Raw genomic sequence first — 144,179 nt, 5'->3', positions numbered from 1 at the left:
GGGTTCATGACATCTGACGAAAAGGTTTCCTAGCCAAATGAATGGGGACAAAATGTTGTCATGTCCTCCCAGCATTTTCAGCAAAGTTGCTCCACTGCTTACGATTCAATACAAGAAACTCCCTTCATCAAAGGACGGCCAAGCTAAACCCTATTCATTACTTTGCGGGCACCTGGATAATAGATTCATGATTTAAAAATGTATGCAGTGGGATCGAAGGGCGAGTGGGGGTTAACACTGAAATATAATTATCAGCACCTTTGATTACACAATCATGTATCAACTCACTCACAGGCTCTAGGAGTGACTCACATTCACACACTCACTTTCTCACACAATCGTTCTCTCGCTCGCTCACTCTTTCACTCAGTCACAGACTCTAGGAGTGACTCACATTCACACACTCACTTTCTCACGCAATCGTTCTCTCGCTCGCTCACTCTTTCACTCAGTCAGACTCTAGGAGTGACTCACATTCACACACTCACTTTCTCACACAATCATTCTCTCGCTCACCCACTCGTTCACTCACAGACTCTAGGAGTGATTCTCACATTCACACACTCACTTTATCACACAATCATTCTCTCGCTCAGTCACTTTCACTCAGTCACAGACTCTAGGAGTGACTCACATTCACACACTCACTTTCTCACACAATCATTCTCTCGCTCACTCACTCTTTCACTCAGTCACAGACTCTAGGAGTGACTCGCACATTCACACACTCACTTTCACACACAATCATTCTCTCGCTCGCTCACTCTTTCACTCACGCACTCATATATTCACTCAGTTCCATTAAGCTAAATCACAAGTGAGCAGCTGAGTGACCCTGTGAAGTTGCCAGTCAGTGAATGAGTCGCTTCCTGGACTTAGTGGGCCACATTCTTCCGAGACATCCTTTCCTGGGACCTTTCATTTGCCATCTTCTCTCATATTTGAGCCTTTTATGATACAGAACATAACCTCCGCAACTAGACCAATCAATGCTTGTGCCACCAAAATGAGGTTTCGCCCTACTAAAATATCGAATCAAGCAATTATGGTAGATACACACATTTTTCAACCTCTCACTAAGACCTCATGTACATCTGCAACGTTGCGAACAGTCTCTAACAAAGCTATGGACGCGCCACTTCTAAACAAGACGCAAGTCAACTCCACCAAGCACTACTGACGCATTGCTGCTCAAACTGAACTCTTGCTACTCAGGACACTGGGACATCACTATTGCCACTACTCCGCAAGTGCACCAGCGATCAGATTGGGTATGGGCATATCACCCATCCCTGCGTCACCAGTAGGTCTCATCGAGGTGAGGGAATCCACATTCTCTGGGTAGTAACATGAGCCTGGATAGTCAGGCTGCACCTGAAACCATCATCCATGGCAGGGGTCGAGCTCACCTTTCTAATATTGGTTAAAAGGAAAGATGTGCATTGGGTCACGTTCTTCCACAAGCCACTAAACTCATTACACATGTTGTAGCACGTGAGACCATCTCACATTGAGTGTGGGGTCACAGAGGGCATATATGCCAGTAGCACAGGTTAGGGGTGTGTGTGTGGTAACGTTGCTGCACTGGCATTTTGACTTGTGTAAAAGGTGGAACTAAAAGAGCACTGTTCATTTTAGTCAATGCCAACTTACTGAAGGCTAGCAGCCCCTCCCCTTTCTTGCTTCTTTTTATTTATTTATTTATTTATTTATTTGCATTTTTTTAAAAAAGATATGATATGGCATTTATAATGCGCCTATACACAAGTGTTTCAAGGCGCGGAATGGGTTAGGCAACACCTTTCCCAGCTCTAAGAGACCCCCTGCGTGGAACAATACCCACTTTGTGCATATGTTAATCTCCGACAGCCCCCTGCCCATCCTTGGAAGGACAGCCTTTAAAATCCAAATTAATAAAACATGCCTTTTTTTTCACTGGTTCCCTCATGTACGCGTGGCAAACTGTTTTGTAAGGAAATCCCCCTGAGAACCTTATCTAGCAAGGGGTCAGAGAGACAGCAAACACGAGATCACATTGTTATTGGCATGTCTACCCAACCCCCCCACCCCCCCACACACACACAGAAAACCACTTTTTGTTATGACCAATTTGCTGTACATTTTGAGGTGTGCTCAATCCAACTTCTAAACTGTCAGTGTCTCGTTTCATCGGGATGCACTCTCTGAATGTTTGCAGCATCACTCTGATACTGAAGACCGGGTGCATCATCACATCCTGGTCAGTTGCGGCCATTGAAGTTGGGGGGTTGGGTCTGGAGGGAATTGTTCATTTTGGACTGTGTGAGAAGAGTTTCAGACTTGAGGGAGACAGCATGGTAGACCTCTTGGAGAAATGAGCAGGAACTGTGTGGCCTGGCCCTCTGCTTGGACAAATGGACTTCTTCATGTTGGCAACACATCTCTCAATGATTGTCGTGACTCTGTCAAGGGATACAGGACTCAGTAATACACTGCATGCTCCCTAAGTTCAAGTAGTTTCCTTTTTACGTGGCCCTTTTTTAGGAAAGGGAATAAAGACCACATCATTAGGATCGTGATGACCCACACAGTCGATCTGTGCCCGGTTCAGTTGATATATAATCCTTCATTCTCAAGGTCTTCCCTCTTAATATGGGGCTTCTTTGGAAAGGGAGTGAACTCGCCACCATTGTATTTTGCTCCCTCGCTCATTTTCTAATCGGGAGTAAATAGAGTTTCCATAGTTTGTTATGCTGAAAAACCAATGGCCTTATACTTACATTGCTGATGAGAAAGGTTTCCCTAATTGTCTCGGGAAGATAGCTCAAGGGCAATGTGTGCTCATCTTGGAAGCAAGACGATGCGGAGCAACGCAGGTTCGGTCCCCTGGTCTGTGCTGAGAAACCTCTGGCTATAAAGTCCATTATAAATACCCAATTATAATAGAATTCTTGAGAGATGGATTATTTAATTAATTCTATATGCTTTATAAACCCCCCAGTTATCATCAATTTGTTTGTCTGCAGTTCTCTCCTCTGACTACTGAGAGGGGGATCCCTGCGACCTGGATCTTACATTCAACTGCTGGCTCCATGCACTACTCCCCTTGGGAAGCCAACCTCTTAACTTGGGAACGTGACATTAGTCTTACCAAGGTTCCAGTAGGTTTTCTGGGTGTAGCTGGTCACGTGTTGTGGAAGCAGCTTCAATGGCAGGAATTTGCAGCATATATCTCTTTTATCTGTAGGCCAAAGTGGAAAGAACAGTGTGGGGAATAAAGGCATGTCAGCAAACTCGGTTTGGGCTGTTTAATTGTACCCCCTCATTAAGCACCATAACTATCATTCATTAAGATATAGCACTGTCCCTATGTTGAGGGAAACAGTAATTCTGCCACCAGATTAATTAAAGAAGTCAATCTTTAACAACTGAAGCCTGTGTGTGTACCGGCAAATGGACTCCTATTATTCAAAATATGTTCAGTGTGTGCATCTTATAATGGATTCCTTTATATACAAGGCTGTTTGGAGGGCAACTTCCGGATGCAGTTAAGCATGTCCCTTGCAATATATATATAGGCTATTAGCACATTTGCAGCAGGATTGCCCAGCAACAATGAGTTTCCACTTTGCAATTTAACATTTGGCTGTGCCACGTTTTGAAAGTGTTGCCCGATTGCTGCTGAAATGACTTTAGTTTTGTCAAATGTATATAATTCCACAGCATCTCAATGCCACTTGGCCTTGTAAGATCATTGTCTTTGTCCTCCCTTTGTTTCCGCTCCTTTGCCTCGTCGCACCTTGAAACACTTGTGTAGAGGTGCATTATAAATGTCATGTCATATCATATCATATCATACTTTCCCTCATGCGATAATACTTGATTAGTAGCATGAGATGAGTCAAGAGACATCTGTATAATGTGAAAGGGTTCCCATACGGACATTTACACTTTGAAAAAGGAACCTGCATGATAAACTGCTGCTAAATTTCACTATGTGTTCATTTTTGTGCTGTGTGGACTTTTATTGAAGGTACTGTGTGTCCTTTCATCTACTGGCGTACCAGTTACTAATGCCCAGCAGTAATGCCAAATATAGATGTTGGATAATTCATGTATAATCCAAAGGGTCGGCCGATCGAATCAACGCTAGTAGTGAAAAGCACTGAGCAATCTCTTAAAGGGAGATTGCTTAGCAGACCTGACTTTAATGGTCACAATCCATTTCCTTGAACTCTGAAATTTCGAAGAATCTGGGATATTTCGGATGTATACGGTTTGGCCGTGGCACAATTGTTCACGGACGAATTGACCGTGGTCAATTCAGCTGCGAAGGAAATTTTGCCGTGGCCAAATCCCCCAAACTAAAACACCACCACCCACCCCATACACCCCCACGCACCCCTAATTATCTTTTTGCTGTCCGCTCATCTTCTAAACCTGCGGCATCAGATCTGTCCCCCCTACGCGGGTCGCATCTGTCGCGATGCCTGATTTTCTTTTCTTTTTTTTTTCTTCCTGTCCACTGCCTTCAAACCTCCGTAATCGGGGGACACCCCCGCTACCACCAAAAGCCATCACTACCAAACATGGGGAGCGGAGGGAGACACGCCTGCAACCCCCGCTCCAATATTTGGTAGTGATTACCCAAACTGATTGTTTACAAACGATCGATGTGGTAATGGCCGAATTTGGCCAGATTTATCATACGATCGTTTGTAAGAAATCACTTTCACCCTAGCAGATGGAACTCTGTCTCATTGTGGCAATGCTTTTGAGACATTGAATTAGACAGATTTGTGCTTGACAAATAGAACACCCAATATCCCTTTATTTTTGATATTTTGAGGCTTATAATTATTATTAATATTATTGAGCGCGGACCTAGATTTGAGAAACAATGGAATGCTTTACAGATGTCTACAACAATACAGATACATAACGGAGCGCTTTACAGAGGTATACAACAACACAGATACATAATGGAGCGCTTTACTGAGGTGTACAGCAGTACAGATACATGACCGAGTGCTTTTCAGAGGTATCAACAGAACAGATATGCAGCCGGGGGTGGGATACAGAGGGGTACAGACGAGGGGTACGGTGCGTGGTGGCCGGTAGGGGAGGGTTGGGAGGCATCTAGCTATTCAGGTGGCTCAAGGGGCAACGTGATGGCCTTGGTGTTGAGGAGGAGAGACTCCTTGAAGGGGTGGGTCTTGAGTTCCTTTCTGAATTGTAGGAGCGTGCAGCCGAGTCTGATGCTGACGGGGAAGGAGGTTATATAGTTTTGGGGCATAGGCAGAGGCGTGTCATGAGCTTTAGCAAATTCATCTCTACTATTACATAGTTCGTTAAATTGTGCAAATGCATTTGGCAAGGTAGCCCGACTGCATTGCCCAGTTGCCAAGATCACGTTTCTGCATATATGTCCTATGTTGGACAGACCACCTATGCCTGCACTCAGATTTGCCTGGTGAATGTTTCTGTCACAGACATACAACCGGAAGATGTGACGGGCCAGAGGAGCTTGACGGGGCCCCACCGCCGGACTCCTCTGATGACCTCCAGAGCGTATTGGTAACCAGCGTACTCAACCTGGAGCCGCTTGACGTATATCTATACAGGGATCCACCTTGGACTGTTAGCAGACATCTCACCTGATGCTGATGAAGATTTTCTGTGCACCCACCCCAGCTCTTTAACCATCCAGTGAACTTTCACTTGCGTTCTTGCAGAACAACGCTCAACACTACGACTACTGCCCTGGGCCTGCCCACCTTCCAGTAGGACCCAATTGAGTACTTTCTTTGCCCAGCCCTTTTGCCCTTTGGTGATTGAAGACCAAGACTTTGGGATTTCAGCACCGGCAGGGTCGCCCCTACGGAGCCCTGAAGAAGGCGGACGCTACCTTAATGCACTTCCGCCGAAACCTGTCAATCCGGGAACAGCCACATGCATTTGTTCCCGCCTGAATTAGACTCTGTTCACTCAGTCAATGCCACGTTGGCTATCAAGATATCTTATTCTCCATAGGACCCTGGAAACACATACTGTTGTAAAGCAATACCTGACTAAGAGACTGTCCTTTAAAAAGGATACCCTTATGACAATTGGGCGATGGTGTAGCCTCCCTCGCCTTTCACTTTTTTACCTTGGGATTTATTCACAAAGGACCTGTGTGTTCACATGAATTGGTCACTGTTATGCAAAAAACGAAAGATAAAAACCTTTGCTCAAGATTGATCTGTATATTGTTAATACAGCATTTTTTGTTCACTTTGTTGTAAATACTGCACTTCTCTCCCTTTTTCGAAGTATTTATTGTTGGTATTATATGTTATCTTTACCTTTTGTTCATCTATGTTGCATTTTTCAACACCTTCTTTTAAGCTTTATGTACTGAATATTTACCTGTACGATTAGCAAATAAAACCCTTGTTTGCTTCCCTCTGGTTTGTCATAGCTCAGTGAGAGGTTAATATACTCCTGTACCAATAAAGTATTATAGCCTTGAGCTTCGTACACTAGGAAGGGTACATCTTCTTGTTTACCTGTCACAGACCATATTCACCAAGGAGTGGCCTTATAGGGCTGCATAATGGTGCAAGTTGCTTTCTGCTTCCCATGTGGCTCCATCTCTCAGTGGCCATTGCATCCTGAAATGATACATGCGTGGTCTGCCAGGGGTATCCACCACTCAGTGGGTGGTCACAAGACCTTAGGTGGCAAAGGCAATTACTTCTCTTTTACTGCCATCCAGGTCACTTGCTCCATGACACTTACCTAACTAATATTTTGGCCACATTCAGACATTGACAGAAAGTGGGCAGCAGAACTGGCAATCCCTATTTGTTCTCTGACCTCCAAGAAGAGCAATGGCCTACACCTTAGTAGTAAACGTTACTAAGATAATGAACTACCAGTGTCCACTTGCCAGACAACTGGGATCTTGTGCATTAAATGATAACAGTTTGCGACAACTCCCTATTCCCTCTTCATGTATTTTACAAGTTAATCATCACATCCACCTACATTTCTCATTCTGTGTATTTATTTGGCATCTCGCCTATTAGGTACTTCTATTGGGCAAAAGCAAAGAGTGATGGGCGGAAGGCTTTGAATTAATCATAATCACTGGCATTCCTCTGAGAGAACGGCTAAACCATTATTCTTTTTTACTGCCATGACATTTCCCTAGGGGAAAACACATATGCAATCCAGTGTGGCCCCAACCCAATGGGGGTATCCAGCTTTAATTTCTAGGTCAAATTCCCTCAGAAAAAGAAAAGAAAGCAAGCCTAGATATTAAGCAGCCATGTTGGTCATCATCAGTGAGGTGCAGCTTGGATCTTTATTTATTTATTTATGTATTCATGTATATAGCGCACATAGCCCAACGGCACTTTAGGCACAGCATCTTGATATGCGCATCTAGGCATATCCGTCCCACCTGGGGTATATTATGGAAACATAAATGGGGACGGGTGGAAGGTTTGTAATCAAGCAGAACCTCTGGAGCCCAATGATCATGTCTCTGTATGCCATGCATTAAGGGGACAAAAAACATGCATATCATGCTTTGTGGTACCCCAAAAGTGGTGGTCCAGCGGTAACTGTGTGGCACCATCCCTTCTGCCTGAGACAAATATACATGTTTGAACAATATGGCCATCATTAGTAAAGTCCTTTGGGGGGCTTGGATTCGGAGGGTTTCTGAGAGCAATGCCTGTAGTTATGATTTATTCAGAACCTTCCATCAATTTTCGATGCTACATCATTTCTTTTGATCGTAAGGAAATGTACCCCCATATGGCTTATGCTATATGCTTTATATCCCAACACAGTTGCATGTTTAGTGCACACAACACGTCAACTTTGCAAAATCAGTTTTTGGAAGATGACAAACAAGAATTACACCCCTTCAAAACTTAAACATCTGCCTTTGGCAGTCAAGGGACCTATATCTATAAGCTTGGAGCTTTGGCTCCAAACATGCTCCGTTGATGGCTGCCATAAAAGTGGTCCATGGTAGTTAAAACAAACTTTACAGTTCTTGTGTTTTAAGTGTGACCAGCCAAAGCCTGTGTTATATTGTAGATTACGTTGTTTCTGCCCGTTTAAAATGCGCTGTGGCTAACTGACAATAGCCCGGAAGCTGGGGCAACGCTGCATGCTACCAGGGCAGAGGCATGCAGAATTTAGACACATTTCTACTGTTTCGCATAAACCCTACATTTCGGAACAATTTGCCAAGGTCCAATGAGCTCACAATGAAAAGAAAACAAAACAAACTACACAATACTTCAGTTGCAGCTTAATATGTACACACTTCCGGGTGGTGATGCACAATTGCTTTCTGTTTGATAATGTAAGCGATTGAGTCAGTGAAGGAGTGAGTGTGTGTGTGGGTAAGGGAGCCAGTGAAAGAGTGTGAGTGTGGATAATGGAGCCAGTGAAGGAGTGAGTGAGTGTGTGTGTGTGGATAAGGGAGCCAGTGAAGGAGTGAGTGAGAGTGTGGATAAGGGAGCCAGTGAAGGAGTGAGTGAGAGTGTGGATAAGGGAGCCAGTGAAGGAGTGACTGAGTGTGTGTGTGTGGATACGGGAGCCAGTGAAGGAGTGAGTGAGAGTGTGTGTGTGGATAAGGGAGCCAGTGAAGGAGTGAGTGAGTGTGTGTGTGTGGATAAGGGAGCCAGTGAAGGAGTGTGAGTGTGGATAATGGAGCCAGTGAAGGAGTGAGTGAGTGTGTGTGTGTAGATAAAGGAGCCAGTGAAGGAGTGAGTGAGTGTGAGTGTGGATGAGGGAGCCAGTGAAGGAGTGAGTGAGAGTGTGGATAAGGGAGCCATTGAAGGAGTGAGTGAGAGTGTGGATAAGGGAGCCAGTGAAGGAGTGAGTGAGTGTGTGTGTGTGGATAAGGGAGCCAGTGAAGGAGTGAGTGAGAGTGTGTGTGTGGATAAGGGAGCCAGTGAAGGAGTGAGTGAGTGTGTGTGTGTGGATAAGGGAGCCAGTGAAGGAGTGTGAGTGTGGATAATGGAGCCAGTGAAGGAGTGAGTGAGTGTGTGTGTGTGGATAAAGGAGCCAGTGAAGGAGTGAGTGAGAGTGTGGATAAGGGAGCCAGTGAAGGAGTGAATGAGAGTGTGGATAAGGGAGCCAGTGAAGGAGTGAGTGCATGGATTAGGGAGCCAGTGAAAGAGTGCGCAAAGTATAAGCCTTTCTTATAGTTCACGTTGCAGACTGAATAACCGCTCATTAGTACTTCTGAGCATTAAGCTGACGAGGTACATCAGTTTAATTTGTAAAAGTCTTTGGTAATGACCGACTATGTGAGGGACCACATTTACAAGGTACTCTGTCAATAAGGTTTGAGTCTATTTGACCTAAAATATTTGACCTAATCACATTTGATTTAATTTATTTGACCTTTTTTTCGGTCGAGAACAATCATACCACCGGGAGCCTCATTTATCACACACGTGATCTCTTTCTCCTGGCTAGGTGAGGGTCTTGATTTGAAAGTCGGTGCTTCCATTGGTACGTTTACTGCCTCCATTTTCCTGCCGATCAGAGAATGCGTGAGTACCACTGAATTAGGTTCTGATGAAAATGTCTGTTTTTAGGGCTCCTGGAATGCAGCAATGGGGAAGTAACCTCTGAATAAATCCCAGTCATTGCTAAAATGCACACATGATTATTATAATTCTGGGGAATAACCTATTGAATGTACCTAGCAAGACAATTAAGGGCACACAGGGGTCGCATTGTTGCTTTGCTCAAAGGATTTCAATGTAATAATCAGGAATCCGACCAATGGACGTTTTTTTTTTTTTTTTGCTTTTTAATGAAAAAAAGTATGAGTGTTTTATGTTTAATTAGAAGGGTGGAGCAAAACAGGCAACATTCTGTACTCAGGCAGAAGATAATACAGGGACAGAATTAGAGCTGTCAGAAGCTAATAATACAGGTGCTTGTGGGCATTAAGGGGGAGCAAGTGAACGAGTAGAATGATTTTAATGCATATTTTAGTTAACAGAACCAAAATGTGTAAATCAACTATACATATCGATTTCGGGATCTGATATTTCTTTATTTATTTTGAATGATTTAATTTAAAATATGTTGTCCCTTATCTTAAGCAAACACAGTGCTGTGAAAGGGCTAATTACGTTATTGGAAAGGGCATCCCAACGCAGTGCCTAGATGCCTCTGGGTCGGAAGCGCTATACAAATTGCAAAATAAATAAATAAAATAAACAAATATAACACAAAGACCTACACAATCAATTACCCAGAAAAACAGAAAATAAATACAGCGAAAGGCAAAGCTTACCCTTACCAGGCACCAAAAAAAAAAAAACAACACTTTGAAATACAGAAATGAACAGCAAATATCTTGCCAGGAAAAAAAAAAGCAACACTTCACAGATTCACGGAAACGTCTCACAGGTTCATCATAATAATAGCCTTTTTGACATCAAGGTGCCAGCCGGGCTTTTTCGTTTTCACCACACTGGTTTGACCACTCAATCCCTTCCCATATATTACCAACAACATCCAACTGCAGTCTATCCTTGACTGTGCCGTTCTTGGCTCATGCTTGGCAGTCCCAGAACTATAATTCTGGAGTTTTTCTTGGTTACAAAGCATAGAGATGCCCGGGGAAATAAGACACCAACATGCCAAGATTTACAGTGGAGCCTTGCATGCGTCCAACCGTACACTGTATAATAACTCACAATCTGCCTTGGCAACACAACCCAATTATCACAACAGTTTAGGGTATATTCTACTCCTCACCTCTGCAGAACTATGGTCCACCACATAGGCCTGACATGCACCCATACACTCACAAAGCTTCCCTCCCCTGCTGCCACCCTCGCTCCGTGCGTTTGTAGCATCTATGTCCCACTTTCTCATCCTCATATCTTCCCCTCATTCATTTTCTTTCTTCTAGAAGACTAAAGTCTGGATACCCCTGGCAGAGTACACCAATCAATGGCTGCATCTAGGCACTCTGATACTACTACGGTGGTGCAGTGGTACATTATAAAAGTGAATTAACAAACCAATCCATCTACTGCAGTAGCAACACAAGATGCCACGGGCATCAGAATTGAGAAGGGGTCATAATAAGTTGTGATGCAAAAATTAAGCTTGTAAGGAACACTGGGTACTATGCAGGAACTATTATGGATATTTTAGCAGAAGGAGTAGGGTTAACAGGCTAATTGATATTATTACAATGCTGTTCCTAAGTGAAGCAAATGAAAGATATGTCATTGCCAAATGTCAGTGGGGCTCAGTTCATCGACACCAGAAGGATGTGTAATGATATATTGGGGATCACACTTAACATGGGGAGTTTTCCCCAATTAAGAGAGCCCACAACATACCATTTGTTGGGTTTCAACACTCCCTATCTATGACTCATATAGAGCCATATAGATCCCTCCCCCTGTGCCATTAATGAGACAAGAATCAGGCATGGGGCATAGGTAGAACATGTATTTATTGATAATGTATGTTCAATTAAGCTTTCCTGATTATACACACTATCCTCTCTGTGGCATAACACAAAGCTTCAACATAGCATATGGTTTCCTTTTTGTACTAAACAGGTGAATATTGCTTGCTAATATTTAGATTAAACACAAAACACAGTTTGATTTTGAAACAAGTGACACAATTGACATTTACAGTGTTTGATACCTGGGGTTTCTCTGCACACTAGAAAATGTGTGAAGTTTTGAAAACACAGATTTGTAAAAATGCACGAGGCAAAGAGCACCCGGTTTCCTTTTCACCTAAAATCAATTCAAAATCATTCTGCTATCAGGGTCACTTACTCTCAGGAGAAAGCCTGTATGGGAAATTACACTGTGGGCATCAGTGATATGCAGCATCCCTCTGTTTAAAGGCCAGGTCCAGGGAGAGGGGGCAGTTGGAATTTTGTTTGGGACCAATGGCACCCCTTTGTTTAAATACCTGCTTCAAAGTGTGGAGAAAATGGGGATTTAAATTTAAGGATAAGTATACCTTTGTTTTAAAAGCAAGTTTTGGAAAAGGGTATCAGTTGGGATTTCTTTTAGGGCCAATTACCTTTTTGTTTCAAAGGCACAATTTGGGAAGTATGTCAGTTATCAATTTTGTTTTTGTGACCAGGACAAACAATCACTTTATGTGACTATGGGCCTCATTATGAGGTAGGAGGTAGCCATGGTGCTAATAGCACCATGGCTACACCCTTACCGCATTCCGTGTCCGTTAGAGGACACGGTAAGTCCCCATTCCAGGAACCATTCCCCATTCCCATTCGAGCCCCCATAAGGCTCAATGGGAATTGGGATGGAGCTAATAACGGTACCGCAATTTGCGGTACTGTTATTAGCTCTGAAGTCCCTTAACGGGTCCCTTCCATAACGCCTGGTAAAACCAGGCGTTAAGGAAGGGACCCGCTAAGGGACCTCAGAAAAGGGTGGTAAGGGATTACCGGCACCGGTGTCCTTACCGGTGCCGGTAATCCCTTACCACCTCCCTCGTAATGAGGCCCTGTAACTTAACTTTGGCTAGGAAAGATTTTGGAGGTTTTGAACTCCTCCAAACTCCCCCTGCGTCAATCTATTTGAGAGTTAATTTAATTTATATTCAGTCAAAAATTCTAAGGGTCTACACAATTTACCCCCCACCCACATTGAAGGGAAGATATTAAGGCTGGCATTTCTCACACACACTTGGTTTCAAATGGATACATTTTACTTACATGGAACCTCTGTTTTGTGGTGTTTGGGGAAGACAGCCAAGCACCTCAGGGATCAGCTCGGGACTGGTCACTCCAGTCAGAGATCATCACCAGTGTTCCCCCCTCATCTGGCTCTCCATAAAATCAGTGCCTAGTCAGCGGTTGGCTTCCCCAGTTTCTCTCTCACAGGCAAGGTTTAAGGTCTATAAATGTTAAGGCCTCTCCACCCAAGATGATTTTAGGCAGCTGTCTCAGAATTCACTCGCAGGTGGATTAAGGACAAGTCCTCCAAGATGTTTAGCAGCTGTCCTTTTTCTCCTTCTCTCTCTTTCCTTCTGTTCCTTTACTTCTCCCCTTTTGCATAAAGTAAGTGATTTTTAATGTATAAACCGCACCTATATTATTACAATTAGAAGGTGCCAGTTTATTGGTGCTAACATTCTTATTGGCGGATTGTCCTCTCTTCCTCCACACAAGAGCCAATTGCTCTGTGCCAATAGGCCCTTGGTTGACATGAAGTGGAGAGGTACACACCTTGTATAATTTACAATTTTTTCATGACAGCTCTTTCCCTCAAAAGGTCCCTTACATGGTACATTTTTGTATCTTACTGATGAATGTTATAATATATAGATATTAATGTCCCCCTATTCATAACGAATCAGAGACGCTTACTGTCGTTTCGGCACATAATTGTATGGGCGTGCTAAGGTCTTTCATACTTTATTAAAAAACAAGCATATTTTGGAATATGAAGCCTGCTAATCAGATATCTAATTTAGTAAATCATTAGCTCCACAATTTTCAGATTCGGGACATTATCAGGGAAGCTAGAAACACTTTTCTGTTCATAACTTGAGTCCCAAAAATTGAGGCCCTGTGCCTCCAAAAGCATTTCCAGCATCACAATCATGTGTATATTTAATGTGTATCACCAAACCAAATATGGTACTCATTTAACAACCTCTGATGGATGAAAGACTGAGTTTGTATTAAACGATAAACCAGGGTCTTTCTGGGTCAGGTGATGCCCCGGGGACAAGTTAGATGCTTGAGTGAAGCAATGGATTTAACGTTATCCATGCAGCATTACCTGCCCCTGAAAGGACACCGCACAGAGTGGTTTATTGCTATTATCACAGGTTGTGCCAGGATTCTAATCATATTTATTTACAAGTTGAGAAACTGCATGTTTGCTGATTATCAACTTGAAAAAAATCTACAGTGCAAGATGGCTGCCATGGATTAGGCAGAAGGGAAATATATGTAGACCTTTCTACCTTTCCATGCAGGCCATTGATGTAACAGAGATGCGCAAGAACTAAAGAGTGTTCCCTGCACCAGCGAGGGACATTTGAAAACAAGGTAAGTGGGGAGCAGGTGGGGTTGGTGGGTGAATGTGAAAATTGGGGTTGGGGTGGGTGGAAGGAAGGGAAACAGAGCTTGGGGACACTGGGAACACACTTAAATGATTCCCATTTGGAAAAATGGCAGCCTCACACTTCCGAGGGGGTTCGGAGTGGGGGTTTTCCCAGATGCCCCTGTTCTGAGTCTCCTGATTGACTGAGAGGTCATCAGCCCCTGCCACAACCCCTGGTTTGGGTACTAATTGGATTTAAACCTGGCCCTTCAAGATCACACAGAGATTTCAGAAGTGACTGCCTAAACTGAGCTATTTTACAAAGTATATATGAACGTAAGGTGTAGGTTTAACAAGCTAATTGATATTTAATTTCCAGTTTAAATGTTAATGATGACCTCATCTGTTTCTAGTGGTACAAAATAAGAGGCGTGTCATTGCCAAATCTCAATGGAGTTCTCCTCTACCCTCAATCCTGGAATGGTGGCTATCATGATCTCGGAGACTCAATTGATGGTGTTCCAAATATGTCATTGCCTGTTATTCTATGGCAATGCATTTACTACACCTCTGCTGGATGACTTGAAGCTGCACATCAGCTATCTTGTACTTCTGGGTGCTGAAAGAACAGGTGCTATTTTCCCTAATTCAATGGTGCTTAGTTTTTCCACCTCGGAAGTACGATGAGTTGTGTTTTCCCTTGCCGAGAATTGAATATGATCTTGTTGACTGAAGACATATGTCTTGGGCAAAAGTCATTTCTGACATGCGTTGATCTCCGCCTATAATATACTGGTGATTTTCTGTAACAGAATGTGTATTGTTAGATACAGTTTTTGAATGGGCTATGCAGTAAAAGCTTCCTCGCGTAGAAACTTAGCTTTTGATCAAGTGTCTCCCTCAACTCCTTCAAGGCTATTTTAAGCACTTTTGGGACTTAGGGCACAAACACCTTTAGGGGCCCCGCTCCATCGAACCAAAGGTATCTAAAATATCTGGTGGTGGCCCCCTCATCGCAATCACAACACATAGTTTGACATGTTGCCTTGCAGCAATTAAAATAGCCAACGGTACTCCCTTTAAGTGCCCTTACCCTCTTCATTCTTGCTATAATACAAATGATAAATAGGTAGTATTTCAAGTCCAACATCAGCAGTCCACGACAAGGCTACTTGCATTCTAGCATAGGTACAGGACCCTCTTCATTATTAGCAGCAACGAGGAAAGTACATCAGTCATAGTTTAAATTCAGGACACTGATCGTATGTAAAAGGTGTGCATAATCCAGAATAGACCGACGACTCTGATTAGCTGTCTCGCAGAATTCAAACATTCTCAAGCGTGGTTACAGGAGACCAATTGAAAGCAGGGAGAAAGATGCAGCTACCATAGCACAGATAGCTGATGAAGATTAGAAACTACCAGTGTGCGTATCCAGACAGATTGAGATTAGATGAAAGATATGGTTTTCAAGTAGGGTTGCCATTAGAGAGCAAAGAAACAAATGGCTGTGCTGTGCAATAGATCAATGCTCACTATTATTATAGAGGATGCATAGCCAGTGACACCATGATTGAAGCTTTTTTGAAGATAATACTCTGAGAACAAAATCACTCCAAAGGAAGACAATTGTGAATGGTTTAGGGACTGGCAATTTTGATGGATTAGGCAATGCAAGATGATGCCCGGGATAACTGATTGGTTAAAAGGTGAACCTGGGATTTTCACCCACCCTGCAATTGCTGCACTTTACCACTTGCTTTTCTGGTACGTATGATGAACTAAAATAAACCCATTTTATTGATCTGATTTGGAAAGTAGACAAGTCACTTAACCTAACGTAACAATTTTAAAAACACAATGATATAGAAGCATATTATGCAAAATGGTAATGATTCTAGTTTCATTGTCTCCATCATCAAGGAACATATATAAGTATCAAAATGCAAATTGATTTGATCCTAAAAGATTCCATCTGGGTTTCTATTTTGTATTTTTAAGCTATTCATAGGCCCAACACACAATCTTGTGAAATGGTTATTTATAAATATGCACAAAACAGTGGCACAGAAAAGCAAGGCATTTTTGTGCCAAATGAGCAGACCTTAAACTAGTCTTGGCAGAGACCTGCAATATCTGATTCGCTCTCTTCTGTCTAGGACACCTTGCACTCAAATGCCATTTCGCAATCACAACACAACTACATAGAAAGTCAGATCAGGTAATGAATGGTCTAAAGAATACCCCCAGCATGTGAGAAGCAAACCTTTGCAAGGCAGAAAGTACAGTAATGTGAGTGGAATAAGATGATTTGTCCAGGGTATTGTATCGTCTGCTGGCAAAGCCAGGATAGTTGCATGAATGCTTTGGCTCCACAGTCTTGAATTTGCATACTTAATCACCTCTTAGACTAACACTTTATAGTCTTTATTAGAGGAACCAATTTCTAGACCTTCACCAAACCAATGCTATATTAGTTTTGTATTGCAAGCACTATCTGGGACAGGTAGATTGCTGATAATAGCACCTGTTGCATTACAAACCAAACTACATATACATGCAGATTTATCAACTTCAAACATAGGAAAGGCTGAGTTGGCCTTGCTGGAATTTAGTATTATAATCTTGCATATGGACACAGATCTCTGCAATTAGTACTGAACACACTGAGTTTGCTTGTGAAGCAATGCAGCACTCACATTTATCAGTAGGCATTTCAACTTTGGCTATTATACATGAATAATAAAATTCCCATTGCAAGGTGAGAATGCTATAGGAGTTTTGTCATGGTGAACGCACACCCTATGTGTAGGACAGTGAACACAGAAAGCATTACATGATGAATTGATCAGAGCAGAATATATTTGTCAAGAACAGGCAGGCAATAGGTTCAGAGCCTCTGCAGCATGCCATCAGATATGTTGATGTCTGCTTTTTAAATTTTGTAAACAATGGTAACTGACTTCTTCTAGATTAGGCAGCCTTGTGAGGCCCCCTCCAAGGTGGAGGGCCGGGCAAGTGCTGCTTTTGCCTTCCCATAAAGACATCCCTGGAATTCCTTCCTTTTGAAATACGGTTGCAGGGCTGTCTGCTTTCACAGGTAAACATGGTAGAACTGCTAACGACTGTTGACACGGACATGCACGGCTGTATTGTGAGACCAGCGAAGCCATCAACATCCCACTAGCAGGGCACTCTCAGGGCACTCTGTAATTGACTTCACTGCTGCTTAACTGACAAGGCAGACAGCCCAGTACTGCGGCTGCATTTTGCATTCCCATAGCATACGAAGCGCATCACCTCCTTCAGCCTGACGCTGCGGCAGACGGGTGAAGCGCAGCGGCACATGTGTCAGGCCAGACAGGCACAAAGAAAGCTCAGGGCAGTCAACCTCTGATTACCCTCCATTACATGCAACTGTTACAGAAATCAGCTTCTGTAAAGGCTGGACAGTCTTTTACCCTACACTGACTTGCGCATCTCTTTTGTGTGTACTGTACATCCACTTTTTGTAATCATTATTTAACTTGTTTTGCAGTGTGAGCTGATTTTGCAGTGTGAGCTGATTTTGCAGTTGCCCAGTTATAGTCTTGTATTCGTCAAGCCTTCGGGTCTATTTTCATGTATGTATTATTTATATGCAGTGTCAAATAGCAGGGGATCAATTTACAGAGTGCATTTAATTTGGTACGAGAACCTTCAACATTATGTGCTCTCCAGGTATTAATAGAGGCCGGCGGATCACTGAAAATGTTAAATGTTGTTTCAGAGGACTATGTGCAACCTGAAGTCACAGGTTTAAAGCCTGCAATACAAACTAACTCATTGACCGCCCGAGGTTGGGAGATTGAATATAATAGAGTTGGTAATTATTAACATGCATTACTATGCTTTGAAGCTGGAATAATCTGGAATGAATTCATGACAGGGCATGAAATCCCCAGCCGGTACACCGTCCGTGCTGCCACATGCATTGGTCGGGGGCTTTCTCAAGAAGCATTACTGTCCTGATCACTGGGTGCATCAGGCGTTATCCAGCTGTCAGCCTAGTGTGGGTGGTGTGTGGCAGTTACACATCCTGAAACGTCCCTCACCCTTGCCCTACTGTTCGCCAGCAGCTGGAGAGGCTGGAGGGACTCGACTAGAGAATGCCAGAACACGCGGTACCTGGAATAATGGCGCGGCTCATGAGAGGAGATACGGAGCGCACACAGGGACGTCATTTGGGGGTCGCCAGGGGTCGCAACTGCGACCTCTGTGGTGTCCCTTGCGACCTCTGTGGTGTCCCTTGCGACCTCTACTAAAAAAAAAAAATACTTTTTTTTTTTTTTTTTTTTTTTAAGTTATGCAAGCTCCTGGGCTGTGGCTCTTTACTTCTGGGGTGGCTGGCTTTCTTGTTCAGGCCCCTTAAAAAAAAAGACTTGAGGCACTTGTTCTTATTTTTCTTCTAACACTTTCAGCACTGACCCTAAATAAGAAAGAATAGGAATACCAAATAATGTGTCTTTCTGGAATTCTATACAGTAATTGCTGGCCTCATTAAATGTTTATTTCAGGCACACTTCAGGGGGTGAGTCACTGATTTAGTCTGTTCTTAAACGCCTCACTAAGCCTAAGCCGTTCATCCTTCTGAGGTCGATAAATGAGTACCAACACAGGTTGGGTGATATTGGGTGTATATTTTTTCTATATAAAGCGCTTAATGATGTGTTATTATATAGCACTTACGCTTATCATTTGGTCATGGACGTCTGCTTGCATACACAGTCATTTGGTAATACGGGCCAATAAACACTGAACTTAATGATACATATGGCGATCCATTCTTGTATGAATGTACATCATATAGTGATATCATAACTATATTTTTCATAGTGTACAATGCTATGTGATGCCACTTCTTGTTTTGTCAACGGGTGAAATGTCGTGTTCCATCGCTACCCGCTATATCACTTTGGGGCGGGGTCTAATGACATCACTTCCTGTGATGTCATCAGAGGGTCAAGGGTCGGGTGATGTCACTTCCGCTACCCCTGGCATTTTGGTGAAATGACGTCCCTGAGCGCACAGAAGGAATTTGGTAGATGGGACATGAAGAAGAGACAAGGGCCAAAACCAGACACAACTAGTGATGTCAATAAAATATTAGCATTCTTGTTAAAAAAAACATTTGACCTTTTACTTTTAACATCATTTTTTAAATTGTTTTCTTGGTCGAAATTCGGTTCGATTTAATTAAATATATACATGAGGTGGGGTAAGGGACTAGGAAGGGGTTGCTTCGACCAAAAAATGAGCAAAATAAATGTGGGCAAATCTGTAAAGGTCAAATATTTTCAACTAAGTATACCTAAACCATCAATAATGACTCTCATTGTTTTTTCATTTAAATGGAAGCTGTCCAGGACTACTTGACCCACAAGTAATGATAAAAGGAAACGAGGTATCCATATTGATATGTTTTGAATTGTAATCCATGTGTTGTTTACAGAAGACTGGGTGTTCTATGCTTGCACATGGAATTATTATTATTATTATTATTATTATTATTATTATTATTATTATTATTATTATTATTATTGCATTTTGAGTGTGTTCCAAGCTTTGATAAGTAACATAGCTCTTTACAAAGGTATACAACAATTCAGATACAGAACAGAGTGTTTTACAGAAGTATACAACAGTAGAGATGCATAACAGAGCGCTTTTCAGAGGTAAGAACAGAACATGTATACAGTGGGTGGTAGGATACAGAGGGGCACAGCTGTACCGGGTTATGGGGAGGAGAAGGGGCGATGGCATCACGTGGGTCAGGTGGCGCATGCCTGACATGATGGCCTAAGTGTTGAGGAGAAGAGACTCCTTGAAGAGGTGGGTCTTGAGTTATTTCCTGAATTGTAGGAGTGTGGTGCGACTCCGAAGGTGAAAGGGAGGCGGTTTCATAATTTTGGGGCATAGCCAGAGAATGCTTGTTTTTTGATCCTTTCCTTTTTGCAGCGGTGGATTTCAAGTCTGCACATGTCCTGCCTTCTGATGGTGTGCTGTCCGCCAGAGATGCTGAGTTTCTCCATGAGGCAGGTGATCTGATGGCGACTGCCTTATGGATGATGTAGTAAGACTTGAACGTGATTTGTGTGTGCAGTAGGAGTCAGTGAAGGTCGATGAGGCCCTAGTTAATGTGGTCATATCTGACTAGACACTTGATGAGGCGTGCTGCCGCGTGCAGGACACTTCTCAGGGGCAAAAGGGAGGACGACGGAGGCCTTTGAGGAGGGATTCTGTAGAGGGCCGGATGAAGAAAAGGTGGAGGTAGGAGGTGATTGGAGGGAAGCTGCAGGCCTGTTTATAGATAAAGATGCAACTCAACTTACAATTTCGTGTCTGTGGAGTCACTAGAAAGGTTCTATGAATATTTGCTGAATTTCTTTTGCCGAATTGCAACTTCACCTAATTTCCTTCGATTTTGCTGATTCATTACCACAAATAGTGGTGTGGGCAGCTCACACCCCACCATCTACCCTCTCCCTGCTTGCCCCGCTACATACTTTACTCAAACGTACCATGTAACTTTTTGTGGTAAAAAAGGAGGAAAAATGCAGCAAAACAAAAAATCGGCAATATTGCCATTCGGCAAAGGTGACTTACACTACTGCAAATTGATGAGGACTGGTATGGAATTTTGCCAAAATCATGCTACCCTTACACATGGAAAGATGTTTCATTCGTATGGAGTAAAGATTGTGAAGAAGCTGTAGGATTGATAAAAGAATATATTTCCAATGCAACCGGGCTATGTCGGTTCACAGTAAATGAGCTTGAGTTGATGCTAGCATGAGCCTTCTAGGGGCAGTGCTGTTGTAGTAGATGGACAGGAAGGCGAGAGAAATAAGAAATGCATTAGGAGTGATTTACCGAAGCAGATGCTAAATTCTCAGTGTTAGAAAGGGAACTGCTGCGTTTGGGTCATACAGTTTTCTAAATTTTATGTTTGGGAGAGAACATTTGCTGTAAGGTCAGATCATAAACTTCTCTTAGATGCATTGTCTGTCAAAGGTACGTACAAAGCTACACCCAGGTTGGCTAGTTTAAGCTTAAAGGCTCAAGAATATGATTTCTGGTTTAATATGCACTAAGGGTCCAGAACAAAGTAGCTGATTTTTTGGTCGGGGCTTCCTTTGAAGGAGGAAAACAACCAAGAAAGGGACAAAGACAATGAGTTGGTAGCCGGCACATTACTAGCAAGTAATGGGGTAATAGGGGGGCAAGAATGGATTGACGAGTTAGAGACATAGGAAGGATTTTTTAAAGTGATGAGATGTTTAAAGAAAGGGTGGGCGGAAATAAACATATTAGTGATCAGACGTTGCAGCATTTGGAAGTCAAGGAGGAATTTGCAGTAGAGGATAGCAAGTTGTTACGAAGACACCATCACATTCCACCTTTAAATTGCTGAGAGAGATCGTGGCGCATGAAGATCACCCAAGAATTCCTGGCACTAAGAGAAAGACGATGGAACGATATTGGTTGCCTGGCATCGATTTTTTGTAGAGACGTGCTAGAGGAAGACATAGTGATGAAGAATGGAAGTGTGAGAGTGGGAAAGATAGGTTCATAAATGATTCTGTCAGGAAACAAGGAGCTGTAATGAGACCTGTTGAGGGGTGGGTGGCGGAGGGTTGGTCAGGTTAAAAAAAAGAGAAGGTGGTGCTTAAGGGAGTTCCCCAATATTGTGAACCTATGAAATGTGTTGACAATTTTTCTAAAGCATTAATGGTGGAACATGGTTCTATGTGAATCTGGACAGAGTTTATATGGGTGGAAGGAATAGTAGTTATGAATAGAACATGAGGGAATAAAAGAATAAGACATAGATAGTACCAGGAGAAGTGTATTATGCTGGATGATGATATATGGCAAGGTGGGAATGGGAAGCATGGTGGTGAGCTGAGCTCATTAAATGAGATTTAGGAAAGGAGGTGTGAGAGTGGTGAGGAGAGTTGGACACTGCCAAGTATTGCCCTCAAAATATCCACACAATATCAAGATTTTGGACTGAGATAGTCAAGTGATTAATACACTAGGGTATATGTATTCAAATAGACTTGTCCATTGTCTTATACATTAGGCAAGGAGGAAATGCATTAAAAAACTATAACGCATGCCAATGTTGTACATCTCGACTGAGGGGGAAATGTGTCATGTAATGTATTGAATTGCAATTAAATGTGCTGTTTAAAGTAGGCGGGGCGTTCTGTGCTTGCGCATGAAATGTGGGAGTGATTTTATAGAGGGACGTTTGAAAAAAAGATGAATGTTGCAGATGAAATCATAGACGATGCAGGGCTTTTTATAAATAGAGATGCAACTCAGCTTACCATTTCGAGCATGGAGTCACCACGCACACCAACCGCCGATCCAGAGAATTGTTCTATAACCAAGAACAAGTTTATTTAAACAAATGACCTAACAGAGAGGAATTATGACCAAGCAAAGAAATCCCAAAGTAAATCAGGAGTTCTCATTTTGTGGACATGGACCCATGACTGACTGACTACACCTATTTAGCTCACTCTACCCTCAATGGGTTTCTTGCTGCTCTGGCTCGCAAAGAGGAAAGAAGGACAGAGCGCCCATATCTGAAGATGGATAACGATTGAAGCCAAACCACTGATATGTGTTATTTCCCTGAACCGTTGGTGCTATTATAGCACGTGATGGGGAGGAGCTACTACGGGACAATACCATTTGAAGCAGTACTAGAGAAGTATGTTCAACATTCTCAAGTACTACAAAACGATGCTCGCAGGGCTGCCCTAAGCATCCCTAGAAGAGCACACATCTCCGAAACAAGAAGGAAATACAAATGGCTCTCCACCCAAGAGAAAATCAACCTCAAATCAGTTTCCCTCATCCACAAATGCCTAAATGATAAAGCCCCTCGCTACCTATCTGAACGATTCATTAAAAAAAAAACTTCATCAGACCCCCAAGAATAGCTAACCCAAACTGTCTTCAAGTGCCAAGATTCAGACTGTCCACCATTGGAGGGTCCAGCTTCACAGTTAAGTCAGCACAACTTTGGAATTTCCTGCCACACACACTCAGATCTGACCAAACATTTACCAAATTCAGAAAGAGCACAATTAAATGGTTCATAGAGAAAGACATGTAACCTTCTCTTCCCTACCGCTTTAAATTAGCCTTCATTCCTACAGACATCTTTATTTAGTTCTTGGTAAATATGTAAATATCTGTAAATTATGCTACTATATTTGTTCTATGTTGATTACCCTCATCCTGTAACCTTGAGGTAACCTGTCTTTACCACTGAGCTCCTGTAACTAAGCTGTAAGTTCTCTAATTACCTACACCTCGATACCACTGGGTCCAGCGCGCACAACAAATAAATAAACAAACAAACAAACAAAATATAAGACACAGAAAGAGAAAGCAAGTTGCCCAAAATCAGAATGTTTTCATAGTCAATTGCAGGAAACACGGTTTGATTTTCCCTCTCCCGGCTGAAGGTCAGGAACTCAGCCATTAGATGTCTTTGTGTGGTTCATTTGACCTTCTTGGTGGTTCAAGGGCATCAGCATGAGTAAGCTAAAATGTTGGAGACCTAACCATCTGATTTTTATGCAAATGAATCTGCAAAACTCCTATGGAAAAACATCATTGAAAAACAGTGTGTGGATCAGGTCCTAACTATTGCTGGCATATTACCTGCTATAGAGATTCTGTCAGAACGTTTCTGGCTGGATCATTATTGTATTAATTACTTAATTTAACAATGTCATATTGGGAAAAGAAGATGTAAAGTACAATAAAAAAGTGAGGTGAGTAGATCAAAGACAGTCTGTTGCACGGCACGGCTTGACAGACAGATTTCTATTGGAATCACCCTTATTGCCGGGAGGACTGCATTTTGGTGAAGACAGGAAAGCTTTAAAACTTGCCGCCAGTGCAGAGCGTGTTGAGCGCAGCGACGTGGGGAGAGCAAAAAGTATGTTGCCTGGCAGGGTTTTGTATACGGAATTCAATTGGAATTGCTAAAATTGTTGGTCGGACTGCATTTTGGTGAACACAGGAAAGATTTAAAACTCGCCGCTTTTCTCCCAGTCTTTTCCAGGTATTTCTGGGTAGTTGTATTATTGAAACTTCCCGCCTTGCCAAGACTCCGATGGAGCGACCAGGTGGCTATAATCAAACGATACAAAAGTATAAAAAGAGAAATGGGATTTGCTATTAGGTGGTGGATATTGGTAGGGTTAGTGGAGGACAATTAAAGGAAGCAAAGCCAGCGTATAGAGATTAGGTAAAACTGTTAAAAGCATAGGCGTCGCAACCGAACGAATAGGAAATACGTGCGTGTATAATTAAAAAATCCAATAGAAATTATTGGAAACATATAAATGGTCATGATCATTTTCAATCAGTAGCTCAAGAAATCCAATACCGGGACTAGTTTTGGTAAACCACATTGCCTTTACATTTGCCCCTTATGCTGATAACGAGGTGGAAGATATCCCCAGCACTCCCTGGTTACGAAACCTTGATAGAGATGATATTGTCTATATGATATATGATAGTAGTGGCTCAAGGGCACCAGGACATGGTGGGTTATGTAATAGGGTCCTCAAAGGAAATTTAGAAATATGGACGAACTACTTATACGGGTTATTTAAAAAATGTTGGCAGAAAAGTGCTTTGCAGAAACGTGGTCTATGGCACACATAGTGCCGATATTTAAGAAGGGTAACAAGCGGGTCGCTGTAAACTATCGCCCAATAACTTTGTTGGATGCAGCAAAGGTTTTCGCCTTGTTGCTTTTAAGAGGTCTTACTATGTTGGCAGAAAATACAGGAATTTTGAACTCAAATCAGACACGACACAGAAAAGGTGTTGGGACTATACTCCCGCGGATTGTAACAGATTATTTTCAAAATATAGCGTATCATAAAGGAGCATTGAACATCAATGTGGCAAGTATCGACCTGTGATTAGCTTTTGACACCACTAACCAGGAGAATTTATCAGGCCCGGCTCCAGCAGAGGGTCAGGGGGGCCAGGCCCCCCCCCAAGAAACCTCTGCTCGGACCAAAAGTTGTTGCTGCTTGTGTGCCGTACCGTTTTCTTTTAGTTCCGTTAATGAACGTGAACAAAAGAAAACGGTACATGCACACAGCGCGCACAGCGCGCACATCGCACAGTGGTCAAGAATAGGGTTAAGGGCAGGCGGGCTTCTATTATTTGATGAAGCCGCTTTTTGGACTCCACGTAGCTGCAGCAGCTCGCTTGCCCTTAACCCTTGGAGCACTGCAGTAAGTGGCTAAGTCACTCACAGCGCACTCACGCAGAGCAACACAGAGCAAGGATGCACAGCTGGTGCTGGATCGGCACACAGGCTGCCTTGGCCCACGCCTGCGCACTGGAGTAACTCTGCTGGAAATGTTGGGCGGGACATGACATTTGAAGAAAAGGTGCCCCAGCCAAATTAATGAAGACAAAATAGTGGGCCATGAAAGTTTGGGAGTACAAACACCTCTGCCCCCTCCTAAAATTATGCCCATGCGCCTGCGCATTGATTGAGCATTTTCACGTTGTAAGAGGATTCAATTCAGCACTACAGCTAAGTTAACGCCTAGTCTAGAATACTGAATGAAAACCCTTATTGATATATCTTTAGGTCCAGTTCATGCGTTCTGGATGACTACCCCTATATAACACCCCTCTCTTGGAATCCCCCTGACCCCACTGAGCCAAGAAGTAGTTCTGTTTTGCAAGTTAAAAGGGTTTATTTGATAATTTAAACAATAGATATATATATGACACTTTATAATAACTTAATAATTGAATATCACACTTAATCTGATATGATAAAGATTAACAACAGAGAATCTGGCACTAGCACACTTCTTTATAATTACTAAGGAGTTGAGATGAAATGGATAAGGTAGCACACTGGTAAATAGGAACAAAAGTATAATGTGGTAGAGGATGCTTTATGTAAGCTCAGGTGGATGCAATATTCAATGAATGCAGTACAGAAAATACTCAATATGATTTCAACCAAACAATGTGATCACTTTTCTCTGGCAATCCACTCCCCCCCCTCTTTATGCAATGCAAGGAAATGGGAGGAAACACACAGTTCTCAGAAATGCAATCAAATGTGATTCAGTTCACCCCAGCAAGCTTAAAGAAAACAGATAGGAGTTTTGAAAACACAGGCCCAAATGCTTTGATATGTGCTAGCAATGGATGAGAAATATGCTGGAAATGCTTTTTAATTCCCTTTCAGAGGTTCAGGGTGAGTGGTATCTAGTTAATATTAGTCCAGGCTCACACTAGCAATGAGGCAGGGATAGTTAGCAGGTTAAACGAATTTCTGGCAAATGGAAGGCAAGCAGCAGCAGTTTTACATGTGAAGAAATTTGCAAATTGCGGTAAAATTCGCGAATGCGTCGAGCGCTATTACAGAGGAACCACAAGGACTATCTCTATCGTTTCGGGGTCCTAGGAAAGCCTAGGATCTCAGCTTCAAAATGAAAGTTACTGCAAGTCTCTAGCACAAACGGTTGCGGAGATATGAACGATTGAATAAAGGTCGTTTTTCAGATTTGAAATTTTAAACGCACACTTTTTCAGCTTTAAAAATGATGGCAGGATCACACAATTGCTAAGCTGCAGTTCTACTTAGGTTAAAAATGGATTGAATTATATTATTTTAACTAAGAGATGGGTTCTACACAGTTTTACTATGTACTCACACTATATTCTTGAATTAAATGGGCCTCATCACGGATCTGGTCAGGGTTTTAGACTGGACTCTGGTCTGGTCTGGTCTGGCCTCTGCACTTCACAGTGATCTGGGTCAGCTCTCTCTGCTGGTCTGGGTCTCTCTGGGTACAGCACTGCTTTCTCTCTGGTCTGGTCTCTTAGTTCTGGATAGATTGAAGTCTCTAGTTTGGCTCTCTGGAGGTTTGATGGAGGTAAGTATGGATTTTTCCGGCAGAGCGTCCCGCTGCAGATGGATTTGGAAGGTCCCTATCTGTCCTGTCTGTCTGCTTTTATGTGTTTAGAATGTGGGTGTGTTCTAGCATCACTGACCCTACCTCTCTCTCAGCTTCTAATTGGTCAAACTTCCATTTATCATTTGATTGGGGAATGAACTGTGAGTCAGAGGGATGTCATTTTATGGCTTGCAGATAGGACACTCCTCTGTCAGATTGCACATATTCTATATTTGATAATAAAAGACATATTTCACAGTTACACAGTTGCTTGAAATTACATATACATGGTGTGGCTGAATTTAGCCATGTCTCTGTCCAAATCTGCTCTTTCTAGGAGCTTGCATTCAGAGATGGCACATAATGGACTTTTTAACTGATTTTTCAATTTCTGACATGGACCCAACTTTACATACATGTGTGCAGGGAGTAGGGACATTAACTGATGAAGTTTCAGATTTTTAACATGCATACATTTAGAGTAATATCCACTTTTCCGCTAAAACCCCCCTGAACATGCCACCGGGTCGAAAAACCTCTTAAAATGTGGGCAAAAAATCACAAGAATTATGGTATCATTTATAAAATTTTCACATGTCCGCTCTATGAGTTATTCATCTTTTTAGAGTTATGTTCTGGCTCCAAAGGGGTGTGGTTTACCCTCAGCACAAGGTTGAATTTCTGGTTTTTTCCAGTTCTGCCAAGCCAGCTTGCTCTCACAGGCAGTGCCCCTCCCAGCTCCTGCCAAGAGGAAGCTACATTTTACGACTGCGTAATAAAACCTTTGCCTGAGTGAAGAGGGCTTTGTTCACTCTCCTGCAGAGCACAGGTAATTCAATTATCAGATAGATGGCATATCCTTAGTGTGGGCAGCAAAAGGAAGGTTGGCCTGGGAACACAGTGGTGACTCAAGTTTCACTCCTGATGGGGGTAGTTGCCAGGCAGAATTCAGTTCCTTAAGCCAAGGTTCAGATAAAATGTCACTTTTTGTTCCCCAGTTCCTGCATTCAAATAAAACTAAACATTTTTACATATGCAGCTAGAAGGCTGATTCTAAGTTTAAAACTATGACATTTAAACAGTTACAAAGGCATGTGACACCAAACATAGCTCACTCATTTAATCTAAACATTTTCGATTTTAGTGTCTTTAAATCCAGTGCAACTTAAACTGCTGACTCCATAGCAGTTTTGTTATAAGCATTGTTTTGGGCTCTTCATTTCCCAGATTTTGTAGGCACACAACACTCCATTCTACCAAATGTCTGCTGGTGTTCAGTGAATATTTTGCACATATTGCAATGTTTGAAATAGGCACTTTGGCTTGCCTTCAGAGAAACACAGGGTGGTTTTAAACTGCCGGCTTTTGGATAGTGGTGAGTACTGGTACTGCACCCATTTTTGGGATTTAAGAAAATGAATTCCCAACAATTCTAGGTTGCATTTGGCAATCAGCATTGCCATTCCCAATGGTTTCAGACTACTGTGTGGGTAGTCCAATGGTGGTTTTAGGCAGTTTCCTTCTGTGCCCATAACATCGGCAAAAAATGAATGGCAGCCTATTCTTCATGCATTTCCCTGTGCATTTTCTGGGAAGCTCTGGCCATCATGAGGTTTTCCATGTCAGTACTGCACAGTTTTGAGGTAGGGCTCGGATGCATGGGTAAATACATCCCACAAGCCCCCCTCTTGCGATGGCCATTCTATTTCACGAATGGGACTCGCAAGACCTGGGATGTTTCCTCATCTTCTTCCAATAGATGGCACAGTTCAGCATCTTTTCCTCCATCCGGTACTGATCGATCGGTTCTCCTCGCCAGTCCTGATGGGAGTATTGGGCGGTCCACTGGGCCCATTGGATCTTCGTTCCCGGTCTCCGTATCATCCTCCTTGGCCCGTCTTCAGGTTTTCTTTCTCCTAGGACGACAAAGGAAGAGCGGCAATACCTACTCATAGACTTTTTCCACCACTGTTGAGATAGTGGGGCAGCATATGCATTTCATCATCACGAAACATTACATTCTTATTTTGAAAAAATAAAAACAGTATAACTAAGAGACAGTTTCATGCAATCACAATATTTTAGAGACTAGATGTGGTATGTTTTATGGTTGGAACTGAATTAGTCTGAGACAGTACCCGCTAGGATTCCAGAGGATTCCTCCAGTTGTTGCAGAGTGTGCCTGGGATGGCAACATTTCAACTGGTTTATGTGGACCCACTTGTCTTCCCCCGCTGCCAAAGGACCTTTGGGGATGTGGATTTTGTAGGCCACAGGGGAGATTTTGTCTATGATCTCGAATAGTCCCTTCCATGTAGGCAAAAATGTGCGCTGCTTGGCCTGGTTCCTTTGGAAGTTGTATAGATAGACCCGGTCTCCCACCTGATATTCCTTCCTGGAAGTTTTCAGGTCATAGTGGGTCTTCATGCTATCAGCTGATCTTTCTAGATTCCGCTGAGCATAAGCAAAAGCATGTTGGAGGTGTTTCCTTAAATTCTCTACATACTCATGAGTAGTGGAGGCATTTATCAGTGTCTGCTCTTGGGTCCTATAGAGCAAATGCTGAGGAAGCACCATCTTGCGCCCAGTCATCAACTCAAATGGTGACATTTTGGTTGCAGATGGAGGAGTAGATCTGATGGCCATTAGGACCAGAGGTAATCGGATATCCCAACTTGGCCCAGAATCTGCCACAAACTTTTTTAAGATGCTCACAATTGTCCGGTTATATCTCTCTACTGCCCCAGAAGAAGCTGGTCTATAAGCAATATGCAACTTCCTTTTGACCCCCAGTATCTCCCACATCTTTGTCATTACTTCACTGGTGAAGTGGCTACCTCTGTCTGACTCAATCCTTTGAGGTAGACCAAAACGGGAAAAGATGTGGTTAATCATCAAGGCAGCTGCAGTTTCTGCCTTGCAGTTTGGGGCTGGGAGACATTCCACCCACTTGGTAAACAAGCATGTCACAGTCAACATGTACTTATTCCCCCTAGCCGAGCGAATCACAGGGCCTACAAAGTCGATTTGTAAATCTGACCATGGCAGTGTCATCCCCCGCTTTTGGAGAGGCGCACGGTGCGTGAGGGATGATGGCTGAAATTGTGCACACACAAGACACCCCTTCAAGTATTGGTCGAGGTCCTGCCCCATGTGTGGCCAGTATGCAACCTCTCTTAAGATTTCCAATGTTGTGTGAAACCCCCTATGACCGGCGGTGGCCGCATCATGGGCGTGACTTAACATCAGGCTTCGGAATGAGGTAGGAACCACCCACTAGTCGTGGCCAGCTTTGGATTTCCTTACCAACAAACCGTCTTGGATCCGGAACATTTTTGGACATTTCATCAACACTCTTAGGTCCTCTTTCCCAATGTAATCGGTATCCGTCAGGGGAAAGTTCTCAGGGTCCTCAAGGTGCTGGTAAAATTTACCAATTATTGGATCCCCCTTCTGAGCAGTAATCAAATCAGCATCAGGGGTCTCCTTACTCCATTGTGCAATTGAAAGGTCGTTGTGAGCATTTGTCTGGGACCTAGTGATAGCAGTGACCTGGATTTCCCCCAACAGGGACTCAATCTCAATTAGATCCCCTTGGATGGCCCCGGTTTTGGCCAGCTGATCAGCTAAGTCATTTCCAGTTTTGTCTGGTCCCTCTACTTTGGAATGACCCTTGATCTTTTTCCAGTAGATGGTCATCCCATTCGATGTGACCAGATCATCAATGTTTTGGATCAACTTCCCATGTTTCAAGGGTTTGTTGTTAGCACATAACATGCCTCTGGTTTTCCAATTAACCAGGTGCTCCACGAACCCGTTCCGTACATAATCCGAATCTGTGATTATGACCAGTTCGCGGAGTTGATGCTGGACAGCAGTGAGGATGGCCTGATGCACAGCCATCAATTCTGCCACCTGACTACTTCGGGGACCAATTTTGTATCCAGCGGAGGGTTCTGGGGACTCATTCACCCATGCATTCCCTACGCCAGCCACCAGTTCTTTCTCCCCGTTGTTGTCAACATGGTAAGAGCATCCATCCACATAGACAGTGGGCACTCCCTCACACTTGTCTTCTTCAAAGACTTTGTGGGGGGAATTAAGGTATGCCTCCATGTTGTCCTTTATTTTTAGACTTTCGTCCTCGAGACAGTTTTCTCTGGCACAATCATGCAAGTCAGCCAGACCTTGCGCGAGGGGACTCTTCTTGTTTTGGCCATATCGGACCTCCACAGGAAAGCCTTGCATTGACAGAATCCAGGAAGTAATTCGGGAATTACTCACATTTCCGGCCCGGATTCTGTCACTTTGGAGATATTGCAGAGGCTGGTGTGGAGTCTCCACTATGATGTGTTCCCCCTGGATAAACGGGCGGTAATTCTTCAATGCCCACACCGTCGCCAGGAGTGCCTTCTCACAATCGTTGAATTTCTCCTCCACAGAGGATAAAGTTTTGCTCGCATATGAGATTACTTTATTGACCTTGTCATGCTTTTGGTATAATACTGCCGTCAAGCAAGTATTAGAGAACCCCGTCTCCAGGAAGAACTCCTTGTTTCTGACAGGGTAAGCTAGGCAAGGCGCTTGTGAGAGGCTTCTCTTGAGTTGTCTTACTGCCTCGGATTGTTCTGGACCCCATTCCCACTTGACCCCCCCCTTTAGGAGATGAATCAGGGGTCTGGTGATCTCTGCGTAGCCCTCAATGAACTTTCTGCTGTAATTAGTCAGTCCAAGGAGGCTCCTTAGTTCTCGCAGAGTTGTGGGGTCTTTCAGTTTCTGAAGTGCTTCCACTTTCTTTTCCTGGGGACAGAGACCCTGAGGAGTAATCTCATGCCCCAAGAAATTAACACGGGTTCTACACCACTGTGCTTTCTGAAAGGAAAGTTTTGCTCCGGCGGCCCTCAACTGTGTCAGAACATAACGGATCTCCGCTATGTGTTCCCCAACAGTTGAGCTTTTGATGAGGACATCATCTACATAAGCCAGGTTACCCCTTGCACCCAAGTCGGGCATGGCCTTGTGTAGAAAAATGTTGAATTCATTGCCGGAGTTAAGGTATCCGAAGAGAGTCCGGGTCCAGGTGTACTGCTGGCCCCCAAAGGTAAAAGCCAGTTTGTATTGGTCCTCCCTACTGACAGGCACGGTCCAGTATCCATTGGTCAGGTCTATTGCAGTGAATACCTGTGACCCCTGAATCTGGGCCAGACCTTGGTCAATGTAGGGCAGAGGCCATCGGGAAGTATGGACCCGTTTGTTGAGCTCCCTGAGGTCAGCGCAGAGTCTCCACTGGCCGTTTGGCTTCAATATTCCCAGCACCGGATTATTGAAGGTGCTGTGGACTGGACGGATTATTCCCCGGGACTCAAGGTTCTTAATTATTTCAGTAAGGGACTCCATGGATGCGAGAGGCAAACGATATTGCTTCACAAACACTGGAGTCATGCCAGGGTCCGTGGGGATTGTTGTTGTGTGGATGTCAGTGCGACCACAGTCATATGAGTCTACCGCAAAGAGATCTTGGAAATCCAAGAAAACTTGTTTCAACTTTTGCTTTTGTTCCAGAGTCACACAGGCATCAGCTAGGTTGACTCTCTCTTCCACCATCTGCCTGAAGCCTGGAAAGACTTCTGGTTTGGCTATTTCAGCGGCCTCCTCCAGCTGGGTGGAGAAGTCCCTGGTTAGAGTGCTGATTTGGACCGGAGGCTTCAGGTGGGAAAGGCAGCCCTCATGGACCTGGAAAATCACCTCATCCCTCCTGAAGTCACAAGTCACATCTTCCTTACCATAGGGGCAGGAAGTGTACACCAGGAAGTTCCCCCCATGCCGGGTAACAATCCTGTCTGGTGTTGTGTTGTCCTCACTGTCACTGTCAAAACAGTCCTTGGGGATTGGTCCTAACAGTTCATTACCTAAATCAATGGAAAAATGTCGGTCATCAACCGCCATTCCAATAATGGTGCCTGCGGCTAGAGTAATACTCTTTAAGTCGCTGTTATCCACCTCTATTGGAATGGTGTCATGTTCTATGTTGACTAATGGAGTTGGGTTTACCCCCAACCCTTGCTGTTGGAGAGAAGCGTTTAGATGTATGTAAGCATCAGGGTTTTTCAACTCTTGTCCCCTTTTAACTTTCACTTCCAGGGAGAATTGTCGGGTCCTTTCTGGGATGGTGACTTCCTCTTTAATCTGAATTTCAACTGCATAAGGTAGCAATTGAGCTGACCTAAAGGCTTTTTCTGGATCATCAAAGCCCATGGGATTATCCGCTAATCGGGACCAAGCTTTGAAGTTTATTAGGTCCAAACTAATGGCAAAGCGATTGAGAATGTCACTGCCTAAGTAAAAGGCGGCAGGGACGTCTCGCACGACCCAACAATTGTGGACTATGCTCTTGTTGCCAATGGAGATTTTGAGCATACACCTGCTTGGCAGGAGATGTTTGGAATTAGGTGCTTCCAGGTCCATTTCCCATTTGTCTATCAGTTTGAAGGTGGGAATGGCTGGATCTTTTGGGAGTTGGCGAAACATGGCTTCGCTGATGAAGCTCTTACCGTTGTTCACACACACTCGAGCGAGAACAGAGTCCTTCCCATCATTTAACTGAACAGGGATGAACAACTGCTCTCCAATTTGCTGAATATCAGCCAGGCTCTGAGCTGATTTCACATCTTTCTGGACTATAGGAGTGGGAGTTTCAGATTGTGGATTGGTATAGAATTTCAGAGTGTTTCCTTCCAGCGTGGAGTACCACTTTAGACTGGAAGGAAGGTTGATTTTCAGAAATAGAGAGGACCCCCCATCACTAGTCTGTTGTCCTACTGCTATTACTGTCACGTCTGGAATTTGGCTATTCTGGAAGTGAAATTCTACTTGGTCAGATTTTTGTTCAACCATGTGGCAGGTGCCGTTTAAACTAACATGGTTGACACTCTGTTTTAATTTTATTGGTCGGCTAGTCTGGGTCCAGAGGACCTCGTTTACACAATCTATTAGGGGTGACAACCTTCTCAGGAGGTCATTCCCTAGTAAACAAGGGGTGCCCTCTGGGGTCACAACTATGACCGGGTGTTTCAACTTATGTCGCCCAATTTTAATGTCCAAGTCTGCAGTCCCCTCAACGGGAATTTCCTTCCCGTCAAAGTTCTGTAGTTGTCCCGGAAGAGAGGTGAGAGGAATTTGGTAATTCTCTCCCCTTCCTGCATTCAGTTCATCAAAGGCCCTTCTGGACAGAAGGGTAGCTTGAGATCCAGTGTCCACCAGTGCCGAGATTGTACCCTGCCCCTGTACTTGTACCGGGGCATAATATCTTCCCTCCTTCTCCTCAAGGGGGCACAGATAATGTACATGTTTGGACAACTGGTGGGCTAACTTTCTGGTTTTGAACATCGCGAGAGAAGAATTTTGGGCAGAATTCTGTGGAGAGTCTTGGGAATCTGAAAGAAAAAGTTGGCAACTGGAGATCAGAGCCATTGTGGGTTCCCCTGGTTCCGGTTCTGGGCCGCTCCCCCCTTTTTGGAGGCAGTCCCCAGGATGGGTTTGAACCAGGGGATTTTCTTGCTGTTGGTTCTGGGATGAGATGGTGGGCGGCGGTAGCTCAGTCTCCACATCTCCCCAGTCTGGATTTGCATCCCTAGGGACCCATTTTTCTTTGGGAGGAGTTCCCCCCTCTCTGGAGGAGAAGATCCTTTCCCCAGGATCCTCTGAGGATCCCTCTCCCTCAAATTGGAAGATCTGTACCTCCTCCTCAAACTGAGTCTGTTTGGGTCTTTTGTTTCTCCTACCCCCCCTCTGCTCCTTAGGAGGCAGACTTTCAGGGGCAAGAGATTTCGTTTCCGGTTCCTGGGTTTCCAGGGGCTGTTTACAAGTAAGGAAGGAAGCTTCCTCCAAGGCTTTACACCCCCCTTCCCTTTGTGCCTCCTCCCTGGGAACCGGTGAGTTATCGGGGTGCTGCCCCCATCATTGTTCTGGAGCACCAGGTCCAGAGTTGGGTGCGTTCTGCGCCGGCACGCCCATCTGAGGGTTCTCCTGAGCCCTCAGTATGTGACCCAGATCCCGCGCCATGTTTTGAACCTGGCGCTCTAACTTGGAAACCCGCTCAGGCTGATACGGGGCCCTGTTTTCTCCCCTGGGCTGATCCCGGGAAGGGTAGCTGTCCCTCCTCTGGTAATACCCCGGGTTGGGAAGATTTGGGTACCCCTCCACCCTTGGCCTCCCCTCTCCCGGATTCAGTGGTCTGGGCTCAGGGAATTGGGGAAAGAAGGATGGATGGTTTTGGGGCTGGACGTCGGGTGGATATCTGGGGAAAAAGTTCTGCCCAGGGTTTGGTAAATTTCTGCCCTCCTGTGGGAAGTTTGGAGGGAAGTTCCCTGGGTTAGGTGCTTGTCTGGATCCCCCCCCCTTGGGCTGGAGGAGTCCACACATAACCCAGGATGGGTCGATTTCCCTTGTAACGGGGACTTACATAATCAGGAGAGCGAGGGACCCCATTTGTGGGGCTGCCTCCTTGGCTCCCGGTCTGTGACTCCTGGGCCTAGCATTATTAGGTGCAGGTAGGTTTTTAGGCCCCCCCATCTCCAAATCCAAAACGGGGGTGACCTTTACCTCTGCCACCTTGGCAGCAGCAGGGGTGCTGTTGGCTTTGGGGTTTTTCTGGGCATTACTTTTGCTATCTATCGGTTTCTGCACCTGATAGATCCGGGTAGCCTGTTCAATGACCCAATCTAAGGATCTTTTCTCGTGAAAATCCCTCACGAGCTGGGTCATGATGTATTTGGGCAAGGCATGGAAAAACGTATTTATGAACTCTCTACTATCTGTGCGCACCCTTCTTGTGGTCTGTGCAAAAGCACGCTTTAACTCCTGCACAAATTCTTGTGGGGCCTGATCCTCCCCACATTGCAAATTGTAGGCTGCCTTGCGAGCCTCTTGAGGATTTCTGTGAACAGAAAAATGTTTCAGGATGGCCGCCTTATATGTGGTCCATCTTAAATGATTTTGGTCCTCCAGCCCCGCAAAGAAACTGGAGTATTCCGGGGAGAATGTCCACTTTACATATTGAATACAGCTTTGGCTGTCCTTCAAATGGAAAGTCTCCATCATTTGTTCAAACAACTCTAAGTGCTCCCAAACAGAATACTTAGCGTTCTTATGGTAAGGCGTGATGACGCTCCTGATCGCCTTAATCTGCTTTAAGGGGTCCTTAAGCAAGGCCCTTTTTGCCTTATTGGCCTTTTTGGTTCGGGTAACCCTTGTCCATTCATCCTCGGACTCAGAGGCACTGCTCCCAGAGGTTCCCGTCTGATCTTCCAGGTTTTCCCGGATTCTGCGAGCCTGGGAATGGCTGGCAGAATGTGGGGACCTGGTCTCCTGTGTCCTGCGCAGTTCAGAGGAGTCTTCAGATTCCTCCTTGCTGCCAGGATTTGATGGGTACCCCCTCCACTGACCTAACTGGGCAGAGGTTTTCAGGATGCCCTTAATGGGCCTACTCTCCTGGGGTTCCCCACTGAACTGTACTGTACTTGGGTGCCCATACCCGGATGCCCACCCCTCCATTCCTGAGTGGTACTGGCCTATGAGCCCCATACTCTTAGCTGGATAGTAATCTGCCATCCCTGTGGCCCTGTGCTCATGTGCGCCAGGGGACATGGGGGTGGTAGAGTCCAGGGACTGGGGGAGATGAAGGCCCCTGGTGGTAGGGCTCCTGCGGTTATGGTCAGGAGTCTCTCTTTCCCAGCGGACCTCATCTCTATCCGCCCCTGCTCCCTGTTGCAATGCAAGAGCCTGCATTTGTGCTTTCAGTTCCTCTGTTAAGGCCTTACTCGACTCTATCAGTCTCTCCTGCATCGCTACCTGTTGTTGGAGCCTATCATTGTGTTGACAGAGGGCCTCATTTTCCCTCTGTGCTTCCTGGTTGGTCCTGGAGCACTGGGCCAGTCTTTGCTGCAGGAGGGTTACCTCCTGATTCCCATCCCTACTGGCCTGCTCCTTTCTTGCCAGAGCATCTTCCACCCTTCTGGTGTGCTCTAACAAGTTCTGGTTTTCTTTTTGGAGGTCACCCACCCCCTGGAGGGCCAGGTGATTTTCTTCCATTTTCCTTTTTAAATGGCAGACTTCCTGGCCTATGGTGTCTCTTTCCTGACTGAGAGCCTGCATCTGTGCTGCCAGGTCGTCCCTTTGCCTTTGGAAGGCACCAGCTTTCTGGCGCTCCTGATCAAACTCTGCCTGGGTATCCAGTTCTTTCAGAATTAGTTTGTTGCTCTCTGCCTTCACTCTATCTAGGTGGCCTTGCAGGGTGACTACCTGCTCAGCACATACCCTGTTGAAGTCCAGTTGTTGCTCCAGCTTTTTCTGGCTTTGCAGTAGGGAGTCCAAACCTTCTTGGTGTTCCTTCTGCAAGGCCAGAAATCTGGTATCCTGTTCTGACTTTTCCTTTTGCAGCACATCCATATCCTCCTTTATTTTAGTGATGTACTGTCTGGTCTCATTTTCTGACTCCTGGCTTCTGTGCAGCCTTTGCTCAGAAGAGTCCAGATCAGATTGGGCCTTCTGTAATGCCATCTGTTGCCTATTTGCCAGATTTTGGCTTTCAGCACATCTATCCTGCATGTCTCCCATATATAGGTACAGGTATGCTGCTATCCTGGCAATCTTATTGTGTTCCTCTTTGGCTTTAGGAGCCATATATAGTTCACTCAGGGCCACATGTAAGGGACCCTGATCTCTATATATATCTGACCCTGTTTCAGTGACCTGTTGTGTGATGGCCTGCAACCACACATCCTGGCCCTGTTCGGTCCATTCACCTCTCACAAATAGCTTATGCAAGAGGTGCTCTCTGGCTATTTTCATGTCTACTAAGGTCGTCATTCTAGAGATTGGTCTTTGTCCTGACTTACAGAAGTTAGTATTTTATTTTTGCAGAACAGAACTTTTCTTGGAGTGTCCCTTTTGAGGAATGCTTCACAGCGTAATGCAGCGTGGTGATCCGACCGGATGTATGTATCCCGTCAGTTAGCACACTGTATTAAGCTGCACAAATGGTAAATCTAACCCAACGTCTCGGCTCGAGCCCCCAATTTGTAAGAGGATTCAATTCAGCACTACAGCTAAGTTAACGCCTAGTCTAGAATACTGAATGAAAACCCTTATTGATATATCTTTAGGTCCAGTTCATGCGTTCTGGATGACTACCCCTATATAACACCCCTCTCTTGGAATCCCCCTGACCCCACTGAGCCAAGAAGTAGTTCTGTTTTGCAAGTTAAAAGGGTTTATTTGATAATTTAAACAATAGATATATATATGACACTTTATAATAACTTAATAATTGAATATCACACTTAATCTGATATGATAAAGATTAACAACAGAGAATCTGGCACTAGCACACTTCTTTATAATTACTAATGAGTTGAGATGAAATGGATAAGGTAGCACACTGGTAAATAGGAACAAAAGTATAATGTGGTAGAGGATGCTTTATGTAAGCTCAGGTGATTGCAATATTCAATGAATGCAGTACAGAAAATACTCAATATGATTTCAACCAAACAATGTGATCACTTTTCTCTGGCAATCCACTCCCCCCCCTCTTTATGCAATGCAAGGAAATGGGAGGAAACACACAGTTCTCAGAAATGCAATCAAATGTGATTCAGTTCACCCCAGCAAGCTTAAAGAAAACAGATAGGAGTTTTGAAAACACAGGCCCAAATGCTTTGATATGTGCTAGCAATGGATGAGAAATATGCTGGAAATGCTTTTTAATTCCCTTTCAGAGGTTCAGGGTGAGTGGTATCTAGTTAATATTAGTCCAGGCTCACACTAGCAATGAGGCAGGGATAGTTAGCAGGTTAAACGAATTTCTGGCAAATGGAAGGCAAGCAGCAGCAGTTTTACATGTGAAGAAATTTGCAAATCGCGGTAAAATTCGCGAATGCGTCGAGCGCTATTACAGAGGAACCACAAGGACTATCTCTATCGTTTTGGGGTCCTAGGAAAGCCTAGGATCTCAGCTTCAAAATGAAAGTTACTGCAAGTCTCTAGCACAAACGGTTGCGGAGATATGAACGATTGAATAAAGGTCGTTTTTCAGATTTGAAATTTTAAACGCACACTTTTTCAGCTTTAAAAATGATGGCAGGATCACACAATTGCTAAGCTGCAGTTCTACTTAGGTTAAAAATGGATTGAATTATATTATTTTAACTAAGAGATGGGTTCTACACAGTTTTACTATGTACTCACAATATATTCTTGAATTAAATGGGCCTCATAACGGATCTGGTCAGGGTTTTAGACTGGACTCTGGTCTGGTCTGGTCTGGCCTCTGCACTTCACAGTGATCTGGGTCAGCTCTCTCTGCTGGTCTGGGTCTCTCTGGGTACAGCACTGCTTTCTCTCTGGTCTGGTCTCTTAGTTCTGGATAGATTGAAGTCTCTAGTTTGGCTCTCTGGAGGTTTGATGGAGGTAAGTATGGATTTTTCCGGCAGAGCGTCCCGCTGCAGATGGATTTGGAAGGTCCCTATCTGTCCTGTCTGTCTGCTTTTATGTGTTTAGAATGTGGGTGTGTTCTAGCATCACTGACCCTACCTCTCTCTCAGCTTCTAATTGGTCAAACTTCCATTTATCATTTGATTGGGGAATGAACTGTGAGTCAGAGGGATGTCATTTTATGGCTTGCAGATAGGACACTCCTCTGTCAGATTGCACATATTCTATATTTGATAATAAAAGACATATTTCACAGTTACACAGTTGCTTGAAATTACATATACATGGTGTGGCTGAATTTAGCCATGTCTCTGTCCAAATCTGCTCTTTCTAGGAGCTTGCATTCAGAGATGGCACATAATGGACTTTTTAACTGATTTTTCAATTTCTGACATGGACCCAACTTTACATACATGTGTGCAGGGAGTAGGGACATTAACTGATGAAGTTTCAGATTTTTAACATGCATACATTTAGAGTAATATCCACTTTTCCGCTAAAACCCCCCTGAACATGCCACCGGGTCGAAAAACCTCTTAAAATGTGGGCAAAAAATCACAAGAATTATGGTATCATTTATAAAATTTTCACATGTCCGCTCTATGAGTTATTCATCTTTTTAGAGTTATGTTCTGGCTCCAAAGGGGTGTGGTTTACCCTCAGCACAAGGTTGAATTTCTGGTTTTTTCCAGTTCTGCCAAGCCAGCTTGCTCTCACAGGCAGTGCCCCTCCCAGCTCCTGCCAAGAGGAAGCTACATTTTACGACTGCGTAATAAAACCTTTGCCTGAGTGAAGAGGGCTTTGTTCACTCTCCTGCAGAGCACAGGTAATTCAATTATCAGATAGATGGCATATCCTTAGTGTGGGCAGCAAAAGGAAGGTTGGCCTGGGAACACAGTGGTGACTCAAGTTTCACTCCTGATGGGGGTAGTTGCCAGGCAGAATTCAGTTCCTTAAGCCAAGTTTCAGATAAAATGTCACTTTTTGTTCCCCAGTTCCTGCATTCAAATAAAACTAAACATTTTTACATATGCAGCTAGAAGGCTGATTCTAAGTTTAAAACTATGACATTTAAACAGTTACAAAGGCATGTGACACCAAACATAGCTCACTCATTTAATCTAAACATTTTCGATTTTAGGGTCTTTAAATCCAGTGCAACTTAAACTGCTGACTCCATAGCAGTTTTGTTATAAGCATTGTTTTGGGCTCTTCATTTCCCAGATTTTGTAGGCACACAACACTCCATTCTACCAAATGTCTGCTGGTGTTCAGTGAATATTTTGCACATATTGCAATGTTTGAAATAGGCACTTTGGCTTGCCTTCAGAGAAACACAGGGTGGTTTTAAACTGCCGGCTTTTGGATAGTGGTGAGTACTGGTACTGCACCCATTTTTGGGATTTAAGAAAATGAATTCCCAACAATTCTAGGTTGCATTTGGCAATCAGCATTGCCATTCCCAATGGTTTCAGACTACTGTGTGGGTAGTCCAATGGTAGTTTTAGGCAGTTTCCTTCTGTGCCCATAACATCGGCAAAAAATGAATGGCAGCCTATTCTTCATGCATTTCCCTGTGCATTTTCTGGGAAGCTCTGGCCATCATGAGGTTTTCCATGTCAGTACTGCACAGTTTTGAGGTAGGGCTCGGATGCATGGGTAAATACATCCCACAACGTGCCCTCACTATGCGCAGGCGTGGGCCAAGCCTAAACACCCTTCCCTTGCTGGCACAAACATCATAATGCAGTGAATGCAGACAAGGGTCGGGCCAGCTGCAGTGTCAGTGCACCTACAATCTGCGTTGGAACTTCCCAAGGCTGGAGTCAGTTGGACTTGGAGAAAGGGTAGAATTTCAGTTAAAGTTAAGTGCTCGAGGAGGAGGCAGTGGCCAGTCTGCCGTAGCCCCGGGGTGGCATACTTGCCAACCCTACATATTTAGGCTTTAGGCAGTAGACTACTGCTTTTTAAGCAGTCCTACAGCCTACAGATAATCTGAACCTGCAGCCTGCCGTAGAGTCACATAAATGACTACTCGCCACTTTAAAAAGTAGTAGCCTACTGCCTACAGCCTAAATCTGTAGGGTTGATTTCAGTGACAGATCCTACTGCTTTTTAAAGTGGCGAGTAGTCATTTATGTGACTCTACGGCAGGCTGCAGAACCAAGCATGCAACACATAATTATACATTTTTAACATTTCAACATCTTTCCATGTTTGTGCTGTTTGATGGGTTGTTAATTTTAGAATGCTTCAATGGTGCCAACAATGTATGTTTTTTATTTTCCTGTGATGTCATTGTTATGGGAATTATTATTTCTGAAACTTGAAAAATCCTACATCTTCTTGGTCACAGAATGTTGGCAAGTATGTGGCACTGGCACACTGAGATTCTAACCAGAAACTGGCAGTCAGGGCACTGGCAGAAGACTCAGGACTGTCAGTATGTCAGGTACATCAGAGACAAAAATGACTGCCTGTCCTTCTCACTGAAGCCGGTAGACTCTACTGGCAGCCTGTGCTTTCCGAGATGCATGCTGATCGCAATAAAAACAGCTGTGTGCAACATTTCCAAGTTTAGTCCAAGAAAAAACAGTTTCATTTCGGCTTTAGGTAACACATGGCTGGGAATTAAATAGGAAATATTGCACAAATATATTTTAAAGGCATGCACTTTTACTTTAAAAAAAGATTATTTTAAATTAAAAGCAGCAGGACACACTTTTCACGTATTGCAACTTTTTAAGAGAGTGCAAAATCTGATGCAACGCAAACAGTCCTTGGAAATTCCAATATACTGTAATTGTGACTATGGAAGAGTTTTCACCACAGTGAGGGAACAGGCCATCACAGACTAAATCACACTTTGGTGTTGTGCTACCAGCTTCAGTGAGAACGAAGGATAGACTGGCCTGGCAGGGAACAAGGTAGGAAAGCCTGATGCTCTCAGTGCCAGGCACTGTAGGTCTGCTGCCCTTCTGGGCTTTTGTATTTGCAGCAGGAGGTAGGCAGAGAGACACGGTAGTGGGCTAGTGGCTGGTAGTTTGTTTGTTGTTATTGCTATCTTGGCTGTGTAGGGTTAGAAAGTGACGGGTGCAGAGGGAGAGGTGCCATGTTTCTTTGGGAGAGATACACCACATGTCAGAATGAGGTGCAGGGAGAGATATATTGCATGAGCGAGACAGCAATGTGTGGTGGGGTTGGGAGTGAGGAAGAAAAATGGGAGGAGGCGCCGCAGTAGAGTGTGGTGAATTTGACAGTAGGGTGCATGGGGCGGTTGTAGTCATAGAAGGAGAAGTACACTGAGAATGAACAGTTTAAGTAATAGTGAGGTAGGTTCAGAGAGCAAATTTAGCTAGCAGGGACTCGAGACAGGGTTTACACGAGAGAGCTCAGCTGTTTGGGAGATAGCCGTGCACTGGCAAAACCATTGCTGCAACAAAAAAAATCACAACAGGTTCAAATATTGCCACAATTTGTGAAGTGCTAAACAATTATGCAGATGCTTTTCCAGGACTGCATGAAATATATGTCTCTGCACTGGTCATAGGCATTTCACCTGCGTCCTGTGAGAACTCATCTTCTACTATGTCCCGTGTAGTCACAGCCTTTCGGCGCTCAATGCTTCATGATCGCAAAGAAAATCTGACCATGTTAGCATTAGCATAGGAGAAAGAACTGACGGAAAATCTTTGCATGGATGACTTTGTAAGGGAGTTTTCAAAGATAAAGAGAAAGTTACCCCTTTAAATCAGTTGCCAAAGGACTGTTCTCATTTGTCAAGAATACAGCTTTTTTGCATGGATGTCTTTGTAAGGGAGTTTAAAAAGTTAAAGAGAAAATTACCCTTTTAGTTTAAATCAGTTGTCAAAGGGCTATTCTCATTTGTCGAGAATACAGCTTTTTGGAGAATAAAATTCAAGTCTTGCTAATTTTTTCCTCTATTGTTTTTTGTTCAAAGTATTTTTGTTTTTGGGGAGTACACCTTAAGCCTAACCTAATTAATCATTAATATTTATGCAGTTTGAATTCTACAAATGAAAAGAAATGGAAAGAACACAGATGGGATGCTTAAATAAAAAGGCAAGGACAAAACCAACGGTTTGAGCTTTTGGTTAGGTATGTGGTAGGCATTTGCTAGGCACGGTGTCCAGACATTTGGTCGACCTAAAACTGGTCGAATGACATTTGGTCGATGCAATTTGGTCGAAAACCAAATGGTCAAATTTTTTTTTTAATTATATATTTATTTTTCGGGTTTTCGTTTTTTACAAAAATGGGTTTTTAGAAAAAAAAGGGGGTTGGGGGAGGGGACCCCCCCAAAAAAAAAAAAAAGGTCAAAATAAAAAAAAAAAAATTTGACCATTTGGTTTTCGACCAAATTGGTTCGACCATTTGTCTGGTTGACCAATTTTTTTCGACCAAATGTCTGGTAACCGCTAGGCACTGCTACTATGGTGGTACTACCTGGCCATAGGTTTGCAACAGTGCCGGGAAAATTATGTGATTACCTAGACATTTGATAGCAGTGCTTGGCAAATTCCTATGTAATACCTATACATAAGCCACCCAGGCCCGGCTCCAGCAGGGGGACCAGGGGGCCAGGCCCCCCCCAAGAAACTGCTCTGGCCCCCCCTAGAAAGGGGGCCTCTGCTTGGACCAAATGTTGTTGCTGCTTGTGTGCCGTACCGTTTTCTTTTAGTTCCGTTAATGAACGTGAACAAAAGAAAACGGTACATGCACACAGCGCGCACATCGCACAGTGGTCAAGAATAGGGTTAAGGGCAGGCGGGCTGCTATTATTTGATGAAGCCGCTTTTTGGACTCCAAGTAGCCGCAGCAGCTTGCTTGCCCTTAACCCTGGAGCACTGCAGTAAGTGGCTAAGTCACTCACAGCGCACGCACGCAGAGCAACACAGAGCAAGGTTGCACAGCTGGTGCTGGATCGGCGCACAGGCTGCCTTGGCCCACGCCTGCGCACTGGAGTAACTCTGCTGGAAATGTTGGGCGGGACATGACATCTGAAGAAAAGGTGCCCCAGCCAAATTAATGAAGACAAAATAGTGTGCCATGAAAGTTGGGGGGGACAAACACCTCTGCCCCTCCTAAAATTACGCCCATGCGCCTGCGCATTGATTGAGCATTTTCACGTGCCCTCACTATGCGCAGGCGTGGGCCAAACCTAAACACCCTTCCCTTGCTGGCACAAACATCATAATGCAGTGAATGCAGACAAGGGTCGGGCCAGCTGCAGTGTCAGTGCGCCTACAATCTGCGTTGGAACTTCCCAAGGCTGGAGTCAGTCGGACTTGGAGAAAGAGGGTAGAATTTCAGTTAAAGTTAAGTGCTCGAGGAGGAGGCAGTGGCCAGTCTGCCGTAGCCCCGGGGTGGCACACTTGCCAACCCTACATATTTAGGCTTTAGGCAGGAGACTACTGCTTTTTAAGCAGTCCTACAGCCTACAGATAATCTGAACCTGCAGCCTGCCGTAGAGTCACATAAATGACTACTCGCCACTTTAAAAAGTAGTAGCCTACTGCCTACAGCCTAAATCTGTAGGGTTCATTTCAGTGACAGATCCTACTGCTTTTTAAAGTGGCGAGTAGTCATTTATGTGACTCTACGGCAGGCTGCAGAACCAAGCATGCAACACATAATTATACATTTTTAACATTTCAACATCTTTCCATGTTTGTGCTGTTTGATGGGTTGTTAATTTTAGAATGCTTCAATGGTGCCGACAATGTATGTTTTTTACTTTCCTGTGATGTCATTGTTATGGGAATTATTATTTCTGAAACTTGAAAAATCCTACATCTTCTTGGTCACAGAATGTTGGCAAGTATGTGGCACTGGCACACTGAGATTCTAACCAGAAACTGGCAGTCAGGGCACTGGCAGTCAGGGCACTGGCAGAAGACTCAGGACTGTCAGTCTGTCAGGTACATCAGAGACAAAAATGACTGCCTGTCCTTCTCACTGAAGCCGGTAGACTCTACTGGCAGCCTGTGCTTTCCGAGATGCATGCTGATCGCAATAAAAACAGCTGTGTGCAACATTTCCAAGTTTAGTCCGAGAAAAAACAGTTTCATTTCGGCTTTAGTTGACACATGGCTGGGAATTAAATAGGAAATATTGCACAAATATATTTTAAAGGAATGCACTTTTACTTTAAAAAAAGATTATTTGAAATTAAAAGCAGCAGGACGCACTTTTCACGTATTGGAACTTTTTAAGGGAGTGCAAAATCTGATGCAACGCACACAGTCCTTGGAAATTCCAATATACTGTAATTGTGACTATGGAAGAGTTTTCACCACAGTGAGGGAACAGGCCATCACAGACTAAATCACACTCTGGTGTTGTGCTACCAGCTTCAGTGAGAACGAAGGATAGACTGGCCTGGCAGGGAACAAGGTAGGAAAGCCTGATGCTCTCAGTGCCAGGCACTGTAGGTCTGCTGCCCTTCTGGGCTTTTGTATTTGCAGCAGGAGGTAGGCAGAGAGACAAGGTAGTGGGCTAGTGGCTGGTAGTTTGTTTGTTGTTGTTGCTATCTTGGCTGTGTAGGGTTAGAAAGTGACGGAGAAGGAGAGGTGCCGTGCTTCTTTGGGAGAGATACACCACATGTCAGAATGAGGTGCAGGGAGAGATATATTGCATGAGCGAGACAGCAATGTGTGGTGGGGTTGGGAGTGAGGAAGAAAAATGGGAGGAGGCGCCGCAGTAGAGTGTGGTGAATTTGACAGTAGGGTGCATGGGGCGGTTGTAGTCATAGAAGGAGAAGTACACTGAGAATGAGCAGTTTAAGTAATAGTGAGGTAGGTTCAGAGAGCAAATTTAGCTAGCAGGGACTCGAGACAGGGTTTACACGAGAGAGCTCAGCTGTTTGGGAGATAGCCGTGCACTGGCAAAACCATTGCTGCAACAAAAACAATCACAACAGGTTCAAATATTGCCACAATTTGTGAAGTGCTAAACAATTATGCAGATGCTTTTCCAGGACTGCATGAAATATATGTCTCTGCACTGGTCATAGGCATTTCACCTGCGTCCTGTGAGAACTCATCTTCTACTATGTCCCGTGTAGTCACAGCCTTTCGGCGCTCAATGCTTCATGATCGCAAAGAAAATCTGACCATATTAGCATTAGCATAGGAGAAAGAACTGACGGAAAATCTTTGCATGGATGACTTTGTAAGGGAGTTTTCAAAGATAAAGAGAAAGTTACCCCTTTAAATCAGTTGCCAAAGGACTGTTCTCATTTGTCAAGAATACAGCTTTTTTGCATGGATGTCTTTGTAAGGGAGTTTAAAAAGTTAAAGAGAAAATTACCCTTTTAGTTTAAACCAGTTGTCAAAGGGCTATTCTCATTTGTCGAGAATACAGCTTTTTGGAGAATAAAATTCAAGTCTTGCTAATTTTTTCCTCTATTGTTTTTTGTTCAAAGTATTTTTGTTTTTGGGGAGTACACCTTAAGTCTAACCTAATTAATCATTAATATTTATGCAGTTTGAATTCTACAAATGAAAAGAAATGGAAAGAACACAGATGGGATGCTTAAATAAAAAGGCAAGGGCAAAACCAACGGTTTGAGCTTTTGGTTAGGTATGTGGTAGGCATTTGCTAGGCACTGCTACTATGGTGGTACTACCTGGCCATAGGTTTACAACAGTGCCGGGAAAATTATGTGATTACCTAGACATTTGATAGTAGTGCTTGGCAAATTCCTATGTAATACCTATACATAAGCCACCTGGCTTTGTCGATGCTTGTTTTTAACAGGACTTCAGTGCAAGTAACATATAATAATCAAGTGGCCAATAGCGCACTTGGTCAAGACATGTTTATTACACCATTAGCCATTTACTTCTGCAATACACTCTCAGCAGACTGCTTAGAAATAACTATGGCAGACAAAAGTGTGAAATTTCATATTGATAAAGTGTGCTCAAAGAGATCTACGTGGGATGTGTTTTGGGTGGTTAGGGGCAGGTAGTGGGTGTGTCCTTTCTCACTTGCCAACTCCCACTTTACTGTACTCAAATACAATAGTTTCAGATTAAAGGTGTCACATCATAGCCCAAACTAAAAATAAAATGGGTAAGATGTGCAGGTATGGACTTTGTAGAGCTCTTCATTTTTACTCATGCAGAGTGCCAACCTAATAACAATGCTTGATGCCTGCCCTAATTGAAGATGCCAAGAATAGGACTTTCAGAATGTCTCTTCTATACTTGGGTGTCAGGCAGCCTGCCCTGCCTTAAAATGTGTTAAGGCAAGAATGATGACTTTGTTCCTCTTCACTCTAAGAGTACCTCTCATAATGATTCCTACCTAATCAGAATGTAACCTTTGTACTTGGGCGGGTTTAGCAGCTTGCCCTGCCTGCCAGGGACTAGGGCAAGATGGTGAGTATGGGTCGTGTTTTAGTGCTTTCTGTCGTACGTACTTACTAGAGGGTTTATGACTAAACAAGTATGGAAGACTGCCCGGCCAGAGGATGTCATGGCAACGGCTGTTTATAAAGTACTGATCCTCATTAGCTCAAGCAGTTTGGATAACTGTCCATAGTGCCTGTATGGAAACAGAATCTAACCCGTGTATTGTTTGTGCCAGAGGCTTGGAAGGCTATATAATGTAGCTCCGGGGTGGGTTAGGCTACTCTCACACCAACTGAAAATTGGGCCTCCCCAATAACACCTCTGGCCCACCTAGATGATACATTCTGGAGCCGGGCCTGGAATTTATTCAAAAATAACATCCCTACGCGGCTCTTACATAGCCTGAGAGCACTGTATTATAATACCAGATTGTGTGTTAGGCTTAGTCTAAATGATGCCCTATCAAGTCCAGTAGAAACCCTTGGAGACCTGAGGCAGGGCTCTATATTAGCCCCTGAGTTATTTAGCTTACATTTGGAGGACCTGGGGGTGTATTTGAGTCAATCCTCCATGGCATCTCCAAAACTATGTGATCTCCAAAACTATTTGGGGTAAGAATAGCATGAATATCATACGCTAACAATATTATGTTGTTTGATCATACTAGAGGGGGTCTACAGCGTATGATCCATGCTTTTTGGAATTATGCAAAAGGTTTGAAATTTGTGATCAAAGAAAGGAAAACTAAAGAAATACATATTTTGGTTGGCCAAAAGGCCCAAAATGATAAATGGTGGCTGCTCAATCGGAAATGAGAAAATCAAAATGTACTTACATGTTTACGTCTGACTATTACTTCTCTTATTACATCGCTTCTTAAGAAAAAGGTGACGTGGCTAGGCCACCGAATGAGACGTTTATTAGATACATTGGGAAATTTACAATAGTCTGTACTAAAGAAAATGAATGGAGGGAAAGTGCTCCCGGGTTTGATTCATGGTCCGTAACTATATTATTTGCGGCTTGCAGTTGATGTAACCCCTATAGAGGGTATAATTTGGAAGCAACTTTTATCCTTAACGAAGAATGCACCTACTTTGTTTTATGTGATATGAACTTGAACTGGTCTCTATGAATCTCCATGAGTCTCTATTAATACACATTTAACAAGGACGAGGTGACCCGCCACCACATTCATTGTCTGCAAAATGTGGGATTGATGCACAGGGGAGGTGCAATAAGTATGTGCAGATTTGTGAACCTGAGAATCAAGAGATGGGTGTGACATTAGAAAAAGGTTTGGGAAAAATGCAACTGCTTAAAACAAAATATATATATATATATATATATATATATATATATATATATATATATATATATATATATATATATATATATATATATATATTTCAATGGTACTGAACTAAAACTGGTCGTAGAAATATGACATGATATGATATGATATGGCATTTATAACGCGCCTATACACAAGTGTTTCAAGGCGCGATGAGGCAAGGGAGGGGGAACAGAGGGATGACAGACAACGATGTTACTAGGCCAGCTGTCAGATCGCGCAAGTGCAAGGGAAGGGGGGAAAGGAAAAGTGAGGGGGGGGGGAAGTGCAGTACATGGGATAATAAATAAGAAGATAAATAAACGCTGAACTATAAGCAGTTTGGTGACTAGTAGCTGGTCCACAAACGGCTACGCATTATATAAAGTATTTGCATCACTTTCCATCACTGGGAATGAGAGGCAAATACATGCGTTCTAGACTGAATTTATTGGAGACTAAACAAAGTATGATGCTGTGGAATCGACATTGAAGGCTCTCTCTTATGTTGTTTTTCTGGTAATGATAGCGAATCCTTGAAGCATTTAGTGTTAGAATGTGTCTGTCTTGATGAGTAAAGGACAATGCTTTTTAGTTGGTTCGCTCATTTGCCATCTTTTTTATTGACCGGAGCATTATGGGACCATTAGTTGGGTTGATGTTGGCACTAATACAGTTCCTTCAGAAGATAGGAATAATTAAATAGTGGTGATGAGTCTGGAGAAGAGAGCAAAGTCATGTATTCTAGGGAGACATGTATTTGTTTAATCATGAAATAGTTTGTGATAAAAGAGGAGGGACTATTCTGAGAATGTTGGGCTGTATATGAGTAATGATGGTTTTCAAATGCTGATTATTACATTTTGATTTTTAATTGTTGATATTAAATGTGTTCATTTGTAACCACGAACACACTAAAACATACAATCTTCCAACATATCACCAATACGAATAAGAAATATGCAATTTTGTGTCTTAAAATATGCATTAGGTTCAGTGCATCTCAATGTTGAAACGACATGAGTAGATATTATTCATATTATGATATAATTCAATTGAAATCGTTAAATGTCTTACACACACACATCACAGATTCTGAAATGCTTGATGTCTCGGGGCGCAAGACGCAGACTGAGCTGGGGAAACTGCACACAAGTGTTTTCAGTCATTTTCTTGACAAATATTTTTGAAACATTACATCTTATTTCCCAATCGAGGAACCCTGATTGGACAGTGAAGACATTTAAAAAATATGCTTTGGCTTTCTTTGATCGAGACCGTGTGGAGTTGTTCTTTCAGCTTGCTAGACTTGCTTGCTTGCTAGTCTTGCGTGCTTGCTTGTCTTGTCCAACCAAACTGGTGTAATTTGAATCCTATCATAAACTGGTTTTAAACTCAGGTGGGTAGTTTGAATGTGAATGAGACCATCATCAGAAGCCAGGGTAGTGTGTTTTGTTTTGTCTGTGTCCTTATCATGTTTTAAACAAAAACACACAATATTTGTCACAGCATTGGCCTCTTTTACAAGTCTCAGGCGAGAAGCCAAGAACGGATTATGAGGGATGTGAATTCACGCTCCCTCCACCCCCGAATAACTGGGCAACTTGAAGGCACGCACTTTGCCACATCGTGTGGATTGTTCTATAGATTCTCACTGTTTTTCTGTATTATGTGTCCCTATTTTCTACCAACTATCCAGGATCCAGTCCTTCGCCCCTAAACACCTCCCCGAGTCCCCCCCCTTTTCAGGCTCTCATGCAGCACTTGCTAATCTATTCTGAAATATTTGTCATTAAAATGCTTTCTGTACCACAAACCTAGTGCTCACCAGCCTGTTTGAAGGTTACACTTCAGTCCACAGTCCGATCCTCGCCCACCTGTTCCCTTCATGGCACCAAATCCATCATGCACAAAGATGTCATGTATCTTAGAGTGTGCATTCCCATAGTAGCTGGATGCAAAAATACACACTGCTCTACTGTGCAGTACTTGGCCAAGCCATTGTGTGTGCTAGTGTCATGAATTATTTATAGTCATACATGAACAAGCAGAAATTACACCCTCTATACACATGACTTAACTGGTAGAGGAGTAGCACTGGATGGTGAGATCTGAGATACTGCAGCAGAATCGAAAGGCAAAAGGGCAAAACATTGAGCTGTGTGTAATACACGCTTGGAATGTACAAACAGACACACTTCTGCTTTTAGATTGTCCTATTCAAATCACAGAGGGAATCTATCTAGCAGTGTGAGAACGGTGTGTGTGTGTATGACTCCAATCACCCACTTGATTGGAAGATTGCTTTTGCCTAGTGGCACAAGACTTGCCAGTGACACAGCACAGGGCCATGTTATCCAAAATGATCACATTATCCAACATAAAACTGCAGGATGTGTACTAAACGTCAAGCCTTATCACTCCAGCTCTAGACACACTCAACTGGTTACCCATCAACATTAACAAAGAAATCAAAACCCTAAACACTACCCAGAATTCCAGCCACCCGTTTGCACCCTCATGCCTACGATCATTCCTTAAGCGTTCATCCTATGCAGATACCTACAGTCATCAAACAAAACTGACACCTCTCAAATTCCAGCGGAAGAAACATGGAGGCAAATCATTCTCTTCCATTGGTCTCACCCTATGGAACAAACTGCCAGACTACATCTCACAAGAACCCACATTCAACATATTCAAAAAACTATATAAGACTGGTATACTGATAAACTTCAATCACAAACCTAACACACCTCGTGCTCCAAACTTCATACAATAACCATTTTACCTGCATGGCTCCACACACTCCTTCATCTGCCGGACATCCCCTTGTTCAACTATACATGCAATTAGACACCACAGACGCCCCTGCCGACTTCCCCTCCTCCCACCTTGATGAGACTTACCCTGCCACCCCTAAGTTCCCTTCTTGCATCTCACTTTTATCACAATAGCACTTATGTGATATGCACTTTCAGAGCTCATAGCACTTTTACCTCTTCAGTAAACTGCACTTATTTTCCATCCAACCCTACCCTCCCTTCATAACTCATTGCCCTGTCCACCCACTCCTCTCCCCCCCGTTTCTGTCTCCTTAGACATTTTGGAATGTACGCTCTTGTGCCTTGAGAGTATTTGCTTACTAACCCTCTTAAAATGTCAATGGTCTGTACATGCTTTTACATGCTGCCTGCGATCGGATGGCTTAGGTGCCTTGAAGCACCTGTGTGATCTGGCACCTCTATATAAGACACCAACACAAAAAAAAGAAAGAAAGCGTGTAGGCTGAGGAAAATGTACATTTATAAATCCATACACATGACACGTCATCAACACATCTTAAACAGCCAAGAAAGGCTAAAGCAATGTTTAGCTCCTACTGTTTTCATTGCACAGATTTATGTCTGTGATTGCAATTATAAAGTGAAATGCCCACAGTTTTATATTAACTTTGCAACTGTTACTGTTTCAGTTGCAAAGGCAGGACTCTGGGCTTGAACTCAGTGTCTGAGCTCCTTGGCATTCATTGCATTAAAGGCTGTGGGGATCAATTCAAAAGAACATTTTGAAACGCCCTGATGCCTGTGGCTGCCCCAAAGCAGCACCATATTTTCCCAGACCACATGTAGCTCCACCAGGGCCATCTTAAGGCTTTCTGGAACTCGAGGGAACAATGAATTTACCTTCAAACCAAATACATATAGGGATCAAATGATCACTGATTGCCCCACCCCTCCCTTTTACTTCAGTCACCAGTCAGAACAACTATATTGGTAGGCAGCTGTTGCACCTTGGTATATAACTGTCATGTCTTGAAGGGTGACAGTGCAGTAGGCACCTTTACTTTAAATATTTATATTGTGCAGACCATGGACCCGTAGGCTTAAGGGCGCAACAACAATAAACAGAAGACAGCAAACCTGGTAACAGCTGACCCGAACAAGGTTGCTGTTTTTCTTCCACCATCCCATCTCCTATTTGAATGACTCACCTTCTTGGCTCCTACCCTCTCCACCGTCCCTCTCTCTCAGCGTTCCCGTACCACCCCACCCCCCCCCACCCACCCCTTGTCTTACCAGGCTGCCTTCATTCCCTCTTGCTGACTACGCATAGTAGGACCCAAGCGCAACATACGGCATGTCCGCCTAAGCATGGCACTCTCTTTATGGTTGCGCCTTGACTCTGCGGTCTGGAGACCACAATTGGCTAAGGCATCAATCACAATAAGCAGGGTAACTTCCTTGAAGTCTCCTGGCACCATTCATCTGTGCTGGATTCAGAATAATAAACAAGTGGCATTTCAAGGGCAACACTAGAAGTCCACGATGAGGCTACTTGTGTTATAGCAAACAATGTCACAATAGCAGACAAGAGGAAGGGATACAAGCCATTGTATGCAGTACGGGACACAGATCAGTAGCCATAGGAAAAAGGTCACTGCCCCATTTTCCCCGCATCAAATTAGCCGGTTCACAGAATGAACAAGTGTTCGAGCATGGACACAGAAAACAGTGAAAAGCAAAAAGGAGAATATACATACCATAGTATAGATGCAGAACTCATATCAGAAGATATCAGAACGTTGCACACATACAATCCTAGACATCTTAGTAGAGGGACATGGGCTTTAAGTAGTGATGCCTTAAGTGAGCCTAGAAACACATGGTTGAGTGGTGTGAATTATAAGAACAGTGTGACAAAGTCAATGTTAAGAGGCCAAGCAATTGACCTTCTGAGACCTCGGGGCTGAGGACCGTTTCCTGCTGTGATGCCGGACCCTGGAGGCATTATAGAGGGGACCCACTTGTCAGGCCCTGTCCCATCTCTAACGTCATATGTTGTTCTGCCGGTCAGTCCCACAGCCATCTGAATGATCTCCAACAGTTTAAAGGGAGAGATGTTGCAAGCATAGAATGTATCACTTGCGAGCCACTGGGCACAGCCGTGTGTGAACAACCTCATAACAGTAACATGTATTTAAAGTTCATGAAAGGCAAATGCGTAAGCACCATTGGTAGTGGTTACCATGATATGGCACCATTTAAAGACAAGGATGCCTGCATTTCTTTTCTCAAGTCGGGCGGCACTGGAGGATGGGATACCTGACTCCAATATGGAAGACCACCCTTATATTGCTTAACTATGCAGATCCATGGCATGCTTTGAAAACTCAAATCGCCACATATGGAGTGGGGGGCATTTTAGATTTTCCCAGTTTCAGCAAATCAGAAAGCCTGCGACCAATGAATGTACAGCTGCTGTGTGTTTCCTACTCATGAGCCCAGTTACAATTATGAACAGTATTAGAGGAAGGACAAACCAACATCATCAATCTAAGGATTTGCTCCAGACAGCCAGGCCTGCTCCCACCGTAACATCCAGGCCTTTCCAGGCCTCCCACCACGACCTCCAGGCCTCTTCCCATCATGCCATCCAGCCCTGAACAGGCACCAGAATCCTTGATAGATTCACAGCCAGCTACCAAAGGAGACAGTGCACCACGTATTACAATCTAGTCAGAAGAAAATGGCAGCTACACTTGAAGAACTTAAATGCTTTTTTGTGAATTTGCCAAGGCACAGTGCTGTGCACCACAGTTGTTAGGCACCAATGGTATGGAGCCCCAAGACTAGTTACTAAGGTTGGATGTCCTTGCTCCAAGACGGTCTTGTGACTGGTGATTTCAGGCACCTTGTGCATCATTTTGAGGGAGTTAATTTCTGCTGAGTTCTGCATTCCTTCCCCATCTGCTAAAGGAGCAGCATGAGGTCGCTGCTGACTCTGACTCCTCGCTTCTCTCTTACCATCAGGAGACGCTGTGGATAACTCCACCCTCTTGCTAATACCTTGGGGCATTCTCCCTCTTGCTGCTAGAGCAGAGCAACACCCCATATTCGGCAACCTATGGGACGTCTTGTGCACCTGACTCGTCTGCGCCTGTCTTGCTGCTAGGTCACCTGGTGAGTTTTTCATGCATTGTGCAGTTTCTCCGTCTCTCGCTCTCCCACTTTCCATCTCTCTGCTCTTCCCCTCCATGATGCTCTCCATCTCTCCTACAGCATGCCAGAGAGATAGGAAAGGTAGACACATTACAACAAAGCATTTATTGTTGCACAATTAAATCAGGGGTTACTTTATGTGCTAAGGTCAAACATTTCTACATTGTGCACGAGCTTTTAGGCTCAAGGATTTTGTCAAGTTACTGAAGACACCGAGGTGGAATGTCTTGTGATGATTGTAACAGAGACAACAGCAGAAAAAAATAAAAAATAAAAAAAAAATGCCATAAATGCAACTTGTGAAAATTGATGCATATTCTTATCTAAATGCTTTTTGGAAGCTTTTGTCTGCATTGCGAATTTGAAGTGTTTACGAATAGACTAAATCAGTGACTCACCCCCTGAAGTGTGCCTGAAACAAACCTTTAATGAGTCTAGCAACTATTGTAAAAAATTCGAGAAAGACAAATTGTTTGTATTACTGTTCTTTCTTATTCAGGGTCACTGCTGAAAGTGTTACATTTGCGTGACCCCCTGTGTTTTTAGGAGGCCTGAACAAGAAAGCCAGGCACACCAGAAAAAAGAGCCGCATGTCGCTGGCCACAGTCCAGAAGCTTCCATAAATTTTTTTTAAAAAAGACATAAAAAAAAGATGTTCTTAGAGGTAGCAAGGGAGACCACTGGGGTAGCAAGGGAGACCCCAGGGGTAGCAAGGGAGACCACAGGTGTCACATATGTGACCCTTGGCAACCCCCAAATTATGTCAATGGCCTTTTCCATTACTACACTAAAATCCACACTGTTGGCATTGCCAATGCTTGTTTTCAATGCCTGTGTTCAGGGGAAGTACCTGGTTGGTGATTCACACTACTATCTAAATTCCTTCGTATTCCGCAGTCATGACAACACTACTTTAAGCGTGGAAAGCCAACTTCCCTTTAATTGTGTAGCAAGGTGCCTTGTGTTCCTACCCCAAAGATCTTTTTGTTTTATCTGTCTCCTGGAGGAACTTCCAGAGGAAATTAACAAGCCTCAGAGACATTATCTGGTTCCTGTTTAGAGCTGATTGAGGATACAGGCAGCCTGGACTAAGGGAAACATCTTCAGGGGAGGCCTGCCAAACAGCCGCGTGCAGAGCGGAAGAAAAAAAGCGGGTGAAAAATGCGGTCACCACCCGGCTCTGTGAATTCATAATGGCGTCTCCTGTCATCTGGCCTGTGAGCCTTGACTGACAATGAGTGACACGTGTTACATACAGAGAGGCCTGCTCTGCTTGGGTTTCTTCCCAAATAGACAGCAGGATTCTTGAAATATTTAGCTGATAACGGGCTAAGGCGCAGGGGAGCTCTTATTAGGAATATCAGTGGATTTTAATGAAGTTATTGACCCTTTTCTGCATAAAAAGACCAACATTTTTACACGTAGCACTTTCTGCCACAGCTTCGCCGTCTCGCAGTTGTAGAAGCACAATTAAGAACAGGAGTGACATTTGCGTTGCCCATTGTTTGAGAGTTTTCACCAGAGCTGATCAGGCTAAAAGCTTTGAAGTGCTTTCTCCATTGCCCCACCAGTAACTCTTTGCCCACCCTAAACCTGTACTACATAACTGTACATGTGTTCTTGTGTGACAACCGTTACTCTACACTCCCGTCCTGATTTGTTGGCTGCCACCCCCCCCCCCCCCCGCCCCACTCGCCTACGGACAGCTTTGTTTTTCCACTCCACTCCATTCCTTCTCTTATTTATTTATTTGAAATATTCATAACATTTTTTTAAAGCCCAAACCCAAGGGTATCACAGTACTTGTCCAGAGTAGGAAGGTGTGTAACACTGTGTAGAACAAACAGTTACGTAGGGTGGGGAGCAGAGGAGCAATGTCTTTAATCATATTTTTTGAAGACCCAGGTTTTCAAGAGTTTCTTGAAGGTGGCATATGAAGTTTCCAGTCTGATGTTTGAGGGAATCGAGTTTCAGAGTGAGGGGGCAGTAACTGCAAAGCTAACTTCTCCAGCTTTGGCCTTTTTGAATTGTGGGATGTGTCAGAGTGGTGGTTGTTGGATGAGCAAAGAGCCCTTGAGCGGTGTTTCCGAGCGATGCTCATGTTTAGATACATAGGGGCAGGATTGTAGTTGCAGTGGTGAGTTTTTGTGGGTGTTTTGGACTCTAAGCGTGCTCTTATGGGTAACCAGTGGGCTTCACGCCTGGAGCACGAGATGTGGTCAGATCAGCACAATCCCAAGGCAGTCCGGAGGGCTTTGTTCTATAGGAGTTGCAGCTTGACTGCCGATGTGCCCATGAGGAGGACATTGCAATAGTCAAGCTTGCTGATCATAATTGCTCTGGCAAGTGTGAGGCAGTTGGTTGGCGATAGGAATTGTCCGCTTAGAGAAATTAGTTTTCTGGTGTAAGCTGTAGAAGACGCAAGGGCATTAATGTGCTTGGTCATGTTGAGTTCAACATTCAGACAAACACCCAGTGTTTTGACATGTCTAAGGACAGGGATTAATGTGCCATCAATGGAGAAAGAGGAGACGGCGGGGTCAAGCTTGCTGAGACAAAAGTGGTGCCCACAGTTAGTAACTCAGTTCTATCATCATTTAAGCACAATTGGTGTATTTGATGTCCAAAAAGTCAAGTATGTCGAAAAGAGGCTTAGTGTAGGTGTTTTAAAGAGTGGGGGACAGACAGAAACCTTGAGGGACATCCAGAGCATTTGGCATGGTATCAGATAAGGACTTCACAATGCATACTCTAGATGTTCGGTCCCCCAGAAACGACTGAATCCAGGCAATTGCATCTGAATAGAAGAGGAAGTGAGAGCCAAGGTGTCGGCAGAGCGTGTCGAGGTCTGCCATATCAAAGACAGCAGACAGGTTAAATCGTCATCCTTAAGGCCTCTCTCTCTGAGGTGTCCTAAGAAAAGGGCTGACATGGACGAGGTCTCCAACCAGGTCAAAAGCTGCTGGGTCCTGCTAAGGCCCGGGAAGGTCCAAATGCCAGAACCCCTGCATAAAACAAAACTGATGAACCTCCCACTGTGTGCTTCATTCCTTATACACCTATGCCCATCCCCTCTCTACCTCTCAAACACCAACATGCATGAAACACCATTGCCGCTCTAATACATACAACCTATTCAATATTCCACTTACAATCACACAGCCTACACCACCCAAGCATACATGCAATGTCATGCTCAGCAATGGTCACTCCGCTGTATATCCTATGGCAGACATTGCTGATATAATCATCATGCACAACCATGACACACGTTTCATAGCAGAAACACAAGTTACCCCCATATACTCCCACCTGCCGGTTGCCCTTCCTTCTGCCAATTACAGCATCTAGCATGTCAATCGTTCAGAGAAGTCTGTCAAATTCTCTCAGTAAATCACAAGAATGAATGTGCATGCACATGGCTACCATCTATCAGCCAACTGGTCAGATCACCTCCTTTCCTTCTGAGTGGGTGGACCCCTCCTGCTCCCTCCTGGCCTCAGCCACTCAACCCCTCCTTCTTGGAGTTATCAATATCCACCTGGATGCTTCCTGTCCCTCCTCTGGACTCTTTCATGACCTCTGCAACTCTCTCTCTTTCTATTCTCCCCTCCGGCCTGACTCACTATGTAGGACACACTCTGGACGTTCTGATCTCCACAGACCTCCACCTCTCTATCCTTCTCATTACTACTCTCTCCTGGAGTGATCACTTTCTCCTTTCCTCCCATCTCTCCCTCTCTACCCCTCAGGCCAAGCCAACTCCAGCACTGCCACCTACCTTTTAGTCATTCGATCCATGAAGCGTGTGACATTTGAGGCTTTAGCTGCCACTTTCTCTCCCCCTCCTCAACCTCTGGCTGAATCCCATCCTGACACAGCCCTTTCCATACTCCAATCTTCAATCTCTGATTCTATCGATGTTCTTGCCCCTGTCATGAGGATCCGCTTGAAACCCAAAGCCAAGTGCAACTCCTGGTACCACTCTGACCTAGTTACCCTTAAACACATGTGCAGGGTGGCTGAGAGGAAGTGGCTACCATCGTGTGCATCCTCTGACAAAGTTTCCTGCTGCCTGCTCCAAAGGCAATACCAGCTCTGTCCGCACTAAGAAAAGAGCCCACATTCACGCCCATATCTCTGCAGCATTTAACAACTTGGCTGAACTCTTTAAAATCTGCAAGGAGCTGGCTAATCCTGCTGCAGTCTCTACTTCTCCTGTCCCCTCCCAGGCCCGCTGCACAGCCCTGACTTCTCATTTCATCTCTAAAACCCAGGACATCCTGTCCACCCTCTCGCCCTCTCCTCCTCCTCCCCTTACTCTCTCCTCTACTCCCGGCCCCCCTGTGGCCACCCCTCCTCCTTCTTTCTCTTCCTTTCCTGTGTTCTCTCCTGATGAGGTTTCTAGACAAGTCCGATCTATGAAAGTATCATCAAAACAGGTCCTTCCCTGTTCTGCCAAAACCATCAAGGACCAAATTGACATCTTCGCTCCTGCCTTGGCTGATTTCTGGAATCACTCCTTCACCACTGGAGCCTTCCCTTCCCCCCTGAAGCACTCTCTAGTGCACCCTCCTCTCAGGAAACCCTCAGCCGACCTCTCCTGCCCGGCTAACTATTGCCCGATCTCCATCACTCCTTTACTGGAAAAACTCCTGGAAAAGCTGGCCATCTCCCAGATTAATCTTCACACTGAATCTGTTGATTGTCTCCTTGACCATCAGTCTGGCTTCAGAGCAGCCAGAAGCACGGAAACTGCTCTCCTGAACATGTGTGAAAACCTGCTCTCTAACCTTGATTCTAATCTCCCCTCTGTCCTCATCTTACTCGATCTCCGTTCTGCCTTTTAGACGGCCATCAGGCTCAACCTTCTCTGTGTTAATCTTGGTATCACTGAACAGGCCCTGGCCTGACTGACCTCTTTCCTCTGTGATCGACCCTCCCAGGTCCAACTTGGGTCCTTCCTTTCCTCTATCTCATTCTCTACCTGTCATACTCCCCAGGGGTCTAACATCTCTCCCTGGCTTTTCAGCCAATACCTGGCACCTCTCGCCCACTGCATTGCCACTCTCTGCTCCAACGTTTAGTACTATACGGATGACACTCAGCTTGTTTTCAGGCTGCTCTCTGCCACCTCTTCTTCTTTCAACTCTGACTGTCTGTCTGCTATCCAGGAGTGGCCTGCCACCAATTCCCTCTGCCTTAATGCCAGTAAGATGGAGATTCTCCACATCTGCACACCTGCACCCTCCTTTCCTGTCACTCTCTGGCCCACCACCCATGCACTTGCGTGATCTCAAAGTCACCTGGACTTGTAAGATCGTTGTCTCTGTCCTCCCTCTGTTCCCCCTCCCTTGCCTCGCCGCACCTTGAAACACTTGTGTATAAGCACGTTATAAATGCCAAATCATATCATATCACATCACGTTTTAGGATCCCACACCTCTCAAATCCACGGAGCTCCTGAAATGTCACTTACTGCTCTTTCACACCACCACTGCTACTTACAAACTGTTCTACCACCCACCATAGTGTAACAAAATCTTCCTGGATAAAATCACCAACCTCATCACTGCAACAACTGTAAACCATCCAATAAGCATCTTTCTAGGATACTCAATCTGCCAGAACACAAGCAACCAAGACAACCATATGAACCCTCTTCCATCACCTGGACATCGTCCACATCACACAAATCATTACTGATCCCACACACCAAAGGTGGTGCTCTCAATCTAACACTCATCACATTACCAGACAGCAATTGCCTCCCAACGATGCATCTTGACTGAATCTGCTTAGAGGATATGTAACATTTCACAAGATGGATCTTACTGTGTGTCTCTTCTCAACAATAAATAGATTCCTGAAATACTTGCTATTGAGTACTATAGGGAGCACCCTGCGTGTGCCATATGATTCAAGTCTGACAAGCTTCCATCAAAAAAAGTAGTTCCAACGTAAGCGAAGGAAGGCTTGTCTGTAAGACAACACCCAGCAAGAAAGGACTTGCGTGAAAAATACAAATGGCAGAGCTGGGTATTGACCCAAATCCAAATTCCAGATAAAGGATCATGATTGTTTACGTTACATCTCTGTTACATCTCTCTCTGTTACATCTGGTTTGATAATGTGTCTTTTTAAAAAGTTTGTGCTACAGCATGTTTAATCTGGTACTCATGTTTTCAATAAAGCAGGAACCGCCATTTTCATGTTAGAGCTCCTGGACCTTAAGATACACACTTGCTTGGTGTTTGGGCCAAATACATTAAAACCTTTGGCAAGAAGTGATTCACTTTAAAAGTTAATCTGAAAAAATGAAGATCCAACTTGTAGTGCAGGTGGTAGTATGTTACACCTATGAACCCCAAATATAAAAGGACGGGGTAAACTCCATATTGATGAAAGCTTTCCACAATCCCATTGACCCAGGTCAATATCATCCCATTTCTAATTGGATATACCCAGTAAAATGCACGGAATATGCCGTGATCACTCCGTTGCTGAAAATACTTAATGGTCACATACATCTGGATTCTAGGCAAGATTTCCCCCAAGGAAATGGCTCAGTGTCAGCCTTAGTAGAAATTTTAAATGACCTGAGGATGATGGTTGATGGTGAGCACTAACCTTACTAATAAACCTCTTAGCAGGCCTCAACATCATCAAACACTGGTTTCTTCTGTACAGAATGAGAGAATTAAGAGTAGCAGGACATGTTTAGGCATGAATCGCATTCTTCCTGAATGAAACTCTAGTATCCAGGTAATTTCCCTTCTGCTCTTTTCCAGAGACCTGATGAGACCTAACTGTGGAGATCCTCAGGTGTCTAGTCTTTACCGCTATTCTGTGTACTTTACTCTTCTCATTATATCAACTGATCATAGTATTTGTTCTAGAGTGTTTCAGCATTCACAATATTCTTTCAGTCAGTTCCATATGGAAGAAAGAGCTCCACACATGTCACCTGTTCTATGGGGAACATTGATAAACTATGGGATCCAACAAGCCAAATTCTAACAATTCTCAATCTCAGACTCTGTGGCTGATCTTCATTTAATTTGGCCATTATGATTGGGAACCTGACCCATGCTAGTTACCCTAGTAAAACATCTCATAATCTACATATATATCAAGAGACATTAAGTGCCCCACATAAGTCAATCTGAGCCACTTGGTAGAATATAGACACATTCTTAATAGTACCTATCTACCATTCTATATATACTACTAAGAAGCCTGACAATATATGTTTTGAATAAGTCAATAAGAAAACCTATGCATTGAAGACTATTGCGTGAGCACACACACACACATCCCTACACTTAGACCTAGACCCTCCTCTTCTAAAGGTTTCAGAGAATCCCATTGGTGAGAGGAAACATCATCTCTGGAAAAGTAGAATATCCCTTAGACCCCATAAAAATGACAGATTTTTGTTTTTGTTTTTTCTGGGTTCTGATATGGTAGATCTTCACCTTTTGAATCATCCACTTAATAGTCAGCCTCCAGAATGAGTACAATAACAAGTGTACATGTTGCCATTTTGACCCTTGCCCTTGAAAGGAAAAGACCAGAGAATTAACATTTACTCACTCCTCATTGTCGCTGTCATTCTCTATACCATTGATAATCTCATATTATCAGGAGGGTGTGGATTGTTCTTTGACAGGTTCCAATTAATGTGTATTTAACGCAGCACTCAATTCTCCAGCATGCTTGGATATCTCTCTGTGCATGTGACCCTGGAAACAAACCATACAACAATCACTCGGCAATGATGATTGCATAGGGCTATCAGGCTTACAAGCTCAATGGCCAGGTCCCTCATCAGGTCTCTGGCATACAAGCAGTCCCATTAGAGGGATCCACTCTGACACTTCCTGAATAGGTTGAGTTATATGGCATGCATGGAGGCTCTCACCAGCAGTCCTCACTGGACGGACTCCGAGGCAACCTTGGTGGGCTGCTTCATCAGTATGTCTGATGATATATTTCATTACAGGTGCTCTTCTTTTGCTGAGGTACGGGCATTGATCTGCTTTCAGATGTCCTCCTCCAGTATGCATGCATAGAGCATAGAACACATTCGTCGTTCACTTGTCTGGGGTGACGGAATGAAGATGGAATTACGCAAAGGAATGGCAGATGAGACAGCCAATTTAGCTTCACATTCAAATCTTGAAGCTGTTTAAATAATAACATATGGTTATCGGTTACAAACACTATCATTTTTAGGATTAGTGTTATCCAAAATTGAATGATCATGGATCTCAGTGACATTGTTTACTTGGTGATGCAACCATGCAACCCCTTTATTGCAGGCAGAATTGCTAAATATAACAATCTGTAGCCATTACTATGTTCCCAAAATTTTTGGCTATTTGTCCCTTTCCCATTTCTATGTTGATAGTAGTATTTTCAACAAGTACAGTAAGAGAGTGTAAGATTCCCTTTCATGATATATATATATATTACACGGCCACGGCAGTGGCCGTGTAGTTCTGGTTAAATTGCTGTTTCCATAGGAAGAGCACTTTTTGGGCGGCTTATAACTCAGCTCCCCCTGGACGAATCCTCACCAAACTTTGCAAAAAAAAATTAATTGGCCATTCTGAATCTTTTTCCAAAGTTCAGTGATGTTTGGTCCAGGGGGGGGGAATTATAGGGGGGATTCCAAAACGTCTTTTTTTCCCCATAGACTGAATGGGGGAAAAACTTTGCGCACGGCTACAGGTCAAACTGCTGGACGGATTTTCACGAAATTTGCGGCAGGTATAGGGGCTTGGTCCAGAAAGCGTGCTTTTGTAAATTTGGTGACAATCTGTGCAGTATTTTTCTTTAAAACGACCAAAATGTATGTCTCAAAAAATTAGTGATATCTATGTTCCCACTTCCCTGTTCGCTCCGTGGACAAGATAATCATTGGCTAATGGGTTCGCATCATGACCGCGGACACGCAACGTCTCTGCCGATTGGCTGTTGCGAGACGTGTTCTGCGTGAGATTGTTTGGCTGCGCCCGACATCTTGGATCCGCCGATAGCAGAGCAACAACCAGCATACACATGCTATATTTATAAAACTCTTTTGCTGTGTCAGAGAGCGTTGGGACAGGTTCAGACAGTAAGACATGGGTGATCAATGCATTTGTTCTGGGGGTCGGTCTTCACAATGTATTTTCTATGGCCACCTTGTACGCACAGAAAATGAGGGGTGTAAGTATTTTCTATGGCCACCTTGTACGCACAGAACATGAGGGATGTAATAACAGTAGCATTTCAGTCCATGCAGTGCACAGGAAACTTTTTACTGTTGTAAGGAGACGCGTAGTGGTAGCGAACATTGAAATTTTCAACATGCCATAATTGCAATATTTTTTCCTATGAGTATTATTATATTCATTAGTAAGCTGCCATGGGTGTGACATGCTAAAGTGGTTGTGGCCAGGGCCTAGAGTCTTGGATGCATGGCCGTCGGCCGAAGGAGAAGGCCTTACTTCCAAGACTGTAGGCCCTGCCCACAACCACCGCAGCATGTCACACCCATGAATACACCCGTAATATTGTGTATCGATTGGTAAGTTGTGGGGAGTGTGTGCAGTCTTGGATGCATGGCCGAAGGCCATGCACCCAACAACAAAGTTGTCAGTACTGGACGTGCAACGCACAACACACCCATCCCATGTAATATCTATGGACATACAGCTAGGAGTGAAGCCTCTGGCCAGAAGCAGTGAAGGATACCACACTTATAGAAAAAACCCCACTACCACATATCACTGAGGTGGTTGTGGGGAGACACTGCACTCTTGGGTGCATGACCGAAGGCCATGCACCCAATAACAAAGTTAGAACCTCTTCATGATGTATTTTCTATGGCCACCTTGTACGCACAGAATATGAGGGGTGTAATAACGGTAGCATTTCAGTCCATGCAGTGCACAGGAAACTTGTTACTGTTGTAAGGAGACGCGTAGTGGTAGCGAACATTGAAATTGACAACATGCCATAATTGCAATACTTTTTCCTATGGGTATTATTATATTCATTAGTACGCCGCCATGGGTGTGACATGCTACAGTGGTTGTGGCCAGGGCTTAGAGTCTTGGATGCATGGCCGTCGGCCGAAGGCCTTACTTGAAAGACTGTAGGTCCTGGCCACAAGCACCGCAGCATGTCACACCCATGGATACACCTGTACTATTGTGCATCGATTGCTAAGTTGTGGGGAGTGTGTGCAGTCTTGGATGCATGGCCGAAGGCCATGCACCCAACAACAAAGTTGTAAGTACTGGACATGCAAGGCACTTCACACCCATCCCATGTAATATCTATGGACATACAGCTAGGAGTGAAGCCTCTGGCCAGAACATATCACAGATGTTGGTGCACTTGAACTATGCAACATCATTAAGATGGTTGTGGGGAGGGCATAGCATTTTGGGAGCATGGCCAAAGGCCATGCTCACAAAAACAACTTTTTTATAGTGAAATGAGAAGGCACAATGGTTCCGATATGCTGTGGTGTTTCTGGCCAGGACCCAGAGTCTTGACTGCATGCCAAAAGGCCATGCACCCAAGACTGAAGTCATAAGCAGTGGAGTTATAATTGAATATGGGAGTGGTGTAATGCGTTAGTTGTGTGCACGCAATAATGTCTTGGTTGCATGGCTGCAGACGATGGTCCCAACAGTAAATTTCTAAGTAGCTTATTTACAAGGAACATGCTTTGGATATGCAGCAATGGTTGTGGCTAGGAAGTATACTCTTTGTACTTTGGACGTAAGGCGTAGGTCGTAGGTTAGACACTGAAGATGCAAGGGCCAGCCTCCAGCCACTGCAGCATACTACTACCATAGATTATACGTGTACATTTGCATGTGTAGAAAATGAGTGCCAATCACTTTGTTCAGAATCCACTTATATTAAATGCTTTTCGTACTTGGCGGAAGTATCCCTTTTTTAATTTCTGTGATAAAAGAAAAAGGTATGTTAGTCTTTGCATTTTATGAAAACTTACTACATTGCATAATAGACAGTTTACCTTTTTTTGTACCCTCATCTTTAGTTTACAAACCAGTGTACTGTGCATTGTGCTCAGTTTCTGTGTTTGCTTTTCTAATCCTTGGGTCTGGGAAAAAAAAATCCTTGTCGGATTAAAAAAAAACTTCTTTTCATATGGTACTAACTACTTCCTTGTTTCCTTTGAGTGTTTCCTTCATCTTTCTGATTAATGTTATTTTTGTTGCCTTCCTGCCGAGTTACATACCTATAGGCGTATTATAACTGTGCATTTGTTCCTACAGATCTGTGATATTCATTTATTTGTGTTGTTGTTATATACTGTTTCCTTCATCTTTCTTATTAATGTTATTTTTGTTGCCTTCCTTCCGATTTCTAACAACAGTTATATACCTGTAGGCATATTATAACTGTGCATTTGTTCCTACAAATCTGTGATATCCATTTATTTGTGTCATTGTTATATCCTCTTGGGCAGTTAGATACCTATTGGCGTATTCTAACTGTTTGTTGTCTTTCACATAATTTTTTGGCAATCTTGAAGTACAGATCATTTGTTAAATTTTGGCTTTAAGAAGATTAAATACACATTGGTAAGATTAGCTGGCAATCTTTGCTTTAGAGTAATGGTGCTATCATTACATTCAAACTATCCACATTTCTTTTTAATGTATGCACTGTAGTGAACTGTATTGGTTTTAGTTCCTGCATGGTAGATTATACCTATTGTTGTAAAGGTTTTCCTTCCAAGTGACACTTGACCGTGTGTGAATCCAGTCAGTTTGTAGTTGTTTTTGGTACCATCTGCATTCTAACGTAGAAGCATAAGTATTATGTGGGCACTATGTGATTGTATCAGTAAGGTGGAGCGATTGTCTGAATTGCAAATAGTAAACAAATAGTACATAATCTGCCATGGTTTGCATTCTGTACAAGTTGCTGAAATGGAATGCTTTCACAATTGTGTATGGAAACATACACAAATCGCTCATTTGGGATTTCTTCTTGTATCACATTGCAACAGAGAGTGCATGTGTGTTTCCACATTTCCACATGTACGAAATCTGGAAGATTTCATTTACATGTATGCTTTTGTTTTCCAATACTAATGTAAGTACATTAGAAATTCTTGTGGATCTTCTTGTGAGTTCAGAGTGAATCTCACCATTCCAGCACAGTCGTTCAATTCTTGCCGTATTCCATGAACACTGTATGTGTTGTCAGGATTGCTTCTTGCATTTCTATGAAGCACTAACATTTGCAAACACAATTGGTCTGTACTGTGCAAGCAAATATTGTTAACAATTGGTGGCAAATGAAATAGAATATTCATTGCTACATTTGCATAGCAACTTACCCCACTTTCATTTGCACATTTGAATGGACCAGCAAGTTTTTTATCTGAGTACATTTTTCGGAATTCCTCTTCCTTCTTTGCCGACGGCCCTGGTTTAGATTCCCTAATAGGTTCTTCTCTGTTTGTGGTAATTGCTTAAACTTTAGCTTATTTTCTTTTCTTTGACGAATTTGCTGTTGGATTCTGTTACATTTCTGTTTCATTTAGTTTTCTTTTACCACGTTTTACTTTATCTGGAATATGATATAGTTTCAGATGAGTGGTGTACAGTGAACGCAGTCTATTGTATTCTAGAATGCAAGGAATATCAGCTTTACTTTACTTGCATCAAAGTTCATTAGCAATAGACCGTCAAGTGTACGTAAGCGTGATAATGCTATGTAGCTCATGCCTTCCTTAAAGACTGTCAGGCCGATTCATGGAATAATTTGCGCGGCGCAAGTGGCCAAAAACGTGCGATTCGCAGTGGAATAGCGAAAATCGCAGTGCAAGTGCGAAAATCGCACGAAAAACAGCGTACATCGATTCATGGAAGGCCGTGCGCGAGAAAACCATCGGATGTGCGCTAAAAAAGTGCGCGGCGCACGTTGGCGCACAGGCCATCTAACGGCGTGCTCCAGGTCACAGCGAAAATCGCACAGGCCACAGCAAAAATCGCACATAGCGTGGCGCACACAACAAAAGTAGGCGGAACACAGGGCGTAACACTGGGAATGGGGAACAACTTGCCAAAATGTGGGCGTCACGGGGGAAGTACAGGGTGCAAGTGCGCGGAAGGCCCACACGCTCGCCTACAACACGTATTCATGGAATCGAATAGGGCAAAACAGCGCACGGTCAAACCAGCGCACAGGCACAAACACGACCGCCACAAGAAAGCAGGCGGTAGCATCTCTGCGCCTGTAATAAATGTGCGCCAAAAGGTGCACCAACAAATAGCACCTATATACAGCTATGATGAATGTCCTATACTGTGGCCCTCCAGGACAAATGACGTGCAAAGGGGTACCCACAAACACGGACACCCGCTGACTGAAAAATAACGTGTGCGTGTATTTCGGGGTGCGCCGGAAGTTTCACATGCGATTTGGCAGGGTACGTGGATTTCAGGGGTGCGCGGGAAGTTCCAGACGCGATTTGGCCGGGTACGTGCACGGGAATTTCCACACGCGATTTGGCTGGGTACGTGGATTTCAGGGGTGCGCAGGAAGTTTCACACGCGATTTGGCAGGGTACGTGGATTTCAGGGGTGCACGGGAAGTTCCACACGCGATTTGGCCGGGTACGTGCGCAGGAATTTCCACACGCGATTTGGCTGGGTATGTGTATTTCAGGGGTACGCGGGAAATCCTACACGCAATTTGGCTGGGTGCTCCCAGGTATTCCCTGTACACCCTCCACGGCCCCTGCAGGCAGCCGACACCACATGGGACTACCCTGCACACCTGCTCATGTCACCCAGCACCCCCACCCCCCAGCACTGTGGTGCACCCTCCAGCAGGCCCCCACTCATGTCTCCCTGCACCCCCACCCCCCAGCAGTGCAGGGGCAGCCTCCACCAGGCCCCCACTCCTGTCCCCTATCACCCCCACCCCCCAGCAGTGCAGGGGCAGCCTCTACCAGGCCCCCACTCATGTCTCCCACCACCCCCACCCCCTAGCAGTGCAGGGGCAGCACCACCAGGCCCCCACTCATGTCCCCTATCACCCCCATTCCCCAGCAGTGCAGGGGCAGCCTCCACCAGGCCCCCACTCATGTCTCCCATCACCCCCACCCCCCAGCAGTGCAGGGGCAGCCTCCACCAGGCCCCCACTCATGTCTCCCACCACCCCCACCCCCCAGCCACCAGGGGCAGCCTCCACCAGGCCCCCACTCATGTCCAACTCATGTCTCCCTGCACCCCCACACCCCAGCAGTGCAGGGGCAGCCTCCACCAGGCCCCCGCTCATGTCTCCCATCACCACCACCCCCCAGCAGTGCAGGGGCAGCCTCCACCAGGCCCCCACTCATGACTCCCACCACTCCCACCCCCCAGCCACCAGGGGCAGCCTCCACCAGGCCCCCACTCATGTGCAACTCATGTCTCCCTGCACCCCCACCCCCCAGCAGTGCAGGGGCAGCCTCCACCAGGCCCCCACTCATGTCTCCCACCCACCCTACCCCCCAGCACTGTGGGGCACCCTCCACCAGGCTCCCATCTATGTCTCCCACCCACCCCCACCCCCAGCAGTGCAGGGGCAGCCTCCACCAGGCCCCCACTCATGCCCCCTATCACCCCCACCCCCCAGCAGTGCAGGGGCAGCCTCCACCAGGCCCCCACTCATGTCTCCCACCACCCCCACCCCCCAGCCACCATGGGCAGCCCCCACCAGGCTCCCACCCATGTCTACCACTACCCCCACCCCCCAGCAGTGCAGGGGCAGCCTCCACCAGGCCCTCACTCATGTCGTCCCACCCACCACCCACCCCCAGCACTGAGGGGCACCCTCTACCAGGCCCCCACTCATGTCCCCTATCACCCCACCCCCCAGCAGTGCAGGGGCAGCCTCCACCAGGCCCCCACTCATGTCTCACACACACCCCACCCCCCAGCACTGTGGGGCAGCCTCCACCAGGCCCCCACTCATGTCTCCCACCCACCCCACCCCCTAGCACTGTGGGGCAGCCTCCACCAGGCCCCCACTCATGTCTCCCACCCCCACCCCCCCACCACTGAGGGGCACCCTCCACCAGGCCCCCACTCATGTCCCCTATCACCCCCACCCCCCAGCAGTGCAGGGGCAGCCTCCACCAGGCCCCCACTCATGTCTCCCACCCACCCCACCCCCAGCACTGTGGGGCACCCTCCACCAGGTCCCCACTCATGTCTCCCACCCACCCCACCCCCCAGCACAATGGGGCAGCCTCCACCAGGCCCACACTCATGTCACCCACCCACCCCACCCCCCAGCACTGTGGGGCACCCTCCACCAGGCCCCCACTCATGTCTCCCACCACCCCCACCCCCCAGCCACCATGGGCAGCCCCCAACAGGCTCCCACCCACGTCTACCACCACCCCCACCCCCAGCAGTGCAGGGGCAGCCTCCACCAGGCCCCCACTCATGTCTCCCACCACCACCACCCCCCAGTCACCATGGGCAGCCCCCACCAGGCTCCCACCCATGTCTCCCACCCCCCACCACCCCCCACCACCCCCCAGCACTGAGTGGCACCCTCCACCAGGCCCCCACTCATGTCCCCTATCACCCCCACCCCCAGCAGTGCAGGGGCAACCTCCACCAGGCCCCCACTCATGTCTCCCACCACCCCCACCCCCCAGCCACCAGCGGCAGCCTCCACCAGGCCCCCACTCATGTCTCCCACCCCCCCAGCACTGAGGGGCACCCTCCACCAGGCCCCCACGCATGTCCCCTATTACCCCCACCCCCCAGCAGTGCAGGGGCAGCCTCCACCAGGCCCCCACTCATGTCGATCACCCACCCCACCCTCCAGCACTGTGGGGCACGGTCCACCAGGCCCCCACTCATGTCTCCCACCACCACCACCCCCCAGCCACCATGGGCAGCCCCCACCAGGCTCCCACCCATGTCTCCCACCCCCCACTGCCCCCCAGCACTGAGGGGCACCCTCCACCAGGCCCCCACTCATGTCCCCTATCACCCCCACCCCCAGCAGTGCAGGGGCAGCCTCCACCAGGCCCCCACTCATGTCTCCCACCACCCCCACCCCGCAGCCACCAGGGGCAGCCTCCACCAGGCCCCCACTCATGTCCCCTATCACCCCCACCCCCCAGCAGTGCAGGGGCAGCCTCCACCAGGCCCCCACTCATGTCTCCCACGACTCCCACCCCCCAGCCACCAGGGGCAGCCTCCACCAGGCCCCCACTCATGTCCAACTCATGTCTCCCTGCACCCCCACCCCCCAGCAGTGCAGGGGCAGCCTCCACCAGGCCCCCACTCATGTCTCCCACCCACCCTACCCCCCAGCACTGTGGGGCACCCTCCACTAGGCTCCCATCTATGTCTCCCACCCACCCCCACCCCCAGCAGTGCAGGGGCAGCCTCCACCAGGCCCCCACTCATGTCTCCTATCGCCCCCACCCCCCAGCAGTGCAGGGGCAGCCTCCACCAGGCCCCCACTCATGTCTCCCACCACCCCCACCCCCCAGCCACCATGGGCAGCCCCCACCAGGCTCCCACCCATGTCTACCACTACCCCCACCCCCCAACAGTGCAGGGGCAGCCTCCACCAGGCCCCCACTCATGTCGTCCCACCCACCACCCACCCCCAGCACTGAGGGGCACCCTCTACCAGGCCCCCACTCATGTCCCCTATCACCCCCACCCCCCAGCAGTGCAGGGGCAGCCTCCACCAGGCCCCCACTCATGTCTCACACACACCCCACCCCCCAGCACTGTGGGGCAGCCTCCACCAGGCCCCCACTCATGTCTCCCACCCACCCCACACCCTAGCACTGTGGGGCAGCCTCCACCAGGCCCCCACTCATGTCTCCCACCCCCACTCCCCCACCACTGAGGGGCACCCTCCACCAGGCCCCCACTCATGTCCCCTATCACCCCCACCCCCCAGCAGTGCAGGGGCAGCCTCCACCAGGCCCCCACTCATGTCTCCCACCCACCCCACCCCCCAGCACTGTGGGGCACCCTCCACCAGGTCCCCACTCATGTCTCCCACCCACCCCACCCCCCAGCACAATGGGGCAGCCTCCACCAGGCCCACACTCATGTCACCCACCCACCCCACCCCCCAGCACTGTGGGGCACCCTCCACCAGGCCCCCACTCATGTCTCCCACCACCCCCACCCCCCAGCCACCATGGGCAGCCCCACCAGGCTCCCACCCACGTCTACCACCACCCCCACCCCCAGCAGTGCAGGGGCAGCCTCCACCAGGCCCCCACTCATGTCTCCCACCACCACCACCCCCCAGTCACCATGGGCAGCCCCCACCAGGCTCCCACCCATGTCTCCCACCCCCCACCACCCCCCACCACCCCCCAGCACTGAGTGGCACCCTCCACCAGGCCCCCACTCATGTCCCCTATCACCCCCACCCCCAGCAGTGCAGGGGCAGCCTCCACCAAGCCCCCACTCATGTCTCCCACCACCCCCACCTCCCAGCCACCAGCGGCAGCCTCCACCAGGCCCCCACTCATGTCTCCCACCCCCCACCCCCCCAGCACTGAGGGGCACCCTCCACCAGGCCCCCACGCATGTCCCCTATTACCCCCACCCCCCAGCAGTGCAGGGGCAGCCTCCACCAGGCCCCCACTCATGTCGATCACCCACCCCACCCTCCAGCACTGTGGGGCACCCTCCACCAGGCCCCCACTCATGTCTCCCACCACCACCACCCCCCAGCCACTATGGGCAGCCCCCACCAGGCTCCCACCCATGTCTCCCACCCCCCACAGCCCCCCAGCACTGAGGGGCACCCTCCACCAGGCCCCCACTTATGTCCCCTATCACCCCCACCCCCAGCAGTGCAGGGGCAGCCTCCACCAGGCCCCCACTCATGTCTCCCACCACCCCCACCCCCCAGCCACCAGGGGCAGCCTCCACCAGGCCCCCACTCATGTCTCCCACCGCCCACCCCCCCCAGCACTGAGGGGCACCCTCCATCAGGCCCCCACTCATGTCCCCTATCACCCCCACCCCCCAGCAGTGCAGGGGCAGCCTCCACAATGCCCCCACTCATGTCTCCCACACACCCCACCCCCCAGCACTGTGGGGCAGCCTCCACCAGGCCCCCACTCATGTCTCCCACCCACCCCACCCCCCAGCACTGTGGGGCAGCCTCCACCAGGCCCCCACTCATGTCTCCCACCCCCCACCCCTCCCAGCACTGAGGGGCACCCTCCACCAGGCCCCCACTCATGTCCCCTATCACCCCCACCCCCCAGCAGTGCAGGGGCAGCCTCCACCAGGCCCCCACTCATGTCTCCCACCCACCCCACCCCCCAGCACTGTGGGGCACCCTCCACCAGGCCCCCACTCATGTCTCCCACCACCCCCACCCCCCAGCAGTGCAGGGGCACCCTCCACCAGGCCCCCACTCATGTCCCCTATCACCCCCACCCCCCAGCAGTGCAGGGGCAGCCTCCACCAGGCCCCCACTCATGTCTCCCACACCCCAGCACTGTGGGGCACCCTCCACCAGGCCCCCACTCATGTCTCCCACCCACCCCACCCCCCAGCACTGTGGGGCAGCCTCTACCAGGCCCCCACTCATGTCTCCCACCCACCCCACCCCCCAGCAACCATGGGCAGCCTCCACCAGGCCCCCACTCATGTCCCCTATCACCCCCACCCCCAGCAGTGCAGGGGCAGCCTCCACCAGGCCCCCACTCATGTCTCCCCCCCCACCCCCACCCAGCAGTGTGGGGCACCCTCCACCAGGCCCCCACTCATGTCCCCTATCACCCCCCCAGCAGTGCAGGAGCAGCCTCCACCAGGCCCCCACTCATGTCTCCCACCCACCCCATCCGCCAGCACTGTGGGGCACCCTCCACCAGGCCCCCACTCATGTCTCCCACCACCCCCACCCCCCAGCCACCATGGGCAGCACCCACCAGGCTTCCACCCATGTCTACCACCACCCCCACCCCCCAGCAGTGCAGGGGCAGCCTCCACCAGGCCCCCACTCATGTCTCCCACCACCACCACCCCCCAGCCACCATGGGCAGCCCCCACCAGGCTCCCACCCATGTCTCCCACCACCCCCACCCCCCAGCCACCATGGGCAGCCCCCACCAGGCTCCCACCCATGTCTCCCACCACCCCCACCCCCCAGCCACCATGGGCAGCCCCCACCAGGCTCCCACCCATGTCTACCACCACCCCCACCCCCCAGCAGTGCAGGGGCAGCCTCCACCAGGCCCCCACTCATGTCTCCCACCACCACCACCCCCCAGCCACCATGGGCAGCCCCCACCAGGCTCCCACCCATGCCTACCACCACCCCCACCTCCCAGCAGTGCAGGGGCAGCCTCCACCAGGCCCCCACTCATGTCTAGCATCCACCCCACCCCCCGGCCACCAGGGGCAGCCTCCACCAGGCCCCCACTCATGTTTCCCTGTACCCCCACCCCCCAGCAGTGCAGGGGCAGCCTCCACCAGGCCCCCACTCATGTCCAACTCATGTCTCCCTGCACCCCCACCCCCAGCAGTGCAGGGGCAGCCTCCACCAAGCCCCCACTCATGTCTCCCACCCACCCCACCCCCAGCACAGTGGGGCAGCCTCCACCAGCCCCCCACTCATGTCTCCCACCCCCACCTCCCCCAGCACTGAGGGGCACCCTCCACCAGGCCCCCACTCTTGTCCCCTATCACCCCCACCCCCCAGCAGTGCAGGGGCAGCCTCCACCAGGCCCCCACTCATGTCTGCCACCCACCCCACCACCCAGCACTGTGGGGCAGCCTCCACCAGGCCCCCACTCATGTCCCCCTGCACCCAGGTCCTCACAATCCCCAATCATGTGCGTTATGGTCAGCCTCCACAGCCAAAAGGCCCTACCAAGTAACCCATTCACCCACATGGAAATGGAAATTACATGTTACACCCCCAATGTTCATAAAGCAAATGAACCCATGTCCGTCACACACAATGGTTGCAATTGAATGGGAAAACACCAAACATGACATGCATGAAACCAATGAGATGATACCACACAGTGAAGTATGAAAACAAAATTGTATTAAAAAAAATTGAATGCAAATGAAATGAAACAAACTACAATGGCAATAAAAAAAAGATAAGCTGCATGTCCGTCAAAAAAAATTAAAACTACAAATCCAAATTCAAAAAAATGTTGTCCAAAGTCACATTAAAAATAAAATCAATCCAAGAGAGAAAAATAAATGCAAAGACCATTGCTCCATGGTGAATAAATAAAAACAAAAAAAAATAATAAAACAATCCAATGAAGAACTATGTACAAAACATCCAAGGGTCCATGAGCTCAACTGAACAAAGGAAACCTGCAAAAAAACCTAACTAAAATGCAACTATATACAAAAAGTGGAGCAGTGTCCGTCGACTCCAAATCATAAGAAGAAACAAAGGAAACCTAAAACTAAAGAACTATATACAAAGGCGGCGGGCAAGTCCAGCGGCTCACTCCGTGGTGTTCCGGGCCAGGACATCATCAAACTCCTCTTCGATGTCCCGGAGGCGGTCCTGTTCCATGGCCCCGAGGGTCCGCAGGGACGACACCATCTGCTCCTCCAACCCCCTGCGGATTGCCTCGAAGCACTCGGCCCGCCTCAGGGCCCTCCGCATGGAGTTCTCCGCCCTGACCATCGTGAGCCACGCCTCTTCCGCCCGCCGCCGCTCCGCACCTATCTGCTGGCCCAACCGCAGCGAAAAAAAAAACACCTCCATGGGCTCATGGCCCACACGGCTACCCTATAGTGGGAGTATCACTGCTGTAACGCTCACCTGATTCCCGTAGAGGCGCCGGTCTTGACTGGGCGTATACCGTATCTTCAAAGGTGATGTGTAACACACGGCTGGCTCTTTGGGCTGGACCTCTGTGCACTGTATGTCTGACTCGAAGGGTAAGATGTCTGCAGATAGAAAATATGGGATTAAGGAACTGGGTTATTAAATGTCTCTCTCTTCTTCCCTTTCTCTTCTCCTGTAGAACCCCAAAGGTTAACGCTCTCACCTTAGGTAAGTGAACACTGTGCTCTCCATCTGCCTCGGGGCAGGGTGCTGTAACCAGTTTCTTCACTGGATAAGGGGAGCAGGCCTCTTGACTTCAGAGGACTGCTGTCCGTCGTTTACTGCACGAACGGTAAGTTTCGAGTAATTCTAATGTCTTTAAAGTCTTTAGTAATGATGTCTCTTGTTTTGCAGGGTTCCGGCGATGGTGGATGACGGGCTGAAGTGAGTTGAAGATGGAGCCCGTGTGATGAATAGAAGCGCCTGGAAGCACGTAAGTAAGCGCTTGTTGCCTGCTTCACGATGCGCTCTAACTGTCTTTTTATTTTGCAGGTACAAGTTCGGAGCGGCTGCAGGGTGCCGGAATACCCACTGGGTTAGATGTGGAAAGGAGTAATGGCACGTGAGTATTAAAGTTCCCCAATGTCTTTAAACGCACCTTGTTTTGTCTTTCAGATGCAGGATGCAGCGCCGAAGGCCTCCGGAGCGTGCGAAGAGTTGGTAAGCTTTTGTCTTTCAGATGCCGGAATGCAGTGTAAAGACCTCCGGAGCGCACGAAGAGTAGGTAAGCCTTTGTCTTTCAGATGCCGGAATGCAGCGCGAGGCGTTGGTGACAGCCGATGGACCAGCTAAGTGAAGAGCTGTCACTGAAGACCGTAATGCTAACCTGTTCTTTCTTGTCTTTTTAGGTGTTGCTGAAGACTGGATTCAGGATGGTAAGCCTTTTTCCTTAGGCCCAGGATCAGATGCAGAAGACACGATGAGCGTTCTGCTGCAGAGGATGCAGAATAACGCAAAGCAAGATTCATCCATCGGGTGTGGTTTAAATAGCCTCCTGTAGTGCTTAGGTGTCTCCTTTTACAGCCACGCCTAGGTAAGAAAAGAGTTCCTGCTTTCCAGAAGAGTTCCAGTGTTCTGAATCTAGGGAGTGGCTCCTGCCCCACCCAACAGGAAAAGTAGTTCCAAACAGAAGAGGATCAGAGGCTCAACTGGCAGGCAAGTAAGCAGCATGGTCTGCTGCAGGTAAGACCACCCAAGCATTATGAGCCCGGCGCTTCCAGCGCTGGGACTTGGCATATTTATGAGCCTGGTGCCACTGGCGCCAGGACTGGGTCCAAAAGGTCCCAATTGGGACTGGTTTGCACTCGGAACCTGGGTTATGGATCTGCTTCCAAGGGAGTTGGGAAAACCCTGACCTTTTGGAAGCAGAGATCATGACAGTATCCCCCCTAAAGGCCCCTCCCAAACCGGGCTTCTCCGGGGGTTTTGACTTGTCAGGAAATGTTCGGTGAAATCTTTTGATTAGGCGAGGAGCGTGGACATATTCAGCAGGTTCCCAGGATCTCTCTTGGGGGCCGTAGCCTTTCCAGTCAATTAGGTAAAATAGTTTAGATTTGGAGATCTTGGAGTCCAGAATGCTTTTGACTTCAAACTCGAGTTCTCCATCAACTAGGATAGGTTTTGGAGATTTAGTTAGTCGGGTTTGAGGTTGCACGGGTTTTAATAGAGAGACGTGGAAGACCGGATGTATCTTCATGCGCGGGGGCAAGTCCAACTTGACCGCTACTGGGTTTACTATGGTAGTGATGAAATAGGGACCAAGGTATCTTGGGTTGAATGTGCGTGGCCCTTTTAGAGGTAGATATTTGGTGGATAACCAGACTTGATCCCCTACTTGATATTGAGGGGCTTCCTTCCGATGTTGATCTGCTCCTTTCTTGTATTGTTCTTTAGCCCTTTGAAGGTGAGAAACAGCTTCCTTAAAGGCTTGGGTGATTGTAGAATGCAGGTAGTCTACTGCTGGTGTTTCAAGATCTTGGAGGGGATCCAACTCCGAGGTTCGAGGGTGACTGCCGTACAAAAGAAAAAACGGGGTTTTCCCAGTTCCCGAATGGACAGAGTTATTGTAGGCATATTCGGCTATCCAAAGGATGTCTTTCCAAGTTTTTTCAGTTTGTTGCAGCATGCAGCGTAAATACTGTTCCAGAGTTTGATTGGTCCTCTCGGTTTGTCCGTCGGTCTGAGGGTGGTGACTGGTCGATAGTCTCACATCAATTTGAGCCGACCGACAGCAACTTCGCCAAAAATGAGAAATAAATTGACTACCTCGATCCGAAATTAGAACCGAAGGAAAACCGTGCAGTCGGACGATGTTTTCGAGAAATTCTCGGCCCAGAGTTGCTGCTGTTGGCAAGCCTTTGAGCGGAATGAAATGCGCCATCTTGGAGAATAAGTCCACGATTACTAGAATCGTATTGTATCCGGAGCATGGAGGTAGATCGGTGATGAAGTCCATAGAAAGCGTATGCCAAGGGCGAGGTGGGATGTCAATAGGGCGTAAGAGGCCTGCTGGTCTTTCCTTTTGACTCTTGTTTTGGGCGCATACTCCACAGGACATTATAAAGTCTCTGATATCTTTTTTCCAAGACGGCCACCAGAAGTAGCGCTTGATCTTTTCTGAGGTCTTGGCCATACCGGGATGTCCTTCCATTAAAGAATCGTGATAACAAGAGATTACTTTTTTCTGTAAATCTGTGCTGGGTAGGTATAATCGTTCTTGGAAATATAATAAGTTGTCCTTTACTGCAAAGTCCTTTCCCTGCAGATGCCAATTCTGTATGTCTGCTGGAGTTACAAGTTGCCTGGCTTTATCCTTAACTTCCTCTATGGATTCTGTGGCGATTACACCCAGAATTCTTTGTTCGGGAATGATTGGTACAGGTTTAGGGTTGATCAAGTGTTCTTGCACTCCCATCCGAGAAAGGGCATCAGCTTTACCGTTCTTTGTACCAGGTCGATAGGTAATTATGAAGTCAAACTCGGCAAAGAATAATGCCCAACGGAGTTGTCTAGAGGATTGGGCTTTTGTGGTTTTCAAATATTGCAGGTTTCGGTGATCCGTAATCACAGTAACGGTGTGTCGGGCCCCCAGCAGATAATGCCGCCAAGCCTTAAAGGCAGACTTGATAGCCAGAAGTTCCTTGTCAGTAATCGTGTAATTGATTTCAGGAGGCGAGAATTTGCGGGACCAAAATGCCACGGGATGCAACTGATTGGTTACCGGGTCCTTTTGTGATAGAACTGCCCCCATGGCAAGGCTTGAAGCATCAGTTTCCACGATGTAGGGGAGTTCGGATCGAGGGTGTTTTAAGATTGGTGCAGAGATAAATTTAGTCTTCAAATCCTGGAAAGCTTGTTCCGCCTCGGTAGACCATTCAAAACGTTTGTTTTTCTTTAACAAGGCAGTGATGGGCTGGACTATTCGAGAGAATTCGGGGATAAACCTGCGGTAAAAGTTAGCGAAGCCTAACATGCTTTGCATACCTTTTACGGAGGATGGTGATGGCCATTTGAGAACTGCATCGACCTTCTTTGAATCCATACGCACTCCGCCAGGTGATAATATGAATCCCAAGAATTCAACTTCAGTCACGTTGAAAACACATTTTTCCAACTTAGCGAAAAGTTTGTGTTGACGCAATCTTTCGAGGACCATTTTCACGTGTTTCGATGTTCAGATTCCGATGAAGAATAAACGAGGATGTCGTCGATGTAAACAACAACACACACATCTATGAGCTCTCTGAGGACATCGTTCATAAAATATTGAAAGGCGGTCGGGGCATTGCAAAGTCCGAAGGGCATGACCTGATATTCAAATAGCCCATACTTGGTGCGGAAGGCCGTCTTCCATTCGTCACCCTCTTTTACTCGTACCAAGTGGTAAGCTCCTCTAAGATCCAGCTTTGTATATATGCATGCTTTTCTGACTTGGTCCAGGAGTTCAGGGATCAAAGGTAACGGATATCTATTCTTAACGGTGATCTGGTTCAGGGTGCGATAATCTATACAAGTTCTAAGGTCTCCTTCCTTTTTTGGAACGAAGAACAAAGCTGAAGAAGCAGGGGACTTGGAAGGACGAATAAACCCATTTGCCAGGTATTGATCCAGGTATTGTAGAAGGTGAAGGTTCTCAGGCTCGGTGAGGGCATAAATTCTACTACAAGGAGGAGTAGATCCAGGTATCAGGTCTATCTGGCAGTCATAAGACCTATGAGGAGGTAGAGAGTTAGCCTGATCCTTCCGGAAAACATCTTGGTATTCTAGGTATTCGGGAGGTAACTGGGGAGTCTCTGAAGAAATTGCTGGCAGTGCAACACCAGGTGGAGGGTGACAAGTAGAGACACATTCTGGAAACTGGACCGTTCTTGCTCGCCAATCGATCAGAGGATTGTGTTTCTCTAACCAAGGTATTCCTAGAATAATCTGAAACTGAGGGGCCTTGATCACATCGAACACGAACTTCTCATGGTGTCCATCTTGACTTACTAGCGTCACCTCTTGAGTGGTATGCGTTACTGGCCCGGAGGCTATCTCCGTACCATCCACCGTAGTAATGACGTCCTTTACAGCCTTGGGACAAAGAGTTAGATTCATCCTCAAAACCATTTCATGATCCACATAATTGCCGATGGCACCGCTGTCGACGTAAGCTTCAATTGCATGTAATCGATCCGGATTATCAGGGCTAATGAGGACCATAGGTATCACGAAATGCGAGGTCACGGAACTGGTTTTCACGCTCGGCAAGAGGACCTCTATTCTTGTTGGGCGAGGTCGTTTCCCTGCTCAGAGTTTGTAACTTTGGTAACTGCAGCTCCTACTGCCTTCTTGGCAGGTTTCACCGGACAGTCTCGAAGAAAGTGCCCTGAGTTTCCGCAATAGAGGCATAATTGCAACTGTTTTCTCCTTTCCCGCTCCTTTTGTGTTAGAGGACCTTTCAGACCCCCTATTTGCATGGGTTCCCCGGAGTCTACTCCTTTGGAAGGAGTTGGCGGTTTGGAAAATACTCGAGCATCAAACTTGGAACGATCGGCCTTCCTGTTCTGCAGTCTGTGATCTATTTGAACGACTAAGTCTATATAGTCCGAACAATCTTGTGGGGGATTCACTACTTGGGCTAACACATCTTTGAGCTCTCCACGTAGACCTCTATAAAACAGCGTAATCCTTTTGTCTTCAGGCCATTGAGTTTCCACTATCAGTCTGTTGAAAGACGCAATATAAGCCAAAAGGTCTTGATTACCTTGTCGCAACGAAAGAAGCTCATTGTCCAAGGCCTGCCCCTGTGAATGTCTTGCGAACAGTTTTTCCATACTGAGCTGAAAAGCTTGAAAATCATGGAGGACCGGATCATCTTGATTTACTAGAGGGATCGACCAGTCTGCCGCATTGCCACTAAGGTACGAAAGCACAAAAGCTACTTTAGCTTGATCAGTTGGAAAGGCTGCTGGCCGGCATAAGAAATGCAACCGGCACTGATTGATAAATACTGCAAACCTCTTTGGGTCACCAGAAAATCATTCGGGCGGAGCCAGAGGTACATTCCCAGGTAGATTGATCTGCACTGGATTCATAGAGGATGTAGAAGGAAGATTTCCCCCAGATGCGGGTAACGGGGTCTGTCCGGCTTGTGACTGTAGCAATTGTCTAGCGAGATCATCTGTTCGCTCCTTGGAAATAATCAGTTCCCTTCTTAGAGCGTTCGTTTCCTGACGGGCTGCATGCACTTCTGCCCTTAGTTCCCCAAGTAACTGGGCTAGCTGGTCGGTATCCGAGGTTTCCATAGCGCCTGGACGGGAGTTTTGTGGTAGGCTTTGCGTTCTGTAACGCTCACCTGATTCCCGTAGAGGCGCCGGTCTTGACTGGGCGTATACCGTATCTTCAAAGGTGATGTGTAACACACGGCTGGCTCTTTGGGCTGGACCTCTGTGCACTGTATGTCTGACTCGAAGGGTAAGATGTCTGCAGATAGAAAATACGGGATTAAGGAACTGGGTTATTGAATGTCTCTCTCTTCTTCCCTTTCTCTTCTCCTGTAGAACCCCAAAGGTTAACGCTCTCACCTTAGGTAAGTGAACGCTGTGCTCCCCATCTGCCTCGGGGCAGGCTGCTGTAACCAGTTTCTTCACTGGATAAGGGGAGCAGGCCTCTTGACTTCAGAGGACTGCTGTCCGTCGTTTACTGCACGAACGGTAAATTTCGAGTAATTCTAATGTCTTTAAAGTCTTTAGTAATGTTGTCTCTTGTTTTGCAGGGTTCCGGCGATGGCGGATGACGGGCTGAAGTGAGTTGAAGATGGAGCCCGTGTGATGAATAGAAGCGCCTGGAAGCACGTAAGTAAGCGCTTGTTGCCTGCTTCACGATGCGCTCTAACTGTCTTTTTATTTTGCAGGTACAAGTTCGGAGCGGCTGCAGGGTGCCGGAATACCCACTGGGTTAGATGTGGAAAGGAGTAATGGCACGTGAGTATTAAAGTTCCCCAATGTCTTTAAACGCACCTTGTTTTGTCTTTCAGATGCAGGATGCAGCGCCGAAGGCCTCCGGAGCGTGCGAAGAGTTGGTAAGCTTTTGTCTTTCAGATGCCGGAATGCAGTGTAAAGACCTCCGGAGCGCACCAAGAGTAGGTAAGCCTTAGTCTTTCAGATGCCGGAATGCAGCGCGAGGCGTTGGTGACAGCCGATGGACCAGGTAAGTGAAGAGCTGTCACTGAAGACCGTAATGCGAACCTGTTCTTTCTTGTCTTTATAGGTGTTGCTGAAGACTGGATTCAGGATGGTAAGCCTTTTTCCTTAGGCCCAGGATCAGATGCAGAAGACACAATGAGCGTTCTGCTGCAGAGGATGCAGAATAACGCAAAGCAAGATTCATCCATCGGGTGTGGTTTTAATAGCCTCCTGTAGTGCTTAGATGTCTCCTTCCACAGCCACGCCTAGGTAAGAAAAGAGTTCCTGCTTTCCAGAAGAGTTCCAGTGTTCTGAATCTAGGGAGTGGCTCCTGCCCCACCCAACAGGAAAAGTAGTTCCAAACAGAAAAGGATCAGAGGCTCAACTGGCAGGCAAGTAAGCAGCATGGTCTGCTGCAGGTAGGTCCACCCAAGCATTATGGGCATATTTATGAGCCTGGTGCCACTGGCGCCAGGACTGGGTCCAAAAGGTCCCAATTGGGACTGGTTGGCACTCGGAACCTGGGTTATGGATCTGCTTCCAAGGGAGTTAAGAAAACCCTGACCTTTTGGAAGCAGAGATCATGACAACTGCTGTCGCTATTCTCACCCTGTGCAGCTGCATCCGGAGGTGGTGGCACTATGGGAGGCAGCCCACGCAAGGCCCTAGTCTGTTCCTCCATGGCTGCAAGCATGCAGGTGTGGTAGGTCTCGTTCTGGAGGATGAGTGTGCGGAGGTCCCCATGCCACAACTCACGGGATGCCCGGACCTCCGCCCTAGTTGCCTGCATCTCAGCTGAGAGCGTACGGGTGAGACGCTCCAGCTGCTGTTCTGTCCTTCGGTTTGTTGAAGCCTCAAGCTCAACAAGAGTCGTCCTGAGGTGAAGGAGTTCCAGCCTCAGGGCTTCCCTGTGGCCCTGGGACTCTATGGAGATGGCTTCCTGCAGAGTCGCCAATGCCGCCCGCCTGTCCCTGTTGGACGCCAACATGTCCTCCCTGTGTGATTGGCAGATGGAGTCGGTTGCCTGCTGTAGTCGCTCCATCAGCCTTTCGGCGGGGACAATGGAAGTGGCCACCCTATCCATGGCCTGAGCCATCATCTCTGATGATGCTGCCTGTTGGGTTGCCATACCGTAAATGGATTGCTCCCATGCGGTATTGCCAGGTGGCGTACGGCCACCATGTCGGCGGGCACCACACCTGTCTGGGGCAAGGCGAACTGCGCCTTGCTGTGCCGGCACTGCCTGAGGCTGCAGGACTGCATTCCCCCTCTGATCTGCTGGCCCAGGAACAGGATCAGATGTCGCAGAGTGTGACCCTGAATCCATAACCACCAAAGGCGTACCTGCCAACACTGACATCCCCATTGAGGGTTCTAACCCTGGTGCAGGTGGGTCGGACATAAAAGAATCCCTCCCAGGAACACTCACCTGCGACGGCACGTAGGTCTCATCATCCGAATCAACACCTCAGTACAGCTCGGGGGAGGTGCAGCCAGAGACACCCCTTGAGAGCACGACCTGCAGCAGTTGTGGGTTCTCACCCACCACCACACCACATCCCTCACTGGTGGTCGGTCGGCCCTCAGACCCCTTCTGGGTCTGAACCATCTCCACAACCCCAGCAGTTTTAGGTACGTCTTCCCCTGCAAAGACATAAAAGAAAACAAATGGCAACAGGCATTAGCACCATGGCACACAATGAGGGCTGAGAAGCAACAGAACCAGTACTTGATTGACACATGTCCCACATGACTAAAACCCTCCCATGCATGCACCCTCACTGCGTATGAAGGGGAGGCAAATGGCACACATTGATGACACCAAGATGGAAGATCAACACATTTGCTGCATGCTGCCTAGCAGTGGCATCACACATTGGCCTGTGATTGCCAGGTGAAATACACATGCCATCACACAGATGGCATGTACCATTGCTATTGAGTGAAGATGGAGAGGAGGGCAGCACTTATTCATTCAGTCCAGTTCCCTCATGTAATAGCTTTTCTAATTCAAACAGGTCTGATTTTTCACCTGGAGCTGCCAGTCCAAAATGGTCCGATTGCACAGGGACATGTCTAAACAAATGATATCCAGGTAACAAAGTCACTCCACTTTACCATAGTCATGTCAGACATGTGACTAGAGGACTGAGAAATGCCTAGTAAAAGTGGTGGAATGCAAACAATCTGCCTGAATGAACTGAGAAAAATAAGCAACAATGTTGTGGCAAGGTGACACTTCAAGGGCAACTGGCGTGCTGTTGGTCTAGATGTCTACTGTTGGCAGAAGGGATACTGCTATGGCCAAATGCTGCTGCGCAGAATGTATTGGATGAAGCACATGGGTGACCCAAACAACTCAGGCGCACACACCCTCACCTGGCACACAAACAGAAGCCCTCACACACACACCATGCACAGGGATGACACACACATGCATATGCACTCACCGGACAATGCCTCATAATCTGGCAGATCTCCCACGCCTTGGATCTGTTCCTCCGTGACGTAGGTCCCAGCGACTGACTCATGTGGAGTGAGTTCCATGTCTTCTACTGGAGACCCACCTCCAGTCACTAGAGTTGCGGCATGACCTGAGGCCAGCTTATTCTTTGCCCTGCGCTTTAGGTCATTCCAGTGCTTATAGCAATCATTGGCTGTGCGCCTCACGATTCCAAGGGCACTTACGATGTCCGCAACGGTATGCCAGTGTGCCTGGCGTTGTGCAAGTGTGGTCTTGGATCCTGCAACAATGACAATTTTGTTATCATGTGCGGACACATACTCGACAAGTGCATTCAGTTCGGCATCCGTGAAGCTGGGCTTCTTCGACGGGCCGGACTGTGTAGCCGTGTCTGGGGCATCAGCCTGTGCCGGACGAGCACTCTTCCTCTTCCGCTTGGAAGGTGGTGGGGATCCTGAGTGTCCTACGCCGCTCTGGACACTAGGGGCAGGAGCCCTGGTGGACTCTGTATCAGGAGTGTGGGATTGCAAACTCAGCATGGGAGTTGGTGCAGGCATTGGCTCAAATGTAATGGTGTCAGGGGGAATGTCAGCAGGATGGACTAGGACCGACACTGTCCTGGCTGGGTGTGTGAGAGCTGGGGTGGATGGAGCCGCAGCTGCCCCTGCAGCCTCTCCACCCTTGCTGCCCCTGATCCACGTGGCCTGATGACATCAGCGTGCACCAGCGCACGTGTCATAGGCCTGCTGACCTGGAAGTCAGCCATGGAGTCAGCCAGGTCTGGTGCCACAATGGGCTGGTCCAACAAGGGCTGAGCATGGATGGTGTCAGCCACATCACCCTCAACCAGGGGGGGCGGGGGGGATTATGGGTGCCCTTGACTGGTCCTCCACACATGGGGGGACAGGGTCACCCTGCAAGTAACGACCACGTCCCCTACCGGATCCACCACGGCCACCACTTGTGGCTCGTCCACCTTTGCCACCCTTATGGATTCCTCGCCTCCCAACCATGGCACTGATGTTAATGTGCGTATGGGAGTGGCTGTAAACTATTATCCTGGGCAATTGGGGGTCAAAGGGGTTGGGTACCAGATGGTAATCGTACCCTAGTGCACTAGCAAGGCTGAATGTGACCCCTGGGGAAAGATGACGGGTCACACAACGCACAGGAACCTCAAAAAAGGGAGATAACGCGCACGCACCCCCTCCTAGACCACGTGTGCGGAAAAATAAACCTGCACTACGCTGTGGCACCCAGTAACACAAGAATGAACGTATGCGTGTCACACGCAGCCTAGAATGACCTCTGAAGGGGTAGGATACACACGGGGGAGCACAGATGTTAGATACGTGCGTGACTCACCGTCTGCCAGGAAAAAGAGCATGAAAAAGAAGCGCGTGTGCGCGTTGGCAACACCCCCGCCAAAAGAAGAATTGTACGCTTTCTGAGGAGACAGGACAACAGTAGAAGGGAACGCTGTTTGAGGGAACAGGCCCAGGAAAACCAGAAGAAGAGAAAAAAGAGAAAAAGCTGTCAGAGGTAACAGGGAGTATGAACTTGAAACGCCGTGAAGTAAATTGCGTGTGAAACGACAAGAAGTACAGATTTCACCCACTCGCTCTCCACGAAAAGCACGTACAAGGAAATGGTGTTCTACACGTACCTTTTATGCAGGCCCACACGTCCAGCGTCACTTCCGCGTGTACGCGCTAGGGCCATTTCCACCAATTACATGCTTTGTCACTTCCGCGTGTACGCGCTAAGGCCATTTCCACCAATTACACGCTTTGTCACTTCCGCGTGTACGCGCTAAGGCCATTTCCACCAATTACACGCTTTGACACTCGGACGTGTCTTTCATTTTTTTAACACGCAACATTTGAAACGTGTGCCATATTCAATGTGCACGTGACTTCATAGACGCGCATACGCTGGTGGCCTTTGGGCCAATGAATGTACAGATGTGTGCTGATGCGCTTACGCGTTAAGGGCCTTTCCTCGAATTACACGCAGACGTGCTGGATTTTCACATACAAAATCACTCCGTATCAAGCTGGCCACGCGTTCACACACGGAAGACCACGCTCCTGCCCAGAAGGCCGAATTACTGCCCCCCAGAGCCCTGAGCACGCTCCCACCTGCCATCTGCTGCTGCCTGACTGCCTGCTGCCCACGTGTCCTGCCATTTGCTGCCTGCACATCAGCCAGGGGTGCTGTTGCTGTGACCACCCCTGCTGGAACCGAAGACTCCCGACTGCTTTTCCATCGCCCCACAGCCCAGCCCCAGGACCCAGTTGCCCACCCACTCCTGCCTCTGGGGTTGCCATGTCGGGCACTGCAACATCTGGCACCAGTGGCAACCCCCGGCCAAGGAGGCAAAGGGGCACCAGTTTCACTGCCACCGAAGTTGGTGTCCTGGTGGAGCATGTCCTGTGGCACTATGATGCCCTCTTCGGAAGGTTGCGCGCCGACAAGGAAGGATGGACTCGGATCTGAATGGACATCGTGACTGCCATCAACGCGGAGGAGGTGGCAGTCCGCGACTATGAACGTGTCAGGAAGCGCTGGGAGGACTTCAGGTCCAGGACCCTCAACAAGGCCCGGTGCCTCCTGAAGGCAGCAGATGCTAAGGGGCGCCGGGGCCACTTGTCGGAAGATCAGATGAGGGTCCTGGAACGCATATCCCCAGCGCTCCACGTCCAGGTCCTTGAGAGGCAGACCCGTCTGGAGTCGAGCGGTAAGTGTACATGCATACTGATTGTAAGCTGTGCGTGTGGTGGTGTGCCAGGAGTGTGCAGGTTGAATATGTATTTTTATGTGGGCAAGTAGGGGGGGGGTGTACAGGGCCGTGAGGGTGACACATGCGAGGGGTCTCATGTGTGACACATGGATGGTGCTTGTGTGTGTGGGCTTGCATGGCACAGGATTTGGAGGAATGATTGTCAGGTGTGACATGGATGTCGATCGGAACACTGCAACAGTTGGCAGAGGTGTACACATGCATGCAAGTTTGGTGGTGTGTGTGCATGTGTAGTCTACTGCCTATGTTGCATGTGATGTGTGGATGACCTTTGGCTGCTCATGCTGTTGTATGTGAATTGATGGTGCTGGCTGTTGCAATATGGCTGTGGTATGGCTCATGTGTGCAAGTTGAAATGACATGTGTGTTGGGGATTGTGATGCCATGTCTGAGGTTTACCAATGCCACTCATGTATAACTGTCATGTGTGTATGAGTCCATTGTACAGTGCCCTGATGCCTGTGTTTTCTTTCTCCCTGTCTGCAGCATCAACTGATGAAGAGGGCGGAGAAGGTGCTGTGGAGCACAGCGGCAGGGGTCGCACCACCAGCCGGAGACGCAAGGCCCGGATCCCCTCCCAGGTTCTGATCTCGTCGGGGAGTGAGGAGTCCGGTGCCGTGTCCCACGCCGCAGCTGCCGAGGGGAGGTCCAAGAGGCGGAGGTTGGAGTTGGACTCCTCGGCAGCAGAAGGGGCAGCTGGGACCACACAGGGCCCAACGGAGGAAGATGGCACGGAGTCACCCAGGTTGGTGGGGGGTTTGGAGGAGGAGGAGGCCGTGCAAGTGACAGATGCGGGGTCTGGAGGTGGGGATTCCACTGGTGCTAGTGGTGCAGTGCAGGATCAGGGACAGGAGGCAGCACAGGCCGCCACGGAGGTGCCTGTGTGCAATCCTTTCCCTGCTCCTGTCACTGCATCATCTTGCACCAGCGGGGATGCCTACCTCCAGACCCGTTCTCAGGGAGGGGATTGGCTTACAACACCTGGCCTTCCTCTCCCTGCGGATGTGGCTATCCTGCACCAGGTTGAGCCTGTCCAGGGTGGGGTGGCGTTGCGTCAACGGGCCATGCGAGCTGACCTGCAGTCTTTTCATGATGATTCATGATGAGTCTGCACGTCTTCTCGCATGGCTCATTGACCGCGTTGACCCACTGGGACAGCTCACCAGGGCTGTATTCCTCCGTTTCCTGGCCTTGTTCCGACCCCCTCCTCCACAGAACCCCCTATGCCCCAGTCGTCCTCCATGCCATCTTCCCACCCATGTGTCACCTGGGTGCCCTGTGGAGCTGCCTCCAACCGTGCGGCCAGGCTAGTGGACAACAGATCCCTGCCACAGTCGGGAGTCGGACGTCCAGCAGGGGTGGCCACATCGACGACTGCACCCCAGCTGGAGGAGGATGTGCAATCACCATCGGACAGGGCACATGGACAGCAGCAGCTGCAGCAGCAGGAGGCTGTAGGTGGGAGCCACGATAGCTCGGGGCCTTCAACATCGGAGGGGCAGGCATCGGCCGGAGGGCAGGAGGACCCTGGACGGGAAATGTCTTCCGTGTGGCAGCGGTTGGGCCACGCCATAGTTGCGGAGCGGCGGCGGGCGGAAGAGGCGCGGCCCACGATGGTCAGGGCGGAGAACTCCATGTGGAGGGCCCTGAGGCGGGCCAAGTGCCTCGAGGCAATCCGCAGGGAGTTGGAGGTGAACATGTCGGCGTCCCTGCGGACCCTCGGGCCATGGAACAGGACCGCCTCCGGGACATAGACGAGGAGTTCGATGATGCCCTGAGTGAGCCGCTGGACTGGCCCGCCGCCATTGTATATAGTTATTTAGTGATAGGTTTCCTTTATTGTTTATTTTTATTTGGAGTTGACGCACACTGCTCCACCTTTTGTATATAGTTCCATAGGTTTTTTTGTAGGTTTCATTTCTTCTGTTGGGATGATGGACCCTGAATACTTTGTACATAGTTGGACTTTGCATTTGGATATTTTTTTTACTATGAATATTTTTTTCATGGAGCAATGGTTTTCTATTTCTTTTTTCCCATCATTTCCTTTTTATGGACTTGAACTTTGGAAGACATTTTTTTGGATTATCATTTATTGATTTTAATTTGAAAAGGGACAGCCAGCTTAATTTTTTTTTTTACTTGTGTATTTTGTTTAATTTTGATTGCCATTACTGTTGTTTTTAATACATTATTTTGATTTTTTCATTCTTCAATGTGTGGTTTCATCTCATTATTTTCATGCATGTCATGATATGGGTTTTCAGGTTCACTTGCAACCATTGTGTGTGTGGGAGACACATGTGTTCATTTACATTGTTTCCATTGGAGTAGTATCATGGGCGCATGTAATACTTGGTTGTGTCTTTGGGCTGTGGTGGCTGGCCATGAGGCCCATGCTTGAGGATTGTCAGGGCCTGTGGGTAGGGGGGCATGAGTGGGGGCCGGGTGGAGGCTGCCCTTGCACTGCTGGGTGTTGGGGGTGGGTGGGAGACATGAGTGGGGGCCTGGTGGAGGCTGCCCCTGCACTGCTGGGGGGTGGGGGTGGTGGTAGACATGGGTGGGAGCCTGGTGGAGGCTGCCCATGGTGGCTGGGGCGTGGGGGTGGTGGGAGACATGAGTGGGGGCCTGGTGGAGGCTGCCCCTGCACTGCTGGGGGGTGGGGGTGGGTGGGAGACAAGAGTGGGGGCCTGGTGGAGGATGCACCTGCACTGCTGGGGGGTGGGGGTGGGTGGGAGACATGAGTGGGGGCCTGGTGGAGGGTGCCCCACAGTGCTGGGGGTGGGGTGGGTGGGAGACATGAGTGGGGGCCTGGTGGAGGCTGCCCCTGCACTGCTAGGGGGTGGGGGTGGTGGTAGACATGGGTGGGAGCCTGGTGGAGGCTGCCCCTGCACTGCTGGGGGGTGGGGGTGGTGGTAGACATGGGTTGGAGCCTGGTGGGGGCTGCCCATGGTGGCTGGGGGGTTGGGGTGGTGGGAGACATGAGTGGGGGCCTGGTGGAGGCTGCCCCTGCACTGCTGGGGGGTGGGGGTGGTCGTAGACATGGGTGGGAGCCTGGTGGGGGCTGCCCATGGTGGCTGGGGGGTGGGGGTGGTGGGAGACATGAGTGGGGGCCTGGTGGAGGCTGCCCCTGCACTGCTGGGGGCTGGGGGTGGTGGTAGACATGGGTGGGAGCCTGGTGGGGGCTGCCCATGGTGGCTGGGGGGTGGGGGTGGTGGGAGACATGAGTGGGGGCCTGGTGGAGGCTGCCCCTGGTGGCTGGGGGGTGGGGGCGGTGGGAGACATGAGTGGGGGCCTGGTGGAGGCTGCCCCTGGTGGCTGGGGGTGGGGGTGGTGGGAGACATGAGTGGGGGCCTGGTAGAGGTTGCCCCTGCACTGCTGTGGGGTGGGGGTGGGTGGGAGACATGAGTGGGGGCCTGGTGGAGGCTGCCCCTGCACTGCTGGGGGGTGGGGGTGATAGGGGACATGAGTGGGGGCCTGGTGGAGTGTGCCCCTCAGTGCTGGGGGCTGTGGGGGGTGGGAGACATGAGTGGGGGCCTGGTGGGGGCTGCCCATGGTGGCTGCAGGGTGGGGGTGGTGGGAGACATGAGTGGGGGCCTGGTGGAGGGTGCCCCTGCATTGCTGGGGGTGGGGGTGGTGGTAGACATGGGTGGGAGCCTGGTGGGGGCTGCCCATGGTGGCTGGGGGGTGGGGGTGGTGGGAGACATGAGTGGGGGCCTGGTGGAGGCTGCCCCTGCACTGCTGGGGGGTGGGGGTGGTGGTAGACATGGGTGGGAGCCTGGTGGGGGCTGCCCATGGTGGCTGGGGGGTGGTGGTGGTTTTAGACATGAGTGGGGGCCTGGTGGAGGCTGCCCCTGCACTGCTGGGGGGTGGGGGTGGGTGGGAGACATGAGTGGGGGCCTGGTGGAGGCTGCCCCTCCACTGCTGGGGGATGGGGGTGATAGGGGACATGAGTGGGGGCCTGGTGGAGGGTGCCCCTCAGTGCTGGAGGGGGTGGGGGGTGGGAGACATGAGTAGGGGCCTGGTGGAGGCTGCACATGTACAGCTGGGGGGTGGGGGTGGTGGGTGACATGAGTGGGGGTCTGGTGGAGGCTGCCCCTGGTGGCTGGGTGGTGAGGGTGGTGGGAGACATGAGTTGGACATGAGTGGGGGCCTGGTGGAGGGTGCCCCTGGTGGCTGGGGGGTGGGGTGGTGGGAGACATGAGTGGGGGCCTGGTGGAGGCTGCCCCTGGTGGCTGGGGGGTGGGGGTGGTGGGAGACATGAGTGGGGGCCTGGTGGAGGCTGCCCCTGCACTGCTGGGGGGTGGGGGTGGGTGGGAGACATGACTGGGGGCCTGGTGGAGGCTGCCCCTGCACTGCTGGGGGGTGGGGGTGGTGGTAGACATGGGTGGGAGCCTGGCGGGGGCTGCCCATTGTGGCTGGGGGGTGGGGGTGGTGGGAGACATGAGTGGGGGCCTGGTGGAGGCTGCCCCTGCACTGCTGGGGGGTGGGGGTGGGTGGGAGACATGAGTGGGGGCCTGGTGGAGGCTGCCCCTGCACTGCTGGGGGGTGGGGGTGATAGGGGACATGAGTGGGGGCCTGGTGGAGGGTGCCCCTCAGTGCTGAGGGGGTGGGAGACATGAGTGGGGGCCTGGTGGAGGCAGCCCCTGCACTGCTGGGGGTGGGGGTGGTGGTAGACATGGGTGGGAGCCTGGTGGGGGCTGCCCATGGTGGCTGGGGGGTGGGGGTGGTGGGAGACATGAGTGGGGGCCTGGTGGAGGGTGCCCCACAGTGCTGGGGGGTGGGGTGGGTGGGAGACATGAGTAGGGGCCTGGTGGAGGCTGCCCCTGCACTGCTGGGGGTGGGGGTGATAGGGGACATGAGTGGGGGCCTGGTGGAGGGTGCTCCACACTGCTGGGGTGGGTGGGTGGTGGGAGACATGAGCAGGTGTGCAGGGTAGTCCCCTGTTTTGTGGGCTGCCTGCAGGGGCCGTGGAGGGTGTACAGGGAACACCTGTGAGGACCCACCCAGCCTAATCGCGTGTGTAACTTCCCGCGCACCCTTGTAATACACGTACCCAGCCAAATCGCGTGTGATAATTCCCGTGCACCCCTGTAATACACGTACCCAGCCAAATCGCGTGTAATAATTCCCGCGCACCCCTGTAATACACGTACCCAGCCAAATCGCGTGTGATGATTCCCGCGTACCCCTGTAATACACGTACCCTGGCTAATCGCGTGTAAAACGTCACGCGTACCCCTGTAATACACGTACCCTGGCTAATCGCGTGTAAATCTTCACGCGTAGCCCTGTAATACACGTACCCAGCCAAATCGCGTGTGATAATTCCCGCGCACCCCTGTAATACACGTACCCAGCCAAATCGCGTGTGATAATTCCCGCACACCCCTGTAATACACGTACCCAGCCAAATCGCGTGTGATAATTCCCGTGCACCCCTGTAATACACGTACCCAGCCAAATCGCGTGTGATAATTCCTGCGTACCCCTGTAATACACGTATCCTGGCTAATCACGTGTAAAACTTCACGCGTACCCCTGTAATACACATACCCTGGCTAATCGCGTGTAAAACTTCACACGTACCCCTGTAATACACGTACCCTGGCTAATCGCGTGTAAAACTTCCCGCGTACCCCTGTAATACACTTACCCTGGCTAATCGCATGTAAAACTTCCCTCGTACCCCTGATATAAACGTTACCCGCTTTGCGTTCCTTGTTTGGCAGCCCTGTAAACTGGTCCAGGGTTAGCGCAGCCCTTTGCGATGATTTAGCGATTTTGATGGCTTTTCCTTGCGCGAGGGCGTTCTTGGGGGCGTTACTGGCGCTGCTGCAGTGTCGCTGCGATACTCTGCGCCATGGCTGGTTTGGGAGCCTAAAATCCATGAATACGATGTGCGCGGAAATCGGTTTTGGCGCACGCGCCTGGTGCAGACAATCGCACACGGACACTCTGCGCCAGCCGCTTGCGACACTTTTCTGCGAAATTCTATGAATTACCCTGTGTGTTTCCTATATCTATCAATGCTTTGTCTAGGGTAAGACCTTGGCATATATGAATGGTAACTGCATATGCAAGAGTTAGAGAAAATTTCTCTCTAAGTACATACATGTCTTTGAAGAGAAGGAATCGAGCAATCGACCGCCCTTCCCTTTTCAGTTCTGAAACTTTATCAAAGCGAATATTGACAAAGTGAATGTTGCTGTCACGTGGGTATGATTGAAAGCCAACATTAACTAGCCATTGCTCGACTCAAGGTTATGTTTAAGCATTACTCTACAATTTAAGGATAATTTTAATATTTTTTCCAACCCAGCTGGGTTGGAGATTGAATTTTCTAAATTTTCTATTTAGTCTTGTTGTGGCTTGTTCACACATGGGTACTGTCATACCATGTACGTCTAGTTTGTCTGTGGTGCTAATTGCCATTATTGGTTGCATTTCTTTATTTAACATTGTCTCATTGAATTTGAAACAGCGTGCAAGAGTTGGCATTAAGGCCATTCAATTGACATTTTTGTGCCCTATTTGTTCCATAACATCAGTTGCACATGCATTATCGCCATAAAGTGCATGAATGTGCTGGTTTGTCAATACAACTTGTGCTTCTTGCGATAGTACACCAACTCTAATACTTTTTAAGATGTTGGCATAAGTGAGATCTGCAGATTGCTGCATGTTCTCAGTTAATTCTCTGTATTGGAAATGTTGCCTAAGGTTGACATTACCTATGCTACCAACAGTTCTCCGGCAGAGTTTGTGGCCTAAGGTTTTAAAAATAGGTTCACCTTTCACTGGTGTTAATTGTAGAAGATCTCCGAAAACGATAATGGGTTTCCCTGCAAAGAGTTCTTTGTTGTTACTTTTAAGTACTTCTTGCAATCTGAGGTGAATCCAAGCCAACATTAGGTTGGAGACCATGCTCACTTCATCTATTAGTAGCATTTTCATTTGTTTTAACACTCTGCGTAATTCCATTGCAGCTTCTGCAGAAAGTTTGTAATAATCTAATTTATTTTGATGCTCTACTGGAAGCAGTAGTAATCAGTGTAAAGTGACACCGCCTATGTTGTAGGCAGCTAAACCTGTGGGGGCTGTTACAACAGCTGACAGTTTGTTGTTTGTCAATTGTTGAAGGAACTTGCTGATGATTTTGATTAAGAATGTTTTCCCTGATCCAGCTTCACCACTCAAGTACAGCAGTATAGGTTTGTGATTTTGGCAGGTACATTCTTTATTTACGTGGTGTACACCATGAACAATTTGTTTTCTTACGTTTTCAAAAATGGTGCGCTGATCTTTGTTAAGTTTTGCTTGTTGTACATTTAAGTCTTCTGTAACTTCTTGATACTGATACATGGTGTTTTCTACTTCTGCCATAGCTACTTCAGCCTCATTTGCTATTAGTGGTTGTACTAGTGGTGCTTGACTTCCTGTTACAGAAGGTTGACTACTGTCGGAAGAGTCCTTATCTAGTTGGGCCTGAAGTTCTTCTTCATGTTGCTGCTCATTGTGTAACATTGTTTTGTACTGCGTTAAGTTCACATCGGTGATAGCACTTTCATTTGCTTTGAAAGCATCTTCATAGCAGTCATAGTTTTCTAGTATGTCTTCCTCTTTTCTCCATGGTTTGAAAAGTTGTAACAGAGATGTAATATAGTTCTTTCTGTTGAGGAGTTTTTAATGACAATTTTACATGATTAATTAAGCTTCATTTGGTAAGTTTCACTAAGCTCCCTTCACAATCGGTCACTCTATATTTATGTTTGCTTTCATCAGGTTTTACATTATTTTTGTATGCAAAGTTTTGAGCTATGTGGTATAGACAGATGCTTTCCAAAGTGCTACTCCTGTTCGGATAGGATGTGTCCAGTAAATTGTTTTTTAGAATGTCTTGGCTATTGGGATAATTTCTGGCAATTGTTTCTATGTCCTCATATGATTTCAACACTCTTTTTCTAGATTTTGCAGGACCAAGACTTAGCCATACTATGTTGTCTGATTTACCATACAAAGCAGTACCGGTTAAACAATCTGCTGCTTCGTAGACGCCACATTCTCTATGAGAGAGCATTTTTATGCCTAGGCTGTACAATTTCTGTGATAATGTTTTGTCTGTGTTAGGTCATGCCAGATGTCTTGAAACTCTGTTTTTCTGCTTTTGTTAAGTAGGCTGTAACATATCGTGCAACAGCAGTTGAATTGTCTGCAATGTACTACACATCTATGTTTGCATTCCATAAGAGGGCAATGATTGCATTGTAATCATTGATTTATTTTGATTCTTCCCTTCTTTTTATGTACTAAGTGTTCTTAGGTGATTTACCTTTAACACTATGTCAAACTGACGTCATGAAGTTGCTTACTTCACCTGTTTCTGTAACTGGTCTAGGGAAACCAAAGCGGCATTTGATGTAGTATTTACCTTTGTTTTTGTATTTGCAGTAACAATATTTACAAATGTTGTGTCTTTGAAGTTGTAAAATCTGCCCATGCAGCTCACTATGTGTCTATTGTGAAGGGATTTCACAAGTGACATATTTTTGGATAAACTGCAAAACAGCGCTATCACTGTTGTGACCAAATGTCGGTACACCTTTGATCCATAACAGCATGTGAATATGTGGTGCTCCTCTCGCTTGATATTCTTTTCTCCAAAAGAAGTGTTGCACTTCTCCAAGGGGAGGAACAGTTTTATTGCATATAAAGTGTAGCATGGCAATGAAACGATAATGGAAATATCTTGACACATTAACTGGATCTAGAGAGCAAAGTTCCCCAGGTGTTAATATATCTATGTTGTTTTTGTTGCTGGTTGCTATGCGTAGGAACTCATGTAAATCTTCCCATGCATATTCTGCATATTCTGCACAACTTAGCGTAACAAACCAAGTCGGTGGTCCAAGGTTTCTGATCATACAAAGCATGTCTCCATGCATCGGAACCAGTATTCCTTTGTACCTCGCATGTTTGCAAACAAATTTGTTATACTTGATTGTAAAACCTCATCTTTTTCCTGTACTTTTTGTATTAACTGCATAGCTGACATATTTTGAAAGTGGGTTCCAGATTTCAAAATGTGTGCAACTCCGTAAACATATTAGGTGCAATATGTATTCCACAAATCTGGGATCTTGTGAATACATTCGTAAAGAGTGGTATTCTGATGCCCCAATCTCAGTGGGTCTATCATCATATCTTCCACCTTTGCCAGTAGGAAATAGCAGTGGAAAAACACATGCTTCTATACTTTTTTCCCATAGACTCATTGGTGACCCTTTGGTTTGTTGCATTTGGTAAGTTTCTAGTGCATCATCTATGCTTTCATTGGAAGGCAATGGATGAATTGTGTAATTGTCCAAAAGAGTGGATACTGTAGCAGGATCCAGAAGTTCGAATTGTCCAGTTTCTGATGGCTCTTGAATTATTTTGGTTGTATCCCTTAAGCTTTCATCAATATTTATTTCCTTGTAGTACTCGTTATTTTCTTTTAGATATTGCAATGCTTGTCTAACTTTATGTAAGTCCACCAGATGTTGCCAAATTTGTTTTCCTTTGTTGGTACACCATTTACAAAGACTGTTAAAGAATGCGATATTAAACGTTGCACTCCTAGAGTGTGTACATTTTCCGTTAGATCTAATGGCAAATAAACTACTTTGCCACAAATGCCTTTCACCAATTAAGAGGAAGGTAACTTTGCTGTTTTTGGATGAAGGCGTATAATTGCTTGAAATGGGTGAACTGTTTGAATTAGTATGCTCTCATACAAATTGAGTTGTTGCAGGATTTTTGGTAGTGGGAACAATTCCAAATTATTTGTAATAGCACGTGAAGGAGTGTGGTTGTTGTCTAATTTTGTAGTACAGTAACTGCAACATATTAGGCGTTCAGTTAGTTCATATTTGTTTTCTGCTGAAAGGTAGAATGCTAATTCAAACCATTTAGAGTCTTCATTGTCTTCTATTTTGTATGGTATGTCTACATTTTTGGTGTTCCTTTTTGTAAAACGTTCTGCGACAACACACACATACATGGTTTGGTACTTCAGCCGATGACCTTTTAAATTTTACTATTTCTTTTCTGCATGTGTGTAATAGAAGGTTGCTATGTGCAGAATTGTTGCTATGTTCTAAAACTATTACATTTTGTAAGTGGCTTTCACTTCCCAAATACGTTCTCTGAATATAGTCAATTTCTTCTTGTAAGTGTTTGGGTGTACCATGCAGAAGAGTGTTATTAACATTGCCCAATTCTGAAGCTGGCCTTTTTGCATAGTATATTTTACACACTAGATTTCTTACACTTGAATGATGTATTGATATCCTTCTGATATCATGGAAGTTGCTTTTGCAAATAGGCCCAGAAATTCCGGCTAATGAATGTCCTTGAAGTCCTGTGTATTTGCGCACTGAACAAATATCCATATTTTGAAGCACTTTCATTTTACTTTTGTCTTTACCTTTTACATACTGATTGAGGAACTGACGTTAGGATTTGAAAGCTTTGTTTGGAATGGCACACATTGATGTACACGGCCATTTGTATATTGGACAGTGTAGTTCTGCTGAATCGAGAGGTAATTCTGAGTTTACAGAGGATACTTTTGTAAGCAGTGTTTCTTGTTCCATGATGGTAGTATTGATTTTCTCATACCCTCGTCCACTGCTATGGATGGCAATTGTGTTTGTTTGATTTTGTTTGTATGCTTCTTCATTAAAATATGGTTCTGTGGTTGTTGTGTGACTCCATTCACCACCACAAACATTTAAAACATTATTTTTGTTCACATTCCGTTTATTGCTGAGTTTCTTTTGTAGTTTGGTACTTAGTTTTGTTAGTGCTTTCATCCTATTTAACACTAATAGAAACACCTTCCTTTTCAGAAGGATTGCACTGTCCACGAGAGCTTGTAGGATTAACTTTCTACGGTAGGTTTTAAGGGGTAAGGATGATTTTGGTCCTCTTCTTAGTAGATTCTGAAGGACTCTGTGACAAAACATTTTTGATAAAATACTTTTTTTTACTATGGGTTCTTGTTACACTATCAGGATTAGTAGGAGCATTGTTAGCTGTACTGGTAGCCTATTTTTTGCCAACATTTTTGTGTTTTGTGACACATTTTGATGGAGGACGTAACGTTTCAGTAGTGGAAGCTTCTTTTGTTTTGCTAACCGACTGCATTAGCTGGTTTCTTCAAACAATCTCTACAAACTTTACAACAGATGTATGCTTAGATTGGGCACTTTTATTTTTATTTGCTCTACTTCTGTGTTCCTTTCTACAGAGTTGCTTTTTGGTAGGCATTCTTTGGTGTCTGTTGAAAAAAAGAAGGCATACTTTGGTCTGTTGTATAATGTATGTGTACTGTTTGCATGCGTGCATGAGTCTGATGGGGAAGCTCTTTGCTATGGTGCGTGAATGTGGATTGGACTCTTGGAAAGATTTGGGAAGGCTATTTTACTTTTTGTATACTAGTACAATGTGCTTCAGATGAGATTATAAAGTGGGCTAGTGGTGACGAGAAGCATTATTAATAAACAAAATGCCATAAACTTGCAACAGCAACTACTTTTCTAAATCTAACCTTCTAAGGATTATGTACGTTATTTGAGTTCCAAAGACACAGGGATTTGTGAGCTATTCTGCCTGTTATTCTTTGTTCAATAAATGGATATTTGTAGGTAGAATGGTTAAGAAATCAATGTTTGCTTTGGTGCCCAACTTAAACAGATAACCCAAGCAGCCTCTTTGAGGAGTGGTATTACTGTACTTAGTTTTTTTTGCAAAATGACCAGGTTCCTTCGGATATGTCGTCTGCAGTGTAGATGCTGTTGATTCTTAGGAGAGTAGTCTTCACTGTGATTCAAAAAACAAAATTAATTACTTTGTGTGTTGATAGCAGTGCTGATACTGCACATATTCATTGTGCATTGTTCGTCAGAGCATTCTCCTTTCATATTTGAACCCAGTGCATGTGCACATTTCACTTCACTCTGTGCAGACTTTGCATGGTATTTGCAATATGTTACTTGCAAGTCCTTCAAAATTGCTAACATTTTTAACGTTATGAAAATGCCTTGTTTTTTACAAGGTGTTCTATCAATAGTAGAGAGGCTTGTAAGCGATAGAGCATAGCAGTAGATGGGAAAAAAAAATCTATTTGCAATTTAAAAGCACAATGCCGAAAAATCAGGAGCCCCTCAGAGGGAGATGTCACCACAGCAATCAAGAGTACTTACTTGTGTCATACGATTACATTGCAAGTAGCATTACTGTAGGCCGTACACAGTATATAACTCCAACATTTTCTAATACAAAATCGAGTTTCGCCGTAAATAGGCATCCTTGCAATGTTGTATAGGTTATGCGGAAGACAGTAAGACGTTGTGTGGTTTGTGAATGATAAATCGGACATCTTGCACTTAAAAGGGGGAGCGTTGGTATGTATTGCCTATGCACATTTAGCAGCATTAATTTGTTTTAAATTAAATCATAAAGGTTGCACCTGTTCTCGGATTGAAATATACATACCTGTATTCTATACTCATGCAAGTGCGCATGCATGGAGCTGTACGTAGAAATTTGCAACACTTGCACAGTAGCTTCTGAAGTAGGTGCTTTGCAATGATATGCGACTTCCATTCAGAATTATCGACAGTAATTTTGAAGTGCGCAATGTTGATGACGGAGTTACATTTAGCGATTTCCAATGTGATTGGTGGATGGTTGTGTGACTGCTTAGTTGTGTCCAATGAGGCACTGGATTTGCTACCGCTGTGGAAAGGGTTAAAGGACTGGGTAAGAGTTTTGTGCCGCACGTAGGCAACGCTTGTCCGCGGGTAGGGCGTGTCACATATGGGTTTCTACAGCAAATCCTGCATGGAAAGGGGACTGTAGGCATCAGCCAATCAGATGTTCACATTACTCTTTTGTGTCGAAAGACGGTGCGTACACTGAAGATGGCAGAGGTGGAGAGGGTCAGGGTTTTGGTGCTTGGAGACATATTTCTCCATGGCTTACAACATTATGCAGAGAGTAGGCATGGGGCACACTATTTCGATGTGAGAGGAGTGAAGGTGGTGTGGAACGCTGAGACTGATGCCAATGTTGCGGGAATTCTGCAAGTTTGCAGACACATACGTACGATGACCTCTCCTCATGTGGTAATTTTGCACTACGGTGCTTGCCATTTGGGCTACGTGACTGCACGTACTTTTTTGGCAGATTTGGGACAGTTGGTTGAAGCACTCATGAACATCTTTCCAACTGCTAAAGTAATTTTTTCTGGTTTATTCCCTATAGTACAATGGAACAGCAATTATTTTTTTCTGTCCAGATCAAAGTATTGGGAGGTGTATCATTAATCGTGGCATGCATGCGTTTATGTTACGCACTGGTATGTTTTTATGCAGCCACGAAAACATTGTTCCAAGTAATACACATTATTTTCAAGCAGATGGTGTTGCGCTATCTTCTTTAGGAAATGCGATGTTCTTTTGGAACATCAGGCTTGCTTTACAGAATATTTTGTGATGGTTGTAGGAGTAAAGTAAGGACAAAAAATACAAAAAAATAAACAAAATAACAGATGTCTGTAAGGTATTGGCCCAAAAATAAATAAAAAAACGGCTCTTCTCAGAGCCCACATCAAAGGGGAAAAATGGGAATAATACTTTAATGTATCATCATCACGCTCTGATCCTATACATGTCCGCAGACATGGCGGTAGTTTGCAGCCAGCGCATATCACCAACGGGAATTCTGGGGTGGAGACGCATGCAAATGAAAATGAGCAGACCTAGGAATTGGTCAATAAAGTTCAGTGGGTGTGTTCTGACCGGCGAGATTTAGTAAGACCGTCTTCTCCCTGACAGGAGACCACACAGCCATGGCTTTGCGTGCTCGCAAACGGATTATCTGGATTTTGGGAGACTCATGGATACATTGGCTGAAGGTGCATGGAGAAAGCTGCAGTTTATCTGCAGATTTCGGTTTTCCTCATGTGGACGTGCACTGGCATGGCATGTGTGCCATGAGGTGGCTGGACTTGGTACCTCTCTGTGTTACTTTACTGACAGAGCATCCTCCAGATATACTTATCATTCATTGCGATGGAAACAGTTTAGGCCATGTCTCTGGAATTTCTTTGCCATTTGACATGATGGAAGGACTTGCAAAGCACATGGACATGTTTCCACATTTTCAAAGACTTTTTTCTCGTATTGCACAAAGACAAATATAGCTGCGTTCGTCTGGTTTTGGTCCACAAATGGACAAAGTGAGACGCAATGTGAATAAGGCTGTTTGTGTCTTTTTAAGAGATGTTAGCATGTCCTCATTCCACAATGAAAACATTCCGTTTAACAGCTATTTCATTTTCTGCAGAGATGGAGTCCATCTCACATATGCCGGCAAACAGATTTTTCTTCCCAATTTCCAAAATGCATTGCAACCTCTTTTGGATTCACAATAACCTATGTGACAATCCGTTTTCTCCAATCCACAGTTTTTGACCCACACAACACACCACCGAAAGGCTCTTTTCAGAGCCACCACTTTCTCTCAGCATACTCTTCATTGTGTTTGCTCCCCTTGCACCCTCCTTTTTTTTCCCTACGACTGTCCGCAAACTTTTCCACAACTTCGCCGGGGGTGTACAACGGTCACTTCATAGTTCTATTGTTAAAGTGAGAAAGGTGGCTCTGAAAAGAGCCTTTTCTGTAATTTTTGTTGTTTTCACATTCATTGGTTCTCAGCACACGACACACTAGGAGAGGAGGCCACAGTAAGGAAGGGATACCAGCCAAGGGGATAAGAAAGGGCAGGTGGACAGAGAAAGATATAGGGTGAGCTTCACTTAGGTAAGGAGCAGATCTACTGGTGTTCCGTAACCATAGCCTCAAAATCACTTCGAAAACTCTCCCCCCTGCAGAGTACTACATCACAATACATACACACTATTATCACCTTTGAAAGGTAAGGGTCAACAGTATTGCGAATGGCTTGTGAGGCAGCGGGAGGGAGGCGCTCCCCCACAGGAGTGTCTCTTGTGGTGGGTGGATCGTGGAGGAACTCAATCAACTACGCTCTTCACATGGCACCACCTTGTGAATGTCCGCAGTGTGGAACGAAGTGAGGTGTCGCTTCATGGTTGTCGTACCAAAGCTGTATGCACCAGGTCTCCCATGACTCAGCACCACCTCGCACTGGTTACACCTCACCAGGTTCACACATGCTTTTGGTACGTTTCCATAAACGGAAAACAACCGCCATTTCATTCCTCCACTTCATTCTCTTCCTCCTCTTCTTCCTCGCTCTCTACATCCTCACCCATATATCTCTCTGCAGGCCCTTGGTGATGTGGTGGTGGCGGGTTTGGGGGTGGTGTAGAGGCTATTGAAGCAACAGCAGCCATGGAAGCCATACCGATTAGTTTCCTTTTGGTCACTACAGCAGTAAATGCAAAACACCTCAATCTGCTATAGCTAGAAGGACAATGAAGATGCGCTTGGGGGGTGTGGCCATTTATAGGGGTGTAGGGTTGTGCCTCGTGACTGTCTTCATCCCTCCAAAGCGGTACTACATTTTTACACAACAAGTCCTCAGGTAACCTTTTGTCTGGGATATGTGAAATTATATTTTTACACTCTACAACATTTTACCTTGTGTCTACACGTTCTTTTGTACTGCTGCGGAAGCACACAAACTGCGCAAATGAGTCCACATGCTCAGCGTGGGTGCGGTCACATGATGACGTCCTGAACACATCCGCAACAGAAATGGAAGTCCGCTGGACAGCAAATGCAGAGTAACAAACGTGCGCATGCACGCAAGTGTCCTATGGACAGTGTTCGGGTTCTGAAAGTAATTCAAAGTGCGACACAAATGAGACAGACAGTTAGGGACAGGTTATCGACAGGTGCGCTGTTCGCTATACTTACGGTTGTACTGCGCATGTGCGTACATGATATGCTCACTGTACGAACAGGTCCAGTGTCCTTAGGACAACTCCATTTTTTTTGACTACGAACTTCCCGGCCACCGCACCTGTTCTACGGACACCACCATTTTGGCTGCGGACGATAGGGACAGGTATACTGTCCTTAGAACGCTCCTTTCTGTTTATGTGCGCACAACTTGAACAGATGTTGCGGTCATAAATCTGCTCCATCTTACTTGACATTAGTAAGGGTAGGTGTACTGCCTTTACAACACCCACATTCCATTCCTTGCGGATAGGTCAAACAGGCAAATATTTTAAGTCTTTTTTTAAAAAAAAATGTCCACAAAACTCTATAACTACAAATACTATACAAAAACATTCCAAACACACACACACTTCAATCCAAAGAAATAGCGGGGGAAGCAGATACTGACACAAATATCGGGGAATTAGGATTCAACACGGATTGGTTATGAGGAGAAGATTTCTGAGGGGAAGAAGGGATGGATATTTCGTCAAAACGTCTATTTTCTTTTTGAAGGTTTGGGGATGGTTCACTAGGGAATGGAGAAGAGGGGAAGGTACAGGTGGGACAATGGTAACACACTTTTCCTCTCACACAGTCCTCCACAAACTCCCTTAAACTTTTAAAATTGTCATTCAGTACATACATTTTCTGCTCAATCCTTTTCATCCTGTCTTCTTCTGTCTCGTTTGTTGGCCTTTCTTTTATTTCCTGGTCTGTACCAAAAAAATATACATATATTAAATTCAAACATCAATGATATTTGTGATGTCATATTTGATGTCCTGGGTGTTAGTCTTAGCAATGCACTTAGATGCTGCGAATTATGGTTGCTGAGTTTACCATAATGGGGGAATGTGCAGTGTTTTTTGGTTTCACTGTGAAGTGTAACATCTCTTTAACAAAGTTTTTTTACTGAATATACATATATATATGTGGCAGGGAATGAAAACAAAGAGGCTAAACATGTGAGGTCGTCAGTGATGTCATCAATAACATTTGTGATGCCATCTTTCATGTTCTGGGTGTTAGTATTAGCAGTGCACAGTGGTGATGGCAGGTATGGGGTCTTAATTTACCATAACTGGCGAATTTCAGGGGTTTTTCGGTTTTAATTTGAACCATAATGGGGAGGTGGATTTTTTTATTTTTTTTAATGACGTACATATATATACATACATGTGTAATCACAAGGGAGCAGTGAGAAAGGTGGTACCTTTCGAAGGGACGAGTAAGCTGACACCCTCTACTTCATCCTCATCATCTGCTCCTGTCACTACAAGGGGCACTCCTGTGGGGCAGAGGATTCCAGCGGAAGCCTCATAGGCCATGCATATTATTGTCAACCCCTTCCTTTCTAGGGTCACATTACTGTGTATGTACTGCGACACACTGTAGTGGGGAGCATATTCTGAGTGCTTTCGAGGCCACGGTCAAGGAGTATGAGAAACACTGTCCCGTACCTGATTAAGGCCCACCCAACATCTTCCTCTCGCCACCTGTCTCTTCATCCCTGTGGTTGGTGCCCTTACCTGCCTTCCCTCCTCTCCCTTGCCTCTCCTGCAAAAAAAGCAAAACATAATATAAAACACAAAAATCACACACAAATCGTTGCCTTCAGGAGCGACTTTCAAAGCTGAAAAATAGAACTAACAAAAAAGAATTTAGCCACTGGCCACAACCAACACAGCATAGTATGGCCATGCACTCAAGAATCTGGCCACTGGCCTAAGCCACCACACCACAACTCACTCTGAATCACCCATTTCTAATGACATTAATAGAACATGGAAATGGACCACCAACCCTATTTTTCACCTATGAAAACATCCCCATATCACCTATTTTAAACTCTCCTACCCTGACCAAACACTTTTTGAGTCACCAAATAACTGCAAATGTGTTCCTGAAGCTGTGGACACTGGCCACAACCACCACAGCATAATACGGACATGCACCCAAGAATTTGCCCACTGGCCACAACAACCACACCACAACTCGCCCTGAATCTCCAAATTCAAATGACGTCTGCAGGCATCAGTGATGTCATCAATGACATTTGTGATGTCATCTTTGATGTTCTCGGTGTTAGTCTTAGCAGTGCACAGTGGTGGTGCAAGTTATGGTTGCTTAGCTTACCATAACTGGTGAATTTCAGGGTTTTTTCGGTTTTACTTGGAACCATAACGTCCCTTTAACAAAGTTTCTTTCACTGAATATCATAGGTTTTTAGTAGCACAATGTAACCATAATGTCCCTTTAACAAAGTTTTCTTACTGAATATAGATATAGGCAATATAAATTGGATAAATGTTTCCTAGGATTCCCTTAGTTTATATACATATAACATAGAACATAATGAACCCCCTACCTGCGCTAGTGGGTCTGATGTTTGCGGACCATGTGAATGTTCGCGGATGGACTTGGTCAACATCAACACTATCCAAAAACTCAGGGGGTATCTTACATTATTGTATCATGCAATAAAAACACTGAACATGTTAAAAAAACAGCACATAAATACATTACATTCCATAATAAATAAGAAGTGGAAACTGTATATGTAAGACACCAACCGTCCAATTACATAACATATGCAACATAATGCAATATACCAAAGCAAAATAAATATGCCTCCAACAGAATTATCTCACACAAACTGCACAGCAAAAATCAGCAGCACACCTATGCAGCAGTAACAGCAGAATTTAGCAAGAAAATAGTGAGTACACTAAATGTATTTTATATATTTATACATTTTCTGTATTAGGTACAGTAAAAATAATATATATATATATATATATATATATATATATATATATATATATATATATATATATATATATATATATTTTACACAGAAATGTCTAGTACTTTGGCATGCCTGGAAGAACGTTTTCCTCATGATGAAATGAGTGAAAACAGTGATACTAATGGTAGACACTATACTTCTCTATATAAACCAATTATTACCCATTACTTAAAGTGTACTTACCATTTTTTTTTAAACACCCCATACAGACATTAAAAATAATACAGAAACAGAGACCTTACAAAATCATCTGCAGCGAATGCAGCAAAACATGGATCTATTAAAGGAATAGTGCGCTCAGAAATATTATTGTCTCGAGGGTTTGGGCATGTGTTTCTAAGCATACGTTGATCGATCGTACAAACATTTCCTATGCATTTTACCATAGTTTTCCTCTTTTTTACACATGCAAAATCAGGCAGCAGGGCGTGGCCATCTTGTGATAATCTTATCCGTTGCTGCATCGCCCAAGGTGGACTTCCCTGGCGGCACTAATTCATATGCCCCGCCCCTGAGGCTGAAATCACCAAGCCTAGTGATATTCTCTGCCTATCTCCAGGACATTACTGGGCAGCGTAGCCCAACGCACCCAGTCATCACCTACGTGATTACGTTACTTGACGCAGAACTCGGAATATCAACACACATCATCTCACAACACAGCGCGTCACAATTTTCTTTAGTACAGTTTATCATTTTACCCATTAATTCGTCCCCGTGTTAAAACTAATAATGAACACGGACGTGAAGCAATGGGAACACAGAGAAACAACGTGGAAAGTAGTCTTCAATTTACTTCCAAGGTTAGTGCTATACAGTACGTTCAGCTCGAAATGGATTGCAGACTCTAACCATACAATCAGGGAGCAAGCCAAGGGCAAGATTAACACATAGACGGAATTTTAATTAAATATTAGCGTTGAATTCCGCATGTGTGGAACCTGGGGGATCCCACTAGTAGACTACACGCATCTCAATGCTTGACTGCCCATGTGCCCGAGACAAAAGCAAGTACACAAACAGGTTGTATTTGCGTGTCGTTGAAATATGACACAAACAACAACCGAGTACAATGTAAGGCAGCAATAACGGTCGGCGAATGATAAGTTGTCTTGTTGGTCTATAAAATCATTGAAACTAAAACGTACATAATATTTGCCATTCCCATTCTCTCGGCGTAACACAGACACTCCGGTCAGGGCAACACATGAAATTACATGTTCCTTTGTCCAGTTTTGGAATGGTGAACGTTATCATATTTGACAGTGTTACATCCGTCCCTTCATGCATTCCTTTTGGAATCCCCCCTTTGTTTCAAGGTCAAAATACAATTGAATCTTATACTGTGTACAATGCGTGAGTATCCTCAGCTCTGAAGCACAAATTCAACAGCACTGACCTTCACTCAAAATAGGAGCCAATAGCCCTTCAAACCATAGTGGCATTAGAAATATTTTTTTTAAAAGATATGAATTATTTGCTACCATTCACCAATCAATTTCTTGAGCTGTTCCAGGAAATATTCAAAGTATTCTATTGCTGAGTTCTTCAAATTGCTTAAATGAAAAGTCATCTCAGTGTCATCTGCTTACACTAGGAATGGTATTCCTACCCGATATATTAGCTTAACCAATTATTACATATATAGATTGAAAAACCGAAGGCTGAGTGAAGAGCTCTGAGGGACTGAATACACAAGAAACAGATCTCTGTGAAGAGTACAAAGGTGCAAGCTATACTGTTTGTTCTCGACCAGTCAGAAAAGACATCCAAATGGCATACATTTTCCCTAATTCCCATCTTAAACAGTGGCCCCAAGAACATATGGTTAAGATAAATGTCCCTAATTAGTCCCTGGCTGGAGGATTTTGGAAGGCAATGTATGTATGGTAAACAGGGAAGAAACTGAGAGGTTAGCCACAACCCAATCAAGGTAGGTGAGTTAGCAGTCAAGGATTAGTCTCAGTGAGAGTGGTGTAGGTCTAAAATGAGTCGACACAGAGCAACACCTAATAATTCAAGTTAGACAGTAAGTATATAACAATACACTTATTTATTTGGCCTTCAGGTACACACTAAGTGTATTGAAATCACAGGTATTATTGTCAATCCAAACCATATATAACATATATATATATACCTAAGAAATAGGATTCCATATGAATCAGTTACCAGTGCAATACAGGTGAGTAGTCATATAAAAGGAGACAAATAGGAAGCACTAACACACAAACAGCTTCCCTCACTTAAAATAAGACCAACCCTAAGTTAATGTGAGGCTTTGTGCCCAACAGTTCTTAGTTCTAGAATATAATGATGTAGTAGTATGGTGGTGGTTCATAGTGATCTTTTAAAAAGGTAGATACATATTTTCCCCAAATCAGTTAAGTACCCTACTCTATCATATTAATTATAAGGGACCTAGAAAAGGATACAGGTTTGATGACCAAAGGCCAGGCCAGAGGGAGTTAGGGGCAAGGACTTAACACACAGTGTTACCCTATGGAGGACAGGGGGTGATTGAAACGAGTTTGTTAACCTACATCCCTGACTCTTATTCTTCCTGATGAAACTGCAGGTCTTCCTGAATCCTTTGGAGAGGCATTCTTCTGTGCTTGGTACAGGCGAGGAAGGCCCAGGGTGTGTGGGTGTAGAGCTCTCTTTTATGTTTGGAGTTGGTCATATTACATAGCAAACACTTCCAATCAGCTTCCTGAAGAAGACCGCAAACGAAGAAAAGATGATAACTTCTGTGATGCAGACCCTTCAGAACACTGACGACTTTGAAGAAAGATTGTTCCAATAGAGATCACCATGGTCATGCAGTGACATGCAATCTTACTATGGTGATCACAGAAGAAGCTGCAGCACAGTTTGTCTTCTAGCAAGATGGATGAAATTGAAAGGACAGACAAGTAGCATAAGCTGGAGATCTGCCAAGTCCAAGGCTCAGTCAAGTCAGAACACCGAAGGCTGCAGCAAGTTAGCACAGAAGAGACTGTTTCAGTCCACCAGGTTGTCCAGGAACACTGCTCAAGTCTCACAAGGATTCTAGAGAAGGGGTCAAGACTGGTTGTTCCCGCTGTGATGATTCCTGCCCCTCATGTCCCCAGCCCTCCAAGATGTCAGGCTGGAGCCAGGGCCTTTCCATCCCCCCAAAGACCCACCTGGAGTCAGACTTGGCGCTTGTGGCACCAGACTCACTCACTCCCATAGGATAACATTGGGGATTGGACTTGTAGTGAATTGATGGGGACAAGATGGATGCCCCCACATATTTCGGTTCCCAGAACTGCATGTGCGGTCTAGTCTTTTGGGTGTGGTTCAGCCCAGAGACACCTGGGATACCCAGAGACTATTTAAGCCATGCCCAGGCTGAGAAACATGCTTTGTGTTTTCTGCACCTGCAGCGTGACACTCACCGTGTTCGGATCGGTCTCCAGTAGGCCTGCATCTTTCTTCTGCGCTCAGCTCCTGCAAGAACAAGAACACCGTTAGGAACAGCCTTATCTTGCAGCGCTTCTGCCCATCATTCATCGCTCCTTCTGTTCTGCGGGTATTTTCGGCGGTGTCATTCCCATCCCGGTACGCCGCTTCCTAAGGAAAAGGGAAAAGAACAGAAAAAAGGCATTAGTAAGCATTCAGCAAATCTTTGCTTATTTTTAAAGACTGTACAAGCTTCAAACACTTACCTGACTCCCAGCCGCTCTGGGGGAACTCTGTCTCCGGAACTTCTCATCCATCTGAAAGAGGGAAAAGACACTGCAGGTTAGCGTGGAAAACTCTAGAGGCGCTGCATACCGTGCTTACTTACCGCATTTCTTCTACATAACCGGCATCCACGCTGAAAATGTCGCGGCACCTAAAAGACAAAGAAAAAGAACTCAGTTCAATACAAATACGAAAGGGTCACATCACGCATCGTGCTCTCACTCACCTTCAGCGCTACTCATCTCAGCAGGACGTCACCATCCCCGGATGCCAGCCATCATCTAAGGAAGGAAAGGAACAAAGGTAGAGAACAGTTCAAAAGACTCATTATACTTACCTGTCGGACTCTTGCCAGTGAAGTAACTAGGCAGCAACGAGCCCGCATCAATCAACACGCCCCTGCGCTGAAAGCAGGATGGAGAGCACACTTTCCAAGAAAACAAGGTGAGCTGTGGAACAAAGGGAAGGGTTGGACCCCGGGGAAGAAGGGGTTCAAGCACACAGAGACAATAGGGAGTTAAACTCTACCAATCCTGTATTTCAGGCCCAGTCTCCAGTCGGGTAGACTCCAGGGAAGGATTCATGCTTATAAGAGGTCAGAACAGGCTGAGTGACGTCCCCGTGGATACCAGGTGAGCATTACAGAACACAAAGCCTCACATCAAAATCCACCTGGGCGTCATGGAAACGTCAGAAACCAACCAGTTAGCCCACATGTTGGGGCAGGTATGTTCCGAAGTACATGCATCCAGGCAGGAGACCAACACCCTGAGGAGAGAGCTGATAGTAGCCAAAGAACGCACTGATGATCCAAGCCGGCAACTTCTCCAGTCACAAGCAGGGCATGCATCATTGCCGGGAAGCTTGCCCTCGATGCCAGCACCATCAGCCAATCCTGTTCAGACAGTCCTTCCTGGGGCAATTCACTTAGCCCCGCCAGAACGATTTACGGGGGATCCCAAGAGATTTGCAACGTTCATGAACCAGTGCCGCCTGCACTTCCTTTGTAGACCAGGGGCCTTTCCGAATGGCCAATCATGGGTCACTTTTGTGCTATCCTACCTGAGTGGTAGCGCAACGGACTGGTATGTACCCTTTGTGGGCCAAGACGATCCTTTACTGCATGACTTCAGGGCTTTCAGCAGGAGATGGAAAAGCTGTTTGCCCGTTGTACTCATGGGCAGGCATTAGGCAACAAACTTCTGTCCCTATGCCAAGGGAATCAAGACCTATTAACATACATAGCCACGTTCAATAGACTCGCAGTTGAAGCAGAATGGCCAGTGGAGAAGAGAACCACGTTATTTCATCAGGGGTTGTGGGGGGAGCTCAAGGATGTTCTCGCACAAGTAGTGAACCCCCCGAAAGACTGCTCAGAATTCATTGACCTTGTTGTTCAACTGGATCATAGGTTGCAGGACCGAAGAGCAGATCGAACAAGACCGGACCTGCGCCCTATGTATGTGCGTTCAAAGGACAATATTGTCCGCACAACGGAAGGTTCAGAAGAACCAATGCAAATCGGGGGGGTCAGATCCCCCTTGACTAAAGCGGAAACGGATACAAAGAGACAGCAGCAGTTATGTATGTACTGTGGAAGGTCAGGTCATTTCCTTAAAGAGTGCCCTGTGAAGCCACCGAGGAGGACGGTAGGGGCCACGGACAAGGAAGATACCATCAAGGTATTGGAAAACTCCCCAGCCCGGCAAGTGTAGGGGTCCACATGTCGAGCGAAGAAAGTGAACTACAGACCTCCCATTTTGCACTATTTGTGGTCTTGATCAATCACCAACAACCATCTCGGATGCACGCAGTAAGAGCGTACATTGACAGTGGAGCCGTTGGGAATTACATCGACCAGGATCTTGCGGCAAAGATGGGGCTTTCGTTACGCCCTACATCAACCACCGACACTGTTACCACTGTCGACGGCACGGAAATAGCTTCTGGTCCAGTATCCCAATGCACTGCAGCTTTAACCCTTCTGTGCCAGGATGGACACCAAGAATATATCGTTTTCGACCTCATTAAGGTACCACAGTTCTGGTTGATTTTGGGAATGCCATGGTTGGTAGCTCACAATCCTCGAATCGATTGGCGAGCAAAAGAATTGGCCTTTCCCGAGACTTGCACCCCCACATGTTATCGCCAAGAGAAACAACCAATAGACACCAGAACCTCCACGCTTGCGACTGTGGCAATCGGCACCCTACCAAGTGAATACCAGGACATTCAAGATGTCTTTCAGAAAGAACAGGCTAATAGCCTGCCATCGCATAGACCATACGATTGCCAAATTGACCTGATACCCGGCGCACAAATCCCTTGTGGGCGAATTTACGCACTCACAGAACCAGAAAACCAGCGCCTGTAGACCTATCTTGACCATTACCTGGCCAATGGGTTCATCCGTCCCTCAAAGTCTGCAGCAGCCACTCCTCTATTCTTCATACCGAAAAAGGAGGGGGACTTGAGAATGTGCATCGACTATCACGCTCTGAACTAGATTACCGTAAAAAAATGCTACCCCCTGCTACTGATCCCTGAATTGCTTGATCAAGTCAAAGATGTACAAATCTACACAAAACTAGACCTAAGGGGGGCATATCACCTTGTTCGCGTAAAACAGGGGGACGAATGGAAAACTACTTTTCGCAACAAATACGGCTTGTACAAATATCAAGTAATGCCCTTTGGCCTTTGCAACCCGGCTGCAGCATTTCAATACTTCATGAACGATGTCCTATGGGAATTGATTGATGTCTGTGCTCTAGTGTACATCGCCGATATTCTAGTATATTCCGCATCAAAGCAGGACCACGTTAAATACGTCCGATCCGTATTGGAGAAACTCCGTCAATACCAGCTCTACGCCAAGCTCGAAAAGTGCTCATTCCACGTCACCCAAGTGGAATTCCTGGGCTTAATTCTCAGCCTGAATGGAATCCGAATGGATGTACACAAGGTAGATGCTATCCTGAACTGGCCATCCCCAAGTTCATTCAAGGGGGTTCAAAGTATGCTGGGTTTTGCAAACTTCTACTGCCGATTCATCCCAGGACTTTCGCAAATCGTGAATCCCATCACGTTATTGCTAAGGAAAAGCAACAAAAAGTTCCAGTGGACAACGGAAGCCGAGGATCCTTTCCAGGAACTCAAAGCAAGATTCACATCTGCCCCAATCTTACGCCACCCTCGCCCTGATCTCCCATACCTGGTGGAAACGGACGCCTCAAGCATGGCTATGAGAGCCGTCCTTTCACAAAAGGACCCGAAACGGCCAGTTACACCTTGTTGCCTTCTGGTCGCGTAAATTCACAGCCCCTGAACTCTATTACGATATCACAGACAAAGAACTCCTGGCCATTAAGTCAGCCTTTAAGGCATGTCGGCACTACCTCTTGGGCGCCAGACACACAATAACTGTAATAACTGACTACTGGAAACTCCAGTACCTAAAAACGGCAAAGGCCCAATCCTCATGACAACTACGTTGGGCTCTTTTTTTTGATGAATATGACTACGTGATTACATTTCGATCAGGGGTGAAAAACGTGAAGGCCGATGCCCTTTCTCTTATGGGGGTGGAAGAGCAATGGTATCAGACCCCTGACCCAATAGCAATCATCCCGAGTGACAAGCTCCTAGGAATCACAGAAACCATAACTCAGAAAGAATTACATGAACAAATCCAAAACCTGATGAGTCCGGAGCAACTACAAGCATTGAGTGCACAAGGAGAACATTACATGATAAAAGATCAGTTTCCCTACTTCAGGAATCGTTTATTCTTACCAAACCAAGAACTACAAGAACAAGTCATGTCCGGTTATTATGATTCCTTGATCGAGGGCCACCCCCGAATCGCTAAAACCCTAGCCAAGGTAAAACAAAATTATTGGTGGCCCACGTGGCATAAAGACATTATCCAATTCATCCTATCTTGTAGAGTGTGTGCTCAAAACAAGTCATCCAAGCAGAAACCGGCTGGGCTATTACAACCATTGGAAATCCCACCAGTACCCTGGCACACGTTGTCCCTCGATTTTATTACTGACTTACCAGCCAGTCAAGGGTTTAACACTATTCTTGTGGTCGTGGACCTATTTTCAAAAATGGCACATTTCATTCCTCTTAAGGGGCTCCCAAATGCTTCTACTCTGGCAAAGGTATTTCTTGAAGGCATCGTACGGCTCCATGGGTTTCCTTCAGTTTTGATCTCAGACCAAGGTACTCAATTTGTATCTAACTTCTGGAGAAAATGCTGCTCTAAGGCCCAGATCGACATCCGGCTATCCACCAGTCACCATCCCCAAACAGATGGTCAAACTGAGAGGACAAATCTGACGCTCGAGCAGTATCTGCGTTGCATGTTACACCAAGTTGAAGTAAGCTGGTTCGACCTATTATGGATAGCTGAATATGCTTATAATAATTCCCTACACACCAGCACTGGGCAGACACCCTTTTATAGCATGTATGGCAGGCACCCACGTACTTCTGAGTTCGACGTTTCTACAACCCTGGAAATGCCAGCAGACAAAACCTTGCACACAGCCATTTCTCAAACCTTTAAAAGGACAGCTAAACACCTACTTCAAGCTAAGAATCGCCAAAAGAAGTTTGCTGATCAACACCGAGCAAAGGCCCCCAACTACCAAGTGGGAGACAAAGTCTGGCTGGCGTCTAAACACGTGTCCATTAAAGGAACACAAACTTTCCGTCCAAGATACCTGGGTCCATTCACCGTCACCTCCGTGATAAATCCTGTGGCGGTCAGACTAGCTCTGCCTTCAAACATGCAGATTCATCCTGTGTTCCACGTGTCTCTACTTAAACCTTTTCAACCTGGGACCCGGGTAGCAACGCCACCGCAGCCAGTAGTAGTCGCAGGGGAGCCAGAATTCGAAGTCAAGGACATCCTGGATTCAAAGTATGTCAGATCCAATTTATACTACTTAGTAGACTGGAAGGGGTACGGTCCACAAGACAGAAATAGCTTCTGGTCCAGTATCCCAATGCACTGCAGCTTTAACCCTTCTGTGCCAGGATGGACACCAAGAATATATCGTTTTCGACCTCATTAAGGTACCACAGTTCTGGTTGATTTTGGGAATGCCATGGTTGGTAGCTCACAATCCTCGAATCGATTGGCGAGCAAAAGAATTGGCCTTTCCCGAGACTTGCACCCCCACATGTTATCGCCAAGAGAAACAACCAATAGACACCAGAACCTCCACGCTTGCGACTGTGGCAATCGGCACCCTACCAAGTGAATACCAGGACATTCAAGATGTCTTTCAGAAAGAACAGGCTAATAGCCTGCCATCGCATAGACCATACGATTGCCAAATTGACCTGATACCCGGCGCACAAATCCCTTGTGGGCGAATTTACGCACTCACAGAACCAGAAAACCAGCGCCTGTAGACCTATCTTGACCATTACCTGGCCAATGGGTTCATCCGTCGCTCAAAGTCTGCAGCAGCCACTCCTCTATTCTTCATACCGAAAAAGGAGGGGGACTTGAGAATGTGCATCGACTATCACGCTCTGAACTAGATTACCGTAAAAAAATGCTACCCCCTGCTACTGATCCCTGAATTGCTTGATCAAGTCAAAGATGTACAAATCTACACAAAACTAGACCTAAGGGGGGCATATCACCTTGTTCGCGTAAAACAGGGGGACGAATGGAAAACTACTTTTCGCAACAAATACGGCTTGTACAAATATCAAGTAATGCCCTTTGGCCTTTGCAACCCGGCTGCAGCATTTCAATACTTCATGAACGATGTCCTATGGGAATTGATTGATGTCTGTGCTCTAGTGTACATCGCCGATATTCTAGTATATTCCGCATCAAAGCAGGACCACGTTAAATACGTCCGATCCGTATTGGAGAAACTCCGTCAATACCAGCTCTACGCCAAGCTCGAAAAGTGCTCATTCCACGTCACCCAAGTGGAATTCCTGGGCTTAATTCTCAGCCTGAATGGAATCCGAATGGATGTACACAAGGTAGATGCTATCCTGAACTGGCCATCCCCAAGTTCATTCAAGGGGGTTCAAAGTATGCTGGGTTTTGCAAACTTCTACTGCCGATTCATCCCAGGACTTTCGCAAATCGTGAATCCCATCACGTTATTGCTAAGGAAAAGCAACAAAAAGTTCCAGTGGACAACGGAAGCCGAGGATCCTTTCCAGGAACTCAAAGCAAGATTCACATCTGCCCCAATCTTACGCCACCCTCGCCCTGATCTCCCATACCTGGTGGAAACGGACGCCTCAAGCATGGCTATGAGAGCCGTCCTTTCACAAAAGGACCCGAAACGGCCAGTTACACCTTGTTGCCTTCTGGTCGCGTAAATTCACAGCCTCTGAACTCTATTACGATATCACAGACAAAGAACTCCTGGCCATTAAGTCAGCCTTTAAGGCATGTCGGCACTACCTCTTGGGCGCCAGACACACAATAACTGTAATAACTGACTACTGGAAACTCCAGTACCTAAAAACGGCAAAGGCCCAATCCTCATGACAACTACGTTGGGCTCTTTTTTTTGATGAATATGACTACGTGATTACATTTCGATCAGGGGTGAAAAACGTGAAGGCCGATGCCCTTTCTCTTATGGGGGTGGAAGAGCAATGGTATCAGACCCCTGACCCAATAGCAATCATCCCGAGTGACAAGCTCCTAGGAATCACAGAAACCATAACTCAGAAAGAATTACATGAACAAATCCAAAACCTGATGAGTCCGGAGCAACTACAAGCATTGAGTGCACAAGGAGAACATTACATGATAAAAGATCAGTTTCCCTACTTCAGGAATCGTTTATTCTTACCAAACCAAGAACTACAAGAACAAGTCATGTCCGGTTATTATGATTCCTTGATCGAGGGCCACCCCGGAATCGCTAAAACCCTAGCCAAGGTAAAACAAAATTATTGGTGGCCCACGTGGCATAAAGACATTATCCAATTCATCCTATCTTGTAGAGTGTGTGCTCAAAACAAGTCATCCAAGCAGAAACCGGCTGGGCTATTACAACCATTGGAAATCCCACCAGTACCCTGGCACACGTTGTCCCTCGATTTTATTACTGACTTACCAGCCAGTCAAGGGTTTAACACTATTCTTGTGGTCGTGGACCTATTTTCAAAAATGGCACATTTCATTCCTCTTAAGGGGCTCCCAAATGCTTCTACTCTGGCAAAGGTATTTCTTGAAGGCATCGTACGGCTCCATGGGTTTCCTTCAGTTTTGATCTCAGACCAAGGTACTCAATTCGTATCTAACTTCTGGAGAAAATGCTGCTCTAAGGCCCAGATCGACATCCGGCTATCCACCAGTCACCATCCCCAAACAGATGGTCAAACTGAGAGGACAAATCTGACGCTCGAGCAGTATCTGCGTTGCATGTTACACCAAGTTGAAGTAAGCTGGTTCGACCTATTATGGATAGCTGAATATGCTTATAATAATTCCCTACACACCAGCACTGGGCAGACACCCTTTTATAGCATGTATGGCAGGCACCCACGTACTTCTGAGTTCGACGTTTCTACAACCCTGGAAATGCCAGCAGACAAAACCTTGCACACAGCCATTTCTCAAACCTTTAAAAGGACAGCTAAACACCTACTTCAAGCTAAGAATCGCCAAAAGAAGTTTGCTGATCAACACCGAGCAAAGGCCCCCAACTACCAAGTGGGAGACAAAGTCTGGCTGGCGTCTAAACACGTGTCCATTAAAGGAACACAAACTTTCCGTCCAAGATACCTGGGTCCATTCACCGTCACCTCCGTGATAAATCCTGTGGCGGTCAGACTAGCTCTGCCTTCAAACATGCAGATTCATCCTGTGTTCCACGTGTCTCTCCTTAAACCTTTTCAACCTGGGACCCGGGTAGCAACGCCACCGCAGCCAGTAGTAGTCGCCGGGGAGCCAGAATTCGAAGTCAAGGACATCCTGGATTCAAAGTATGTCAGATCCAATTTATACTACTTAGTAGACTGGAAGGGGTACGGTCCACAAGACAGGACATGGGAGCTTTGTGAGTACATCCATGAACCTCGCTTGCTTAGACGATTTCATAAAAACCATCCAAACAAACCAGGACCAGACAGAAGAGCCACCTTGAGAGGGGCCTTAGGGGGGCGTGCTGTCATGATTCCTGCCCCTCATGTCCCCAGCCCTCTAAGATGTCAGGCTGGAGCAAGGCCACGATCACCTACATGGCCCTCAGGGGCCTCTTCATCCCTCCAAAGACACACTTGGAGTCAGACTTGGCGCTTGTGGCACCAGACTCACTCACTCCCATAGGATAACATTGGGGATTGGACTTGTAGTGAATTGATGGGGACAAGATGGATGCCCCCACATATTTCGGTTCCCAGAACTGCATGTGCAGTCTAGTATTTTGGGTGTGGTTCAGCCCAGAGACACCTGGGATACCCAGAGACTATTTAAGCCACACCCAGGCTGAGAAACATGCTTTGTGTTTTCTGCACCTGCAGCGTGACACTCACCGTGATCGGATTGGTCTCCAGTAGGCCTGCATCTTTCTTCTGCGCTCAGCTCCTGCAAGAACAAGAACACCGTTAGGAACAGCCTTACCTTGCGGCACTTCTGCCCATCATTCATCGCTCCTTCTGTTCTGCGGGCATCTTCGGCAGTGTCATTCCCATCCCGGCACGCCGCTTCCTAAGGAAAAGGGAAAAGAACAGAAAAAAGGCATTAGTAAGCATTCAGCAAATCTTCGCTTATTTTTAAAGACTGTACGAGCTTCAAACGCTTACCTGAATCCCAGCCGCTCTGGGGGAACTCTGTCTCCGGAACTTCTCATTCCTCTGCAAGAGGAAAAAGACACTCCAGGTTAGCGTGAAAACATCTAGAGGCGCCGCATACCATGCTTACTCACTGCATTTCTTCTTCTTAACCGGCATCCACACTGAAAACGTTGCAGCACCTAAAAGACACAGGCCCTCATTACGACCCTTGCGGAAATCGAAAAACGATGGCGGAAATGCAATACTGCCATCGAATAGCGCTCGGTGCGATTATGACCCGTCACCGTAAAGTACGATGCCATTAGCGACACCGTAGTGAACGCCAACGCTAACTGCACCAAGTACGCGCGCGCGCGCCATGCCAAACCGTAATTACCACCATGGCGCAAGGGTACGCGAATTCCGACCCTAGCGGACATGTACTTAACGCCATCAAGCACGGCGGAAAGTACCATTCCGCCATGGTGAGAAGTACGGCATCGCGAATCAACCGTAAACGGCCCCACTGAGTGCCTGTACACCGCTCCCTGGCCACATAGTACAACTCCCCGTAGGTGCAACGAAGTCACAATGCAACCAGTGAAATGTACAAGTCACCCATGCATGCCAACGAACAAAAGAATCACAAGAGGGGCCAATGGGAGCTGCAGGGCACAGATGGCACGAATACAGAAGCTATACCAATGGACATGACCCCAGTCTCCCACCAAGAAACGCACGCAAACACAGGCACCTGTGACCAGCAACATTCCGATAATCACATCATTCCACCAATCCACCTGGCTGACCGGCATCTGTTACACAAAACCTAATCCCCCGCCCCTGAGCATGACATCATCCAAACAGTCATATTGGCAGCCCTCACCCCTGACCTCACTGGGCTTCGTAGGCAAACGCGCCCAGCACAGTACCACGCAACCATACTCCGAAGCTGGAACCCAATGCAGATCTCCTCACAATACATCGCTCCCCAAATAGGAATATGCCACATCACTTACAAAGAAGAACGCTACACGGCCCATATCAGAATAGAAATTTAATGCACAACAAATTCACCAAGCCCATACAGCCATTAGGCCATGAACTCCAAAACACATTTCACCATTGTGGGCTGCATCCGCAAGAAATGACCAGCTACTTCTTGTGTGACGCCCTGTTCCTTCATGGTACACAGGGGCTACATTCTCGTACGAAAAGGCAACATGGAAGCGCCTAGAACCACAGGGCCGTCCCAATAGGGAGGCACTAGTCCAGCTGAAAGGCCGAAATGTTGCTCCTAGCCACTAGTACTGCGTAAGGGCATGTGGCCCATTGGCGATCGTCCCATAAGATCGTAATGCTGCTCCACTGATTAACACGAAGCAGCAGGTGTCGGGAGTAAAACCCATCTGCAGGAGTGGCATACAGATGGCAGTGGCAAAAGGGGAGGAGATACCTGTCAACCAAAAGAAAAGAAAAAGAAAAGAATGGCCATCAGAACTACATTCGAACAACTCACTTCAATGATCACACTAGATCCACAGCCATATGCATGCTAGCCCACTCCAAAGGATCATCACCACCCCAAAACCACTTGCGACTCATAACTATCCATATCGAGGTGAAAACACCATCACAAACGAGTGTACCTGTGCATGCGTCTGTGAAAACAGAATCCATCAGATGGGATTGGTAACGTGCATGGACACAAGTGTCTGAAGGCGCGTCGAGACAGGGAGGGCTCAACAAGGCCAGATAGACGATGGTCCCACTATGGCAGCCCTGCATCACATAGCGCAGGGGAGGCGGACAGATTGCAAGAAGCCCTGTACATGGCAAACACCGTATCAAATCATCTGCCCATGCATCCATTCATCATTCCCTCATCCCGTAATGATAACGCCTGTTTCCATACTCACATAACATGTGAGAATTCCATTGAGTCTGTGCGTTATGCAGCCTGCAAAATCCACTGTGCCCCAGCCCGTAATTCCAGTGTTGTGAAGTAACATGTATTTGGGAACGTCCGGCCTCATCATCCACTTCGCTATTGCGCATCCCAAAGTATTCATATCAATCATTGCATCCTCGCCATGGCCCCTGTCCCAAGGACACTGAACAATAGAACGTTATATTTGCAGTCAGACCTGTGGGCATCTCCTCGCCGCTAGCTGAAGACCGAAAGCGCCGCCCTTCGAATTCCTTATTTGCAACATCACGTCGAAAAGGCATCTGTGGCCGCTTGAAATCACAAATTAATCCATCTAGTGCGGCTGTGTGTGAAAATGGCAACTGCCTTCACCCACAAATGGGACGCCCCGCCCGTCGGTGCAACTCGGTACAGTGATGCATGAGGGCCCACCGTTACTCGAGTACTACGTTCCACTGACCCTTCACAAGTCTGTTCGCGACTGCAAAGAATGCATGTGAAACAATGGGACCATAGCCGAATGAACATATCAACCAATGTTACACGGCCATCGGGTACTAATACATGATTGTAATAGCAAGATGCCATTCCTCGAATTGCAGCGTTGTGTGCGGGACGTGCTCGCCCAAAGGGGAGAGCAGCTTGCACAGGTGGAATGAATCACCACAGGTGGAGGCCATACAGCCTGAAAACACATAAATTGCACGCCCAGTCTCCTCCCACAACCACCCCGAAATGCTACCGGCAGGACTCGCGATGTTGGCCCTGGGGGACCTGATAGCACTGCAAGTACTCCAACTCCAAGAAGAAGACGAACACCAACTACAACCGGCCGCACGGAGGAGACGCAGGAGGAGGAGGAGGGCAAGGCAGGGCCAGCAAGGGCTGCCAGCACAGCCACTACCACCACGCAGGCAGCCCGCAATCCCACGCCTCCGAGCACATCCGTTCAACCTCACTGATGAGCAGATCCACACCCTCTACCGTTTGGACCGGGACACCATAGCCGCCATTGTGGACATGACACAGGCTGACCTTGTCAGCATGATAGATAGCCCAACCGCCATCCCACCCCTACTGAAGGTGGTGTCTGTACTACACTTCCTGGCCACAGGCACCTACCAGCACACAGTTGGACAGTTGCATGGCATTTCTCAGCCACTGTTCTCACGGACACTATTGCAAGTGCTCGATGCCCTCCTGCAGCACGCAGACGACTACATCTCTCTACCACGCTCGGAGCAGGAAATTACCAACACAAAAGTGGGATTCCATGCACTTGCCGGCATACCGGGTTGCATTGGTGCCATCGACTGCACCCATGTGGAATTGGTCGTCCCACATGCCATGGAGGCCCAGTACCGCAACCGAAAACAATTTCATTCACTGAATGTACAAATGGTGTGTGACTCCAACAGGATCATTACACATTGTTGTGCCCGATTCCCTGGATCAACCCATGATTCTATGGTCTTGAGGAACTCTACAATACCACGCTACATGGAGCGACACGCAGGGAACAGATCCTGGCTACTCGGTGAGTCTCATTTCATGCATGATGATGTGGGGTATGTGATGCGGCAATGACCTGGCAGGAAGGGGGGGGGGTGCGTACGTAGCAATGGCATTCCACATAATTCGTTTATCGTCCACATACAGGTGATGCCGGATATCCACTGAAGAGATGGCTCCTCACACCAGTCCGGAACCCACGGGACCAGCATGAGGAGGACTACAACCATGCCCACTCACGTACCCGTGTAGTCATTGAACAGGCATTCGGCCTACTGAAGACTCGTTTACGGTGCCTCAGCAGGTCTGGCGGGGCACTCCTGTACCGCCATGAGAAGGTTGCAAAGATGGTGATGGCATGTGTCATGCTCCACAACATGTGCGTACGTAGAAATGTGCTCATGCCCCCTGACGCAGAACTGCAAGCACCTGAAGATGGTCATGATGAGGGTGGGGATGTGGCAGCACCTCAAGGAGTCTGCGAGGCACAGGAGGGCCGTGAAATTCGTCAGCATCTCATAGATGCATGCTTCTAGCACTCACGCCTGGTGGCTGATACATGGACACGGGACTCGTGGCACTGTGTGTGTCTGGTACATGCACAATATGGACTGTACGCCTATGATGGCCTAGTACACAAAGATCATTGTCCACACATCTCATTGTTTGATCGTGCATTGTTTATGGCATATGTGATATCATGTGGAACACCCTATCGACCCGCCACCCAAGTGAGCCCAACACACCCCCTCCACCCTCCCACCTCCCCCCCGAACACCAGTGTCCAAAGATGCTCATTGTCAGTGGGCAGTCGCTATTGCAAGCCCCCTCTGCGGGTATCAGGGGCACCCCTGCCTGTGGAGCGCAGGTTCCTCCCAGATCTACGTTGGGGGCTGCCCTGGACGGAACTTGCAACGGATGATGTCTCTGCCTGCTCACGTCCATGCATGTCCCTAAGGGTTTGTGAGAGCTCAGTGAGCACACGGCGCACTGCGGCAAGTTCGGCACATACGTCTTTGGACGTCGCATGCAGTTCCCCCCTCAGGCTCTCGGTGCTTCTCTCCATTTGGACTCTCAGGCTCTCGGTGCTACTCTCCATTTGGACTCTCAGGCTCTCGGTGCTACTCTCGATTTGTGCCCTAAGTGTCTCAGTTGATGTTTCTATGTCTGCCTTAGTGCCCCCACATCCATCGGCATGGTCCTTGAGGAGCGTGGCCAGTTGCTGCTGTTGCACGATTAACTGGTCGAGGGACTGTTGCCTCTGCTGGGCCATGGCCATTTGCGGTGGTGTCACAGAGGGGCTGTTCGCCTCATGTTGCCCTGCCACAGGGCTTGTGGGGGATGGCCAGTCGTCGTCTTGTGGGTGCCCCTGCGTGGTATCCTCATGGTGTACGGGATGGAACAGACAGGGGGATTGGGACAGGTCATGGATGGATCTGACTTCGACATCCCCGTCTTCTGTGTCGGAGCATGCTGCCATTAATGGGGTGTCACCTATGGTGCTGCTGCCACCAGAGGCAGTACCTTCTGTGGCATCCATTGGGGGGACCTGTGGTGGTGCTGTTGTGGGCATGCTGGCTGCTGGGGTGCCTGTTGATGTTCCCTCCTGTGTGCTGCCACTTGATATGTGCTGCTGCCGTGTCTTGATGCGTGCAGCTGAGGTGGAGGGTCTTTGGCCGTCGGTCTTGGCCCTCTTTGCAGGTGTGCTGGTAGGGGTGTCCTGGAGCTCGTCGTTTGGATCGGACCCTGTGGTGGAGTAAAGGAGGGCGAGCGTTATTAATGGGTCTGTGGGAATTGGAATGGCAATGTATCACATGCATTGGGGTGGTACCTGAGGGTGATTTGGGTCGGGGCCTTGGAGGTGCTTTCATTTGTGTGTGGAGTGAGGGTGCAGTTGTTTGGCAGCCTGCAGTTAGGGTGTGCCTGCTGCACGTGTAGTGGGTGTTTTTGGGGTTTTTAATTATTTATGTATTTATTGTGGTTTTAAAGTGCGCTATCAGGCCAATGTGTGTGGACGTTCTCCTGGCCATGTGTTTCTGTTGCACTATGTGGGCACGTGGTACTTCACATGATTGTACATTGTGGTTTTGGCATTGTTTTATTTGGGCCACCTACCTGATTCTCCGGATGTCTGCACTCCTTTCTCCATCCCTCCGACTCCCTCTATGCTCTCCATTCCAATGGTGGAGGCACAGATTTCTTCCCAGGGGGTCAACTTGATGGGTGATTCCGACCCACCCCCGGTGGCTGTGGCAATGTTGCGGTTGGCAGAAAGTATGCTACGGACGCGTATCCGCAGGTCGTCCCACCGCTTCCTGCATTGCTGTGGGTTGCGGGGTGCGGTCCCCACCGCACTTACCCGCTGTGCCACCAGGGCCCATATGGCCTTCTTGTTCGCAAGTGCCGTCCTGGTCATTTGCGTGGAGAAGACGGCGGCGGCATTCTCCTGGAGGGTCTCTGTGAGTACGGTGAGTTCCTCACGGGAGAAGTGGACCTGCCGCTTGCGGTCGCACGCTTTCTTCGCTACTTTTCCCATTTTTCTTGGTTTCACTAGGGTGGATGACGGGTTGGGATGTGTCTCAGGGTGGTGTTTTTAGTGGTTGTGTGTATTTTGTGGTTTTATAGGTGTACGGGGTGTTGTTTCCCGTTCCGGGCCCATGTTTTTACTTCCGTTTCCGTATATTTACGGTCGCCGTACTTTCCGGTTGGCGCTCACTGCGGTGTCCGCTATGATGGGTGGCGGTATTGCACCTAGGGCGCCGTACGGCGGCGGTGTGGGCCGTTTTGGGGTCATTTCCGCCATCGCGGACTTTGCACTTCCGCCATGGCGTGGTGCTCGTGCCCGATGGGTCGGAATGGGCCGCACTTTGCTCCATCGTGCAATGGCGGAAACGCTATTTACGCTGTGGCGGTCCGGTCAGTCACTTTCCGCCAGGGTCGTAATGAGGGCCACAGAAAAATAACTTAGTTCAATACAAATACGAAAGGGTTGCATCGCGCATCTCGCTCTCACTCACCTTCAGCACTACTCATCTCAGTAGAACGTCGCCATCCCCGGACGCCAGCCATCATCTAAGGAAGGAAAGGAACGAAGTTAGAGAACAGTTCAAAAGACTCATTATACTTACCTGTCGGACTCTTGCCAGTGAAGTAACTAGGCAGCAACGAGCCCGCATCAATCAACACGCCCCTGTGCTGAAAGCAGGACGGAGAGCACACTTTCCAAGAAAACAAGGTGAGCTGTGGATCAAAGGGAAGGGTTGGACCCCGGGGAAGAAGGGGTTCAATCACACAGAGACAATTGGGAGTTAAACTCTACCAATCCTGTGTTTCAGGTGCAGTGTCCAGTCGAGTAGTCTCCAGGGAAGGGTTTGTGGTCGTAAGAGGTCAGAACAGGCTGAGTGACGTCCCTGTCGATACCAGGTGGGCGTTACACCCACTGGTCCAAGGGTCGGAAAACACTGGCGCTTTTCTTCTGAGATCAAATCGAGAAGCAGAGCTTCACCGGACCAATCACTAGAGTAGAGGCTGGTGAGCTTCAGGAGTCATCCTCGGGTCATGAGCAGGCATACTTGCCAACCCTACCGATTTAGGCGGTAGGATACCGCTTTTTAAGCAGTCCTACCGCCTACCGATTTTTTGACATCAAATAGCGATTTTTTTTTGTAAAAAAAAAAAAAAAAAAAAAAAAAAAACATTTTTTTTTTTTACATTTTTTTTTTTTGCCCATACCAGCTCGGGGAGTCTTTCAAGGGCTCCCCCGAGCTGGCGTACCGGGAGAATGCCAGGCATGCAGGCTTTTAATGTCAAAGGCACCCACGGCGGTGGGCTAAAAGCGCCCTTCCGCCGCGGGTGCCTTTGGCAAAAGGCGCCATTAGCCCCCCACCACGCCAACTCGGGGAGTCTTTCAAGGACTTCCCCGAGCTGGCGTAGCGGGAGAAGGCGCGGCATGCAGGCTTTTAATGTCAAAGGCACCCACGGCGGTGGGCTAAAAGCGCCCTTCCGCCGCGGGTGCCTTTGGCAAAAGGCGCCATTAGCCCCCCACCACGCCAACTCGGGGAGTCTTTCAAGGACTTCCCCGAGCTGGTGTAGCGGGAGAAGGCGCGGCATGCAGGCTGTTAATGTCAAAGGCACCCACGGCGGTGGGCTAAAAGCGCCCTTCCCCCGCGGGTGCCTTTGGCAAAAGGCGCCATTAGCCCCCCACCACGCCAGCTCGGGGAGTCTTTCAAGGACTTCCCCCGAGCTGGCGTAGCGGGAGAAGGCGCAGCATGCAGGCTTTTAATGTCAAAGGCACCCACGGCGGTGGGCTAAAAGCGCCCCTCCACCGCGGGTGCCTTTTGGTCAAAGGCGCCATTAGCCCCCCACCACGCCAGCTCGGGGGAGTCTTTCAAGGACTTCCCCGAGCTGCCGTAGCGGGAGAAGGCGCAGCATGCAGGCCTTTGATGTAAAAGGCGTCCACTGCGGTGGGCTAAAGGCGCCCCTCCGCCGCGAGTGCCTTTCACAAAAGGCGCCATTAGCCCCCCCACCACGTCAACTCTGGTGAGTCTTTCAAGGGCTCCCCCGAGCTGGCGTGATGGCAGAAGGCGTGGCAGGCGCCTCATTGTCATTGAATGCACCCGCGGCGGCGGGCTCATTCAATGACAATGGGCTGCTGACGCGCCCTATTCCTATCATTACCTCCTCGACTGACTATTTTTGAAACTTTAAGATTCCTACAGATTTTTGGTCACAGAATGTTGGCATGTATGAGCAGGCTGTTCTTCTTGTGGAAGTCTTGATTCCAATGATGATCTGTCGAATAGCTGCAGGAGCCCTGCTTTTTTCCAAGAGTCATGCTGTGACCTAGCCCAAATCCCTATTGGTAAGGATCTACAACATTCAAACAGCCTAGGGTTGTTCAATCCTGGATAACCATTGTTCATAACATACATCCTGCAACAGACCTCAGGTAACAGAGGATGTAGACTGGGATGAGACAGTCCCAACCCCCTCTCCTGGCTCCCATACTGAAAGCCGACTTGTCGGAGAAAGCAACAGCTTTTCCAGATAAAAGTGGTTACCATATATGATATTTCATAACCTGCTGGGCAGGAAAAAGGCCAAATAACAATATGGCCAAAGACCAACCAATAATCTCATGGCACATCCATTTGCGGGTGCTAGCCAACTTTAGTAACCATTCACGGTAAATGCAAAAGTGTATGAGAAAAATATCATAAGCATGGTGCAAGTCACTTATCTGCCATTAGTTTGACTTAGGCACATTGTAAAAATAAACAAAAAGCCATTAAATAAAAAGTTATACAGATACATATGATCTTAACTGCACCCCACTGTAAGGTGTTGTGTGCAATTGCAAAAATACAAAAATTCCTAAAGAGAGACATTGGGGCTCATTGCAGGTTTGGTGGTATTGCTGCAGTAAATCTGCTGCAATAACACCAAACTGTATTACCGTGACCGCCACTTGGTCCGTCGGTATGACCGCTGGAATACAAGTGGCGGTAGGCAGTATTAGTGCCCATTAATTGGTTTCCATTGGACTCGATGGGTGATTTTTGAAGGAATTACCTGAGCAGTAATTCCGCCACAATTTGGCAGAAAGCTGGTGGATTTTGCTCCAGCTCATAGCTGGAGGCAAATCTTCCTACGTTCCGGCAAAGATATACTTGGGTGGTGCAGTAATGCAGGGGTATACTGTAATACCGCCACATTGTACCTGCACTAACCAAATTGTAATGAGCCCCAAAGGTCTCTCTGTACTAATAGTCTTGGGGACTAGTCTGTTTCTCCAAATTAATGAGCAAAACGGGCAAGGGAATTAAAGCAGAAGTCTTTACTGACCTCCAAAAGTCAAGACATGGTTAAACTAAATAAATTAATGACTGGGGGTGTCATTGGAACCTATGGAGGGAAAGGTGCAAAGGAAAAGGTTTCCTAACAAATATCATGATCCCTGGTATCAAAGGACCTGGGTAGATCTAGGAGGACAAGGGTACCGGTTTTTGTTTCGTCCTTGAATGATAGGGGATCATCTAGGTCAGCCACTGTGTGACAATTTAGATTCTGCTCTGCAAGTGTACAAGGTTGAGTAGGGGTAAAATGGCCCACTCAGCCCTCACACATCTACAAAATAAAACACAACACAAGCATAAAGGTAAATCAGGGGCAGTTAAAAGATATACCTATTTTGCCTTTTGTGGTAACATGGGCCGAGGGAAGGCTATGCTCTTAAGAGGGGTGTGAAGGTGAACCAGTAATGACCCAAACACACAGTATCACAGTCTAAAATAAAGGGAATGTCCAATCAAGGTACCATACAAAAGTGTATACTTTAATGAAACACACCATCTGCATGTTGAACAAATAGAAAATACTGAACATTACCAACACCAAAGGAAGAACAGAGAAGAGGCAACAGCCTGAAAAAAGTTGTGCTGTTACCATAGTTCCAGGGGTGGTAGGCAAATCACTAGCCAGAAAAAGGATATCTTGGATGAAAACAGGAGCAATTGTGACCTAACCAGTTTCTATGTTCCAAGTTGAGCAGTGGGGCAGTTCAGAATCAACAGTGCATGGATTCAGTTATTGGTGGGCTGCCAAATTTAGACCCTATGTCGAAAGTAAATGCGAACAGCTCAATCTCAGTTCGAGCACGTTGGATCATGCGGGTCCAGCAAGTAAGCAGTTGTTGAATAGGAGCAAAGATGGTTGTTCTGTGCGGTAGAATGGCGACTCTCAAATATGCAGGTTGGGGCAATCTCAGGAAAGCGTCACAGTTGACTAGGCCGAGTTGTGATTAGCCACCGGGAGTTGTTGAGGAGTTATGCTCCTGCGGTACAAGTCGGTGGGTGACGGACGACAAAGTGTGGTCGGTGAGGTCGCAGTTCAAGGGCTAGCTGAGTCGAGCCATGGCTCTAAGCCCTGGATAGAGTTGTTGTGTGACTGTCCAGTGATTTGGTAGAACTCCCGGTGTTAAGCAGATGACGAAATGGTGCAGGAGTGCTACAACCAGATCCGCTGAGTTCTCTCTTGTTCCACGTGCAGTGAACATGGAGAGACCATTTTGGTGCAGTAGAACAGGGAGATGCAGTTAGTGGGGCCATCTGGTTGCTCTGAGTCTGACTCAAGTGGACTTGAGAATAGGATGGTTCCATCCAGGTTCTGCTCTCCCAGCTCAGAAGATCTTCCTGGAGAGAGGTAGGTCCTGATCCAGAGCAGAGGTCACCCCCAATGTGCCCAGCGAGTGGGTAGAACATAGCTCTTCCTTTTGTTTTGATGATTCCTTGTTCACTACAGGCTTTGGAAAGTAAAAGTCCAGCAAGTTCTTCAGAGCAAATCTGTGGCTTTAGAGGCTCAGAGAGGATCTCAGATAAGTAGTTGATGGGGGGCGGTCCCCTTATTTTAAAGGCAAAAATACTGATTGGACTAAAACAGGGCTTGCTTTTGACGTCCAATCTCTGCTCTGGAACTGGCTGGACTTTGCGCTTTGGATGTCAAACCTAAAGTGCTTTGTTCCAGAGGAAGGGAGATACAGGAAAGAGAGAGAGCGACAGTGACAACCAAAATAGTGGAAGTTTCCTTTCATTCACCAGAGCCCTCATAATCCTACCCCTTCCCTTCTCACTGAGAGCAAGGGCCTTTACAGATGTAGCATCCAGGTGTGAGGCTGCTCCTCCTGAATGGGTGTGCTCCTTTGCTAACGGGGCCAGGACAGCTGCCTGCTGTATGGTAGTCTCGAGCAGAGGGAGTTACCTGCACTCGTAAAGAGATCAAAGACGAGGTCTGGCCTTCCAGGTTGCTGTACTGCCATTTGACAGGCTATATCCGGCTGAACAGATTACACATCACCTTCTACAGCAAAGTTGACACATGTGCGATATCAATTGGGATGTGGTGGTCATGATCATAAGTTGTACCATGCACTATGCATAAACACTGGCATAGCTTTAAGAGAATATTCTGCCACCATCATGGGTTTCTTATGATCTTTGTCGTTGTGGTACAGAGGTGCATATGTAATGTAATGTGTAATGTAATGGGAATTTGTATAGCACCTTTGTAATGAGAGACGTAACCCAAAGACTACACAATAACAAATTATCCAAAAGGCCAAATAACCACTGCACCCCTTTGCAAGGGAAAACATGGTTTATTACATGCAAAAAGGTCAGAGGTGGTCCCGTAGAACTAAAATGACACAGAGTTCTTCATGTCCCAAGAAGTTACTAAATGTGTCTGAATATGATATGATATGATATGATATGATATGGCATTTGTAACGCGCCTATACACAAGTCCCTAAAACTAGGAGAGTATGACCAGGTGGATCGAGTGTTCCAGTGTCGGCAGCAACACATTGGAACGCCCTGCCCCCTCATGTCCGAAATTTCAAATCCCACTTAGCATTCAGGAAACTCATCAAAACCCTGCTGTTCACCTAATCACCTTACCATATGAATGGTGTTATTCTCAAATCAGACTATCTGTGTTTAGGAATTGTATCATGCTCACTGTAATCAAGAGTTAAACTCCTCTACTGAACTTAGATCACTTCATGTAACAAAGACAATATTGTATCATGCACACTGTAACCAAGAGCCAGGCATCCCTATGTAACTAAGACAAATATGTGTAAATAAGACAATCTCTGCAACAGCGCCTTGATGCCCGTGGGCTGTTAATGTGTTTTACAAATACACACAAATAAATAAATAAATACATAAATAAATAAATAGGTAGAGGGATTTCTGACACAGTGTTAATGGGCTATGATAGAGTCAGGTCAATATCCAGTGTGCAGCCCAGGTTTTTGACTGTGGTGGATGTAGTATGGTGGGGAAGCCTAGGGACGAAGGTCAGGCGGTAGGTTTCAGGAAGAGAGTTGTCTTTACACAGAATATGATCTCTGTTTTCCAGTGATTGAGAAAAAGATGGTTGACAGTCATCCAGCAATCAATGCCTGTGAGGCAGGATGCAATGTCTTGTTGGGGAGTGGAGATGGACCTAGGGATTCTGAAGATGATTTGAGTGTCGCCAGCCTAGTTGTAGCAGGTTAGGATGTGTGCTCGGACAAATGCGGGGTGAGGGCTCATGTAGAGGTTGAAAAGAAGAGGGGATAGGCAAGCGCAGGACTCCATTACTGACGGGTCGAGCGGAAGAAGTGAACGGTTAGAGGTAGGTGATTTGGTGTCTGTTTGCAAGGAATGAGAAGATCCACTACATGGCTTTGTCCCTTACAGACGGATGGCTGTCAGTAGTTTGAGAAAACAGGTATGGAAATGGGATAGAAAGAGGGTAGACAGGAGATGGGGTGGGCTGGTTGATGGGTTTGTTTGGGGCAAGAGGTATATGGGGTGGGAGTGCTGCCAGTTTCGTGTTGATGGTGTGTGTTCTTTCTAGTACTGTGTTATAGAAATGGTCAGAGAGGGTGTCACAAAGGGGTTTGGGAGACATGTGTGGGGGGAAAAAATGAAAGTGGGCCATGAATTCTGTGATATGTGAAGTTACTTGATATTGTTACTGAAGATGGTGATTCTATTCTTCTAAAAGGATTTGTTGACCTTACAGATTTCAGCTTTGTAGATACGATGTTGATGGGCGTAGGTTGATTTATTTTGGGTCGCTCCACCATCTATGTTCTAGGGAGTGATTTTCTGTTTTGAGAGATTTGAGTAGGGAGGTGAACCACCTGTGTAAGGAACCTTGTTGTGAGGGTGTAGATCTTGAGGGGTTGAGTGGTAGTAGGGCATTACAGAGCCATGTGTCGAAGAGGTTGATGGACTCTGATCTTCCTTGGGTATGGAGGGAGGTGATGGTGGAGAGCAGGGAGTCTGCCAGGTCTGGAGTTTTATGATCTTATTCCAGAGCTGGACATGGGATGGCAGTACAGTCTTTGGGCCTCATTACGACCCTGGCGGTAAGTACCGAACATTACCGCCATGGCGTAATCAACGTTTACGCCGTGGGTCGATGGCGTAAAGTGCGGCATATTCCGACCCATCGGGCACGTGCATTACGCCATGGCGTTAATGTAAAGTACGGCATGGCGTAAATGGGCCAGAAAAGGCCCTTACCACCATCGCACGCCGCGCAAGGAGCACTACCGCCACACACACCATAGCGGCGACCGCAATTAGCGGTCACCGTAATTAGCGGTCAGCGTAATTAGCGGTCACCTTAAATAGGCGGAACCGGAAATAGCGTCATCGCGGCGGAACGGGAAACTGCACGACGGCCATCTTGAAAAACACAATCCATTGCCATCCTCCACAACCATACCTGATCCAACCCTGACACCTATCCACACCCATCACCCACCCAATTAGCCAAGTAAAATGCCCAAAGTTGTTAAAAAAGCATGTGACCGGTAGCGCCAAGACCGTTTCTCAAAGGAGGAACTAACCATGCTCGCAGAGACCCTGCAAGAAAATGCTGCAGCTGTATTCTCCGCGCAGATGAAAAGGCCGGCAATAGTAAAAAAAAAGGCCATATGGGCCCTAGTGGCACAGCGTGTGAGTGCAGTGGGGGCCGTACCCCGCACTGCCCAGCAGTGCAGAAAGCGCTGGGACGACTTGAGGCTCCGTGTCCGAAGCATCCTCTCAGCTAACCGCAACCTAGCCACGTCAACTGGGGGTGGATCCGATTCGCCCATTAAGCTGCAAGCATGGGAGGAAATATGTGCATCCACCATCGGGATGGAGAGCATCCAAGGTGTCGGAGGGATGGAGAGAGGAGCGCCGACCTCAGGAGATGCAGGTAGGTGGCCAGAGCAAGCCATGCAAAACTCAACAAAGTCCTATCATGTGAAGTACCATGTAGCCCCATAGCGCATATGCAACACATCGGCAGGTGAATGTCCACAGACACATCCAGACTCCACCCTGTACACATGCAGCATGCACACCCTAACTGCTGGCACACACATACCACCATGCTACCTCCACACAAAAGGCACAAAACCTGTATGCCCCTGCCTGAAATGTGCTGCATGTACCCACTGTATAGATGTCATCCCTCACAATGCACGGCCAATGTCCGCGGACCCATCAATAACACTTTCCCTCCTTTGCTCCACCACAGGATCTGACACAGACCTCCAGGAAGAGGACAACACTGCATCCACATCCACCAAGAGGGCCAGGCCACAGGCATCCACCTCAGCCATCCGAAAGGAAACACACCACCAGCCGCAAACCCTGCCTGGGGAAGAGGACAGGCAAATGCCAGCCCCCACAACAGCAGACACAGACCCAGCAGCAGCACCGCACATGTCACTAGTCGTGCCCACTGAAGGGACAGGCTCTGCTGCAAGCAGCACCCTGGGTGAAATCGCTGCCATAGCGGCAACCTCCGACAGTGAGGCAGGCAGCATCGAGCTCATCGATGAGGAAATGCCCACTGCCCAGCCACATTTTCAGGGGGAGGGGGAGGGGGTGTGTTGGGGTGTTCAGGGGGGAGGGGGTGTGTTGGGCTGTTCAGGGGGAGGGGGGAGGGGGTGTGTTGGGGTGTTCAGGGGGGAGGGGGGAGGGGGTGTGTTGGGGTGTTCAGGGGGGAGGGGGGAGGGGGTGTGTTGGGGTGTTCAGGGGGGGGAGGGGTGTGTTGGGGTGTTCAGGGGGGAGGGGGTGTGTCACGACGTTTCATTGTTTGAATACACTTTTTTCTTTCCCAAAATGAAATGTGTGGACATTTTCATTGCCTATGTGTGCTTTATTGGTGTACAGTCCACAGTGTGCATGTCCCAGAGACACACAGTGCCCCAAGTGCAGTCTCCATGTGATTCACACCAGCCGTGTGTGCTAGAAGCAGTGGTCGATGATACTTTGGCGCATTGCACGCCCCTCCTGTGCGTCGCCTCCTCCATGGGGTGCTGCACCATCTGCACCCTCCTCATCCTCATCGTCAGGTGGTTGCAGTCCTGCGTCAGGGGGCAGGGGCACATTCCGTCTGACGCACATATTGTGTAGCATGACACATGCCATGACGATCTTTGCCACCTTCTCATGGTGGTACAGGAGTGCCCCACCAGACCTGCTGAGGCTTCGGAACCGTGCCTTCAATAGGCCGAATGTTTGCTCTATGACCACACGAGTACGTGTATGTGCACGGTTGAAGTCCTCCTCGTGCTGGTTCTGCGGGTTCCGGACTGGTGTAAGGAGCCACCTCTTCAGGAGATAGCCTGCATCACCTGTATGTAGGCGAGAATGTATGTGTCAGTCATGTCGTCTGATCAAGAACATGATGTGCCACCATGGCCTGCATCCAACTGTTACTTCGGCTCACTTCTACATGCACTAATTGATTCACACAATGCAACCAGTATATGCTCATGGCTCCCATGGCCTGTTTTGCATGCCATCACCCAATGTATGCAGAGGGGTTGAGTGCATTGTGAGTGCCCATCCTCTGTCTCCGTACTCTGTGTTGCTCACAGCCAGGTGGAGTATGCATCATTCCCTCCCCCTTCAGCCAGGTGGAGTATGCATCATTCCCCCCCCTTCAGCCAGGTGGAGTATGCATCATTCCGCCCCCCTTCAGCCAGGTGGAGTATGCATCATTCCCCCCCCCCTTCAGCCAGGTGGAGTATGCATCATTCCCCCCCCCTTCAGCCAGGTGGAGTATGCATCACCCCCCCCCCTTCAGCCAGGTGGAGTATGCATCATTCCCCCCCCCCCTTCAGCCAGGTGGAGTATGCATCATTCCCCCCCCCTTCAGCCAGGTGGAGTATGCATTGGTACGTCATTCACCTGCCCACTTCCATGACATTGGACTCACCGAGTAGCCAGGATCTTGGGCCTGCATGTCGCTCCATGTAGCGTGGTATTGTGGAGTTCCTCAGGACCATAGAATCATGGGTTGATCCGGGGAATCGGGCACAACAATGTGTGATGATCTTGTTGGAGTCACAGACCATTTCCACATGGGTGCAGTCGATGGCACCAATGCAACCGGGTATGCCGGCTAGTGCATGGAAACCCACTTTGGTGTTTGCAATTTCCTGGGCAGTCCGTGGTAATGAGATGTGGTCGTCTGTGTGCTTGAGGAGGGCATCGAGCACTTGGATGAGTGTTCGTGAGAATAATGGTTGTGAAATGCCATGCAAGTGCCCCACTGTGTGCTGGTAGGTGCCTGTGGCCAGGAAGTGGAGTACAGACACTACCTTCAGTAGGGGTGGGATGGCGGTTGGAGTTTCTATCATGCTGACGATGTCGTTGTGTATCATGTGTACGATGGCGGTGATGGTGTCCCGGTCCATACGGTACAGGGTGTGGATCTGCTCAGCAGTGAGGTTGAATGGATTGGCTCTGATGCGTGGGATTGGGGGCTGCCTGCGTGGTGGCACTGGCTGTGCTGGTGGGGCTTGCTGGGCCTGCCTTGCCCTCCTTCTCCTCCTGCGTCTCCTCTGTGCAGCCTGTTGTTGTTGTTGTTGTTGTTGTAGTAGCACTTGCATTGCTATCAGGTTCTCCAGCCCCAACATTGCTAGTCGTATTGGTATCATTGTGGAGTGTGACTGGGTGTGGGAAGGGGTGGGGTGTGCTCTTTTTGTACTTCCTGAGTCTGTATTGCCTTCACCTGTGCTGTTTCTGTGCACCTGTGGCAGCTGCATTCACTTTACATGGCCTTACCCTTTCAGAGATAGAAATATCTGCCTCATTGTATTATTCAATACAAAAGTAAAACGCCAGGATTTTGAACCCTTGCCAGTCCTCACACACTAGTACAGATCAGAATTGCAGCCAGGTCTAAAACCAGCTTGTGCTTCATCAAGCCAGACAGCTGCCACAGGAAATTGTTGAAGCTCAGCAGTAACTTCCACTTCCAACAATTTACAGCTGCAGAGGAGCTGTGAAGTGGGCCAATAGTTGGTCAGATTGTTGGATCCAGTTCATCCACTACAGGATTAAAGAACTCTGGGACTTTTGCAGAAAGCAATGTGCTATTGATAATTTGCCTTAAATTTGATGCTACACAGGAAAGCAGATCATTCAAGAGTGAAGCGTGGCATTGGTCTAAAGGAGAAACAGTAGTCCATCTGTTTCACATGAGTTTCAACAAGGAGACATCTGCACTAGGCTGAAGGAATCAGCATTTGTTTCTGATGGAAGGTTGACAGTTGCTCCTGTTGCAAGGGCATCCATACCTTCTTGAGGGGTGATGGAAAGTAACATCCCTAATTTTTCGGATTTTTACTTCAATGAGCTCCGCAAGCTATTGACATAGTTCTTTTGATTGAGGTATCTGACTCTTGAGGTCATGTCAGTACGCGGAAAAGTCTGCAGCTCTGTTAGGATTTGTAAAGATATGATCAGTGTAATAGAGCCTTTTAGACTTTCTAAGCATTTTTGTTGACATATAGATGTCTCATATAGCTATGTTCTATGAATATGGTTCTTGCTTTTCCTCTAATCTCATTTGAGTTGTGTAACTGAGAGAGTCTCCCACTCTCCCTTGTCTCTCGATCTCTACTGCTCTTACCCATCTCTGTCCTTCTCTCTCTCTGTTTACTCCCCACCTTTCTTGTACACTACTCTCCCCTTTCTGCACAACTACTACCTTCTCTTCTCCACACCACTACATTCCACTGTACTCCATTCCACCGACACCTTCTCCCACAGTTGCTCTCCTGTCACTTCCTGGCCTGATTGTGTTTAGATAGCTGTGTCTCACACTTAGCCTGATTGTGTTTAGTTGGCTATAACTCAAATGTAGCCCTACTGTATCTGAATAAGCATATTTCATATTTAGCATGATTGTGTTTAGTTAACTATATCTCTCATTTAGCCTGCCTGTTTAGTTGGCTATATGTCACATTTAGCCTGGCTGTGCTTAGCTAGCTAAATCTCACATTTATCCCTACTGTACCTGAATAAGCATATTTCATATTTAGCATGATTGTGTTTAGTTAAGTATATCTCTCATTTTGCCTGTCTGAGTTTAGTTGGCTATATGTCACATTTAGCTTGAGTGTGCTTAGTTAGCTATATGAATAGGCATATTTTATATTTAGCATAATTATGTTTAGTTAACTATATTTCACATTTACCCTGATTGTGTTTGGTTAGTTATACACATTTAGCCCTACTGTATCTGGTTAACCATGTCTCACATTTAGCCTGATTGTGTTTAGTCATCTACATCTCGCATTTAGATTGATTGGGTCTAGTCAACCATATCTCACATTTAACCTGACTGTCCTTAGTTATCTATGTCTCGCATTTGGCCTGATTGTGTTTAGTTTACAATGTCTCACACGTGGCCCTATTTTGCCCATTCAGCCATATCTTGCATTTAGCCTGACTGTGTTTGATTAGCTGTATCCCGTATTCAGCCCAACTGTGTGTAGATGGCCACTTCTCACACATGGCCTGACTGTGTCTGGGCAGCCAGATCTCACATTTGACCTGACTACACTTAAGTAGCCAGATCTCAAACTCAACTTTATTGTTTTCTTAACAACTAATTCTAAGTATCACTGCATTTACTGTTGGGCAGCCAATTTGGGCCACTCAACCCTCCATGCTCTACTTTCCCTCTATCCAAATTCAGACTGATTGTGTTTAGTTAGCCATATCTTGCATGGTTGGTGAACTCATCAAACCCCAACACCAACACAACAGCAACACCAACCACCAACCCAAATAACCAACTCTCAACACCCCCTACTCTACCCATGGAAAGAAAACTCATGTGGGAATCACCACTGAAAGGAACACAACACATAACTAACAAGGCAGACAACCACAATGCAAACTAAAGAACAGAATACGCTTAAGCCTCTCTCACCGCTAATAACCACAGATCACGGGAAGCCACTCGCAACCGTGAAGGGAACCTGAAAAAAGACTAGAAGACCCAAACAACCCCAGATCATGGGAAGCCACTCACAACCGTGAGGGAACAAGGACAAATACCAAAAGAGCACACCATGGGCCTCATTAGGACCCAGGCGGTAAGGGGTTTAAGGCGGCGTAAACAGCGCCGACCCTTACCGCCTGATTCCGAGGTCCCTTAGCGCCATGGAGGATTTAACACCTGCTTTTAGCAGGTGTTAAAATCCATGGCGCTAAGGGACCTTGTTGTTAATTACGCCACCGTAATTTACGGTGGCGTAATTAACGCCTTCCCCACTCCCATTATGCCCTATGGGGCAAAAATGGGAATGGGGAAGGGTAAATGGGTTAATGGGGACTTACCGCCCCGCCAACCTCGGAATGGGGTGGTAAGTCCGCCAACCACCATGGCGTAAACATAGTTTACGCCATGGTGGTAAAGGTACGACCCAGGCGGTAATTTACCGCCTGGGTCGTAATGAGGCCCCATGTCAGAGATTCAGCTGAAGCAAGAGAAAGCAACAAGAAAGGATATACAAAAGGGAACCATAACAGACCCCCACCCTGACAAATTCCAGAACACCATCAGAACGCACAGCCACCACTATCACAGGAATAAGAGCCAACCTGAAAACAAGAAACAAATCACTCTACCTAAAACCATACCTCACAACAACTGGATCAACAGAACAGAGGCCCATAGACAACAGCAGGAAACCAGGGTCCCTTAGGAACAAGACAGAAAAGAATTGAAGAATGAGAAACCACTCCCTCACTCCATACATCACCAAATCCCAACATAACAAGCAACACCACCCTGAATCAAAAGAGGAGCCTGAAATTGCCATGAACCCAATCAGAAACCTAACCAACCTATTCAATGACGAAACAAGAATTACTTAAAACTAACCCAAAGACAAAGAGAACTACCAACAAAACCACCCAAAGATGCAAACCAGAGAAAATCAATTCAATACAAAGAAAAAACTACATAATCAACGCCACATCTATGCCCAAACAAGAAACCAAGATCTATGACATACTATGCGACAAAGGAATTGACATCCTATTCATCACAGAAACCTGGCTAACTGAAAACTACAAAGTTTTACTACACAACTGCCTACATACAACTTTAAATACAAACAAGCAAACAGAAAAGGAAAAAGAGGAGGACTTGCAGTAGCCTACAAAAGAACACATACATTGAAAACGGTGGAGGCTTTAGATATCCTGAATTGCGAATCCCTCATCTTCCACCTTTGCAAAGGCCCACAATAAACCTCACATTTATACTAGTCTACTGGCCTCCAACCTATGACTCCGCCTTCACAGACACCTTGACAGAAGCAGTCACTAATTTAGCCATCAAACAAGACCATATGATCATTCTCCGCAACTTCAATATTTGGTTTGAAGAAGAGAACCCCAACTCGCAGAAAACCCTAACCAAACAACTCAAGACCTTGAACCTTCGACAGATGGTGAAAGGAGCAACCTAATCACAACAGAACCACCCATCCAAATACTATGGTTTGACCACATCATCCTCCCTTTTGTGATCCAAATAAAATCAAAATCCATCCACAAACCTGTTAAAATACCCTCCAATTTGGAAAAGAAACTGGGAAACTATAGTTTCTGTTTACCTCACCCAAATAGCACACAACATCCTGTTTCTGTGATATATAAGAGACCACCACACATCGTTAGAAGTTAAGTATTGTATGATCTGCTGTACACGCGATAGCATGCCAATGTTCCACACTGGAATGCCATCGCATGTGCCTCATGAAGTGACAGTTGGCCGACCATTAACAGTGAGTTGTTCAGTTGGGTCCCCGACATCCATGCGGATGAACCTGTGATGGGGTCTTGTTTCCCTAAAAACCTAGGCACAATCTATAACTTACATGTGTGACTAGTTTGTTATTACTGTTCTCTGTAATAAGAAATGGGAAGACCCGTCACCACCCATCCCCTTCACACTCTCTACCAACTGGTACCTTTGTTACCCCCTCCCCACCAAGCTTCCACATTACATGTGACATTAGACACCACACACAAAAGTATCAGACTCCACAGTTTCCAGTTCCCCTTTTTATCCTCTCCCTTCCCTCTCCATTGGCTCCCTCGCTCACCCGGGTGCACAGGCCAACTGCTGGCTTTACTTTCTCCAGGGGAGGTGGTATAGTCGAGACAACAAATTAAAGGGTTATTATGCCCTACCCATTTTCTCGTATGCAGATCGGCCGGCCTCAAGCAATGGCAGCTTGCCATAGTCGCAGGCAATGTCCAAATGCATCTTAGGATATTTCACAGTGCTGATTACACCACTTTGACTAGCAAGACCGCGATCAGCTCATTACATTTTAAGTGAATTATTTCTCTGAGTTTTTTATGGTTTGCAGATATTGCCGGACCACCAAGTGGTCCACTCCGCATACTAAAGGAGACTGGAGTTATATCCCTTTTCTCCAGTCGCATAGTGTGCTTGATCTGCTGGATTGTTGTGCGGCTTGTTCTGAGGTACAGCATCTCCCCTATGTCTCTCACCCAGTCAGGCTGCTCCCTCGTTCTTTCTCCACTCAGCAAGCTGAATGTTGAAGTCCTATCAGATGAGAACGAGACTGGCTAATATTTTTCAGCAAAAACATGGGATGGGAAAAGGCGGCCCTCTTTTCATGCAAGCAGGCACAAGTTAGAGGGACTGAGGCTCTCCTAACCCCCACACCCTGCCTCTTGGGCAGGACTGGCTCTGGTGAAAACCATGGCAAACCCCACACACTAGTTTCATTTTGATCCTGTCAGAACAAACTACCATAATTGTCTCCTTTTTCTATCAATAATTGACACTGAGTTGACAAACATAATGAGTAAATAAAAGAAAAATAACAATCTGAAATCCTAGTTATCGCTTTAATTCTATCTTTAGTGGCAAATGGGATTCGGCAGAGGGAAATACCTTCAAACAGGTTGCTCACCCCTTCAGAAGGCAGAAGGTATTGTGACATCATAAATGAAATATAACATATCAGTGATGTAATGTGCTTACTACATTACGATATTGTCCCCTGATTTCAATATCCTGTACAGTATTTCATAATGATATTGCATGGTTCTGTGTACTATTAGTGAGCTAAGAACCCTTTACTTATTTTATTTAGTTATTGTAAGTCACCACCGATTGCTATCCTTCCACCGTGTTACTCTATTTGTTCACTTCTCGTTGAATTGCCATAACCTAGGCCACAACAAGGACCGAGAGACAATACCCTACGCCTCCTTACCATGCGCCACGCCCAACAGAAATAACAGACTTCGCGCTAGACTAGCTAAACTATATGAACCACTGAGAAGAGCCCTTCCGGCCACCAAACTCAAAACTAATTACAACCTCAACTTACAACCACCTAGCCACTCTAAGTTGCCTCTTCCAATGTCCATCTTGAACGCGAATACCCCTCATCTCAACAACCATAAACCCAAAGTTTGCAATATCTCTGACAAGCCTACCCGAGTCAACAATACACCCAAGGCCCTCCCTCTCAAAGGAGCGCTTCTCAACGCAAGATCACTAGTCGCACACGCCACCGATATTGCCGACTTAATCACTGAAGGAAACCTGGATTTCCTCGCAATTACGGAAACCTGGCTCCATAATGCAGCAGGACCTGCTCTCATGCTAGCCATCCCTGATGGCTATACTATAGTCAGACAAGACCGTGATAATGCCCGAGGTGGCAGTATTGCTATTATCTCTAAAACTGCTCTTGGCCTCAGGCTAGTCCCTACCTTTCTATCACAATCTTGTGAAACACTCATTGCCAAAATTCAGATAAATAACTCACAATCCCTTACTATACACCTTATATATAGACCACCTGGCCCTCTTGGTACCTTTGAGGAAGGCCTGCATAATATAATTACGAATAACCTTAAACCCACCACGCAACTACTCCTATTAGGTGACTTTAACCTATGCTTCAATGACCAAATGGACAAAAACGCAACTGAAATAGCCAATACGATCAAAGCATTAGGCCTCTCCTAAAAAGTCAATAAACCTACCCACCTTAAAGGGAGAATCTTGGACTGGATAGTGGACCTTAATTGCGCAGCTACTATTTCATCTATCCTGCCATTAGCATGGACAGACCACTTTCTGATCTCCTTCCACCTATCCACTATAAGACCTACTCCACTGGCTCAACTGCTAGCGCCACCATGCTCAACCAGAAGTAAAAAAAGTATATCGGTAGAGAAAGTTATCCCTGCCATTCTGCCCACACTTAACGCATTACCTGATAATCTTGACCCTAGTAGCTTAGTTCAGGAATTTAACAATATTATGCTCACCACACTGGACAAAATTGCCCCTATCAAACTTAGGCCTAGCAAACCAATAGCCCACTTAAACAAATGGATCACTCCACAAGTTAAAGACCTCCACACATTAAAGAATAAAAGTGAAACTAATTGGAGACTTTGGACCTCTAGCGAGAACAAAGCCAAATTAACGTCACTTTCCACACACTACAAGAAGAAAATCTGCCAGACAAAACGTAATTCATACGGCGAGCGCATTGCTAACTCAAATTCAAGTATGAAAGAACTCTTTTCATACTCAAAGAATTAGAGTCACCAATTATCATTCCTGATGTCTGCACTAAGGAAAAATCCTGGTATACAGACATCCAACATGCCTCAGCGAATAAAATGGACACACTCCAGAACGAAATTCAACCAAAAAAAGAAGTTCTGAACTTACAGCATTCGCCTAATACTTTCCTGCCTAACGAGTCACCATCGGCTCATAACACTACCTTCCATTTTTCTAAAATGTCTACCCTAGAGGTAGAAAAAATCATCCTATCTTTAAAGCCCTCAAACTGTAAAGGTGATATCTGCCCAGCACAGCTAATAAAAGATGCTGCCAGAGAAATCTCCCCATTCATAAATAAACTGATAAATGCCTCATTTGCTACAGGTGCTATACCTGCTAACCTCAAACAATCCTGGGTGCTACCCCTCCTCAAGAAACAGACACTAGATCCTCTTATTTCCACGAACTACCAGCCCATTACCACGGTCCCATTCCTACTAAAAATATTGGATAAAGCCGCTTACATGCAAATTCAAAAACACTTGGAATTGCATAAACTACTAGGCAACAGACAATCTGGTTTCCGTCCACTACACGGAACAGAGACAGCCCTAATCGACCTAAAGTCCCAAATAGATGAGCTGAGAGACAAAGGAAGGATAGTACTCTTGCTCCTACTTGACCTTTCTGCCACATTTGATCTGGTCAACCACAAGGTCTTATGCCGGCACCTTGATTCAGCAGCCCACTTCTCTACGGGTGCCATCAAATGGATTGAGTCCTTCCTGAGTGAGAGGACCATGAGAGTCTTCTCCCCCTCAGCAGCTGCCGACCCTACACCCATCCTATGCGGTGTTCCCCAAGGGTCCTACGTCTCGCCTACCCTCT

The sequence above is a fragment of the Ambystoma mexicanum genome, chromosome 5p (assembly GCF_040938575.1).
Source record: "Ambystoma mexicanum isolate Mex_15411 chromosome 5p, UKY_AmexF1_1, whole genome shotgun sequence".
NCBI lineage: Eukaryota > Metazoa > Chordata > Amphibia > Caudata > Ambystomatidae > Ambystoma > Ambystoma mexicanum.
The sequence above is the reverse complement of the archived record's forward strand: the minus strand, read 5'-3'. Positions refer to the sequence as shown.